At 39.9% G+C, this 129,194-nt stretch overlaps 4 protein-coding genes across 7 annotated transcripts; 2 read left to right on the forward strand and 2 right to left on the reverse strand.

The window, feature by feature from the left end:
- The first annotated feature begins 4,899 nt into the window (after nucleotides 1-4,899).
- Nucleotides 4,900-12,584, forward strand: erlec1 (endoplasmic reticulum lectin 1). Its single transcript, XM_036126593.1, has 14 exons — nucleotides 4,900-5,225; nucleotides 5,404-5,508; nucleotides 6,720-6,800; nucleotides 6,929-7,006; nucleotides 7,731-7,794; nucleotides 7,917-7,963; nucleotides 8,060-8,283; nucleotides 8,389-8,530; nucleotides 8,608-8,769; nucleotides 8,857-8,916; nucleotides 10,013-10,137; nucleotides 10,247-10,324; nucleotides 10,432-10,507; nucleotides 11,972-12,584. The coding sequence occupies exons 1-14, from the start codon at nucleotides 5,043-5,045 to the stop codon at nucleotides 12,041-12,043; spliced, it is 1,497 nt and encodes a 498-aa protein (XP_035982486.1). The 5' UTR covers nucleotides 4,900-5,042; the 3' UTR covers nucleotides 12,044-12,584.
- Nucleotides 12,585-13,694: 1,110 nt separating this feature from the next.
- gpr75 (G protein-coupled receptor 75) lies at nucleotides 13,695-16,620 on the reverse strand. The gene is made up of 2 exons (XM_012859245.3): nucleotides 16,217-16,620; nucleotides 13,695-15,887 (listed from the first exon to the last, which is right to left on the reverse strand). The coding sequence occupies exon 2, from the start codon at nucleotides 15,779-15,781 to the stop codon at nucleotides 14,138-14,140; it is 1,644 nt and encodes a 547-aa protein (XP_012714699.1). The 5' UTR covers nucleotides 15,782-15,887; nucleotides 16,217-16,620; the 3' UTR covers nucleotides 13,695-14,137.
- A 2,365-nt stretch (nucleotides 16,621-18,985) lies between these two features.
- On the reverse strand, nucleotides 18,986-54,134 carry psme4a (proteasome activator subunit 4a). 4 transcript variants are annotated; one of them, XM_036126123.1, is made up of 48 exons: nucleotides 53,353-54,134; nucleotides 51,185-51,325; nucleotides 50,505-50,621; nucleotides 48,614-48,670; nucleotides 47,031-47,075; nucleotides 44,412-44,561; nucleotides 43,294-43,357; nucleotides 43,136-43,210; nucleotides 42,650-42,772; nucleotides 42,453-42,545; nucleotides 40,893-41,158; nucleotides 40,616-40,802; nucleotides 40,410-40,499; nucleotides 40,246-40,310; nucleotides 39,739-39,889; nucleotides 37,732-37,830; nucleotides 37,582-37,651; nucleotides 37,411-37,478; nucleotides 37,114-37,329; nucleotides 36,343-36,500; nucleotides 36,118-36,213; nucleotides 35,950-36,005; nucleotides 35,796-35,852; nucleotides 35,641-35,696; nucleotides 33,982-34,080; nucleotides 33,786-33,848; nucleotides 33,097-33,192; nucleotides 32,821-32,952; nucleotides 32,520-32,729; nucleotides 31,660-31,796; nucleotides 30,101-30,154; nucleotides 29,887-30,016; nucleotides 29,701-29,791; nucleotides 29,432-29,585; nucleotides 29,237-29,306; nucleotides 29,027-29,152; nucleotides 28,791-28,943; nucleotides 27,988-28,092; nucleotides 27,798-27,889; nucleotides 26,273-26,404; nucleotides 25,970-26,178; nucleotides 25,766-25,851; nucleotides 25,508-25,636; nucleotides 23,900-24,055; nucleotides 21,256-21,418; nucleotides 21,023-21,156; nucleotides 20,800-20,940; nucleotides 18,986-19,813 (listed from the first exon to the last, which is right to left on the reverse strand). In XM_036126123.1, exons 1-47 carry the CDS (start codon nucleotides 53,547-53,549, stop codon nucleotides 20,806-20,808), a joined length of 5,553 nt encoding a protein of 1,850 aa, XP_035982016.1. In that variant the 5' UTR covers nucleotides 53,550-54,134; the 3' UTR covers nucleotides 18,986-19,813; nucleotides 20,800-20,805. The 4 variants fall into 4 exon arrangements, with proteins under 4 accessions (XP_035982016.1, XP_035982017.1, XP_035982015.1 ...); XM_036126124.1 differs by having other exon boundaries at nucleotides 18,986-19,824; nucleotides 48,617-48,670; nucleotides 53,353-54,133; XM_036126122.1 differs by having other exon boundaries at nucleotides 18,986-19,824; nucleotides 53,353-54,133.
- Nucleotides 54,135-55,468: 1,334 nt separating this feature from the next.
- On the forward strand, nucleotides 55,469-110,649 carry wdr27 (WD repeat domain 27). The gene is made up of 24 exons (XM_021314664.2): nucleotides 55,469-55,751; nucleotides 55,907-56,048; nucleotides 56,281-56,405; nucleotides 56,875-56,988; nucleotides 57,082-57,133; nucleotides 58,068-58,138; nucleotides 58,224-58,338; nucleotides 59,726-59,828; nucleotides 61,234-61,325; nucleotides 62,156-62,220; nucleotides 62,318-62,430; nucleotides 63,537-63,610; nucleotides 67,814-67,883; nucleotides 68,218-68,286; nucleotides 68,376-68,479; nucleotides 73,741-73,830; nucleotides 74,444-74,565; nucleotides 76,824-76,957; nucleotides 78,555-78,649; nucleotides 80,596-80,717; nucleotides 87,199-87,296; nucleotides 90,294-90,396; nucleotides 94,932-95,030; nucleotides 109,203-110,649. Exons 1-24 carry the CDS (start codon nucleotides 55,614-55,616, stop codon nucleotides 109,314-109,316), a joined length of 2,424 nt encoding a protein of 807 aa, XP_021170339.2. The 5' UTR covers nucleotides 55,469-55,613; the 3' UTR covers nucleotides 109,317-110,649.
- Nucleotides 110,650-129,194: the final 18,545 nt, after the last annotated feature.

A 129,194-nucleotide genomic window follows, 5' to 3' on the forward strand; every position in this document is an offset into this window, starting at 1 on the left:
CTTGTGACTGCATTCAAATGATGGCTCATTACGTGGGGATTCTTTGCATCAATTACCCAGCAGCACAGTCAAATATGAATCATGCAGCAACATTTTTTTCCTTTTTTTTTTTACTTCGACATGATACAAAGCTTAATAGAGACAGGAAAAGAGATATTTTCAATATAAATACAAATGTGGATGTTTGGTGACCGTTAAAGTTAATCATTAATTTGATTAATCTAAATATAATTCATAAAATCGTTATGTCTTTCAGTTACTTGTGCATGATCTATTTGCAGATCTGCAGATGTTAAACAAACATTCTCAGTTTCCATTGTCAACACTCTTCATCTCGCTCTGTTTTTGCTATTCACGATCACGCTGTGAAGAGACGCTAAATGACTTTCACTCTCAAAGTCTCCTGAGTCTCTCCAAGCTCTTTCAGATTACACACACTGCTTAGGATGCATTTTCAAGTTGTTAACCCACTTTCTGTTGGTGAGCGTTGAACAAAAGGACACTTCTGGGGTTTTACAGATTTTTTTTTTCAAGCTCGTCATTTTAAAGCTTGCTAAAACAGCTTTAAGCCTCAGACAAAGCGAAATGTGTGTGCCGAACCTTTCAATGGCTCCTTTTGAGAGTGGCCATGCGGGAACGGCTTCTTTGACTGGAAGGTCTTCAGTTTGTGGAAGAGAAGGTTGTGAATGTGTATTACATCAAAAACACCCCAACTTGGTATACATGGTAAAGCCTGTTGTACCTGCTAACATACCATCATGTGATAACCGCGATTACTTTTTGTGGAACTCACCAATAGATTATTTATAAGTGCAAAACCTCAGTCAGACAAAAACCAATACAACGTCTCATTACATTGCAGCGATGGGGACAGCAGATCCACAAGCATACTCTGCCTTGCAAAAGTATTCATGTCCACTGAACCTTTATTATTTCTGTTTGACGGAGCGACACGAAGCAGAGCATGATTGTGAGGTGGAATAACTACAATATATGTATCTAAAATTTGGCATATAGTTAAAACACCTCAAACTTTCACCTGCAAGTCTTATGGATTATTTCTTTACTGGCTTTGCTGACCTACGGACTGAAATTGTTGACCATTCTTGTTTTATGCAAAATAGCTCAAGCTTATGCCTTGCGCACACAACATCGATTCATTAAAAAAAAATAGGATTGCTTTACTGTGTCTGTTAACACAACAATGTTTTACTTGCAATCTCCTTGCACAGGACACTAGCAGAGATGTAAAAAACTATGAAATGTTCCAGCCAGGCCACTAGTTAATCAAGTGAGGCCAGGCCTCAGTTAATCAAAATTTGATTTGGATTTAAGTCTAGACTTTGATCGGGCCATTCCAGCACATGAATAGGCCTTGATCTAAATGAATCCACTGTGGCTCTGACTGCATGGTTAGTTTCACCCTGCTGGAAGGTGAATCCTCATCCCAGTCCAAACTCCTTTGTAGGTTTGTTGTACATTTGCCTCTATACATCTTCCCAACTTTGACCCGCTTCCCCTGATGATAAAAAAAACCAAAATAAAATCTTAACATAATACCGCCTCTACCATGTCTCACTGTGAAGTTGGTGCAGAATGCTCCTTTGCATGTAGGTCAAAGGGTTCAAGGACCTTCTCCTCCATATTTGATGTGTCTCTTTCATGGCTTGAGGTGAACTGGAAACAGGACTTCTTATGGCTTTCCTTTAACATCGATGTCCTTATTGCAATTGTTCTATAAGAAAAGATTTGAGGAGTGCATGAGCAATGATTATCCTGTTGACAAATTGTCCCACCTGAGCTGTAAATCTTTGGAGCTGCTCCAGAGCTACCATGGGCCGCTTGACAGAATCTCTGGTAAATGTTCTCCGTTCTTGGCTGTCACTTTGGGTAGATAGCCAGATCCTGATAGGTCTGTATAAGTTCTCCTTCTCTTTCCATTGTTTAAAGCTTAAATATCGTTTTACAACCTACAGCCGCTTTAAACTTAACAACTTTATCTGAGGCCTCTCTGCTGTGTTCCTTTGTCTTTGTGATGCTGGTTGTATATTACCGGTCTCTAACAAACCTCTGAGGTCTTCACAGAACAGCAGCATTTATAATTAGATTAAATTAGATTTTTGGAATTGAACCGAAGCACAGACAAGAGCTCGAAAGTCTGATGTTGATAAATGAAGACGATTTAATAAATCAAACAAGGCTTAAAAGATGCAGGGATACAGGAACCAGGAATTTTTGCTGGATAAAGACAGAGGACCTAACATTGACGGTGACAGAACTGGCTTAACTTATAACATTGATGAAATGAGTTGCAATTAAATGGGAGGAAAAGAGGGGGCAGTGAACTGGCAAGGCATAGGGAGAATAGAATCTAACAGGGAAACATGGGAATGGCCAGACATGAGGAAAAATCCTAAATTCTTAAAGGCGTTGCATGTCTCAGCCAAAAGGCTGTGTTGGTTGTAATCGTGTGTTAGGAGTACCAGGCTTAGATGGTTCTGCAAGAATCATCCATTCATATGTCAGTGGTTCACCAAAAGGGTGTTAAGGCCAATCTGTCAATAGTTTAGGTCATTCAGAGGAGGCTTTAGTAAAGCTGGTTTGGCTCTCACACCAGTTGTGCTTTAATGAAGCTACAATAATGGAAGGTGCTATAACATAAAAACTAAAATAAAACATGTGAACTATTTTTTTTTTAAATATGTGTAAGGTATTTATAGTACCTTGAGGAGTTTGCATGCTGTGAGTTACGGCTACAGCCTTTCTTAGGATTTATTGATATTTCATGTGATGGATCATCGTAAAGAAAGGCTATCAACACTTTTTACAAACAAACCAAAAAAAAACTGAAAAGTGTGCCCTGTTCAGTATTTATGTTGTAATGTATTCTGGTATCTGTTAGATTCAGTTCCTGTTTAGTTAGCTTTAAGGCTTGTTTTTCTTTAGCTTAACAAAAGAAGAGTCTAGTTGTCCACATTTTAAGTACTGAATATTATCTGACTGAGAATCTAAACCAACTTCACTTAAGCAAGATTTAAGGAGAATATCAAAAGAGTGATTCTATATTACTTAAACTGATAAATATCTGCAGGGTTGTGGAGTGTCTGTCAAAATGCTTAACCTCTTTTGAGGTTTACATGGTATTGTAATTGCTGCACAAACCTGAGGGGGAAAGAAAAAAAATGGAGAAATACTTGACATTATACAGATACATTTTGTTCAGTATTACTCAATGGCTCAACCATAATACATTCCAAAAAAAAAGCAGCTGCATAAAGTTTCAGTCAGAAAAATGCTGAAATAAATCATTTTTGACAAGGGAAATCGGTGCAACAGGTAGAGATGCTTCTCTCTGATCGATACCGCATGTCATTAGGAAAATCATGCCAAAAAGCAAACAGCATTGATTCGACGTCTGACTATTATATGTATATTTTTAGGTGACAGCCTTGGAGATATCTTAATATTTGCTCGAGTCGTTCAAATGCCAGGATCCATTTCTCACTGCTCCCTTTGGAATGATGTTATTATGGTTGGGGAGATGACAGTTGTATCAATTATGCATAAGGTGAAGGCGTATAGAAGGTATGCAAATCAAGTAAACCCTGTGGATATTAGTGAAATAAATGAGAATGCTCCTTTCAAATTGGTGGGTTCAAATTGCAGAAAACTATCTATCTATCTATCTATCTATCTATCTATCTATCTATCTATCTATCTATCTATCTATCTATCTATCTATCTATCTATCTATCTATCTATCTATCTATCTATCTATCTATCTATCTATCTATCTATCTATCTATCTATCTATCTATCTGTCTGTTAAAACATGTGTGAATATATTGTTATGCAGTGCTGAATTTTTGCAGAGAATAGATGATCTTGTTAAATGTTCTCTTGAATGTACCCTTCCCTTTGTGTCCGGCTCTCTTTTTGGTCCTCTCCTTCTTTGTTTTAAAATCTTTGCTGTAATCTTCCTTCTTTCTCTCCTGACTCACCAGCTGCCCATACTTGCATCAACAGCTCCACCAGCTGGTCAAAAAAAAAAAAAAGGAGCTGCTTTCAGATTTTGCACTGCACGTTTTCAGCCCATCTAAACACAGCATCTACTCACACGCTTGCGCCGAGAAACACGCATATTTCGTTTTTAATAGGTTCATAACTGAGTTGGAGGAAAGTAGAGGAAGAGGTTAAAGTATTCTTTGCCAAGATGCTGTTCAGCAACAGTTTAACTTGATCAACAGATTTTCAATTCCTAAACAAACTGCCTTCCCATTAAGAAGCGAGGCATCTTCCCATAATTTACTCCCAGTCTTCAGCTCAGAACAGGCATTTCAAAATCTTTCCTCTAGGAAGGCTGAGATGAATTAAGGACTTTACAGCGGTTAAAAGTAAACTTGAAAAGTGTTGTGTCTTTTATGCTTGACATTTAGGAAGTGACATTCTTAACACGTTTGTTTAAATATGATGCCATGAAATGCTTTCATTTGTATACATAAATGTTGAAATTATTATGTGAACCATATTGTGCATCATATGTACAATAAGACAACAGAAAGACACTGATTAAATTGATATTATAGTTTGGTATCTATTTAATCCAGAAAAGTTTGCTGTTTGCTCTCTTCTGAAACATATTCACAGAATTACATTATTTTTAACTAATATTTAATTTGTTTATCATTTTTGTTGGCTTGTCTTTGTGTTAGTGGGGTGGGTTAAATATATCCATTAATGTACCACGGCTGCTCTCTAATTTGTAGAATATATTTCCCTTGAGTGCACTTGAACTCTCTAAGAGCGTCCACGCTCCTGAGCCATTATGCAGTACCGCGCGTTGCCACCAGGGGGCAATGTTGTCACTTTGCAAAACGCAAAGGCGGAAACAGACGTGGCAGCTTTCACGTCACTTCCTGTATGTGGGGTAGTGTTGACATCCGCCTCACATTTGCCTATCCTTGCGTATGCCGAACCGGAGTGTCTTTTGAGTGGTTTATGCTGCAGGGGTTACCGGGGGAGCGAAGAGGCTTTCGGCGAACATGCGGAGGGGGCTGCGGGAAAAAAGCAGCCGGGCTGGAGAGGTGATGGCCGGGCTGCTGTGGCTCCTCCTCGGAGGACTGCTGGGGGTCTGCAGCGGAGTCTCTGCAAACAGAGGGGGGTATCCCACGTTTACAGATGAGATTCCTTTTAAAATCACCTGGCCGGGGGCTGAATTCAGACTGGTAGGAGCTTCTGCTTTATGACACTTTGTTTGAGAACTGCGAAATCCGGATAGTTCATGGACGTCACAAGTTTAGCCGGGTGGTAAACCTGAACCACAAAGTTATGGATCTCTTTGTGTACTCAACGTTATATGACGCTTTTTTTTTTTCTTTTTTTTTTTTTTACCCCGCTTTACAGCCAGATTCAGGCGCACTTTACAGCGAGGACGACTTTGTCATCATGACTACGACGGAAAAGGAGAAGTACAAATGTTTGCTGCCTTCACTGACCGCTGGCGAAGAGGTGAGCAGCGCTGGGCGGTGAACCCTTTTACTGTTTTATATTTAAATGCAGCGAGAAAGGTTTCCTTCATTATCAATTGATGCATTATTGGCCTGCCTTGTGACATACAGCGTTTAGTCGCCTGTTAAGGGAGTCTTGGAAGTTTTGCAGATGTTAAAGCAACCTTTATAAGCCTTTGGTTTTTCCATGAAATTCTCCAAAACAGTCTGACCACGAATAAAACAGGACCAGTTTCACCTTGTGTGTCTTCCTTGAACACATGGACACTAAGCAATGACAAAGAGTGATGACTCGGAGCAAAGCTGGATACGGTATGTAAACCTGTATCCTGTTTCCTCCTGTAAGTTCTCTGAGCTGTTCGCTCTAATGGAGGAGATTTGAACCAATCAGTGAAAAAAGACGTCTTGATTTGCAGAGCTGTTTGCATACAGAAACAAGCAGAAGGAAAAGAAAACGAACAACTATGAAAAGTACAGAAACGTGTGACAGAAGTAAAGATTCTGAAATCTTTATAAGAGAGTTAAAACAAAAAAATAAATGAGCTTTACCGATTCAAGCTAAGATCTACGCTTAATTAATTCAAACAAATGCTGTAAAGGTTAATTGTTCATGTCAATAAAACAAAATATATAAAATCAATATTGTGGAATTTATTTTTTCCTCGCATGAAACTCTGTTTATCAAACTGTTTAAAGTTTGTGCACATTAGTGAACAGATGCATTTCTATTGTTTGATTATTCCAAAGAGTTCCCAATCCGACTGAAAGGCGGTTCCTGATTTAAACCGACATAAATGCAGTGACTTTTATGTCATTTAAGAAAAGATAAGAATCACCACTCTGCTTTTTCATTCTCCATACTGGCTCTTTTTCGCTTTCACACTTGAAGGCGTGTGACATCTTTTATTGAAGTAGTTCAAACTTTTTGTCAACTGCTTTGATCAGTGATGGTGAAAGGTTTCTTGTTAAGTAAATTTCCAATTCACATCATTTATACACAACGCTCATTTTTGTCGGGCATGAATGAATTGGCAAAGTTACAAGTCCGACACTGAATCTGCAGCTAAAATCGCATCAAACTAAATCAGAAAAGCTCCATGTAGCAGCAATCATGTTGTGCCAATATAAGATGGAAACCTGTTCGATGATCGTTTGTCTTACTCATTAAATTGCTGCCGTGTTGAAAGTCTAATTTAATCCTTCGTGACGCAGGATGAAAATAAGGGGTACGGCGGTCCCAGTCCAGGCGAACTTCTGGATCCGCTGTTCAAACGAAGCAGCTGCTCCTACAGGGTGAGACGTGAAACTGTGTTCAGTTAAAGTTCACGCAACGTTAGCAGACCATGACAGAAAAGCATTTTTTGGTTTTTTTTGCTGGGAGGAGTGTTGAAGGAATGAAAGGCTCATGTAAAACTTTGCAGATCGAGTCTTACTGGACATACGAGGTGTGCCATGGGAAGCACGTCAGGCAGTATCACGAGGAGAAGGAGACGGGGCAGGTCAGTGGGTCAAAAGCACTGAGCTTTATTATACAATGGAGTGCTGATTTTGCCGAAAAACTGAAGTCACTGGCCGCCATCTTGCTACTCCCTACTCTCACAGAATCCCATAGGATTTGGTTGCAACAACAAGCAGTTTTCTGGCTGAGTGAAAACGTTTCACAGGTAATTCTACAGTCAGTGGATGTACTAACACTATCAACTACTAGGAAATGATGTGCTGAAATATTTTACATGTTATTCATATTAAATATACATATATGTAAATTATGTATTTGTATATTGTTATTTATATATATATATATATATATATATATATATATATATATATATATATATATATATATATATATATATATATATATATACTTAAATAAATAAAATGCTAAATATTTCAGCACATGACTTTCTCAGTACTTGATAGTTTTAGAGCATAACATAAAAGTATATGGCATTTGACACTTTAAAAGTTTTAAGCCCCCCCCCCCCCGAACATGAGAAAATCCTCGTTATTCGATGCTGTAGCGCACATATTCCTTAGTTACTGGGGGGAAATAGGGAGTACCAATATGGCGGCTGGTGGCTTCAAAGTGACTCGTTCTAACAGCGGGATATTAGCACTCCAGTGTATAATATAGCTCAGTGGTCAAGAGATTAACGATCAGACGACATAAATGAGAAGCTAGCAGATGTGCCCTAAAGGTTATCATCCGTCCTTCCACAGAAGATCAATGTCCAGGAGTATTACCTTGGCGATATGGCTCAGAGGAGTCAATCAGCTGATACAGGTAACTCCCCCCCCCAAAAAAAAAATTGTGTCTGATATCCTGTTATTGCTCGTTAAAGTAATGAGCTAAGATTTATTTATGACCTACCTATGAGTTGTGACTGACCTTTTTTCTTATGTTAGATCAAGCTGAAGAGAGAGAAAATGCCAAAGCGGCTCCACTAAAAGAAGTAAGTACCTCGCTGATACTTAGCCACACAAAGTTGCCAGGCAGGTTCTTTCTCACGTTTGTTTCTTCCATTTCATTTCCCCCGCCCGGTGTTCAGGTGCCGACTAAAAACATCGAAGGTCAGCTGACCCCGTACTACGCCGTGGAAATGGGAAACGGGACTCCGTGCACGCTGAAGCAGAACCTGCCGCGCTCCACCTCCGTGTTATACGTCTGCCACCCGGAAGCCAAGCACGAGATCCTGTCCATCGCCGAGGTCACCACCTGCGAGTACGAGGTGGTGGTGCTGACGCCTCTGCTGTGCGCGCACCCAAAATACAGGTAGGGCTTTTCAAAGAAAGCGACTATTTTAGAAACGCTCGCTGTATGGCTGCGGCGTTCCTCTGGATCGAGGTCGGCGTTTCCCAACTCCGTCCATGTCTCCAGGTTCAAGGCCTCCCCAGTGAACGCCATCTTCTGCCAAGCTCTGGAGGGCTCGCCGCTTCAACCTCAGCGGCTCTCGCAGCTGGACAAAGAGCAAGAAGAGCTGCTTAGGCCTCCTTTTAGCACCAACACCGACGCCAGAGAGGTGAGTGGGTCAAAGAATGGGAAAGAAACGCTCCTTATTTACAGAACCGAATCACGTTTTTGCCCTTGTTGTCGCAGGAGGAGGTGTCCCCAGTCAGAGAGGAAGCTTTCAGCTCCACTCACAAACCCATGAGCGTAGGAGGGCAGATTCAGGTCACAGTGGGCACGACACACATCTCCCGTTTGACAGACGACCAGCTGATCAAGGAGTTCCTCAGCGGCTCGTATTGTCTGCAGGGGGTGAGGCCTGTTTGCATCTAACACATGAAGATCATTTCTCAAACTAGTCCGGGGTCCTTATTCATGTTCGGTGTGTGTGTGTTTCAGGGCGTGGGCTGGTGGAAATATGAATTCTGTTACGGAAAGCACGTCCATCAGTACCATGAGGTAAGACTACTTGAGAAAAAAAATAATCGTCTCAATCTGAGCTATTTTCAGCATCAGTGAGGTGTTTAAAATGGAGTCAGAGGAAACACGATCGTTTGATTTTAAATAGCTTATTGCATTAAACGTTTGAGATATGTTTGTAGATCATTAGTGCTTGGAGAAAGCAAGAGTTTAAGTAGATAACAGGAAGGCGATGTTACCCTCTTTCATCCTTTTGAGGTATTACTGCTGCCTGTCATGGAGCTGGGAATAAATATGCAGATTTCTTTTTTTGTAATGCGAGTCATGCTAACTCTTATTAGTAGTAATAGGTGAGTGAAACGCAGTCTTTATCATAATAAGATGCCCAAAAAAAGCATTAATCTTTATGGTTTTATTTTAAAATAGTAGTACTCTCCTTTTTTTTTTTTTTCCAAATTGCTCTCTCATACATACATGGTCTCTGATCCTTATATGACCCAGAATGCTGGCGATAAATGTTTTTTTGTTTTTTTTCTCATATCTTCTTGTGTTACAGTTGTTAAGACATTAGAGTAGAATAAAATCTGTACTGGCAGGTCAAAGCTTTACAAAACTGGATACCGTTAATCCGCTTTAAGATTCTGATGGTGCGTCTCCTTCCACTAAATCTAGACTAGGGAAGGACCAGTCAAACACTCGGAGATCAAAGTCGGGTAGTTGGCTCTGATCGGTGGATCAGCAGGTGAAATAGTAAAAAAAATAAAAAATGTTTTGTACATTAAAAGCAATAAAACATTTCATAGATAATGGGGATAATCTTTTGATTCCCCTCAATTTATGTTAACTCAAAACTGATTTTTCTGTATGTTTTATAATCCTTCAAAGAAAAAAAACACTATTTCCCAAACCAGTTGGTCGACCCTCAAACAAAACCAGAAATCAGTTTTGCCTAATTAAGAACTCCAGAAGATCAGAACATTTGTAGTTGAAAGGCTTCATCAGTCAGGGTTTTTTTTCTCCAAGACACTTAAATATTCTCTTCATAAGAAGTAATTTTTCTTGGTCGGCTGTATTGTGATTAGTAGTTCTTTGGTCGCGTTTGTTCTGAGTTTTGAAATGCCTCTCTGTGTCCCAGGACAAAGAGCAAGGCAAGAACATTGTCGTGGTGGGGAACTGGAATGCGGAGGAGCACATTGAGTGGGCGAAGAAGAACGTCGCCCGATCCTACCAGCTCAAACACGACGGAGCACAGAAAGTCAAGTAGGCCTTTAGATTAGCTCTAAATGACCCAGAATCCAAGTTTCTTTGGATTTAATGTTAACTTTTCTCCGTTTTTTTTTTTTTTCCACTTGTCTTTGCACCATTTTAGGGTAGTTTCCCACTTTTATGGACACGGGGATTTATGTGATCTGACAGGAAAGCCCAGACAGGTCATCGTGAAGCTCAAGTAAGTCAAGAATCTCTAGCGTGAAAGAATAATAACGCCATAAAGCATCAACACGACTCACTTAATGTGTTAATGTTTGCATTAACTTGTGATTTTCTCTCTGTCAGGTGTAAAGAATCTGAGTCTCCACATGCCGTCACCGTCTACATGTTGGAACCTCAGACTTGTCAATATGTGCTTGGGGTAAGATTGCTTGTTGCCATCGTTACTTATACAAAGGACATGGGTGGCTGCATGTCTTACTGCCCCTTCTATAAGAGACTTGTTTGGTCTCTTATAGAGGTGGTGCAGTCAAGCTAGATGCTTCCTGGATAGGGCAGAAGGACTCACAACTCCTGTGCTGGCCTCCCTGCATTGACTCCTTGGGAACTTGAGATATACATTTTAAATCTTGGTTTTAAACTTCATGTCACCTCTGGACCTTTTGGAGCCTCTGGCTCAATCTAGGACTCTTGAGATCTCCCAGTCAAATGCTGTTGGTGGTACCATGAACCCGTTTCAAAACCCGTGGAGGTGGAGCTTTTCAGGCAGTGGCTCCCAAGCGTTGGAACGCTGTCCCTACACTCCAGACTCTTTTTTTTTTTTTTTTTTTTTTTTTTTTTTAGAAACAACTACAGACATTTTTATTCAGACACACCTTGATGTGTTTGCTGTTTTAAGTGATTTGTTCTTTGTGAAGCACTTTGTGGGTTTTATGTCTTCGAAAGAAGCTGTAGAAATAAAGTTTTACCTTAGTTTTACTATCAGAGGAGAGTCAAGATCATAAGTTTCTTCCACCGTTATAGTTTTAGTGAGAAGCCTAAATTTTTGGGAACCATTGCCTTGTTGTTCCTCTGCAGCGCCTTTTTAAATAAGGAAATGTGGCCACAACAACATAGGGCTAATTCCTGTTTTTGTAACATAATTTTAGCCAATTAAAATTCCTGTTTAAGAAGAACATTTTTCAGATAGTCTTCTAGCCTTCCTGCCTTAAGTAGTTATTAATCATTTATTTTAGGGGCAGAGGCGACACCAGGCCACGTTTGAGAGAACTGTTGCTGTAAAACAAGGTTTCACTGATTCAAAACCAGGCAAACTAACATGGAGTTGAAATGTTAAATTTTCCTCTTCATCTTATGTTGTCGGTTAGTACGTTTCGTACAGCTAGCGTTACTGAATCAGCGGCCTACGTGTGTTTACCTTAGAGAGCATAATATCCCAAACATACAGGCAGGCAGTAATTTAAGGGAAAATCCATCAGAGCTGTTGTACTTTTTTTTTTTCATTATTATAGATATCTTAATAGAAATCTTTTGATTTTCACCTCCTCACATTAATCATAATGAAAACCTGTGTGCAGATAAACACAATCACATTTGTGTTGATATGAAAAAAACAAAATGATAAGTTAGCCACAAGTAATAGCGAAGTTAGCTATTTTGTATGAAACTATAAACAAAACAAAAGTGGTGGGTTTTGGCACTGCAGCCGATTTGTTAATTTTAAGCCATTTTCCTTCAGCACAGTGAATGGGGGTTATATATTGTATTTGCTGGATTAGTGACCATTACCAAATAGTAAACAACACACTATATAAGAAAGGTGGTTTTGTCTAGTTAAATCTCCCCTGAGACTGACATCTGCTTGTTTCGTTAATCTTTTGCTTAGGTTGAGTCTCCGGTTATATGCAGGATTCTCGACACGGCTGATGAACAGGGACTCCTGTCAATCCCCAGCTAAGCTGAGACGATCCTGCGGCAGAAGTGATGCATGGAGGATGAGAGGACAGTTGTTGAACAGCCGTGCATCTGGCGAAAGAAGAGACTTTCATTGTTGTGCTAAAAGCCAACCTGATCGTTTGGCTGGACTCCACGGAGCGCCGGCCCAGTCCAGGCGCCGCGTGCAACGCGCGACGTGACTTCAGCTGAATGTTAATGTGTGAAAAGGGGCTCGCGCCTCGCCCAAAGGACGTTGGATATAATTCCTGAACTTCATATCTATGCTTTTCTTCAAGTTGGTTAATTGCAAACAAGACATGATGAGTCAGGGGATTTTTTTTTCTTCTTTTTTTTTTTTATCATTCAGGGGAATCAGCTCAGTTCACTGTGGTTTTATTTTCTCTGCTGTCTGCATTTGTGTGTTTGAGAGATTTTAAAATGAATAGCTACTTCGCAGTAGCTGTTTACGCTTGTAGACTTAAAAAAATAAAATGCGAGTTTCATTTTTGCAGCAGGATACGAAAGAGGATTAGGGCCACTCAAAAAAAAAAATTTATTCTGACTTTTTTTTTTTTTTTTAGAATTCTGAGATTAAAGTCACAAGTCTGAGGAAAAAAAAGTCAGAATTCTGAGATTAAAGTCAGAATTCTGAGATTAAAGTCACAAATCTGAGGAAAAAAAAGTCAGAATTCTGAGATTAAAGTCAGAATTCTGAGATTAAAGTCAGAATTCTGAGATTAAAGTCACAAGTCTGAGGAAAAAAAAGTCAGAATTCTGAAATTTTTTTCTCAGGATTCTGACTTTTTTTCTCATGATTCTGACTTTTTTTCTCATGATTCTGACTTTTTTTCTCATGATTCTGACTTTTTTTCTCATGATTCTGACTTTAATCTCAGAATTCTGAGAACAAATTCAGAATTCTGACTTTAATCTCAGAATTCTGAGAACAAATTCAGAATTCTGACTTTAATCTCAGAATTCTGAGAAAAAAGTCAGAATTGAGTAGACTTTTTTTTTTGAGTGGCCCTAATCCTCTTCCATAGCAGGAAGAGTGAGTGCGGTGCCAATTTGCAGAGTGAGTGTAAACGATGCATGAGAGTTTGACGTGGAAAAAAAGGATAATGTTTCATAGAAAATAAATAAATAAAAACATTTGAAGAATGTACTAAATGTATGTTGGATTAAAGGATTTCTGTGGTTTTATAAAAAAAAAATGCACACTGGTGAATCTTATCGCTGCTGTATGACGGTGTAAAAACAAATACATTTGCTGCAGAAAAATAAAATGACACGAGGGTTCATTTGTTGGCAAGAGATTACTTGGTGTATCAAATCAGAGTACACACATCTGGTTTATTTTCTTTATGGACCAATGAAGTTCTCATGCTAAGTTACAGGCCACTAGAGGGTGCTGGTGTTCTGTGAATTGTAATCACCATTTTATTCCGATTTTCGCAGGTACACCAGATAGGACATGCTTACCATCACTGTCTAGTGGATGAAAATGTCGTAACAGTATAAGCAGCCATTACTTTATTTTGTGTTAGTGGAAATATAGAGAAATCCCGATACAAGTTGAGAGGGAAAGTTCCATCTTTTCAAAATCATAAATGTAACGTGCTAAATTTAACAAAGAAACAGAAGGGGGGGGAAAAAAAGTCAAACCACAGATCTGAAGTGATTGCTAACCATTTATTGGGGTTAAAAAGTCTATGATGTTCACAAATACATTTTCTTAAGCAAAGAGTCCGACAAGGTGCAAAAACATGCCACTGACAGTTGTGTGGACTTGTGCGGGGTGTGTTGGTAGCCTGGTGTTGCAGCAGTCCAATCAGCTGCCGTCTTTGGCTGTGCTCAAACTAAAACCTTTAGCTTTGTGGGTTATAACTGCACATGCGTGCACAGCAGCGTCTGTTCGAGCAAAACTCTGACACTGAACTAATAGAGTGCTTTCTTCTTCTTCGTAGGATCAGTGGGCAAAGCTTAGAATTCTCACAAACCGCAGCAGAAGAAAAATAAAGTTACTGGTTTCTAAACGCGTCAAACGGGCCATGTTGTCTTTTGATTCACGTGGGGTTTAAAGCCGCAGCGAAACTCCCCAAAAACACTCCAGCGGTCAAACTGAGGGAATGGGAATCTGGTGTGCTGAGGTGCTGTCGAAGTCTTGCAGGGCGTCTTGGTGAGTGTGGTAGTGCATGGCCACGTACGACTTGACGAAAGCAAACGTCTGGGAGCCGACAGGCTGCAGGCTGGTGGGGGAACTGGGCCCTGCCGAGGGGCTGCTGTTGTATATGCTGTAGTACGGCTCGATGCGGGTGTTCATCGGCGTAGACGTGCTTGGGAGGCGAGGCTTCCGCGCCCCGGTGGCCCTCGGGCTACTGTCACACTCCCTGGAGCGACTGGGCCCGCACGCCTGGTCCACCAGCCTCCTGGGCGGCTTCGGCGAAAGCACGTACGCCGAGTTGGTTTCGTGGTGGGAGGATTTGTTGCGATTGACTTCCAGGCTGCCCTTGCCCATTGCGTGGAGTCGAGTCTTTTGCTTGCAGCAGAGGATGCCCAGTGCCGCCCACTGAACACAGCAGAGCACGCGGCGGCGCAGGCCTGCGCTGTTGCGCGAGTACACGAAGGGGTTGATGCCCGATTTGAGAAAAATGAGCACAAATCCGCACAGCTCGAACTGGTAGTGGGTAAAGTTGCTTTTTGGTGACAGAACGTCCTGCGCCAGTGAAACCCCCATCGGCAAGCAGCAAAGCAGGACGGAGAAGACAATCACCACACAGGTGACAACTGCCTTTGAGTCTTTGGCTGTGGCTAGGTTGACAGAGGAGACCATCTGACAGCAGGTGGCTCCTTGGGCCGCTCCTGGGACTACAGGCTGGCCGATCCTGTTTGCATAAGCGTGCGTCTGTACGTTCTGCAGCTTGTTGTACGTTTGGTTGCGGTACAAAGGAGGGCCTTGAACGGCACACTGCATGCTCTCAAAGCCCGCCGCAATCAGAGGCGCAGGCTGGGGCGGGCACGTGGCATCCACGCTGATGATGGGACATTTCCTCACTTGTGCGTTTTTCTTCAACGTCCTAGCGATCATCAGGTAGGACACGGAGACGACGGAGACGCAGAACGCAAAGTCCGCCAGGTAGACGTACAGCACGACCCTGGCCTGCCCGCTTCCGAGTCCAAAGTGTGGCAAGCAGGGGCCGTCTCGGCGCGGGTACGCCCGCATGGTGAGGAGAGCGGCCATGGTGAAGCTGGAGGTCCACAGGAGGGCGGTGAGGGCCAGCGTGCAGAGGAAGGAGGCGGTGCGGTTGGGCTGCTGGCCCAGAACCATGCGGAGCCTGTGCAGGGCGATCACTGCCACCGTCTCCAGGGACATGATGATGAAGCCCGAGCTGGTCAGGTGGAAGGCGAAGCAGAAGCTCTTGGACACGCCGTCGCCCGCGCCCGCGTCCAGGAAGAGCACCAGCGCGAACATGGGGGCCGTCACGCAGCAGATGAACAGGTCGCAGAAGGACAGGTTGAGGATCATGAAGTCGAAGTTGGTGCGGAACTTGCGAAAGGCCGGGTCGAAGAAGGACAGGAACACCACGAGGTTGCCGTACGAGCCCAGGAAGAAGATGAAGACGAGGAGCAGGGAGCAAAAGGTCAAGGTGGCGGTGTGGATCACGGCCCAACCTGAAGGCGCCTGTATGCCCCCGGTGCCGTTGAAGCTCGGCTGTCTCGGCATATCCACCAGGTCCGATGGCGAGAGAGTGTTGTTCATTGTATTGTCGGCTGCTTACATGGATTCCACCGTCATCGGGTTCAGCAGTATCCCTCCACATGCAAGGAGAACGTGATGATCTCAGTGTCTGAGTCTTTTAATTTCCCTAAAAAAAAAAAAAAAAGAGAGAGAGAGAGAATAAGACAGCAATTAGTTTTTGTTCTGTAGATCTCACTGCTCCTGCATTAAATAGCTTTATATGGCTACCTTACAATTCATTTCAAAACGACATAGCTTTCATAAAGGCCTACGTATCTGTATGTTCTGCAGATTACAATGCATGACTGATTCTGGACAATTATAAGATACCCAAGATGCCCCCCCCCCCCCCAAACAGTCTGCTGTAAAACAAATAATACATGCACATCATCTCTGTATTCCTGACGGATGGCAATTATTTACCGTCTGATGCCTCACGTCTGCAAATATAATAACCTGTAATCGATCGCGGCTCCGTCATCCTCGGATTACAGCTTTTCTCCCCCTTTTCACAGCAGCACGGCAGTAAGTGAAGGCACCGCTGCTACAAGACGAAAGAGAAAGATGTCCTCGGCAGCTCACGCACGGCGCCGCAGCATGCTGGCAAAACGCGCGTCTCCCGAAGCGTCTGCAGAAATGTCGGGGAAATAAATCAGCAAGCGGTGCTCTGGACGGCGGCAGAGTCGCTTTTCCCGACGATACGGGCGCATCCGTCCATTCCCTCCCAGGCACGACAGCCGCTGGACGTGCGTTGAAAAATGAGCATGAAGTCACCGTCTACGTGTCTGGGCATGAGCATAACCCACTGCATCCGAAGGGTCCGTCCGGGAAAAAAAAAAAAAAAAAGCGACTGCTTCATCCAAAACGGTAACAGAGAAAAAGAAGAGATAAAAAAAAATACCTCAATCTCATCTTAATGAAATAAGAAAAATGATCGCCCACATTAACCTATTTAAGATGACCAGAATGTTTATTTTTAATGCCAATGGTTAATTGACGCAAATGCTTCACGGCGCCAGAAATGTTTGGCTTTCATACAATATTATCTGCTATGCTTGGAAAGAATCGTGCATCTCTATAAATTACAGCATCATCAAAGACTTCGTCTGGGATAGATTTGGTAATATTATTTAATTATGATTAACACGCGGCTCCTACTGCTAATGCGTATTACACGAGTAAATAAAATGGCCAAGTGTGAGGCACAAAGGGTCATTGCTAAGGGAGTTGTTCTCACAGTGCTACCTCCAGAAATATTAAGGGAAAGTTTAGTGGAAGGAAAAAAAAGTGGGAAGCCCAGGTTGCAGATGTAACTACAACTGCATTCTTGAGAGATTGTAGTTTGGCAGATATTCAAAAGGTTTATTCAAGAGTGGCCACACACGTATTGTATATGTGTGTGTGTGTATATATATATATATATATATATATATATATATATATATATATATATATTTACACACACGCACACACACACACATATATACAATACGTGTGTGTGTGCTACATTTGCATTCTTTGAGCCAGAGGCGTCAAAAAAATCTTACCTGGGCGAAGGAGAGAAAGAAAAAAGGACGAAATTGAAGCTAATGGTCCAAAAATCTTTTTTTCAGAATACATTTTTGAATTTTTAAGAAAATAAAGAAAGGCATCAAGTCACTTTGTTGTGTTCCCTCAGGGAAATTCTCCTTAAAGCGAGATGGGACAAGAAAACATAAATACCCACGCACACAGAGATGAATGGAATCAAGGTTGCTTGAGGTCCAGTGTGAAATTATGTCAGTGATAAATCGAGGAGCCATGTTGTTTGATTTATCCCCCTCCTCAAGTCCAAATGTCAGGACTGACATCTACCAGGAAACTTTAGAACATTTCATGCCTCTCGCTGAAAAGTTTTATGGTGATGTTGATTTGATTTCCCATCTGGTACTGGCCCACACTGCCCAAAGCACCAGTTTAATGTGCTTGATACTATACCAGCAAATGGCCAGCCCTCAAAGCCCTTGGGAATCTATGAGGTATTGTCAGGAGCAAGATAAGAGACTTGAGTCCCAGTAAGGCAAATGAGCTCAAGGCTGCTACCACAGGCTGATCGCCACCATGTAACTCTCCAATGTTGCAGGGACTCACACAAAAACAAACACCCTGACCAAGTAAATGCACATACTGTCCAGTACATTGACATACTTTAGAGCAGGCAAATATTTCTGTCAAAACTTCTTTACAATATTTTAATTTGATCAGAAATTCTATATTTAATTTAATTTGCCTTAAGCGATAATCATCAAAATTAACAAAAAATGAAAGTTTTAATATATGTAAGTTTCAAATAAACTTGATTTTTTAATTTATTTGAATTTACCTGGATTAATTAGACATTTAGTAAACCAGCAACTTCCACAAATGTGTTCAAGTACCCAAAGTTCATAGTCTCATGTTACTCATAAGTACTACTAAACACACACGTATAAATGGTAGTTTGAAACTACAGCATTTGATGAAATAAATTAGCATTTAACGCTAACGTATACTGAGCAAGTCATTCAGCAAATCCCCCTACATTTTTGAATTAGGAACTAGGAGTTAAATTGGGTTTTGCTATAAAGTCCCAATGGTGGAGGAAAATTGCACACATCATACGTACTCGTTCCTGACTGGGGGTGCTTAAGTTTTCAAAAGATCAGGGTGCTTTTACAACTCATCCTAAGTGCTGATAATTAGTAGTTCTATATCAGAAATGTATTTAGCTTTACCTGATTAAATAATACATCATATTTGTATAATTTAATTTTCTTGTAAAGGCACCTGATGGCAGGAGGCTGCGGCCCATCAGGACCAAAAACTCACGCCACAAGAAAATTTTTTTCCCCCATCTGCTACCAACCTTATCAACAAGGCCAAGAGTCGCCCGTGATTGTACTACGTTACCGGTTCATTGTGAATAGAAATTAGTAGCTTTAAAATCAAGAACAAAAGAAGAATTTGATTCTGATTTACCTTGTTGTAGCATGTCAAAGAAAAGTACACAAGTGCTATTTTTTGTTACAAAGTTTATTATCATCCCAGAAAATCTAAAAAAAAAAAAAGAAAAAAAAGAAAAATCACTGCAGTGTTGGCACTACACTATTTGTGAGGTACTAAATGCTTGGATGTTTCGACTGCTTTCAAGTCTGAGGAAAGAAACAGAACCAAAGTAACTTGATGTCATTTCAGTCATTTTTCAAAAAATGTCAAATATATCTGTGGGAAAGCGTCCATCAACAGACAGGCATATTTGGCTTTTTATTTTATTTTTCTCTATTGCGCTGAGACTTATGACACAGTGATGCCACAACGGTCGGGTCCTCACAGCAAACGCATCACGCAGAACAGCAGTGGGGAGAATGCTCCCTCCCTGGTAATGAAAATAGTTAAACAACTCAACCATCCAGATATTTTCAGATAAAGACTATGAAAAAAAAAAAAGAATTCAGAATTTAAAAAAAAAAGGTAAATAAATAAACATGTTTGTGCACATCTTCTATGCCATGATATATACATACATGATGCATATAGTCGTGTATAGAATGAACAACCACACAAACATTGTGTGCTGCAAATTCAACAGACCACTGTTTCATAGTTCATTCTCAGTGGCTTGTAGCAAACACATCACTGCCTGAAGATAGTAAAAGACTATTCTGTCCCGCTCTGGACGTTGCGTTGGCTCAGAGTGGATACTTGGGATATGATCCTGAGAAATGTATGTCACACTAGCAGATGTCTTCAAGCATCCCATGAACACGCGCAGACACATATCAGTGTACATGCGGGACACACAAGCCAGAAAGGGGGGGAGAAAAAAAAACAAAAAAAACAAACAAACATCTGTACAGTAATGTTACAAACTGCAGGTCATTCCTTCCTGTCACGATTGATCCTTAAATATTAAGTATAGAAGAAATGTAAAGGTGCTAAATACATAAATACACAACATTGCAGCTTCCATGTGTCGTCACTTGTCTTTGTCCTGGAACGAAGGACTCCTCTCCAGTGCGAGCTGGTGTCTGTCGTCTGGGGTGGTACTAAACAGAGAAACACAAACAGCTCTAAGAAAGGTTTAAGTAGCTGTCTGACTTCTTAACCGATCGATTAAAGCAGCTTTATTGCGGTAATAAAAAGCTTTCTGACTTCCCTGCAAACAGGTTGATACGATTAACAGGGTTCCCACACCTTGGTGAACATCAAATTCAAGGAACCTTTCAATGACTTTCCAGGACCAATTTCCTCAAATTCAAGGACCAGACGTGGCGGCATTTACCTACTGTGACCGCTGAATAGGTTATCATATTTTAATACAATGCAAATTCAATAAAAGACTAAACGGCATAGAAGTTGTTGGGTCAGAAGCAATGCAAGAAAGTGGACTTAATTTATAGCCTACATTGATATTGATCATATTCATAGCCTACATTTATATCCACAGTACATGGCTATGCCATACTACATTACATATTACATATGTAACATTATATATATACACATTAGCCTACTGTTTCATGGAATTTTGTGGAAAAAAGTGCAGCATTGAGATGTTCAGAATAATAATATCAATTTGTTTCACTTACTTTTATCTTTGATTAAGCTAGTTTTGGACTTTGACTCTGAAAAGTCGCTAAATATAGCGACAAAGTTGCTGAGTTGGCAACACTGCGTGAATGTAACCTATTGGACGCACGTAGGCCTAAACCGTAGCCTACCAACTAACGAAGAAGAGCGAACGTACTTTTGCAAATTAAAAGTCTGTGGAGTCAACATAATTTTAAAAGATCGTGTGGTAGTAAAATAATGACACATGAGTCGTCATCCGTGTGAACTTTAAACCCCACAAAAAAATTCAAGGACTTTCAAGGACAAGGTGTTTTTTTTTGGCTGTTTTCAAGAACTTTTAAGGGCCTTGAATTTATTTTTTCAGATTCACAAACTTTCAAGGATTTCAAGGACCCATGGGAACCCTGGATTAATACTTAAACTAGGCTACAAAATCAAAAATGCTTCACCAGGTTTCAGGCGTAGTAACAGGGGGAGACCAGCAGGTCGGTGAGGACCAACAGCTGGTCATCCGTGAACTGCTGCTTGTGCTGCTGCCAGTTGTCGTGATGAGTCCGTCGGAAGTTCGAAAGAGTTTTCTTCACGGTCATCTGAAACACACAGAACAACGACAACTCTGGTTATTTATCCGTCTGGGGCCGGAGGGGTGGTCAGCGAGGAAAAGACGCATACTTCAATGGGTTGGGTGTCATTGAGGTGGGCGCTCAGGTCCATTAGCAACTGGGGCATCCAGGTGGGAACGTCGTATGGGCTGGAGAGGATACAAGCGCTCAAACCCAGAACGCCCGCATGGCGGCGCACGAGGTCTGCGGGAGACGAACCAAAACGGGTGGCAAAGTAAGTGCATCATCGGTCGACGAATTGCAGTAGTTTAATTTCCAAACAACTGATGGCGACTTGTTTACCAGCTGAGGGGATGGTGTCCACGACAGAGCCGAGCTCCCGTTTCCGCTTCTTGGGCAAACGTGTCTTGCAGAGAGCCTCGAAATGCGCCTGCATGGGGTCATCCATGGAGAGGAAGTTGCACTGCAGGAAGCCACTTAGAGTGGTGGCGGCCATTTCTCGTACCTAGGACACAAAAGGTAAGGCGATGAGGAAGCTTACGTGCGTCGCTTCCCTGAAAAGCAGCAGTAAACACAACGCTCATAGCGATCCACCTGAGAGCACAGACAAAGAACACAACATTTAAAAGAAAAGGCTGCCTACAGCACCGTTCAGTCTGAATTAGTCCTCCGTTCACAACCAAATAACATGGAATCTTTGTGCTTTACAGATGCTTCGCAGTATATAACGGAATACAATGTTATTTCAGCTATTACAGTCAAAAAGTAGAACTTGCGTAAAGATAATTTTAAAACAGTGTTGATGATTGTGGCTTAAAGCTAATAAAAAAAGCAAAAATTCTGTTTCTCTGAAAATTTAAATACCCCATAATGGCAGTACGTAAGGAAACTACCACAGAGATGTTTTGTTTACACCATGTCATGACCTACTCATCTGTTGGGAAAACTGCTGACTCAGCAGTCCAGCAGAGGGTCACTGATACCCTCCGCAAGACAGGAAGTCATAAATGGTTATTGTCAAAGAAGCTCGCTGTTCACAGAGTTACGTATCCAAAATACATTTACAGGTAGTTGAATGGAGGAAAAAAAAAGTGTGGCAGAAAAAGATGCCTAAGAAGCAAAGGTTAACTGTTGCCTTAAATTCAATTGAATTTTATTTATATAGCGCCAATTCCCAACGCATGTCATTTCAAGGCTCTATACGAAGTCAAATTCAATCAGACAGACAGATTGGTCAAAATGTTTCTTATCTAAGGAAACCCAGTAGATTACATCAGGTCTTGACAAGCAGCATTCGTTCCTCATGAAACACCGTAGAGCCACAGTGGACAGTCGTCTGCATTGTCGACGGCTTTGCAGCAATCCCTCATACTGAGCAAGCATGAAGCGACAGTGGAGAGGAAAACTCCCCTTTAACAGGAAGGAAAACCTCCAGCAGAACCAGGCTTAGTGTGAACGTGCATCTGCCTCGACCGACAGAGCAAAGACACAGAAGCACACATTGATCCAGGAATCCTTTCTATGTTAGAGGGTAATGGCAGATGATCTGCCCTCCTGGATGGTGTCACAGCTAACAGAACACCAGACCAGGTGTACCTACTATGAAGAGAAAACAAGACAGAAAGAACTAAAAGTTGAAAGAACAACAAACAATGGAAATTGGAGAACAGTAGGAGAACTCAGCAGAGTGAGAAAAATAGGCCCTGATGTCCTCCATCAGCCTAAGCCTATCACAGCATAACTATAGAGGTAGCTCAGGGTAACATGAGCCACTCTAACTATAAGCTTTGTCAAAAAGGAAAGTTTTAAGATTAGTCTTAAAAGTAGACAGGGTGTCTGCCTCCCGGACCAAAACTGGGAGTTGGTTCCACAGGAGAGGAGCCTGATAGCTGAAGGATCTGCCTCCCATTCTACTTTTAGAGACTCTAGGAACCACCAGCAGACCTGCAGTCTGAGAGCGAAGTGCTCTGTTAGGAACATACGGATTGTGAAGTAAAACCCATTTAGAGTTTGGGGGCGATTCAAAAGATGGGGGCTGCAGCTGAAGTCAGTGCGATAAGAGCCACCGGCAGCAGACGTAACCGATGCATTCCTGCTTTCAGAAGGAAATAAAATGTGTGTTTCATTCTTCCTTCCAGAATCTCGTCGAAGAATTGAAGGAGGGCATTAACATTAATCTAAAAAAACGCCTTTTTGTCCAACCGGTGCTCCTGCCTATACAAATAAAGTAGAAAGGGTGTAGTTACCTAGTCAAATGTTCTTGCTGCATGGCAGGAAAAAGACAAGCAACAACGTGATGCGGTGCAGTTTGGGCCCGGTGGTGACAAACGGCAAACCGGTTTGGGAGCTGAAGAAAACCGGTGAGTGAGGCGTCTCCCCGGTTATTTAGGCTAAATGACCCATTGTACATCCTACAATAAGAGTTCCCAACTAAAATAAGATTATTGCTCTTAGCAGTGTTGTTCTGAGGTGACTTTTTTTTTTTTTTTTTTTCCCAAAACTTAATGTCAAAAGTGTCGTGTACAGTCCAGGTCAATAAGTGAGGCACGGGTTAGTTTAGAAGGTCAAACAAAATGGACAGTTTCACCCCCTGCCCGCCCCCACACAGACACACACGCTTTCTTTGTCTCTGTTCCTTTGCCTCTCCCCCTTGTCCTCCATTAAATTGAACATTATCTCCATAGCAACAGATTACTGCAGCCACTTGTTTCCATAGAAACAGAAAGAAGACTGGGGAGGGGGGGGGGGAGCAAAGAGCCAGGAGCAGAATGCTGAATCACTACAGTAGAGCTGAAAAGACAGTGCCAGTGCCTGCTAGCATAAACAAGCGTGCACCGGCCAAAAGCTTAGTGATCAGTTTTATACTCAGAGTGCATGTTTGTTTATCCTCCAACAACTGTGCACACAAGACATACATTCTCTATGTGACCCTTTGAAAGATGTTAATCTCAAAAATGGATGTCAGTTGTTTTGTTTTGTTTTTTACCTCAAGCTGCTCGTCCTCCAGGAGTTTTATCACCAGGCCCCGCACGTCTTTCACCGCTTTCTGGTCACTCATGAATGTGAACAGGTTGTAGAAAACCATGATTTGGAGGTAGGTGAGCACCGTGTAGCGGGCATGCCAAGAGCTGCTGCCAGCTATCTGTAACGCAACAACAACGGGGCGCATCAGTAACGACTCTTTGATTCACAAGACGAACAATGGATGCTGCGGATTGCTGCGCAGATAAGCTCATGACGATGAGATCCAGGAACTAAACGATACATTTCGTCAGCTGTTCATGTGACGCTGTAATCTAGGGAAGAATGTTAATTCCTGCATAAATCTTTGATTTAACTTTATAATCCTGTACCCTGGGAAATGGTTGGAGTTTGCAGAAAAAAGAAGTGAGATTCTGTTAAAAGAGACGGGCCATTTCTACCTGACCTGCAGCAGATAACCATCTTCACTGGGAATGAATCCAGATTATTTGGCCCTGAAGGCCGAAGCTAACAGCTGATGGGAGAGTGACCACGATCAAAGTGGACTTCTGTTGCACTAAAGCCACTTCAATCTAAGCCCTAGAAACATTGTCACACATGAGCTGGGTGGTTCTTAACACCGGCCGGCTATTTATATTATTTGTGTGGGAAATGTATGAAACACGTACTGAGAAAAGAATATGTAAAGCGGGTCAGATAAGTGCCTGAAAATTAAAGAAAAAGCTATGTAAAACTACTGACCTGAACACTGTACATGTTTGTTTCTCAGTACGTTTCAGATAGGAAGATCATTGCCAGTGCACCACCTCCTACCTCCATTTCTCAAGAAAATGATCACCAGCTTCTATATAATTAACAGCTCAAAGAACATGGGATGATGATGATTTTAAAGGCTCATTACATAGCGTTACAATGTCGTCTTAAACCGGCAGAAGTCTGATTTTCTCCCTGGTCCCTCTCCGATTTCTTTATACTAAAGGACCTTTCTACTGCAGCGTCGTTTACTGCTTGGTAAGACATGAATTGATCGTAACATTTTAGCAAAGCCTGACTTCAGAAATCCTAAACTATCCCTTCTGCTAGGTTGCTGGTGAAGATTCTCAGTCATCCAGGTCATGGTCATTCCAAAAAAAGTAAAAAACAAAGCAACTGGACTTGTTTTCCGTAGTTGAAGACGTTTCGCTTCCTCTACCGGAAGCTTTCTCAATTCAAAAAGTCTGGAGTAATGTGGAGTAACAAGCTTCGGGTGATCAAAACATCGTTCCTTTAAGCCAAGCCAATAACAACCCTAACGACTCCTCGTTACAGAGGAGTGGACCAGTTTCTGTTCAATCTGCTGGCTTCATGGCTTTAACGACCGCCCATTACTAAGGGGTGGACCTGTTTCGATTGAATTTCCATGTTATCTAAGCCTACAAGGCCTTTGTTGGGCAGGAGTATAAAGCTTGTTACTCTACATTACTCCAGACTTTTTGAATTGAGAAAGCTTCCTGGAGAGGAAGCGAAACGTCTTCAACTACAAAAAACAAGTCCAGTTGCTTTGTTTTTTTACTTTTTTTGGAACTTCTACTAGGTTATATGGACCAACAACTTAGGCTTCCAGACGACGCACCTCTTTTAGGACATCGAGGACCATGGGGATTTGATCTGTGTAGAGGAGTCCCTGAGACATTAGAGACAGACAGGTCTTGGCATCCCTCTTCAGTTCATCATAACTGTCATCGTTTTCAACTGGAGCAATCTGGGAAAAAAGACAGAGAGAGAGAGATCAGATCCCAATTCTTTCTGTGGCGCATATGTTCATGAGACAAAGCTGAAACCTGGATGACGCTAAAAGGCCAAATGATGTATACACGAGGGTATATTCTACCTTGAAGAGGAGAGGAAGCAGCTGTAGTTGCTCCGGGACGGCGGTGGTGAAAGAGCGACCGGCGCTTGCAATCAACCACTTGAGCACTGTGGAGATTTAAGACGAGGTCCATTTAAATAACGCCTAACCAGCTTTGAATGTTGCAGCTGATCACTGCTGGTTGCTACAGGCTCCCGACCGTTTCTGCCGCAGGGATACACTCGCCTGTTTTCAGTAACTTTATTGCTTGCGTTCTCTCGTCCTGCTCCCCGACCTCGTTCTCCTCGATGACGTGGTTCTGGATCTCCTCGTCCCCCTCGGTCAGGGGTTTGAGCTTCAGCAGGATTCGCTCCGTGAAGTCTGAGATGCGCGGGGACGTGGTGGGCTGGGTGAAAGGCAAGTTGACGTCAATCATGAAGATGTACGTGAGCACGCTGGAAGGACGGCAAATCAGAAACGAGATCAGATTAACGCATCGATATATGAATTGCTATTTTTACTATGAATGAATAAAATAAAATCCCTCACCTTCCGATGCGCTCCCGTACGTTCTTGTACACTTGTGTGAGTTTGGGCTCCAGATACTGAAGCAATCTGTGCAAAAGCTCAGGCACACGCCACTCCTGCTGGGCTAGACCTCCTTGCAGCACGTAGAGACGACTAGAGAGACACAAAAAAAACCTGCTGACAATTTGCCAGAAACATCCAAAGCTAAAAACAGAAAACACAGCACTACGACATATTGAAAGTCAAAAGGAATGTGCCACAGTTTCTATTTACATTTAGCAGGCTATTGTGTCAAAGCTGATTTATAGTTTCTTGTTTAAGGGCACTGGGACATCAGCCAGTCACACTTAGTTTTCGCTGAATTTAATTGTAATGTGAAAAGTGACAAACATAAATCCCCCTTACATACCAAAATACATTCAAAGACAATGATAAACATCGCCTCTTCTCAGGAAGAGCCCAAGAAAGCCTGTAAATAGTTTGCTGAAGATAAGCAGACCAAGAACATGATTACTGAGGTCTGAAGAGACAAAGATCAACTTATTTGGTTCAGATGGTGTCAAGCGTGTGTGGCGGAAACCAGATGAGACACAAATACAACTGTTTTGTCTAAAGTATGGTGGTGGAAGTGTGATGGTTTGAGTGCTGCCAGCTACAACACACTGACGGGAACCATGAATGCCACCATGGGCTGTCGCATACGGAAGAGGAGCACAATCCCCCGCCCTTTGGTAACTGAGCCGCGGGGCAGTAATCCCACATGAAAATAGCCCCAAACACACCTCCAAGGAAACCACTGCCTTGCTAAAGAGACTGAGGGTAAAGGTGCTGGACTGGCCCGGCACGTCTTCAGACCTAAACCCCACTGAACAGTTGTGGGAAATCCTAAAACAGATGCTGAAGGATTGGAAGGTCTCTAATATCCATCAGCTCCATAAAGTCATCTTGGAGGAGTGGAAGAGGGCTGCAGCGGACACCTGCGAAGCTTGAGTGAACTCCTGGCCCAAGGGACCTAAGGCAGAATCACACTTAGGACACAAATAACCTACTTTCAGTAAGGAGCGCACTCACTCACTTTTGTTGCCAGCAGTTTTAACATTAACGGCTTTGTGTCAAGTTATTTTGAGGGGACAGTTATACGAGTTGTACACTGACTCGTTTAAATTGGATCAAAGTATAATATCTCCAGTGTTGTCCCATGAAAAGATATAAAATATGAAAAATGTTAATGATGCGCACACCTTCGTGAGATACTGTAATTTGTTTTTTTTCCTTTTTATATCCCATCTACATTGTTTGTGCTGCTCTGTGCTCATTAATCCAACGCTAACTAATTTTTTTTTTACCCACACCGTTTCAGAAAATCCCACCACTATTTGCTTCTAACTACCATCTGTGCTTTTCAGCTATTAAAAGCGCTCCTCTTCACTGGTGCTCAGCAGCTGTGACTCTTATGCTTTTCAATGGCTTCCCATTGGTGCTGGGAGAGGCTCGTGTCACGTGACACGGCTGGGGGGTGCGGCAAAGCTGATGCGTTTGTCCTCACCAGGCATCTACAAAAGAGCCCCCCTCTCCGTTGACGGGAGATTCCATGAGCATCTCGAACAGCCGATGAAGCTTGCGTGGGTCTCTGCTCTCCTGCAAAAACAAAAATAAACAAGCAATTTAAGTACATCAAGTTAAACAAACAAAAGCATGATAGAAGCGCGACGATAATTCGAGTAAAAAGGTCTTACACAGGCTGTGGCGATGCAGGTACCCCAGTCTGCGTAGGTCTCTATTGTGATGTTGGACAACGCGGTACGGAGCAAAGGACACAACAGCTCCCAAAGGCTCTCAACCTGCCGACAGGACACATTTTCATTATGAACGGCATAACCACAGTCCGCACTGAATGGTGACTTAACAAATAAACTGGACCTATGTAAAATTCAGAAAGCCATTTGGGAATTTTGCAAACACTTTTTAGTTCGTCTGCTCTCTTAGCAGATTTGAAATGTATATTTTGAGCGACGTTTTGTTGGGAGGCTCAGAGTAAAAACAGAACACAAATTATCTACGATCGGATGTGGGTCCACAACTAGATCCTTACCATTTTATTTATAAATGTAAGCGAAGCACTGATACTTGCAATGGCGTAGTGCAGCTAGTGGCTGAACGACCTAGAAAACCCCAAGACTTATGTTAGACTGCTTTTTGCTCATTTTAGTTTGGCTTTTAACACTCTCCATTCTCATGTCCTTCTGTCTACAATGAAAAAAAAAAAAAATGTCAACCCATATATCATCAGATGGTTTCACTCATTCCTTTTTAGTTGTTCCCAGCAAGTCCAGGTGAACAGGACCTTATCTGATCTTCTGAACAATTTATTGACTCCAAGTAGGCTACAAATAGTGAACTGGAGAACTATGTATCCCATAAGTCCCGCAACCCGAGGATGAGCAGCAGACAATGATGGTAGGATAGGTTATAGTTGGACAAATAGCATAAAACAGTAAATCTAGGATATCTATCCAGTGTATGCATTTTAAATGTGTACCTTAGAGAAGCTCCAGTGTTTGCAGCCCCTTATCAGACCTGAGATTATCTCTGCTACACAACGCTGCTTGCTCTCATGCGAGTCGGACACCAGCCGCTCCATGTGAGGCCGCAACACGGGCAGAAAGGCGTCGCCAAAGTTACGGAACAATCCCTGGAAGAGTGAGAGGAGGGGAAATTAGCGTCAGCGTTTTTCCCGCTTCGCGTTGTAAACCCGCGGTTTGTGTCGGATCTCACCTTGAACAGACAGAACCTGCGAGGGCTGAACTTGTCCTTGCCCTTACGATCCTCAAGAGAGAGAAACTCGATGAACTGGTTGATGAACACGGGGTCCGTGAAATGGTCAAAGATGATCAGCTCCCGCTGGAGAAAAGAACATAAAAGTGATTTTTACTGATCGCCATGACCAGGCTCTCTAAACGCCTCGTGTTATTTTAGGGGACGAACCTCAGTCATTTCGGTTCTGCTCAGATTCTGTTTGGGCTGCTCCTCCTCCGGCGCGTAGATCAGCATTTTTCTACAGATCAAATACGAAGTGAGAATAAAACAAAACCCGAAAGGTGTTTTTTATATTCAGAATAAACAAAAAAAAAAAGGATGAAATAAATCAGAACAGAGAAATAATGGATTTGAAATTGGAACCTTGGCCAGCAGTAGTATCCCCAGTGAGTCTTTTCCACAAAGACACAGAGATCCCACTCTTGTTGTGTGCGTGGAAGGTTGCTGCTGTTATACTGGAGCCACTGGTTGTCTGGACGGTCCCCTGCTACAATCCTGCTGAGCTCCATCGTCTCGCCTAACAAAAATACGCAGAGTTTTAAGATGACACCAAACTGCAATAATAATAATAATAATAATAAAAAAAGAGTTAAAAATATATACTAAAGAAAACAAGAGAAGTAAAAACTTACATTTCTTGGAAAGCTCAGCTGGGCTGACTGGGACTTTCTTGTGAGGTCTTTTTATTTGTTTCATGATTCCAGCCACAGCCGATATTGCCACCTAAAAATGAGGAACAATTATAGCCCTTAAAAAATGTTTTACAGGATCCTAGTCTGAGCGGTATTTCTACACGGCCTCAGCGATGCGTGCCCCACCTTGCGGACGTAGAGGGAGTCGTGGTTGAGGCTCTTCACAAAGAACGTAACAGCTGCAGGTGGCAGCTGGTGGTCGTCTCGCAGCAGCAAGGACAGAAAGCCAATGGAAATGTGCTCAAACTTCCAAGGCCTGCGCCGATAAACGGGAAAGTGTTATTAGCGGCAAAGAGGAAATCTAAAGAAAGATCTTAAAAAGTTAATTGCAACAACCTACAAGTTTCTGTTGCTGAGGCAATCTATCAGATCCCCGATGAGACCTTTGTACTTCCTGCAAAAAACACAAAAGAAAATTTGTTTCCTCATCTGATGAGTAAAGAAAATGAATTAACTTCTTTAGACTTTGAGTTTGAGACACAACCCCTCCCGCTCTGTCATTTCAGCTTCCCCCCACCATCCCCCATCAAAACATTGAAAGAATGGCAGAGCGGCTCTCCACAGCTCCGCTTTTGGCGAAAAAGTTGAGAAACACTGAGGCTGACATCCCTTTGGAAAAGATGACAAAACTGTGTCCGTTTCTAAAGAAGCACTGCAAACAGGGAGGAGCCCTACCTGAAAATGTAAGCAGTCTTCGCCAACTTCACCTACTCATAATTCTGAAATTGAGAGGTCCTATTTTATTTTTTTAATTGAAAAAGCTAATGGAGCACTTTTATTTATAACAATTGGTTCATAACCATTAATATTTTGTTAGTACTTAGAGTGCAGTGTTATGTTGCATAATGCAGTAAAAGTATTGAGTAAATGTGATGTTTTTTACCTCAAATTTAAGGTCATTCCTATTTTATTTGTGTACATCATCAACATTAAAAGCACATTCTTTTTACGACTGAAATAACAGTAAAGGGTAAAAAAACCGAATTTGTAAAAATTAAAACGGAAAAAACAGAATTTTCAAAAATTAAAACGGAAAAAACGGAATTTGGTAAAAAATAAAACGTAATTTGGGAAAAAATAAAAAACGGATTTTATAGGGCCCTAGAATCAGCTGATTTTCAGCTTGATCCGTACATCAGAAACGGATCTGGGAACGCACAGCGCCCAACTGACTACCAGGTCGCTTAACAACACGGCCATTCAGAGCAGATGCCGGCACTGAGTGAAGATTGAAAGTTTGTCACTTTCATTAAAAGTAAAGTGTTTAAAATTGAAGTCAGAGGAAGGGCCAAAAGGGATATGGGCTTTTTAAAGTGTAATTGTACTTTTTGATGTTATTTTTAAACTTGAAAGGAGACTAACGGATACCAGGAAAGCAGAGAGCACGGTGTAGTTTCAACCTCTGTAAAGAAAAATGTCGATTTGAAAATGTTGGCAGCCTAATGAAAATCTGAGTTAATGTAAGGTTATACATCCACCCTCAACATTTGGTAATAACTGTGCAAATCTGGACAGTAAGACAAGTAAAAACATAAACTCCATTTCTCTTTGTGTTAAGACACTAGTAAAACCCCTGTATATTAATTGCTCTCGCATATGCCAGGGCGTTGTTCCTGTTTATAGCATAAGAGTTACACCCAACAGGAAGGCCAGAAATAAATAAGTTGAGCGCTTGCAATAAATGTTCTTTAAGATAAATCAGGAAAATGGTTTAATTTCGTATCGGCTGGTCAAAACTTTACCAAAAATGGAAATCAGCTCTGATTGGGGCACGTCGAGTTTAAACATCTCAAGGAGCCCAGGGCGGTTGGGTTGTTCTTCTGAGTTTATTCTAAGTTTTGTAAGAGTTATTCTCAAGAAAGCAGCACTGCACTGTAAGGCTGCTGGTCCAAAACTTACTCAACAGCCTCAGAGTTTTTCAGCTTCTGTCGTTTAAGACCCTGCTCCGTTTCCTCCTCGGAGGGCACAGCGTCGACAGGGAAAGGACTTCCTGTAGTCATTAGTAGTTTTGCCACGGCACAACACTCCTCTGGGACCTAAAGACAGAGACAAAAAGACAAAAAAGACAAAAAATAAATCAGGTCAGAGATATTCTGTTTATATAGGCACAGAAAGGAGAGACGGGCAGTAGAAAGCACAGACCAAAGAACTTTACAATGTAACATCATTGATATTAATAATGCCTTTAGACACCTTCAAGGTTTTCATATGTCCTCCACATTTTATGAAGTTTCAGCCTGAGCTGTAAAGGAAGCTCTTTCAGGCTTTAAAATTCACCAGGGCTGCACAACTTCAGGAAAATCCCGATAGCATAGCTCAAAATTGTGATTACAATATTCCTATGATTAACCTACACTTTGTAAACACCTTACATATGCAGTTATGACTTTTTGCCCCTAATTTTGTCTGGCTGGCAACTTGTTGGTTGTTCCAAATACTAAAAAAAACAAAAAAAAAACATGACATTATAATTAACCATTTTCAACTGTGTAAAACATTTGTGAATGGAAAGCCTTTATAGAAGTAAACACATCAAGGACAACAGCTACGTAAGACAACAACAACCAAATGCAGGCATTATACTAAAGGAACTTAAAATATAAAGATTAAATTAAACTAAATCAAAGCCTCAAACCTCAGCATCTGAAAATGTTCTAAGTGCCAAATAACTTGGAAAACAGAATTTTAAACTTCAAGCTTCCAGTTTTACGACGGACGGCAGATGCACTTCTTGTTTTTAATCCGCTGCAGGAACTTACAGAGAAGTCGACGCCGATGGTCTCGTACTGCCGATGGATTTTGTCTGCAAGGTCGTCAAAAAGTCGCACGATTGAAGGTTTCTCAAGAGACATGGCTGAGCTGAGGCCAGAACGCACAATGCCAGGCCATGTGAGAGCAATGCAGTCCCAGTCGTGCAGATTGGCCAGACACACTCCGCTGTGATTCCCGAGCAGACAGTACAGCGCGCCCTGGAACGTATAGATTTAATACATACATGTATTAATCGCTTCTAAACACAGACTGGTAAACGGTTCTCTGCTATGGAGAGGACGGCCATACTTTGAACTGCTGCTGAGTGACACGGCTGTTCTCTGGGTTAAGAAACTCGAGGACATGTGGGATCAGGTCCCTGCAGCAGAAATTGTAGGTTCCCAGAGCGGTGAACAGCACACTTTGAGCTCTGCTGCGTATCTGGAAGGCATTAAAAGCCGTGTTTTGAAGAGTGCAATAAAGACGTGAAATTGAATGAAACAGACAAAGCTCTGTTTTATAAAAAAAAAAACAAAAAAAAAAAAACTTTATACTTTGTATAAAAGAGCCGCCCAACAAACTCACCTGACTGTATGTGCTTGTGGAAAGCCTGAGCAGGTCTTTCATCAGCTCCTGGTGAGTGGTCCTATACTGACATCCTTCCACCGTTAGCTTCCTCAGCTAAAAAAACACAAAACTCTAAAGTTGATGAATGCAAAAACACTTTGATACTCAAACGGTGCTGATAACCAGCCGCAACAAAACGTAGCTTAAATCTAGGAAAACAACGCTCAATGGTGCTGAAAGGCGTCGCATATTAAATGACAATGCTTTGTGCTTTTCTCACGGCTTCCTTCTTTGATCATATATTTAAAATGGTCCATATAAAGCTGCTTTTAATAAGAGACGTTTTATTTCTCTGCAGACAGCGACATGAATCAGAAGTGATACCAGGAAGTGCTTCATTAAGACTAGACATTTGTGTAAACCCTCAAGGATGATGTTCTGCTTTGATAAAATCCAGACAGCTTGAAAACTATTTTTTTCCCCAAACGCTTAAGAGTTATCTGATAAAAAAAAAAAAAATAACTCCCATTAATTGAAGTTGGACAACACATTTACACCGAAACATATGATGGGTCTGACAGAAATGTATAAATGATGAAACAAGTTGCATATATTTAAGGTTTTCTGTAATAAAAAGACAAAGAGCCTTGTAGAAGTTGCTCATTCTAACAATCTGAGCGGGTGGAGCACGCAGACGTATCGCTTACCTCATGCTGGAGCATGACTCTGTCAATGAGCAGAGCTCTGATGTGCTGTTTTCTACCGTGAAGCTGCAGATACAACAAGATGTTACACATTTGCAATCAGCATCAGCCGGCACCGTACAATCCTTCAGTAAACCTTCATGAAACCCTTCGCCCAACCTAGCAGCGGTACGTGAAACACAAAAAAACGGACTCTCACTCTGTTCTCCATAGATTTCTTCACAAGGTTGAAGCTCTTCCAGCGCGAGTCGAACTCGTGCTTGTGAGAACCTTTAAAGTGCAGAAGATCACTGATGATCTGAAACGCATCAGAAACATAATTGGTTAGTAGAGCGGACCAGAGCATGAATAACATTTCTTGAAAAATCAACAAGCAACTTAAGACAGCAAATATGACTGTTTAAGCATAAAACAATACGCCTAAAACATTTTCATCATTTCCTGACCAAAAAAAGCATCATATTAAAAGGTTCAGAAGGAACAGTAGTGTATGGATGCAATTAGATCCATACTGGGATCATAAAGGGCAATGTAAACTATTTGACTTGCAAATAGCAGCACATCTGGGCCATCAGAGGTTGTATACGGCTGAGGGATTTTGTCACGGACAGCAGCTGGAGGATCTGACAACCAGTCAACTGTGAACGAAGGTTTCTGCACAGACGTGTTGGGCTGTTTTACCAGCACTTGGGGCATAATCAAGCTTGCATTTCCCAGTACGCGCAAAGCTGTATTTAAGCATTTCCCCGATATGCGTGGGGTGCACTAACCGGGGTGTAGCGGTACGTAAAGGTGTATGAGTGCCTTTAGGTAAGCTGCTTCCGACACATGTGCACCACACAGGACTGAAAGCTGCACAAGCTGCATTCCCCAAAATTAAACCCACATGAAACCGCAAACGCCGGTCAGTTCTGTTTAACCATTTAAAGCCTGATGCAAGAAAGAGGAATCAGAATTAAATTTTTACACTGAGCTGGGGGGTTTTTTCGGAGGATTTTTAGAAAACACTTTAAAGCATTGATTGTTTTTTTTTATGAATTTTTTGTATAATTGGTACAATTTTCTTTTCGCGGTTGTATAAATACAACAGAAATATTACACATATATGCGTTCTAACAAGACATTTAAACATTTACACTGCAAAAACGGATCTAAAAATAAGTAAAATGTTCTTAAAGTTAATGTATTTATCCTTGATTTGAGCAGGTAAATAAGATTATCTGCCCATGGAATGAGTATTTTGACCCCTAAAATAAGATAATTAGACATCCTGCACTTGAAATAAGATGATTGAGATGAGTTGTTCCTATTTTAAGTGCAAAAATCTTAGTCCATTGGCAAATCATCTTATTTACCTGCTCAAATCAAGGACAAATACACAGATTTTAAGATCATTTTACTTATTTCTAGTTCTATTTTTGCAGTGTGCACTTTTACCTCTTTTAAAACTTTATCTTTAAAAAGCATTTTGAGAAGGAGTAAAATATCTGTACATTTACTCCACCCAGCAGGTTTTTGAGGAAAGACGCAGCAAAAAAAGATTTGTTGGCGCTGAATAGCTGACGGGTCTACATGGCATTCTCTGTCTGGTGAGATCATTCGCCGTTTTTAATTGGTTCTCCAGGTAATTCGGCAGCTGCTTGTAACACGTTACTGGAACATATGACCGCAATTCATCGCCGATGAACGTATGAATAAGGCCGTTTATCACCTTATTGTCTCATATTTACATCCAAGCAGACTTCAGATTGATAGTTTGTTATTTAACTTATCCTCTCAGTGAGTGGACTAACTTAAAAAAAAAGGCCCAGCTGTGTCAACTGTGTCTTTTCTGATCATTGCTACACTTCCTGCCCACCTTGATGATGGAGAAAAGAGACTTTGTGTCGTCTTCAGAGTGCTCCAGAATATAATCTGCAAATACAGCAAAACGAAATGTATAAATATGAACGAGAAATACAGCGGGTTAGTTTAAATAGCTGTAATAAAAGTAACAAGTTGGTGAATACTAACGCAGGAGACTTCTCATCACGTTGTAAATTGCATCTCTGTAGTTCTCTCTGGTCTCGTCTACAGGTACAGAGAATCGACGAGGTAAGAATACAACAATAAACTTTAAATTTCGGTTGAAAATGTATAGTTGAGCTTTTGTTTGACAGTGACGTACCATAGTCCATTCCTGTGTAGAGCGTAGTCTCTTCCAGATTCACCATGCTGTGAACCCTGAGAGAAAAGGAGCATCTTTAAATCACCAAATTAGCTCTGGAAATAACAGTTTGCCTTTGATTAAATAAAACGGTTTAATTCAGGAGGAAAAATGTTTGTGAGCGCTCACAGGTTAGGGATGGGCTCTCCTTTCAGTGGAGGCATCAGACCTCCAGCTCCCAGGAGACAGTGCTGAACAATGGTGAGGCTTTGTAGGACGTCATCTCTAGAAAAGAAAAAAAGCATCCAAATTTAGGATTATTGTGGGCATCTGATTAAATATTTAGCCGATTCATCTTAAAATTTCTTTAAATAAAACTAGGGAGACGACGACGGGACTGTGAGTGCGTCTCACCGGCTCATTTCCTGTTCTCCTTTTGAAAACCTCTGCAGGCGTTGAAGTTCAGGCTGGAGTAGTAGGTCTAGCAAATAAAAAGCCAACGATATCTCTTCGACGCTGGGGACGTGCCACCGGATATCCAGATTCCACAAATCTCCAGGCCGACCCCAGTCCTACATAGACAACAAAAAACCCAGAAGAACAATTTGTTTCTAAAAGTCACGTTTCTCACTTGTCTTTGATGTTGCTAATGACATTTATTTGACCCGACTCTCGCCAGATGGATTTTATTCCTCAGAGCTCCACACAGCCATTTGGAATCGCTCCAGATGCATTTCAATAGGAGGGGCCTTATCAAAAATCCATGCATATGATTGGATAAACCACTTGTTCGTCATCTTTACTGATTTGCTACTTAAACCGCTCTCATCGAAACCATCGTTTCCACCAACAAAAGCCTTCAAAGCCATTCTCTGGTGTTCTTTTTAAAGAATCAATATTCTGCGGATCGGATGGAAATAGCAGCATCAATGTTAGCGGGTGACCAGATTTCCCTAATGAAAACTGGGGATGTCTGGTCACCCTTGCTTCCCTCGCTGCAAGCCGGCATTTTGTCTGAATCGCTTCTCTGATGCGCCGCGTCTACGAAAATCCCGCCCGGCTGTCCTGATCGGCTCGTCCATCCAATCACAACGACTCCACATGGATGTGTGTAGCTCGGGAGAACTGCGTCCATCTGGCGAGAGTCAGGTTAGGATTTAGAATCACAAAACAAAAAAAAAATACCTTGATGGGGAGGTAGTCGCAGACGGGCTGGTGGAAGCCTCCTGGCATACTACAGTACTCTGTGGGGTAGATGAGGGCAGTGGAGCGAAGGATGTGGTGCAGCAGGTTACAGGCCAGCACGTAGCCCTGCTTACACTTGAGGTGAAGAGTCAGCTGCAACATTTGCACCAGATCAGAGCGATAGGGGATGAGCTTGTCGCCGTCCACACGAGTTACCTGGGGAACATGGCAGACCGTTGCAGCAGAATGTTTGACACAATCAGGGGAAACGTGGAAGGTTACGTTAGTTAAATTCACCTCGGAAAGCAGCTGGAGATTCCACAAAAACTCCTTATCAAGCTCTTCCTCATTCAACACTTCCTCATCTGTTTAAAAAAAAAAAAAAAAAAAAAGCTTATCAGGCAAACGACGAGGGCGAGCAGTACATCTGTACGTCCTTTATGCACTTTGCAAGTTTTATTGACTTACTGGCAGCGATCTGGTTTATGGCGTTGCAGCAGTGCGGCACAAACAACTTGAGCGACTCTGCGGGGTGACACTGAAAACAGAAGAGCAGAAGCTTTTCATGAGTTGCGGAGCTGAGAGAAGACGCTGCTGGGCCGCGTCGGTAGAGCCTACCTTGGCAGCAGCTCGACACATGTCGGCCACCATTCGTCCAGCTACACGCGTCTCAAAGATGTTGGTGGTTGCAAAGTTGAAAACCTTTTCCAAAGCCACCTGTTCAGAAACAAAGAGACAACTGTAGTGACAACTGACAAGTTTATACCCAGAATAAGCACATATAAATTAGGAAAAAAATGGTTATTTATTTATTTTTTATTTATTTTTTTACACATTGGCCAGTTTTGACAAAACTGAAGTTGATTCAGAGTTTTAATATTTGTCCCATGATTGTATTTGATTTACTGAAGCACAAGTTAAGTCCTAAGCTTTATTTCCAAGACCTAAAAACAGGACATTTAGGTGAAAATGGAGTATAAAAAAAACGTATAATCTCCATTGTTATGCATGGGTGATTTTTTATTATTATATAAAAAAAATAGCTAGAAAGATATGGTGAATGGTTCTAGATTCAACTCTTGTTAAAATATAATTATATGATCTAGGGCTGTACAATTTTGCCAAAAATCTAAATTGCGATACATTTCGACCATAACTGTGCTTTTATTTTGACTTTTCTCTGCATTAACCACAAGCAACAAAAATGGCCTGGAGATAAAGATGTTTGTAAACAAGCACCAATTAAAAACAAGAAATTTGACTGTTTTCATTAATCAGAATATTCTTATTCAAGAGCTTGTTGAAATGGACATCAATCATTTTGACAGGTACTTAAAGCTATGGTGAGATTCTTGAAAGTTTCTGGTAAAACGGTATGATTATATAAACTCTAAAACAACTAATAAACATAGTTTATTTCACTACTGCAGCTCTCTTTATTTCCATGTGGAGGCAAACCCACTTTAAACATTTTACTGTCACCTACAGGACGTGTCTTATCCATTAATTGTTACGTAGCCAAAAACTGCAGACCTCAGCGATTTGGAAATTGCGTTTTTAAATTGCGATTATATTGCAAATGAGATTAATTGTCCAGGCCTAAAATTAACATAAAGCAGTGAGATAAAACCACTGATAACATTGGTGTAACAAGCAATTTTGTCCTGTCCTGCATCTTAAACATTTGTATACAAGAACAGAGATGTGCTTCCCCTGTCCAAATCATAAAATATCTTCCATCAAGTTGTAGATCAAATAACACTTGGGAGCAGCACCAATTTACATGAAATAACATCTGAACATGTTGAAAGCTGCATATAGGTTTCACAAACGTATAAACTTTTTCCAACACGCCACCTCCCCATCAGGGATCGTGCAGTTTAAATCCCTGTGGACTCATAGCAGTGGATGGCATTTGTCTCCGCTTCAAACCAGCCTCCAACAAAAAGACTTCAGGCCAAAAAGCTACAACATGTATAAGAGGAGAGACGGGGCGCAATCCTCTCTGGTCCCTGGTGGCTCAGGCAGGAAAGATGTGAGGAAGACGCCGTGCGGGGAAACGGAGAGAAAAGCATTTACCCAGAAGGAGAGATCTGACGGCTCCAATTTTATTATTTTTATTCCTCATTCCAGACTCTTTATAAACAATGCAAACACTCGACACAGAGGATAACGGACCAATCAGAAGCCATTTTACCAGGATGCTTCAATGCTAAAATACGAGACTGGTGCTTAACAAAATTAGCAAGCTGGTTACATGATGGCATATGGTCCTATAAGTTACTGTTCTACTAAACCCTAATCGGAAACAGTGGGTCAATAGAGAGGCAGGGATGAGAAATGTTGGTAAAATGTAATAACAGCCACAATTAAAAAGCTCCAGAACCTGAATATCAGCGCTTCTTGATGCAGGACTGCAAGATGTGCAGCTTATTTCTGCACCAGAGCCCCACCTGGTGAGGGCTGAGTGAACGACGCTGCGTTACCTCGGGGCCTAGCGGTCAATCGCCGGCTTCACTCATGCATGTGAGTAAATTACTTTAAAGGGACGTTTGTGTATGGGGGCTTTCCGCTAATTAACACAGGAGAATGACAACTAAACCGACACGAGAGGGGAACCCTCACCTTGAAAATGTCCAAGGAGCACTGCGTAAGGATGGTGCTAAAGGTCGAGGAGAGTCCGAGCTCGACTAGACTCTCCAAATGAGTCATTTTCTCAGTTTCTGTTTCCTCTCGGGTTTGTTCCAGAGTGCTGCTGTCTATCAGGGCAAAACATCTGCAGAAAAAAAAGAAGAAAGAAATAAAAACCCTAAGCAAAATAGTTTGCATGTTTAACCCCTAATGACAGCAAAGCAGGGATATAGTCGTGTATGAATATCGCTCAAATAAGGAATTGTGTTCTTGTGCGACAGATCACACTTTAAAACATGCAGAAGTAACATAGAAAACATCAATTCAGATATTAATATCCTAAATATTATAGGACACACGCAGTTACATTAACATCACCACAAATACAAAAAAAAAAAAAAAAAAAAACCCTGACCTTTTCTCACCTTATTGTCATCCACAACTAAAAACTACTGATGCATTGGTTCTTACATGCAGACATTTGGTTTTAAATCGGCGTACCTGTCCATGAACTGCAGCACAAAGTCTTCGAACTCGGCTGAGGCCGAGCACATCTCCCGCTCCACCTGTCGTTCACACAAGTCATGTGATTAAACTCTTCGCGATGATTCACATAGCATCACTGATTCAATTATGAGAACCGGCGCGGAGCTGCAGCGGCGTACCTCAGTCAGATCCGTTCTTTCATGTAAGGCAGACGAACAGTCCACCAAAGGCACAAGGGTCACAAACGTAGCGATGAACTGGAATGTGATCTGGAGGAGAAGGGTTGATGTTTTGGTCAGTCGGATACAGTTTACGGACCCAAAACAGAACAACAGATGTTCTGAAAGCAGAGAGACGATAGATGAGCGGCGGGGCGGCGGCGCACCATGCACTTGCTGAAGTCGTTGGGGTCCACGCCCGGTAGAGCTCTCATTAGCAGGGGCAGCATGTGAGTGGGTCCCTCGGGGAAGCGCTGCCCGCCTGACACCAGGCTACGTGCCACGCCAATCATGCAGCTCAGAGTGGCCGTCAGCTGGTGGGGCTCGGTCAGGGTCTCCAGAGCCGGGTAGGTCCTGCGGGTTGGAAGAAGAAACCGTCGGCTCTTGCTTTTCAAGGCGGGGGAAAGCCAGTGGCCTACACCGACACGTCCGGCGCACGCTTACCTCTCAAGCACAGGGGGAATGACCAGCTCGGGGCGCATCAGAGCCAGGTTTTGCAGGGCCTGGGCCGCGTCCAGGCTGCCCGTCTTGCTGAACATGGCCAGCAGAACCGGCTGCATCATGCTCTGCACGAACTCTGTGATGTCCTCCTCGGTGAGCTTGTGAGTGTCGGGGACGGGCGTGAGCCACGAGGGCTTCCTGTAGCGCTCCCGGTGGAGCCGGCGCACCACGCTGGCCGGGAGACGCTGCAGCAGCTTCATGAGCTTCATCTGGACGTGACGACAAGGGGACAGAAGAGACAGATACGTGACAAAGGGGGAGACGGAGGCAGACGACGGGCCTTTTGTTTACACAAAGGTATAGGGTGGAGCATCTAGAGACACGGATGACAGAACGGACATACAGACAGAAACAAATAATACTGTAAACAGTCTCATCTTGTTCCTCTTCAAAAGATGCCGGCACTTTAGTAAAAGCAGAAGAGCTTCACAAGATAATAAGAAATCTGCGGCACATTTATCGTTCTTCGTTTCACGCTGCAACCTAAACGGAAGATTTCACGCGCCCCAAAGCAACAGCCACAAATAGAGAGAACTCATCCCCTTGGCAAGGAATAAAGACTTGTGTGTGAAAGCGCGTTGCTGTCCGCGCTGCTTCATATCTGCTGCGAGGGACGCTGAAAACGGAAAGGCATGCGGCCGTGGTGCCAGTGACCTTTAATAGCACCGCTGCCGTCTCGTTCACGTGTCCCGCTCTCGTTTGTGAGCTTGCTGCCGATGTTAGCCTTCAACAGTAAACGGGACCCTTCCAGCTGGACGACAGCGCTACAGCGGAGCCAGGTAACTGTTTCGCAATGCAACACTTTGAATTACATTTTATTTTATTTTTTTAACTCTTGTCTGATTATGGAGACAGTATGGTACAGACACAAACCCACCCGTACATGGCTGCCAAAATAACCGGACAAGGATTTATCACTGAAGCAGCCAAGAGGCTCAGGTTAACACAGGAGAGAGGCAAGAACAGAGGAATTGTTGAAAGAGGTCCTGTATAAAGGTTGCAACAAGCCATTTAGGGGAAACAGTGAGCATGTGGAAGAAGCTGGACTGGTCAGACGAGATCAACATTAAACTTTTTTTTTTTTTTTTTTTACACTTGCATGATAAAACGCTCTGGGTTGTGGTAACCCAACTATGAGCATCATCCTGACCACATCCTGTAGGAATACATAGTAGTGGCAGCATCATGCTGCGGGAAAAGCTTGGTCAAAGTCCGGAGCTGGAGCCAATTGCTAAATTAGAGGAGATTAGAGACTTAATGCTCTCTGTCCAATCTGACTGAGCTATAGGTGTTCTACGAAGAGGTATCAGCACAATCTTGTTTTCTCTGGATGTGCAAAAACTGGTAGTACAACAGAAGTGCCTTCATACACTCGGTGTTGGATTAGTATATAAAATCCCAATAAAATACGTTCGTATTTTTGGCTGCAAGACGACAAAACACTGGGCAGTTCGATTATAGATTTGCAAAGCGCTGCACACGTTTCTGACAGAAAATACTCACCAGCCAACGGCCGTGGTTTGATGGGTGGAAGAAGGATGTGATGCTGTTGAAAAGGCCACTGAGCTGCGCTTGAGTCTGCTTGCTGGGTCCCCCCTGAAATTGTCACAATAAAGATCAATGAAATACGGCGTGGACTAAAGACAATATGTTTAAAATTATTTTTTATTTTATTTTATGTTTTTAGTGTGCGATCTAACCAGGAGGGATGAGACCCAAAGCACCACGTGGCCGATATCGTAGGCATTTGTGACGTAACGCGATACCATCATCTGACTGGTCCCTACGGGAAGGTTGAAACTCCTCAAAATTCTCGTGAAAATCTGAAATGTGTGTGGAAACAAAATTAAATCTTCTTGGTACCATCATCCTGGTGCAGACTTTGTTCATTGCGAAACAGATCAGAAACACATGATACAACTAGGCTCAATATCTCAGGGATATTAATGTCCATCGGTTGCACAAACTGGCGACACTCCGAGGGAAAACAAACACGACTACAAGCTACTCTCCTTCTTCTCAGTCGGGGAGAAAGTTCAAGAGAGAAACCGGATAGTTTGTTTCATGGACAAACAGTGATGGAAATCACACAAACAGATGTGAGCGTGGAACAGATTTCTCCACACAAACAAGACCCCGGGCGGGCGCACCGACGGGTAGATGCAGACGGTGACTCAGAAACCTACCTTGGGAATGTAAGGGTCCCAGTCAAGGTAGCCGATGTTGTCGTTGGCCAGGCGAGCGAACAGGTTGACCAGGTGCTGCGAACGTGCAGAAGAGCGTGTTACAAAAAAAGCCACCCAGACACTTATGCTGCCGTTTTGAAGTCGTGAACAAAACTCACAATTTCCCAGCTTGGGAGATTCTGCACCGACACCCACAAGTTGATCAGCTCATCGAACCATAACCTGGGAAAATGAACAAAAATGGTTGTTTAAGACGTGAATACGAAGTGCACACCTCATAGGAGGAAACACCTTGAAGTACATTTATGATTTATTAGGAGGGTTACTATCAGACAGTGTTGTAGTACTCGAGTGCGAGACTCGAACTCGAGTCCGAGTCATTAGCTAAATTTAGAGACTCGTGACTTGACTTGGACTTGAGCACTGATGACTCGAACTTGGACTCCTACATTCAGATCATTCTGACTCGGAAATTGAGAAAAAGACTCAACTTCTTTTTATATCATTAGGATATAGTTTTAATATGTCATTAGAATATTATTGGGTGTATGATTTTAATATCTAAATTATTAGTGCAACGTGGTGTGGATTTTATTTATTTTTTTTTTAGTTTAAAAACATGTAGGCTATGCTTACTTTAGTGCGGAACTTGGACTCGACTTGATCAATAAGGACTCAACTCGGACTTGACTCAGATTTTTTTTTAATGACTTGGACTTGACTCGGACTTGAACACTGGAGACTCTAACCTGAACTCGGACTCGAGGCATAGTGACTCGACTACAACACTGCTATCAGAGATCAAATCAATCACGCAACTAACTGCGAGACCAAATGCAAGGATACCCGTTTACCTGATTCGTTTTTATAGAAAAAAAGACTCTCCAAAACGGCTCAAAATACATTCATATTTTGAATCGATCCGGTTATGAAAGCAGCAAACTGCGCTTCGGATATTATTTTCATGGCTCTTGTTCCGATGGCTTAAAATTGGATTCGGCATTTTCACACAGACACTTGTTCCATTATCCTTGCCAGCCCCAAGCGGCCATCGTGACGTCCGTATTAGCTTTTGTAGATGGCTGACATAACTGACCGAGGACACCAAGCTCGTCACTCTTTATTCATTCGTTTTTTTTTTTTTTGTTTTGTTTTTTTCCATCCGATTCAAAATGTACTAACACACTGTTTGAACAGACAAGCTAAACGGGTCTCAGACGAGAAGACGGTCTTCATTATCTCCTCTGCAAGTAGGAGAGGGTGAGAAGTTTCTTACTTGAAGCCTTTATGGTGCAGCTCGGGAGGCAGAGTTGTGGGTAAGAAAAGCTCAAAGTAGCTGATCGCTCTCTGCATGGTGACGTCGAAGGGACAGAGGAGAGGCCTCCACTCATCCAGCATCTCCTGGGTAGCATTCTCTGAGAAGTACCTGTATAAACAAAGACAATCAGTCAGGATTACATTTGGGAAAACTAATCGGATGAAACCATTTGGAAAAAAAAAAAAAATCTTATGTAACGAAATCACATGTTTTTTTAATAGGAATACAAACCGAACCTCAATATTAAAGAGAAAGTGTTATGAATCAACTGGCCCCTCAGAAATGGGAACGAACATCCATTTCACCATGAGCTGCACACAGAGCCACCAGAAAGTATGACCCACATTTTGTTACACTTACGCCACTTTTTTTGGGATATCTCTCCCCATTCCTCTCTGCAGATATTCTCAAGCCCGTCAAATCAGACGAGCAGATTTGTTTTAAGTCTTTCCAGAGAACTGCTTTACAGTCCCAGTCTCAGACTGAAAAGAATCTCCACAGCCTAACGCCGACACCGCCACACTTCGCAGTACAGATTATGTTAGCCGACGGTGTCTTTTTTTTCTCTCCAAATAAAAACCGCTTAAGAGTTCAGGCCAAAAAGTTCCATATTTTTTGTTTCAGCAGACCAGAGAATTTGGTTTCTGTGAGTATGACAACTGCTAAGGTGCTATTTGGCTTAATTCAGTCTCACTCCCATGCAGCTTTTGGTTGAGAGTGGCTTCCTTCTAGCAACTCCACTAGTAAAGCCTGAGTCTAGCAGTAAGGCGGCGTTTGTTGACCTTCTGGGTGGTTCTTCCTCTTTAAGGGAACACAGAAGCGGCACTTGAGTGACGATTGGTTTTTTTTGTTCATCTCTCTAACGTCTTTCCTCCTCTGTTACTCAGTTTGGCCAGGTTTTCAGATGTAAGGAGGGTCTTGGTTAGGGTGACCAAACGTCCATATTTCCCGGGACATGTCCGTATTTCACGTCCTGTCCCGGGCGTCCCGGTTTTTTTTTTAGAAAGTGAGGAAATGTCCTGCTTTTTAAATTACCTTCATTGGACCATTAAATTGACAGGCACTAGGACACTGCGCACAGCGCTGCGTGTGACGTAATCCCTGAGCCGCGTCAGTGCGGGCAGCCCTGTTCTTAATCAGAAGATAGATAGTGTGAATAACAATATCTATCGATCGATAGACGTGGGGCGTGATAGGAAAAAATAGGGTCGATAAAAAGTTCTATAGACAGTTTTACTTCCTTGCTACAGTCGGCACGCCGTCACTAAGCGCCGCCCTCTCAAACCACAACACAGAGCACGTGAATATGTAGCAGCAAGTAGCGGCGGAGGAAACGGTCCCAAAACGAGGTTTTACTAGTTCACCAGCCTGATAGAAATAAACAACAGTGATTTGTAAAACTTGCAAGGAACCGGTAAAAGCAGAGTCTGGTAACGTAACCCACCAGTATTCATCACGTAAGCCGCTCAGCCGCTCACACCCGCAGCAGCGCGAGCTGCGCGGCCCCGCGAGCTGCGCCTCGTCGTCGTCGCGTTCTGTAACTTCTTCCAAAACAAAGTAGGTACAGCAGCTAAACTGGGCTCCCTTCTTTGTGATAAAATGACAAAGCGTCCAAGCGGCATAAGGACATAACGCATGCAGTAACGTGCTTCATAGTGATGGATATGTCTGCTGTTCTCTGCAGCTGAAAAACCTGGCTTCAAACAATAACCTGCCACTCTTGATCCGCGATATAAAGTTAAGTTATTTTTCTTAAAAAAAAAATCTGTTATGGTTAAAAAAGGTGGTTGAATAAAGATGTAATTGGAATTCTGTGTTTGTGTTCTTTAAATCAAATCATTTAGCAATATCATAAAATGTCCAGGCAGAGCTGCACATAAAATATGGTTTTATATATTTTCAATAATTATCGATATCGATCAATATGCCTTTTGTTTTTTGATCGATAAGCTTTTTTTCTATATCGCCCAGCCCTATGCCACATACATCTCTATGCATGGGAACGTGTGAATACTTTCTGGTGCCACAGTACCACAGACTGAGCCATTGTGTTGCAGATTCCCAGAATGTTTCTGGTTTCATCACGCCTATGAAAAACGAATAAAACTGCAGCTTGTGGCATTTCAGTACGGGACTACTAGGTATTCAATGTTTGAGCACATCCTGTAAATAATATTTCTTTAACAGCCTTTAAAGTGAGGTCTCTCACACTTAATGATAATAAGCGCAATATTTTCCCCTGCCTCTTTCCCTGACTAGCTGCTGATCCAGAGTCTGACCGGCAGCTCACAACAAAAAGACTCCCTCTTCTCATTGTAACAGGAACTCTGACCGAAGACAGAATTAGGTGAGTTAATAGGCTTATCTTCCTCCGGTAATGCAAACCAAGGTACGAGTCCTACAGCTTGCCTAAGAGTTATACATGGACACCGCTCTGGACACGCGGCTGAAAACAAAAGGTTTGAGTCTAAATCCATACAACGGATCTAACGCACTTTACGGATATTAGCTCATAGGCCTTTAAGCCCCCCCCCCCCACCAAAAAAAAAAGGCATAAGATGATGAAGATGTACTTACGGTCTGCAGTTTTTCACAAGTGTCTTTAACACGTTTTCCACTGAGCTGTAATGAAAGAAAACAAAGTTACTATCTTCTCATTGAGACACTGGCGTTAGTAAAGCTTCACCACACAAATGCGCTTTAATTTTTTTTTCATGCACCAAAAAAAAAAAAAAAAGTATTTTTTGACAGAAGAATTTATAGTGAAAGTGCTCATTAAAATGTAATGAATCCAGTTGACAAACGTACAGAGGTTTATGTGAATTGTATCTTAGATTTCATAGTGATTTATAGGAAATTGCCGACATGGCATAAGTTTATTGGGTCAGAAGCAGTGAGGTGGGGGGACACAGCTGTCTAATATCGGTCAAATTTATCGTTCTGTGTATCAACATTGGTCAAATTCTTATAAAAGGGTTTTGATTCGTCAGTTTGCATCCAAATATTATGGATGCGTCTGCTGGCAGTGGTGCGTGAATGCCTGGATTAAACTATGTTCTTTTTCTTTTCAGGAATTTTAAACAATATTCAGAATAAATGAATAAAAACGTCATGCAAATACAGATGTAGGAACTACTCAACCACTCAAGTAGGGATTCAGAACTAAACAATATGATAAAAGTATTCAAATTAACCCTGCCTGACATCCACATAGTCAGCTCAGTAAAGGGCATAAGAACCTGGGCTACATCAGGTAGTGAACACATTTAGTAAAGCAGGGATAGCAAAATTCACTGCAAGCTAGCAGAGCGTATGGGCCGCGGCAGAACACCCGGAATCATTTTGTCTTAAATTAAAGGAATACTAATAGCAAGGTTATGTTATCTGAAGAGATGCACCAATAGACAATGGAACAAGTCAATCTTCCCTTCGATCGGCTGTAATCCTGATAAAAATGAAATAATAAAAAAAAAATTCTATCTCTTTATTGACAATGAAGTGTCCCCATCATTGATGAATGTGTCAAACCAACTGGATGTACTCTGGTGCACTTTATGAGCTTAGTACAAAACCTTTGATGGTTAATTTGCTTTGATACATTGATAGAGATAACCTTGTAATTCCTGATTTCTGGGTTTAAAACTATTACCCCTAACCAAGAACCTCCATCACCTTTTTTGTCTTGTGTGCTACAGCTCTAAGAACAGATAAAGCAAATCAGAAAAAGGCCCATCAGTCGACAAACCCACAAAGGAAAGCGTCCAGGAAGTCTACCTAGCGTTTAGCTTTAGCCATGAAAGTCAATTACTGCTTAATATTACCCATTTTGCTGCATTATTACAGCAAGTTCTGTTTTACTTAAATACTAGAAAATCTGTTGAGACCTTCGAAGAAATCTTAAAAAGAAAGTCCCTAAAACTCTCTAATAGTTTGATCTAGAGGACAGGAGAAAATAAAAACGTGTTAGCTGCAGTGCGACAGTCTCCAGTATGAGTGAAATGTTAACATTGATGAATGTTATATTTATTAGAAACTCTATATGAGGTGCCCAGACTTTGCTTTTACATGCAGCGTCTACAAAAAACATCCAGCCATTTGTAAAGTAAAATCAAAAATAAAAAAAATAAAAAAAAACCCACACAAAGAAGTATTGTTCTTACCACCTCTGAATCAGTTTTAACATTATGAGTTTAGTAGAAGAACGATGGCATGGAGAACTAGATGCAAAGGAAGACAAAGGCATAAAGAACAATTTGAGCACATGACAAGGAGCAATTCGCTTAAGACAAACTAATGAGAGTAATCCGTTTTCCGTAGATTAGTGCGATTTAGTGTTTTTGGGAGGTGTGAACAAGCAATCAGCCAAAGCAGCCTGGTTCGTCAGTAGTTTGTCATAATCATACAATGTTCCCATTAACACCATAAAAGAGCCCCTCGCACTGCTTGCCACAGAGCACAACTAAAGAATATTTCATAAGATGACCCAAAACTGAAACTTCTCTTTCAGACAATGTTAAATCCAAGCCTCACAGTGAATCTGAGTGTTGTATAAAGCTATGGAAGGGAGAGCATAACCCATTTGCTGCCATTCATCTGGTCCAGTTGAGAAAAACAATCGGTCTTTATTCAAACCCCCAGAGCCCTAATAACCAACTCGGGTACAAAGGTTAGTTTGTCAAATCTTTAAACTTGACATATAAAAGGATACGAGAAGGGATAGAGAATCTGCAAATAAAAGGAAATTGCCATTGAACTGCAAGAAATGTAAAAATAAAGCATTTTTTTGTTTGTGTAGATTGTGACTACATCAGATTGCCATAATAGGATCTTTACCCAATCAACAGGGAGACGGTGGGGAAGACGAGTCTAAAATTATGGGAGAAAAAAAAAAAACTACTCCGTAGACGGCACATAAAAAAAACGACTGAAAATCTAATATTGCCACATTGAACTGTGCACCTGAAAAATGTCACCAGTTGCTAAGCAATGAATGTTATAGAAAAGGCAAAAATATTTACAGTTCTGGCCATTATTCTGGGCTGCTGGTCAATTGGTGCATGAAGTGGATGTAAATGTTAGTAGTTCCTGTTTTTTTAAAGCCACGGATAACATTACACAACGATACCATTGACACAGGAAGGAAGTCATACACTGTTCAAAACCCCTTCTAAAAACACATTACCCGTTTCCCCTGAACTGAATGATCCAGATTTTATGAGTATAGTAGTTTATAACATTACATTAAACATTAAACAAAAGACTCTTACTGCAGCCAGATACCAGTAAAGCTGCTCTAATCTAAATGTTTATTTGATGTTATTGGAAAAAGCAACAAGTATGAAATTGAGATTTGTAATTGTTATTATTCATACATTTTATGCTAATTAGGATTTTTAAGAGACTTTAAATCATGAGTGCCTAAACTTTTTGGCTTGTTGGGCAGAAATTTGCAAGTCAAAAGCACATAAAAACATAAAAACAACAATAACTACACTACCGTTGTGAAGGTTCTTTACCTGCTCTAAAAATATGATCATTTTAAATAAATAGAAAATTACACTATCCTTATTTAGCAATTTTAATAAATGAATTCCAATCAGATTTCAATGCACCAAAAGTCTGATTTGATTAATTGAGTAAACGTAATTGGATACAAGATAGATGGGGACAAAATCAGCACAGGGGCCGCAAATGGCCCCTGACCCACCCTTTGGACACGCCTCCTTTAAATAATCCAAATTATGTCAACTAATGGTTCTGTAATCGGCTGATGTGCTGTTGGTATTGAAACCAGAAATTAATCTGGTGCCCAAATCTCTAAGTTACAAAAAAAAAAAATGCTTTCAATGAGGCTGATTATCTAATGCAGAATCTGAGTCTAATCATGAAAATAGTATCCTTTAAACTTTTAGTAAGTTTCACAGATGGGAATATATTTTGAAAAGCCAACCTTACCCAAAAGGACTAAGCAATAAAAACAAAACTAACAAAAAAAAAAAAAAAAAAAAAAACATCTTGTGACAATCGACTAATCACTGATCTGATGCATACTTGGGAAACCAGTTAAGACCCAGATGTTCGGTCTTTGAGAACAGAATCCTGTCGTGCAGCTCATACAGCGGTCTCCACGGCAGCTCCAGGTCCTCCCTCGACAGCAGTTCCTTTTTCCTGTTAGATCAATAAAGCATTCGGAAGAATAGCAACACAGATGAGCGCGTTTCCACAGATAATGGTTCAAAATATGCCATTTTTGACAAGTCTGAAAGAATGCATCATTTTTGTTGAGCTGCCAGCTGTTAGTATATGTGACGACATTGTGAGTCTGATAATGAACTAAAAACCACAGAAGAAAACATTTTCAAAATTATATTCACTATGAAAGAATGTGAATATTTCTGTGCATCTTTGTTTAAAACAGAGAGTCAATTTAATGCTGGGTAATAAAACTATTTCAATCATTTATTGAGAAACGGAAAATGTCAATAGCAATGGCAAAAGGCAGACAATACATGCGACCCATCAGGCAGTACATAAGTCCACCGTTATTTAAGCGGCTTTCCAGGATGCTGAAGCATTTGCAAATAGCAAGATGAACTTCATTTGCATCATCTTCTGATGGCACACAAACTACATTTGCACTGATAAACAGTATTTGTGTATAAACATGTTACGAGTTGAGAATGTGTCATTGTTATTTTGTCCATATCAATCAGATCTACATCCATCCTTACTTGAGAAGGTTGATAAGAAGGCGAGCGAGGCCTTGCATCATGCTGATCTCCAGTCTGGGGATCGTCACTAGCTCGTACAGCAACTTGATGAACAGCACATGGTCTTCTTTGCTGAACTTCCGTCCATAAAGTCTCATGTACCTTAACAGAAAAGTACAGATTAAGAATAATTACTTTGATGTTACACATGCGGAACAGATCATTCAAAAAATTAAGAGCTGCGTCCAAATTATAATTGTGTGCACAATCAAAAATACTGTCAAAAACTATGAGATAATTATAACAGACATCCGTGTTGTTATCTAAAACAATAAACTAAATAGATAAACTGTATGAGAGCTCAACAAAAAAAAAAAAAAAGAAGAAAAAAATCAAATATGAATCAAACTCAAGAAAATTTGGTCTGTGGGTCGCGACAGATTTATTGAACACAATGTTTGTCTCAAAGGGGTGAAACAGATTTTAAAAAGCCAAGTAACCAAAATAAAACAGGGAGCGGAAATGAATAAAGCAGACCAAACATCTTCTGGAATACATTACCGTTTACAAATCTGTCTGGAAATATTTTCAGTCAAAAGGTTAGACTTATCCGAATAAACAGAGAAAAGCCATGAAGTGGAAACTAAAGGTGGGCCCACTAATCCCTCCTCTTTGGGAATAGCTTTTTAAAAATTGCAGGTAGCGAACGCTGAACAGCATCATTGTTCAGCGGTCAACGGCAGCCTCACTACTGAGGGTGAAGTAAAACAAACAAACATGAACAAAAAACAGCTGACTTCAGGTTTGAATACATGTGTTACTCCATGGGAGAGTAGAAGAATAAATAGAAGTAACATTAGACCAGTACGCACCTAAAAATAATACCAAACATATTTAAGCGCATGTCATTTTGAAAATCCGCACAATGGATAAATGTAAAAGGCAACTGCAATAATCACAGTCATTTTTTTATCGGCAGCAGTAGGGTAACGGATGCTTTTCTGTCTAAACAATAAAACTATTTTGTTATAAATATGCAGTGTTTCCCGCAGCGCTATCTTGGCGTGGCGGCCGCCACGCCAAACTCACGCTACCGCCACGCCAACATTCCAAAAAAAAAAAAAAAAAAAAGTGCCGTTAACACGCGGTTTGTTGTTGTTGGTATTGCGCGTGCGTGAATGGCAGGGAAAAAACACATGGATACCCCCGCTCCGCCAGTCTGTCCGCGGAAAACGTGTTTTATCTCCCCCCCCCCCCCGCTCCGCTCCGCCGAAAACGTGTCGTCCACAAACCCCCCCCCCCCCCCCCCCCCCCTCCGCGAATCGGTCCGCCTCGCATAAGCTAATTCCTGCGGGAAACACTGATATGTATGCTTACGCCATTACACTAGATGGTCATTTCAACTCAAGGTTATTGTACCAGGAGAATCTAAAATCAGCTTTATACATTAGTTCACATGTTGTTACGGCTTCTGATAAAACTTTAAGTTAAAGTTTAACTATTTAACCAAAACGGTGAAAATGCAAACATAACAAAAAAGGCCAAAACCTGGTTTGATGAAATCGACCAAATATATAAATGATGGAAAAGTGTGTGTGGAATAGAAACGTGGATTCATTTAGATTTTTCCCCCACCATGATGACGCTGCAAATTAAAAGGCTTTTGTTTATTTTTGGATGGACCCGTGAGCGGAAGTTTCAATGGAAACTCGGTCAGTCAACATTGCAATGGAGGGGGAAGGGGGGGGGGGCTCGTCTGTTTACGTGCGATCCACGAACTAACGACGATCATAACAAAATAGTTGAGGCCAAGGCGAAAAGCATTGCGAAAGCCACAGTGACCTAGCACCGCTAGTCTGGGTCATGCCCGGTGTGTAACAGTCCCAACCGTGGTTATGAAACCGGTAAGTATCCTAATCAGACGCTCGGATCAAATGTGGGAATTCACCGCTGTGAGGAATGCCATAAAAGAACGCCCTGCCACAAATTAACTACTGCCTACCGAAGTTATGCTACCATATAAATACAAATTTGTATAAATATTACACATACAAGACAGCCGAATGAGATCTACGTGCCAAATGTTGCCCGTGTTAAGCTAAAATGCTATCGGTATCATTCAATGAACATAAAAAATTACCAAACAGAAAAAGAAAAAAAAAACATAAGGTGAGCTTAGCGGTACTTACGTTGAAAGTTTTCTCGTCCAAAAAAGCACACCGGGCCATATTTCTCTAAGCTGCACAGCTCGGCCCAAGTTCCCCTTTATTCTGCTCAAAATCTCCCCGGACTCATCGTCTAGCCTGTCCGCGTACGGTAAAAGTTTGTTGTATACGATGTCTTTCTGAGGAACAAAACCCAACGTGTCTGACTGTGTCTTTTTCATATTACAACTTCCAACCGGCTAGCTTCGTTATGCTAGCAGTCTCTTCCCACTTCCGTCGGGTTATCGGAGCGCGTCGGTCTGCTACCCGGTTAAAAATAAAAATAATAATAATAATAATACTAATAATAACAGCTACACCGGTTCCCCCGGTTGCTACTTTCCCGGCTGAAAGGCGAGGTTGTTGTAACCCTCAAAGCACCAAGTTAGGAGGTTCCCAAGTTGATGATACGCTAGCTTGTCGCGTATCTCAAGTTAAACTAGCTCATTTGAAAACAACACTACCGGCGTCATCTTTTTTTGTTTTTAAAACACTCACACACACACAAAAAAACAAAAAACAAATTTAAATGTTTCCGTAAAACGCAACGTTAAGAAAAATAAAACGCCTCGTGACCGGAATTCGTCCCTTTCGAACAACCTAATTCCACAACCCTGTCGCCAAGCTAACGGTCTAGCTAAAAGCTAGCTCTGTACTACAAAAGCACTGTCATATCCCAAGGTCTGTCAACGTCAACTGATTCATCCAACTGCTGCGAAGCTCACTGCAGACGAAAGCTAACCGTCCGGTGTTCCGGCGAAAGAAGCGCCCCCGTTCGGTCCACACCGCCGGAAAGGGAATCACGAAAGCCCCGAACCGTACCATACCATTTAAAGTCAAAAGTGCGACGTCTGTTTACCCTAAGGTCAACATTATTTATAATTAAGGCTATCCCGGGGTTAAGACTGAATTAAAACAAACACATATCAAGCACCCCCTTCAGTAATACAACCTTTTGAACGGAAATACCTATAATACATACAAATTACGATATTTAAATTTAATTATAAAAAAATATAACTGAGTCATCTATTTTAATAAGGAAAATTAAGGTACATTTTAAGCGCATCATGTTATTGTTACTTCTGTCTTATTTGATTACCAGATACTTCTTGTTCTGTTCAAGTAACGCGATTTCGCAGTGGTCAGGTTTTATTTTACATGAAAACAATTAATGAAAAAAAAAAGCTAAATGTAATCTTTAGTGTTTATTTTATTTTGAAAAGAAAAAAATCCGCTTGCATTGCTACGCAACATGAGCTTTCATTCAGACGGGCGCCCAGACTCATCGTTTCATCAGAGGCCCAATGACGAGGCGCTTCTTTCGGCATGAGCTCGTTCCTCAGCACAACACCTGCCGGCCCGACACCGGCGGCTACACGATACGTGCGTCATATCCGCCGGCTCCTACGTGAACTACGTTTCCCAGAATCCCTCACCCCAGCCGGGCTTAATTCCCTTTAGCCATTTCAAACAGGATGATCTACTTAGGAGCGTGTCCTCTGGTGTCGCTTAAGCTACGGGAATGTGTACAAATGTTGCACAGCATAATTAAAGAAAGTTGTGTTGTCTGGGATGTTGTGAGACACTCAAAAGAAAAAAAAATCTCAAAACATATCTGACAACGTTTACGTTTTCATGCAATCTGAAAACAACAACTGAAGCTCTTTAAAATGTGTATTTATTTAACTATCTTCAACGACGTAGAGCACAGCGTGAAAAAAACATTGTCTGATGATCGTTGACCGCTCGCAACCACTGACCCCTAAAAGCACCGAGTTTATATATAAATTAACCGCTAGTGCCATCTTGTGGTCAACCAAGGAAATAACAGTATAGATTTGTTTAAAAGATGTATCACTTCGACAGTATTTATAAGCCTATTTAAAATCAGCTATAATGAATCCGCAAACCTAATGCTAAATGTGAATTGCGTCAACAGTCGCACCTAAAGAAACTAGTAAAACAATTAGAATGAATTTAACATTTTAAGAATATATATATATAAAAAAAAAAACAGTCCACGAAGATGATTCATTTTGCTTAACGCAGGTAAATGTTTCTCTTTTAGGTAGACGATCTTTTGTAGCGGAAGTGTGTCCTAGCAACGCTCGGCGTTTCTCCTCCTGACTCTGGAAAACCTTTATCTGACATAACGTTTTATTTCAAAATTGATTTGACCGGCAAAAACAAAAAACAAAACAAAACTTCCCTGTAACACAGCAAGCGTTAGTGCGAGGCTAAACATGATAAACGAAAAGCTGAGTTTGACTTGTGATTCACTCCTGTCACACCGGCAGCTCGCTTGCTGTCGCTCTCACAGCGGCATACCTCACCGTGACAAGAATGTGCTCATTTACAGCAACAACCAGACGCAACAGAAGGTTTGTTCACACTTCCCTTGTCGCGTGCAAGGTGATTTTAAACTCCAAACAACTTTACCTTGGCGAATCACATTGAGATGGCCATAGCTAAAATGTTATGTTCAGTTTATTTTATATGCTAAGTGAAAACTTGAGTGGTTTATTCTTCTTGACAGCCGCTGCTGCTAACAGGTCACCATGACGACATCAGTGCTATGGCCTTTGGGAAAAGAAGCGACCCTGTAATCCTCTGTTCTGCATCTTCTGATTATATCATCCTCTGGGATGTCGAGGCATGTCAGAAAAGAACACAAGAGGGTAAAAGCTAGTTCTGCGTGTACACAAGTTTCAAGTGCAATCCTGTAATATTTTATCATAGCTGTTGTTTACCACCCACAATAGGAATGTTCTTTTTCAAAACCGTCACAAATCTGCTTAGTAGTTAATACATATTATATTTTTTATATTATATTTTATATTTTTGTGGTGTATGTCTCCTATGGTCTTGGACTTTCTTAATTTTCAGATAGACTAATAGACTTGTTTGCAGGTAAACTTGCTGCTGGAATGGTGATTGGGACTTTGCTGGGAAATGTTGTTCATCTCTCATTCTGTTTCTCTGATGAACGGGTGGCAGCATGCTCAGGAACAACTTTATATGTTCTCAGTTCAAAGGTAATTAATGGACTATTCAACATTAATAGTTATTCATTAAGTGCAGCACAATAGCATCCTCTTAATTCGCTTAATTCTCTTTCATAATTCATATCACATCATGACCATGTTGTTCCCTAATAGTCCCAAACACTTCTTATCTCTATTTAAGTCTTTATAAAATCTTTATATATATATCCATCCATCCATCCATTTTCTGATCCGCTTTATCCCTCATGGGGTCGCGGGGTGGTGGTGCCTATCTCCAGCGTACACAGGGCGAGAGGCGGGGTTAACCCTGGACATGTCGCCAGTCTGTCGCAGGGCTTATATATATATATATATATATATATATATATATATATATATATATATATATATATATATATATATATATATATATATATATAATTTTCTCTTTTTATCTAACCATGCTAGAAGTTGCATATTATTGTTTCACTTCTGACTTTTGCTTTGTTGTCCACATCAGAAACAGGAAGTGATTTGCACATTAAAGGGCCACCTCGGACCTTTAACATCTGCCGAGTTCTGTCCCTGGAACCCTAATGTTCTTGTCAGCACCTCAGAGGATCGCACTTTTAAGGTGTGTGTGTGTTTGTATGTATATATGTACATACAGTATTTGTTCGTTTTCTAGTTTGTTCTTCACCAAATTTTTTTTATTTTTTTTTATCAGGTTTGGGATTTAAAAACTGGAGCTGTTTTCTACCAATCCTTTGTGCTGTCAGGTAAAATACATTTCTGTGATAACCAGAGAAAATTGTTCCTACTTTAAAATATCACTGAATAAATAGGTAGATAAATATAATATGTAACGTTCTATCTGTATAATATGAAAAGGACTGCAGGCCTCACATGTGTTGGCTATGGCTAATTTTTAGGGTTCAACAGTACAGTTGAGAATAGACAAAAAGGACATATATCGGTATTTCAATCCAAGGCTTTTGCACACAAAAACCATTCTTACATTTGCCAAAGAAGTATCTGCATCTTCCTAAGACTACTGGGAAAATATTCTGTGGACGGAGCATATATGACTGCAACTTTTTGAAAGGCACACGTCTGACATAAAACTAACATTTCAGAAAACAATGTTCATACTGATGGTCAAACATGGTGGGGGTAGCACGATGGTCCGGGGCTGCTTTGCTGCCTCGTGACCTGAGCGGTTTGCTTTAATTGCTGGAAGTATTAATTCTGCTGAAGGAGCATGTCCTGTCATGTCCTGTCATCAGTCTATGACCTTAAGCTCAAGCAGTTATCCAGTAAGACAATGATCTCAAGCACACTGGTATTTCCACCTTTAAAAGGCAGTTTTGGAGTTGCCTAGTTAAAGTTGGGACTTAAACGCTATTGAAATTCTGGGATATGACGTGAAACAAGCCTGGCATGCTTGAAAACCATCTGATATGGCTGAATTAAAACAATTCTAAAAAGAAGAATGAGACAACATTTGTCCAGGTATTACTGCCAAGGGTGTCATGGCCAGTTATTGGATTCACAGGGTGATTACTTTTCACACAGGGCCAGGTTGGTTTGGAAAGGTTTTCCCTTTAAAAACGATGAAATATTAAAAAATATATATATTTGTCTTTGTCTTTGAAGCATTGTATCAAAGCATTGCAAAATGAAATGAAAATACCAAATTCCTTAATCCTATAGGGTCTCCTCTGCTCAGTGTCTTGTTATTGGAGAAGGAACAGCATCTTATCACCGGCTCGACTGATGGACAGGTAAGTGTCTGGGGAACAATTACGCTGGCAACCGCAGTGTCATGATCTAAAATCCCAAATATGAAAAGACACATGTTTATTTTAGGTGTGGTGCTTTTCCTTCGATGATGACTACAAATGCCACCTTGTGAAGAAAATGGACCTTCAGAAGATGGAGAAAAGGCACAAATGGCGCCAGGAGACTCTGAACCATCAAATAGGTGATAGAAACATTTACCATGGCAGTACAGCAGTTATCCTTTTTTTTTAGGAATTGTTTTTAAGTCCATTTGTGGAGCGGCATACTGAGGTGGTGATTCCAAATTTTTAAGACAGCGGATCGAAGGGAGTGTTTCAACTATTGAGGGACTGTTTGAAAGCTTTCTCAAGAATTCGCAAGGAGGCTCCGACTAATTGTCTAACATTGAATTTATTGGTTATGTCTCCGTTGCTGTGGAACAGTGGACCAGATCTTTACCCTTGGAGAATTGCATATGGAAACATAAGAGTTTAGTTATTTGGTCCAGAGCTGGAGTCAAGCTCTCAATGACTATCCAGTCCTGTGTCCACATTCTTGACACAGAGTGGAACATATTCCTAGTGCGCGTTGGCCTCCGCCAAGGTTTCCCCTTCTCACTTGTTTGTGGTGTTAATGAACAGGCTAGCAAGGCGTAGTCGTGGAGTGGAAGGCGTCTGGTTTGTGTCGTCTTCTGTTTTTGCAGATGATGTGGTTCTGTTGGTATCTTCCGGCCATGAACTTTAGCCTGCTGCGGAGCATTTCACGGCTGAGTGCGAAGCAGTCGGGATGAGAGTTAGCTCCTCCAAGTCAGAGTCGGTGGAACCCCAGCAGAAACTTAGGGAGCATTTCAAAAGGTGTATTAAAATAAGCTCTCTGGTGGCAAACAGGAAACTGCAAGAAGCCCTCTCAGGAATCACTGTGAGGGAGAGACAAAGGTTAGTGGCTGCTGAGGATTCAGTGAATAATGAAAAGCTCTGAAATAAAGCTACTAACCTTCTCAGGGTCCAGGTGGAGGTAATTTATCTGACCTGAGGTTCCTTGAGCTCCGTTGGGATCCAGAAAGTGACAGTCGTGATGTGAGAGTGATGATGTCACACAAGATGGTGTCTTGTAAACTGCAGGTAGCTTTAATCTCAGCGAAATTTGGGAAATTTTTGAGAGTTTTGAGAGAGTTTCATTAGACGGTCAAAGGTCATGTACATGTAGGCAGAATCTGACAGACAGATCGAAGGCCTAAGAGGCGTGACTCATGGGGCAAATACGTGGTTTTTCTCCAGAAATCAGAAGCCGATGAGGTGTCAGACGAGGGCCAGGCAAAGCAGGGGCATCCAAAAGACGAGAACTTGATCACAAACTGTCAAGGCGGACAAAGGATGCTGGAGATCTACTTACACAATGGTTCTTAAATAATCTGAACCCAACTGACTGAAAAGCTTCAGTATGTAAAGGCAGGAGAGCAGGTGAATGGGATGGAGCTGATTGCCACCAGCAGGAGGAGGGTCTGAGATCTTCTCAGCCAAAATCCTAACAATGAAGTAAATGTACCTTCTGGAATCAAGAGAGTCTGACTCTTAGTTTTGTCTTTGCAGGTGTTGCTGAACAATCAGTTGTTGATAAAGTGGAGATCTCAAAGCCCGTCATCCAAATGGCTTCATGTGGCCCATTTGCAGAAATCCATTTTGGCCAAGAAATGTAAGTAAACATAGTGAAGCTGGGGTAGTTATGGAAGTTCTGTCAGCCCACTAATAGGGTTCCTTCACTGTCTTACGAGGTCTGGAAAATTATAACATTTAATTGATGATGTTTATATTTTTCCATGACTGGATAAGCATAGAAAAAAACAATGCAGACTTAATTGTTATTATATTGTCTAAGGGATAAAAAGCAGAATTTCTAAAATCAGAAGCACATAAAAACTGACAAAGGTGAGATTACACCTTTTAGACACCAATGTCTAAAAACAAATGTTGGTGATGAGTTAATGCTTCACTGCATTAAATGCTTTTAAGGAAATAGTTTTTTTTTTTTTTTTTTTTTTTTTTTGCAGATGTATGAAAAATGACTAAATTCAAAACCAGGTCTTAAGGGGCTTCTTACATCATGTGTACACCCGGAGAAATACATCACAGGAGGCCTCAGTCACACAGCATAAACTGTTGCAGTGAGCTGTGACAGGAAGTAGGCACTTAAAAAGACATAACTCTATGTTTTGTAGCCCATAGGAATTGAACCGACATTAAGACCTCATTGCTGTTAGAAAAGCCTGTAACCCCACAGCAGCGGTTCACCATCTTTACTTTAAATATATAAACGGAAGCATAACTATAAAATCCTGACCATCTGTAGCTTTGTATCTGGATGTTATGTCTGTGCTTCTGGCTTTCTTTGGTGATGTTAAACATTTTTTCCCCTTTTGTTTGGTCAGACGTGCTCTGTAAAACGTGTTGCATCTGTGAATTGCTTTATGCCTCTCAGAAGTGACGTATCGATTAGTTTCATTGCAGGCCTTGTTGGATTTGAGCAATGATTAAAATACCGATGCTGTATTTAAAATAAAACATCTCATCAGAATCAACGCAATTCTTTTTTCAGCCTAGCACTTTGTTTTAACTCCAACTTTTTTTCTACCCCTGTAGCAAAAGTGTCTGTTGTTCTCCCACCACAAATAAAATCTTTTACGGTTATAACAATTTAACTGGCCTAATTATCAAATTAATTTATTAAAATCCCACCTATAATGACTTCAGTTGTCCCTGCTCTGTAATAAATTATTATGTACTAAAATGTAATTGACAACAATATTGTAACCATAGCCTGTGACTAAAAGAGGGTAAAACTAAGATCCTCTCTGCTCTGCGAGGCTTTTTGTCTTCCAGCGTCTACATATCCGTCTAGACTACAGCTAGTCAAAGGAAACTTTACTACAACGTATAGTCTTGTGGTGGGTCCGCCTTGGCACTTTGTCTGAGCAATGTGTTTTTCTTTACCATGCGGTTTCTTTGTCATCGCCAGCTAAAATGAAAAAAAAAAAAAAAAAGGTTTTAGGGAAAATAGTGTAACGGTGGTTTTCCATATGCTTCTGTGTGGGCCCATGCAGAGACAACAGCTGGTTTTGTATAGGAAGCTCTGATGGTCTTTATGTGGTGGAGCTGGCTACCTCCGAACTCCTAACAGTGCTGTATTTCAAAGGTAGGCTACTGGGGGTATCATTTCCCCAGGTGTTTTTTTGTTTTTTGTTTTTCAGAAGTATGGCAGTGATTTTTATAAACGACACAACTTTTTGTACAATGGAAAACAAAGAATTTCAGCTAGACATTAAACAATTCCAGAGCCTTGGTTTTCATGTACCACCGCTTGTTCTTGGCCTTCTTTTAGTGGCTCCAGGACCAAAAAAAACGGGCCCTCCTATTTCCAAGCAAAAAATAAACAAATTACCTGTGTAACCAAGCAGCATTACACCTAAAGAATTACGTTTTTCAAACGAAAAAGAAATGTGGATGACACTGAAACTAGAAACAATGCTGCTGTCTACTTAAACTACTTTTCATTTACCTCTGATGTTTGAACTTGGATCTTAGAATGATTTCTAATCCAACTCAAAGGTCTTCTAAATGTTTTGTGAAATACCATGACCAGTAAATGCCAACAACGTATTTCTCATCAAGTTTTAGTTTCAAACATTTCAGTAACATATGTCCTAAAAGTGCTTGTACGGTATATTGTGTTTGACTGCTTTGAAGAGGTAGAAATGATCAAAGCAGCAACTGAAGATTTTGCTACAGCTTTTAATATAAAAGGCAGCCATATTGGATTTTGAGACTGGTAAGAAACCCCAGATTAACTGACAGACAAGCTTTGTGGTACCAGTATTTTAAAATCTCTATCAGTATGGTGGTACGTGGAAGCTTAATCAAACAGGTTGTGCTTTAATAAAACAATCCCTTTGCTTTGGTTTCATAATATACGCTTGCCTTGAAGCTTGATGCACCTAACCTCATGAATGGTGTTCTTTCATCTAGATAACCCCACCCTGAGCATCTCAATGGCTGGATCCTGGTCAATCTGTCCAGGGTCTGATAATTCTGTGAGTTTTTCCAAATCAGTATTGCTAAACAATGTCACATCCCTATGATAGATTGCCCCTTAAACTTGATTGTGACTGATTTTGCTTGGACACTCAGATGGTAGTCCTAGTGAGCGCTCTGTTTAAGCCATGTGTGGTTTTGCTGGAATTGTGCTTGAATGACCCAAGGAGAACGGGAGAAGGCGGTGGAGGCTTTTCTGTCTTTCCAAGGTAAGCCTGGAGCTAAAGATGGACAGACTGTCTCTCAGTCTGTCCATCTCATACTGTGCTGTGCTGCAGATAGATAGGGTAGATTTACTTGTAATAACCAGTCCATGGTATCATGGTCAAGCTATATTTTATTAACAGTCAGCTAAACATGATGTCCACAAACTAGGACCAGTCAGGAATTACTCTAGAGTTATCTCTATGTAACTACAAACATTACAGACATTGATACATTTTGAAAAAAGTTTCGACACCTATCCAGGAGTCTTTGTCAATTCTGGTGGCTTACCCGTGAGCAGCAGAGGGGGAGAATTGCACTTCAGACTCCCCAGTGTTTACAGCTCGGTCCTCCAACTCATTCCAAATAGACTACATCAACAGTCTTATCATCAATCGGGTGACCAAGCACTCAACTCACTCCAAGCAGTAGCTCGTAATGAGTCAGGACAGTGACGGATGAAGGATGGGCCTCCATGTCCCTAAAAACAGCAGCGCTCCAACTGCAGGTGGCTCAAGTGTGAGCCACCAGAATTGACAAAGACTCCTGAATAGGTGTTGAAACGTTTTCGGAAAGAAATGAGCAAAAATCCGGTTGCCTCCTATTTAAGCCCTTCTGCTGTTGCGATGACCCGGATAACTGAGAATTTGCACAGGCATTGATTTTCAAGATTCAGGGACACGATCAGCATAGGATAAAATGTTGCTGACATTGTCATAGTCCAGCAACTGTTTATTTTCCAGGTAGTTAGAGGCGACCAGTAAATGAGTGCGAACGACCAGATCTGGGGGTGTTTGGAGTCACAACAGCAGAACTTTGTTGTGCACGTTCTGAGATTGTGGAAGTCTAACCTCAGCAGCAGTACTCCATGACATATGAGAAAGGCATATTTATTGGTTCACTTCCTCTCTAAAAGTTTCTCTTGCACTGACATTTCCATATTAACTTACCTAATTATAACAAACGTGCAGCCATCTGGTTTCTTATGAGTCAACAATATATCGTGGTACTGTAAATTAGAGGGACTAATAATCCATAACGATGGAAAATGCTGTACCCCTCTGTTTCCAGTAACTCCGTCCTCCTGTTTCCCCTCCTCCCTTGTTTCCAGTTCTCCTCCACTGCTTGAGTCTCCTCTGAATGCTGAGTTAAAGAGGAAGGACCCGAGCCATCCTAAAAAGAAAGGTCAGCAGCATTGTTGTTAACCCTGACTTATTTTTCACTGAAGTTGCTCCGAAATAGCATTTGTACTTAGATCTGATTGGCTAATCCAAGAGTTTCTGAAAACATTTCCATCATCTAGACACATAGTGAATAAATATGGTTCTGCTCCCTGTTAATGCGGCCTTAATCATTGCATCCCTTTTGTTCAAACCTACGTTTATTGTACCATACAGTTAAAAAACTACAACATATAATGATGTATATTTTATGTGCATCATCGGATACAATGAAGCTGTCTGTGTATGCTGAGGTTTACGTGTTCCTCATAGAGAGTTTAAGGTGAGAAAGCCAGTCCAAGCCTGATTCTCCGCAGCTGGAGGGTAGAGATTTGCCGATGTCAGACTAGGTAGGGGATCTCATGTATAATTGAGAAGTGCTGTGTGACTGCACCATCAGAGCAAAAAAAAAAAAAAAACCACAAACATTTACAGGCTAACCTCCCATTCTTCCCCATGCATCTCCATATTCTTGAAGGTATCTGCAAAATTGCAGACAAATTACACCATAAACCCCTGAGACTCCTGGAAAAGAAAAAGTTTCCCCTATCGTAAGTCTGGCAAAAGGCTGAAGGAGCTCCTTTAAAAGAGCTGTGAGTGCAGATTTAGGGATTGTGCATTGCGTTGCACCAGGATGGCTGTTTTTCTTCTTTTTTTTTTCTTTTTTTTTTATAATAATGTTAATGAGCTGCTGCTAAGCTTTTGTGATGTACAGTACTAAGTATAGTGGCCTAAACTAAAGGTCTGGTCTGTAACATGTAAAATTTGCTCAGCTGAAAATTTTCAAATATGACCAAAAATATCAAACATTTAATCCTGTGTACTCCAACTACTTTAACCTTTTCGTACTTTGTCACGTTACAACAAAACCTTAGTGTATTTTATTGGGATTTTCTAGGGTAGACTTAAGGTAAACAACTGTGAAGTAGAAGAACAAAGATATATGGTTTGTATTTTGTTTACAATTGATAATCTGAAAAGTGCATTTGCAGTATTAAGGCCCTTTTTCTTTTTCTACACATAAATAGGATCCATTAAAACCAACTGCCTTCAAACTCACATACTTAGTAAATAGGATCAGCCTGTGTTTAATTTAATCTCAGTATAAATCCAGCTGTTCTTTGAAGGCCTTAGAGGTTTATTAGAGAACATTAGAGAATGAACAGCATAATGAAGACTGTTCATAACCGACAGTTCAGCAATGCAGTTGAGAAGATGTTTAAAGAAGTTAGGTTATAAAACAACATACCAATCTTTAACATTTCAAGCCATCTTTTGAAAATAGATAATGGCACAACTAAAAAAATTGACCAAGACGTGGCCATCCACCTAAACTGACATATGCTGAGCAAAAAGAGCATTAATCCGGGCAGCAGCCAACAGATTCATGGTAACTCTGGAGCAACTGCAGAGATCCATAGCTAAAGGAGAGAGGGGGGGGGGGGGGGGGGGGGGGTCTGTGGGCAGGAGAGCTGTTAGTTGTGCACTCCATATGTGGTCTTTATGTGACAAGAGTATTGAATTGTTGAAAGAAAGCCACAGGTTGAAATCCAGAGGACACAACAAACATTCAGATCAATTCAATTCAAAAATACTTTATTAATCCCAAAGGGAAAGTAAATGCTGGTGTAACTCATGTTCCAGGGGTTTTCTTCAACGAGCTGTTGTAGATGGTGATGGCTGCAGGCAGGAAGGATCTCCTGTACTGGTCTGTCTTACAGCTGATCTGCAGAAGCCTCTGACTGAACAACAGTCTGATTAAGAGGATGCTTAGGGTTGTTCCATAATGTTCTTCATTTTATGAAGAATCCTTCTTTGCAAAGTCATCCCCAGAGGCAAAGAATAGGTTTTAAATTTTATAGACAAAACTTGTACAGACTTGTAAAGTTTGTTGACGCTGTCTACAACAAATTTGCACAGTATCGACTGAAATGCAGATTGCACTTTTCAGAGTTATCTGTAAATAATTTTGTGAATTATGATTCATTTTCCTTTCATCATTGTACTTGAATCAACATGATCTAAATGGAAAAAAAAAACACACAAAACATCTGCAGACAGAACATGTGTTCATGTTTTTTTTAATTTTCACTCTGGTTCTAATCCAAAGATCATAAGGGACCACGTTTAACAGTACTAACTTTAACCAGAGTTAAATCAAAACTTGCTATGTTGCTGTGATAATGCTGTAATTCTTCTAATGGCCATAATAGAATTACGTCGCAATCTCCTGTGATTTTATTTGAATGGCTTTAAATAGCATGCAATTGTAATGTCAGCGTATAATATTGGAGTTTTATTATCCAATAAAGCTAAATGGCCATTTTATATCAGTAGGGGGTCAGTGAATTTGTTGAGAAAAACCAAGGAACTGCATTGCCAGATAATTACATCTAAAACCTTAAAAGATTACCTTTTTCCTTGCATGTTCTGTTTCGGATCAAAAGTTAACGTTTCCCTTCCCTTTTTAAACACAGCTCAGTAGAGGGAATTGGAAGCTCATATGAGAGACCTTGTTAACACGATGTTCCATACTTGAACTGTTGGGGGTCTTATCTGATCCTGCTTAAATGCCTGGTTAAGAAATTCAAATTAGTTTTGTTTGTGAATAACTTGAAGATTGGCTGAACTGAACAACTGAAGTTAAATAAGACAATCAGGATTGTTATGTCAAAGGAACAAAGGTTAACAAAGGATATTGGCACCTAAACTAATTTGTTTTGGAAGCATGGCATTTCAAAAGAGGCTAAACTGAAGTCTAATTTCCAAATACGCGCAGCATTAAGATGAGCACCTGCTTATTTGATGCCTTGAATCCTTCATAAGGTAAACAATGTATAAGGTAAACAATTCATGAAAAAAGTGTATTGTGTGCTGAAACGAAAGTATACTAATTATGGTCTGCTCTTTTTTGATTTATGTGGGACGGTTTCAATTTAGTTTAATCTTTTTGTTGAGACTCTTTGTTGCGTACATTTGAAAGAAGCACAGTTTCGGTAATCCACACATATTTTACTAGCTGTGGAAAAAGTGAGCTCATTCTAATATAATAAAGGCATTGACAAGGAACACTGAGGGGCATAAAACATCCCACAGGTTGCGGCTGATCTCTTAAAGCTTGCAGCACAGTGAGATCATCCAGTGCTTCTGACTCACCTCTTTCTTGTATAATCCAGGAAACGTGCTGGAGAATAACGAGTCGGAGCAGAAATATTCTGCCCTTTTTTCACAATTTTTCACCCAATTCTGCTGCCTTAAAGAAATGATCTGTGAGAGAGTCGTTATCCACAAACAAAAAGAAAAAAACATAGAGAAGTGGTGAACTTGCCCTTGACTGGTCAGCCAAAAAAATAATATCACTCCAAGAGAACATCAAAGATTCATCCAGGAGGTCACAAAAAAAAAAAAGAAAAAAAGAACATCTAAATAATATCTGAAAGCTTTTGGTGCCTCAATTAAGGACATTTTTCAACTGTAAGAAAATACTGGACAAAAATGTACAGCTTCAGGACAAGAAAATAAGAATATTATAGAACAGTCCCAATTATTTTTTTAGTTGCAAATCATGACCCTATAAAATGTATGAGTTTCCCATTTTGAGTCCAGTTACTGTGATATATTATCCTTTCAATGATATTTATATTTAAATATTAGATAACAGATACCAAAGCAGACTATACTAGAATTTTGGAAGGGAGTCATGTTTACTTGTGTTTTATAACCCTTACCTAGAAGAAACACGTATTTGCTTGTTTAAAAAAATAATCCTTGATCAATTTTATCAAACATCACAGTCTGATTTACTTCCTGGATTGAAGGGATTTAGTTAGAAATATTTTAGAAATGTGCTGTGACTTAAATCTCATGGTGGTTCTTCCAGTCCGTGCTTGGAAATCAGAAGTCATTGGTGGGTACTGTTTTTTTTGTGGCCAATCCTCCACCCTCACCTGTAGTACATATCTCCTCAGCCCATAGAATCTATATAATGTTTATTTTAAATAGTCTTTAAATAAAATTCTACCAAATTATAGAGATTTTATTTTTTCAGCTTGTGAAACTTTAAAAAGTTCTCTATAAAAGGATTTTTAAATCAGAAAAGTATAGTCTGTAATCAGTCTTGTTTGATAGTCTGTGTCTCAACAAAGATGTATTTTTTTTCTCCCCAAAGCAGGTATAAAGGAAAAGCCTCTAGTTTTTCACTCGAAAGTAAAGTCCTCTGGATACACCACCACCCCAAGGTATGGGAAGGTATATCACCCGGCACTGACTATATTCAGTTGCATCACATATCTTTTATGCTGTCTTGACATTCTCAGTAAACGTTGTTAAAAAGGAAAACTTTATTCTCTGCCATCTCAAACCTTTATTAGTTGTTTCAGGCACAAAGATTTTGTACCTTTGTTGAGTTTCAAAGAACATAGCACCAAGTAGTGGTGTGGCAGGGGAATTACACTATTTTCATGTCTACTGCTGCGGTGTAAACGGAGATCGTAATTAAAACGTTGTCATGTAAACGTGTTCACTAAAACAGGGGGTTGTCGTGTAAACAGAGCCTTTGTTTCTGTCTTTCAGAATGACTATGTTTTCACCACAAACCAGTGCGCAGAAGAAAACATCCTGTAAAAGGTCCACAAAACATTTGTAAGCAGTGTACTGTATTGTTTTTACTGTGCATATGTGTGTATGTGTGTGTATCACGTAAACTATAAAAACATGTTTTTATGATTTAGAGGCTTACTCCGGAGCAACTACCCAGAGGACAGTGCAGCACCAGCTGAACCACATATCGCTCTTAAAATTGCCAACAAGCAAGTCTCCTGCCTTCAGTATTCAGGTGAGTCACTTATCACAGCTAGTTCTGACAAGCACATTACTAATGACACAAGAAAACACTTTGACGTGTCAATAATTGTGTTCTTTGGGGTATGTTTTATGTTTTGTTATTTCATTTTTTAGCTATAATACTAAGGTTTTTAGTTTATTCAAACGGCATATACATGAAAGTATTATCTCTATGTTTTGATCACATGACAAATAACAGTGTGATACTGTGACAATTATGTGAAGTTTGTGTTCAGCTATTCAGATCGCATAAGTTATCCGCATTAGGATGCACCAATCAATCAGCCAGTGGTTGGAATTGGCCAATATTTCCTTGATGCGTCGTCTTCCTGGATTTTCGTATTCATTAAATGCCTCACAATTAAGAACACCTACAATTGTTGTTCTACATATTAACTAGCAACATGAACCATAAAGCATTTATTTAGTTTATTAACAACTAGATAAAGGTTAGGGACTAGTGGAAAGTTATCAGTAGGGGGCGCCAAGGCACCACCCTATCAAAATTGTGCTTGTGGGGGGGCAAACATACACTATGAGATAAAAAGTAATTATCACAAAATAAGTCTGACTTTTGATTTTTCAGCATTCCCATTCCTTTTTGAGTTTATTTTATGTTGAGGCCAGGCCCCCTAAAGCCGGGCATACACTGTACGAGTTTTTCAGTGGTGGTACTTATATACATCTCAAACTGTGCGACGGAACCGCGGGGTTTAAAAAGTTCACTGCTCACGATCTGTGCTGCGCGACGCTCGGACGAGACCGGACTGCTCACACTGTACATCGTGTCCCCTCTGGGACCGCTCGCTGTGGTGGCAGAGGCAGGCGAGCGACGGTAGGTGACAGGGACCCAGAGCAGGGGTTCGAGCCCAGCTCTGGCGAGGCCCGCAGGAGGCACCGGGGGGAGAGAGGAGGGACGAGACGCACCGACGGCCGCGCGGCACGGGGGGGGGGGGCGCAGCCCGCAATGCGCAACCCGCAACCCCCCCCCCCCAGCAAGTGGAGAAGTGCCGAAACAGGCGGCCAGCGCGTTGCGCGGACCGCGGAGGAGTGCCGAAACAGGCGGCCAGCGGGTTGCGCGGACCTGACGGCTCGCCCTCCCCAACACCGGCCGGAGGTTGCTTCAGGGACGCCCGCTTCCCTCCCTCCGCTGGCGGGGACGGAGAGGAGGGGAGGGCCCCCCCTCGTAGCTCTGCTTGAACAGCAGGATGCGCTCACGAAAACCTCACGACAGCCGACTGAATTTCAAACATGTTTGATTTTCACCGATCGTCCGATTCCTGATCGGGAGGTAGTCGTGAGAAGCCAGTCCCCCCTCCTCCCCCCCTCTATGATCAAGCTGAAATTTCGGCCCAATTCAAAAAATGCTTGCACGACTGAAGAATCGGCCCGAAAAGGGGAAAAACTCGTACAGTGTACGCCCGGCTTAACTTTAAAAACATTACATAAACTAAAGAACTGTGGGACGCCGGACAAATCAGTGTGTATGTATGTCCTAACACTTTTGGCTTCCATTGGATTTTATGCTGGTCTTCAACTGGTTATTTAAAGATTCTTGTCAGGGGCAGCTCTCTGCGCTTGTGTCTAATCTGCACTTTTTGTGTCATTCATCATCCAGTCAGATTAATTTATCATACTCGTCAATTAGTCACAACCCGGGCAGCTTAGTTTTGCCCTACAAAAGGATATCTCAAGATGGTATCCTGATTGCGTGACTGACTTTATTAAATCCAGATTTAATACAGTACCAGCATTGGGAGGCCACATAGATGTAGTAGTAACCGGTGTTTATATGACCTTCAACCATGTAATAATTTAGTGTTGGTGTGTGGGGGTGAGTGAATGTAAAAAACTATTTTTTTTTTTTGTGTTAAGTGGGTGTATTAGAGAGCGTTTATCACCTCGAGGTGCACAGTTATAATGGGGGCAAGAACAGTAGAAGGCCTCTAACCCTCAGCACCCAACAGCAGCAAAGGACAGGTGGACGTGGCTCCAGAAAGCAGCAGTAGCCCCAGGCAGAAAGACACAAGGCATCATCCACACCAACATCCAGCAACAAGGCGTCCAGTTTCAAGAAGGGGATACCCCCCGAGATGGGAACATTACTATCTCCTTGGTGAGCCAGCCCCTGAGAGTTCAACAAAGAAGGATACCCATCAGAACCTAGAGCATCCTCCATTGCCCCTGGCAAGCCTGACACACCCCAGATTCCACTGGACACCAGACAGGAGCCCATAATTCCTTAAATTTTCCCCTCATCCCATCAAAACCCACACCAATAAAGTGCATAGCAGCCACACCTCCTACGCCACTAAATTATACTAAATAGATGTATTTTATCATTGGAGACCAAACCCATTCTCAATGACATTCTCTCAATGGAAACAAATTCTGCTAACAATCTTTTAAATAAATCACATTTACACTCACTTTTCTGCTACAATTCTTAAGTGTTGTTTTAATTTTTTTTTTGCAATGCTTAGAACTGAAAGAAGGGTGTGGCATCTATTAGTTTCCAAATCTACTTTTGTGATGTCACCAAGAAGGTAAAGTGAGGGGCACATTGGGACTGTGTACTCCAGACATATGATAGGTCTTCAAACTTTGAGCCAAAAACAATAGACAGGTGAACAGTGCCAGAAAGCATGTCGATAGTCCTCAAATAAATGTCCCATGAAGTTTGGATATGTGTGGGTGGGTAAAAAACCCATTTAAAACATAACTTTGTCCTGTGTAGTACATTCTGTGACGGAATTTGTGTCAGCTGAAGGTTGGCATTTGGGTTATTCTAAAAGCGTTTGAGCAAATTTTGCACCAATAGTTAATTCTGGTATCGGCAGATAAATCAACATCCTATTTACTGACAGGAAGTGAGATTGCTGAATCTCCTTTTGAAAGATTTACATTTTAAAGACTAACTTTGGGGGTTGCAGTTTAAGGGAGCAATAAGCAAATTTTCATTAGTTTAGATAGAAAGAACTAAAAAGAGGTATGTGTAGAACTAAAGGTAGTATTTCAGATGGACTATGGTCGGTTGTCACACCGCATCTCTTCATGTCATCATCTAGTCTTTGGTTTCCATAGCTGGGCCGACCACGCGTGCATGCACGTGCATGTGAACAGCTGCCACTCAGGGCTTAGCCCCTCCCTGCCCTAAAATGCCACAGTTAGAACAGTGCAGCATTAATTCAATTCAATTCAATTTACTTATATAGCGCCAATTCACAACACATGTCATCTCAAGGCTTTTTACAAAGTCAATTTCAATCAAATCATACAGATTGGTCAAAAAGTTTCCTATCTCAGGAAACCCAGCAGATTACATCAAGTCTTGATAAGCAGCATTTACTCCTCATGAAAGAGCATAGAGCCACAGTGGCCCTCTTCAGTTTTCACTGTCAATGGCTTTGCAGCAATCCCTCATACTTAGCATGCATGAAGCAACAGTGGACAGAAAAAAAAAAAACATTAACAGGGAAGAAAAACCTCCAGCAGAACCAGGCTCAGTGTGAACGATCATCTGCCTTGACTGACTGGGGGTTAGTCAAGGCATGGTGGAGGGAACCCTCAGCAGATCAAAATGTTCTCTTGCTAACAACATTATAAAGTTATGAGTTACTTACTTCTCTACTGCTGTTTTGTTGTGTTTTTATCCTCTACAAATATGCGCATAGGAAGCGACATGTGAGAAGAGAAAGGAAGGGTCGGGTGGTAGCTAGATTGGATGTACAGAAAGCCGCGGCTTGTCACACATCTTGTTTTGGTCCACAGACAGTGCGCAAGCACCACCTAGTGGTAAAACTTTGCTTATTGCTCCTTTAAAGGAAGCTAGTTATTACTAGAGTTATAACTCATTATTAGTAAATACTAGAGGAAATTCTATGTTCATTTTGAAGATAGAACTATGTTCATATAGAATCTAAGCTTTTGGGGTGGTTTAACTGGGATCCTAGTGAATATTTATTTTACGAGAGGACCATAATTTTAATCGCAAACACTCCAATGAGAAGGGGGGAGTGCTCCACTGTGTGAAGTCTTCTATTAATTTGAGTAATGGGATATAATTTAATTGCGTCAACTCATTAAACTGATTAGAAATATTGCTACCCAGGTACCTGATGTTTACAATCTGTAAATGATTGGTTGAACAGAGATAACTATTGTAGATAGGAAGGTCCTATTCTGAACGTATGTACTAGGGTTATCGTCTCTCTATTATCTTCTTATTAAGTGAGACAATAACCCCGTGTTATTTAGTATAAACACCAGTGGTGTCTGTACGCCGGCTGATGCTTCAACGTGGCAATCCTTTTCCAATCTGTTCTATTTAGGACCTTTGATGCTTCTGAACAGAGCATAAATGCAAATACTATTACATTCCAGCTGCCTTATTAGCTGCTCTTTATCTGTGCCGTTTAAGCAGTTCCAGCTCTACTTTTGTTATACTTTGCCATTTATGGTGGAAAACATGCATTAAAATGGATAAGGGAAACAAAACATTTTTCAGGTGTAAAACATGTATATTACCAACAATGTTGTCCTTATAGTGAAAATGGCAACAACAAAAAAAGATACTGCTTCGAATTTTAGAGAAATTGACTATTTCAGTTAGAATTCTAATTTAATTGAAGATATGAAGAAGAAATTGTTAGTTAATATTTTTATTATTATACAGTATAGTAAATATATTTTGGTGTATTAAGTAATTTATTTATTTTTTATGGTAGGCTATAAGCATGTTTACCTGCTGGCATAAAGGTACAACTGCATTTAGCTGAAATCCACAAATCTGTTCTTAATCTTCAAATGTGTGTTTAAGCCATCATTTGACGTGCCTTGATGCAGCACTCCCAAAGAGTTTCACTTTATAGTCCTTTAAAAATAAATTAAGTCAAACCTAAAGAACACTGTAAATTGGTCTCAGAATGGAATAGCCTAAACTGTGTATCACTATGTCCAGAAATAATAAATCTACATAAATTCTGCACTTCCAACCAGATCCCGCTTCTTGTGTTGGATGAGATTCTACTTTTAACAAAATGAACTGTGTACTTTGCTTTGTCCATTCTCTGTTGGAAGGGTGCAAACACAACCATCAATCATTTATGAAATGTAGTATTTAACTCCATTGTGGCAGCAACTAAACTATAACTTCAAGTTAACGAGACTCTTCCAGACAAAAGTCTTTATGTTTGGAAATTGCTGCTCTAAAAATACTAATAAAATAAATCTGTGCTTCCTTGTGTTTCTCAGGTGATGGAAAACAGATCCTGTGTGGTCTTGGCGACCGGTCGGTGTTATTGTACAATTCCTGCCTTACTGGGAGCCCAACTGCCTACGTAGGTGAGAAACGATCCAGCAATGGTTATCCTCGGCTTTGCTTAACTTAATCTTCTCTTATTTCAGTGCTTTCATTTTAGAAGTGGATTTGTTTGGTTCCCTTTTGGGCTAAGTGTTAACTTTGTTGGCTTTATCAGATTTTACCTTGAATTGTTTTGAAATAAATCTATTGCTGATAACTATTTATCAGGGTATCACTTTGAGGAATTATTGATTAAATGAATAGAAAAGTATCTGATCATACCCCTAAAACAAAACAATCCTGTGTAGAAAATGCTGTAGTGTTGAACAAATATAACTCTAAAGATGTCTGGCTGAGTGGCATAGCTTTCGCTTCAAACTTGGTTTTGCTATCACGACCTGGAGACTGGCAATTTATAACCAAAGGCAGAACAGCCACCGTCCAATTTGTTTAGTACATTCTAGCTCCCGTTGAAAAGAAAAATTTCCACAAGAAGGCAGCAGAGATAAAGAACGGGAGTTGAGGTGACGTGTGGGTCAGCATGAACCTTCTCTATTCAGCCTGTCTGTCTTCCTGAACAGTACCATAAAAGTAAATGTTGTGACTACACACTACTTTACCAGGTTCATTTGAGATGCGGGCTTTTGAATGTAGGTCATGACAAGCCGGTGAGCAGTGTGAACTGGAGCCTCTGCCGACAGTGGTGGCTGAGTGCAGCAGAAGATCTATCGCTACGAATCTGGACGAATTCTAGCTCTGAGCCTGCCATTATCATGGTAAAATAAACAAAACGACATGCATTTTACACACATTATTTGCAGACGTTCAGAATCTTCAATTTCTATGCTACCTTGAGCCCAAAAGAAACATCACTTAAGCTTATTACTTATTTCTTTTCATAACCTTAACAGCAGGAAAATGGGGAGAGTCCACAGAGTCCAAACAGGCTTAGAAGTTATTTAATGGTAATTTTTCTATAGAATTTGTCCTGCCTGTTTTTCCTAAAAACTAAAGTCAAGTTTAAATCAACGATACATTGGGAGCAAATTGTCCCAGAGATCATTTTAGGAATAGAATACTATTATATTAACCGTATCTATTATTATTATTATTATTATTATTATTATTATTATTATTATTATTATTATTATTATTATTATTATTATTATTTTTTTTTATTTTTTTTTTTTTTATTATTATTTATTTATTTATTTTATTTTTTATTATTGGATATATGGAGGACAGCAGTGTGTAGGAGTGGGCAACATAAAAAGTAAATAAAGCAAGTAATACAAAATGTAAAATAAAAGTAACCCAAATTCGTTCCACTTAAGTAAAAACATCTCATAGCTCTGAAACTAGCTGTTTAGTAAAAACAAAATGAACAATGGGAAACCAGTGAGTCAAAATAAACAATAAGAGGTACATTTAAAAGCGTACAAAAACTAAGGTTCTGCAGAGAATCCAAAGTAATATCTCACAAGAGAGACTTAAGAAAACAAGCTGTTTGGAAAAACAGGATGATCTGAACAAGAGATGATTAATTAAGAAATATCTTAGCCGGACAGCTGATTACTGAGCAAGGAGTCGGAGGTTGATTAACTCCCCTTTCCTCTGATACCAATAAACCAAGTCCTCCTATTGCTTCATTATTGAATGGAGTTTACCGGTGTGTAAAACACCATGTCAGAGTACAGCAGTTTCATGATAAAAGATAGTGGTGGCAGCATAGCGCTGTTGAGATGTTTTCTACAGCAGAACAGAGAGGTTGGTCAGAGTAGATTGGAAATGATGGTAGTGAGTGACATACCGCGAAACAAAAACTACAGTCACAGGTGTTGACTCAGGGGGAGGGAAAACATATGTACAGTACACTAGATTTATATATGTAAAAATAGCATTATGGTAGCTGCATGAAAAGAAATAGGAGCTTTTCAACACCATGTGCTTTTTCTCAGAAAGACAGAATAATTTTCTTTTAATCTGAGCAATACATTTAAACGCGTGTCTTCAGGAATTTAGCTGCTGAATAGTCGAGTAATCCTGGAGGATAATTGTATAGTTTTAAAGCCGCATTGCCCTCAGGGAGGGTTTCCCATGTCTGACCCTGCCTGTCCCTTGTCTTGGCGGCATCTACATCATGCGAGTGTGTTCTTGTATTACCACTTGGGAACAAATATAAGTCTTTTCACAGGGAAACCTACAACACTGATGTGAGACAACTCTGCACTTTGACACTTGACCACATAATTTCATAGTTGACCACAGCACATCATGTGTGGTATTGAAAATTGTTAGGCTTTAAATATTTGGCAAATGAATACAGTATACCATAAATGGAGACAGAAAATATGCAGATCAGTCAAAGCAAACAGAGTCCTTGGTAAAGATGTATTTTCCTAGTTTATTTCCATCTTATTAGGAACATACTTAACCATTCTCTGTTTGATGGTTACATTGCTCATATTATACTATACTGTACATACTACACATAGTGACTGTTATTATCTGAAACATTTAAGTAGAAGGCAAGTGGACTTCTTCATTTGTTTATTTGAAAACCCGAAAATTGAAGTTGGTTATAAAACTGTTGACCATATATCTTGGTAGTCCATCTGATTGGTATAGAACATCATGAAAACCAACACTATCAGAATGTTTTGAGCTAATGCCCATTAGTATGCCTTGATTGTTACATTTAAAATATTAGCTTGTTTAGATTTAAGTACAAATATTTTATTAAAAGATTAAATAAGATTATGTAACATTATCAAGTACTGCTTTTATGTAGATGTCAGTCTTTCTTTTGCTTTAAGTTTTAACTTTCTGTTCCTTTAAAAATAAAATATCATATTTATCTTGAAAATAACTTCCTGTCATCTGAGAACCAAAAAAAAAAAAAAAAAAAAAAAAAAACATGACTAACTTGTCCTTAGGGCTGTTTTTTTGTTTGATTAATATACTTTTTCATTTTTCAGTGAAGATATTCATGTAATATTTATCTATCTTCCATCTTTATCAACCTTTCCACCAGGGTGACACTATGTTCTCCAAACCCATTAGAGGTGCTCAGTTTTATTACCTAGATAAATTTATACTCCTAACATCTGGACCATCTGTACACTTGTACCTGTACAATGTGGACCTCACCCGTGATGACATAAAAAGGTAATTTTTACTCGTTACACTGTGTACAAACATGTAGCGACTTGCAAAAGTGTTCACCTCCCCTTTAACTTTTTCACATTTTGTTACGTTGCAACAACAAACGTGTTTTATTGGGGCTTTATTTGATAGACCGACACAAAGTAGCACATAACCGTGAAGGGGGAAGAAAATGATACATTGTTTTCAATGTTTTTAGCAATAAAACAATCTGAAAAGTGTGGCATGCATAGGTATTCAGCCCCCTTTACTCTTTTAGCTCTAAATAAAATCTTGTGCAATCCATTGCCTTCAGAAGTCGCCTAATTAGTGACAAAGGACAATTTTTTCAGTGTGGCGCTACTTTAAATCTGCAAATCCACGTAAATGTTTTGCTGTCATCATGAAATCATAGGCTAGGCAAAGACAGCATTAATTAGAAATCAGCCAAGAGGCCAATGGTAGCTCTGGAAGAGCTACAGAGAGCAACAGGTCAGAATTTCCCGCTGCAGTTTGTCCCAAGCCCTGTATGAGACACAAACAAGGGGAAGAAAGTTCTCTGGTTAGATGAGGACCAAAGTTAAGTGTTTTTGGTCTTCATCCAAAGCAACATGCATGATGGAGAACCAATACCCTGAATACACCATGCCCAATGTGAAACATTGTTGTGGGAGCATGACGCTGTAGGTGTCCTTGTCTACGGGCATACGCTAAACAAAGCTAAACCATATTCATGTGTTAGAATGGCCAAGATCTAAATCTAATTGCCAATCTTTGGCAATACCTTAAAACTGATGGTCAAAGACAGTGTCCAATCTGACTGAGCTTGAGCTACATTGCGTTTAATAGTTCCGGATCTAGATGTGCAAAACTGGTAGAGGCATGCCCTAAATGACTTACAGCTGTAGTTGTGGCAAATTGTGGTTCCAAAAACTATTAAGTCAGGGTGCTGAATGCAAATCCCACTTCCTAGATTCTTATTTGAGCAAAACAAACAAAACCATGTATCACTTTACTTTTATGTCTCAATTAACAGCAACCTTGCGTTCATAAAATACAACTAAAAGGCATAGAGGTTTGTGGTTGTTATTTAACAAAATGTGGAAAAAAAAGTTAAAAGGCTATCAATACCTACGCTGGGCAAGAAGAAGGAATAGTTGCAAAGTCCTGGAAAAATTTTTTTTTTCCATTTTTTAGGAATAATGTATTCTTAGGATTTTACTGTAGTTGCAAGCAACAATAGGCATTTTTACAAATTACGCATATGGTTGCATGAGTAATGTGTTTTTAATCACCATAGTAGTCATAAATTATGCCAAATGTTCTAAAAGACAAAAGATGATAGATTTACAGCCTATTTAGAGGGCAGGCTTTATTGTAAGGAGCAGCTTGGCATTTTTAGTTCTACCGCAGACACTGCTGACACTCATTAAGAGCAAACTGCTCAGATGCTTTCTGCAAGCTGTCAGGGCTTGTTTGGGAGGCAATTACAACAACATGATGGGCAACATTTAAAAAGTACATTCTTGCTATTGGCTGTATATGACTAGGAACTTTAGAAATATCATATTAATGTATGTTATTTCTCTAACAATTATGCAACTGATTGTTTTCCTCTCAGATATAAGCAGCGGAGTTTCATCAAACTGACAAGTTGCCTAACACCATCAGCCTCGGACATCACAGCCTTATCTGCGGTCAATGATTTCCTCTCGTGTATCCTTTTTTTTAGATATTTGTAGAAAGGGAAAGGGTAAGACCACGTTGGCGCTGACTGAGGTAGTCTATCCCTTTTCTCTCAGAGAATCTGCTCTGACGACTTCCATGTAAACCACAACAATCTCATAAAGACTGTGCACATAGCTTAAGGGCTTCCACTGCAGATTTTAGCATTTAGGTGTCTTTAGATTTTTTTTTTCAGGGACGTCTGCATTCCAGTCCCTTGTTAGTCTTTACAGCATATTTACCTACTCCAATAAATCCATGGCATAGAAATTGAGATTTTGAGTTAAATAGGTTTTTAAACCTGTCAGAAACTATTTTACATCACACTGCTTTTTACAAAGGAACTCCAAGTAAAAATGCAATTGACCCTGCCAACATCAAAATAGGCTTTTACTAAAGAACATAATTAAAGTTAAGATCCTCTCAACACCAAATGTGTTCAATTGCTTCATGTGTGTAACACAGAAACACACAAAGTGTTTTTCATGATTTGTTTTTCTTTTTGAGGTTTTAAAAGTGCTAACATGAAAACCTAAGTAAAATGCCTGCAGGGCAGTAAGTTTGGGTAAATAAACAGCCTCAAAATCTGCTTTCATTACACAAGTGAAGCTGCAGATGCATAGATAAGGACTTTCCTGGCTAACCGATTCTGATTTTAAACAGTTCAATTGTTCTAAATATAAAACACATAAAACAAAGAAACATGCTTTAGGTCCTTTGATAGAGGGAGCATTTTGAAATGAAATAATTAAAATATTATTCCACTGTATGCATTATATTATATCTCTAGTCTTAAAGGGGCCTAGTCATGTATTTTGACCATGAAAGGAAAACACAAAAAACATATATTCATCTTCAAATAAAACAATATATGCCAAGCGTTTGTGTTAATATTTTCTTAGTCTTTTTGAGCCTGCAAAGAATTTTGCACCGTGCCGATCAGCAGAGACCTTGTTGTGCCATCTGCCGGTACCGCGGAGCTATCCGAAGATGCCGACAATTATCAGAGCCTCTACACGGTCCTGCAAGCTGGACGGTCTTTGCAGTAAGGGGACAGCTCGGCATGATTGAAGATCGACCCCTTCTACAGGATTAGGATTACTTAACCTCTTTTTTTTTCGCTCCTCGGCTGGGCGTTGCTGTCTCGCTTGGCTCCATCACAGACAAATATACACAGACGCCTCGATGAGCGCTGAATCAAACGTCAACGTCGCTGCCATGTTGGAAGTGGCATAGTATAGCAATTCGTAAAAAATGCCCATATGTGCTGCATGGAATTGTACCAATCAATTCAAAGTACAAACCAGAGCTACTGGCATTACCTTTCACTGGTAAAAATGAACCTATACTTATGATTTCATTTATTCATTATAACATTTCTATAACATTATTTATACATCTGTGAGCTTTATTGCCTCTCCTCCTTTACTCATTGCGTGCATGCCAAATGTCGTACTTCAGGTCACATGGTGTTGTTAATGTAAATATACACAAAAGCAGTTAGTTTACTAACAAATAGAGCAAAAACAAAGTGTAAAACACAAAAATAAAATATAATAAGCCAACTGTCTGCATTAATTTAATCGGAATACCTTTAAACCTTAGAACCCTAATCGGGTTTGTGAATTTTGTGAAGTCATAGTACATGACTAGGCCCCTTTAGTCTATTTATTATTAAATAAAAATGTACGACAAAGGGCTTTCTGTTGGTTGATTGGTTCATAGACCAAGAATAGTGGGAGTTACAATTTTTGGGAGGTGAGATTTTTCTATGACTGACATGCCAATCACAGATCGGCGACAAGGACGAAAATTATTGGCCGATCGATTGTTGTAGCTATACTCCTAATTTTTATATTATAATTTTGGTGTACTACCACAAAGCTTTTTTTAAAAATTATTTGAGCATATGTTTTCTTAACATTTTTTTTTTTGAGACATTGTCCTGGTGTGTTGTTCAGATCGGTCCATTCAAGTTCTGGACATGAACAAAGGTACAGTTGGTTCTGTGGTGCCTGATGCTCACAGCAGGGCTATCCACTGTATCACACAGAATAAGGTGAGTCATTTTAAATGTGGCTGAGTAACAAAATCATTCAGACTGAACACTGAAAAATGCTCTTTGTGCAAGATGTATGTACAAAGACCATATCGGCGCGGAGAATTTGGCACAAATTTAACAGAACATCCACTTCAGTAATCAGTACCCAAAGAATTAAAAAAATTGTAATAAAAGGGCTGGAAAAACATGCTTCTCATCCAAAATGCTAATTGTGTTGCTAGTTAAATTCCCAGATTTTAAATGAATAAATGATTTTCCACATAGTTGCTCATTTACATCATTTATCAAAAACTATAGTTTGAAGAGAGTTTTCCAAAGATAAATAGTATCTGATTGTTCATTTTTTTGTTCATTAGTCTGAAACTTTTCAGGGAGGCTGCCAAAAGCATCCCTGAAGGAGCTGCAGGAACATCTACTTGGTATTGGTTGTGTTCTGCGTCTAAAAAACAGTTTCCTGTATACTTCACATAATTGGGTTAAGGGTTTGGGTTGCAAAATACATTCCAAAGAAAACATCAACGCTTGGCTTAAGTCTTCCAGAACATTTCGGGACAATGTGTTATTGGGTGATTCAACAAAACCTGAACATTTGGTAACAATTCCAACAGGTTTGGCATAAAAATATTGCTGAACATCACCAAAAGAGTACTATACCCACAGGGATAGCTAGTGGTGACAGCGCCATGCTTTGGGGTTGTTTTTCTTCAGATTCAATTAAGATTATTGTCAAGCTAGATGAAATTGTGAATACTTACAAATACCACTCAGATTTTGCCCAAAACTGCTTACTGTCTGCTATAAAAATGAAGATAAAGATGTAGTTTGTTTTCATCATCTCAATAAGTCAAAACTCACTTCAAAATCTACTTAGACGGCCTAATCAAACTCCAGAACTGAATTTGTCAGTAAATGTGTTCAGGATTACCCGAACAGGGTCCAAAATACATTTGGATATCTTGTGCAAGCTTGTGTGACCAAATATTGTGAAGATGCGGGAGGCTGACAGACCCCTACCAATGAAAACCGGATGCTGGAACTGAATTAAACAACTAAGATTAAGTACAAAGATGTACAAACTTTTGTTCCTGGGTTATTCCACATATTTTAATTTATTTCGTCCTTCGAACAGATTGGTTTGTTTTTCAGTTAAATGTCATAAGATAAGATATAATAAGATAAGAAGTTTATCTGTCATCATTGCTCACTGTTGTCAACATTACAACAAATCTGCATTGGATCCTGGGACCGAGTAATAAAACTAACCAAACACAAAATATTAACAAAGTAAAACAAGTCATAGATTAAACATAAGAAGGAGAATAAAGCAGTTTAGGAAAAATCCATGATATACAATTTTTTGTATCAGATGTACTTCAGAGAGGTTTTCCCATTTATAGTTTGATTGAATCTTATAGAAAACCTAAATCCTCGAGAACGGATAGGGGCTGAGACGTTTCACCACTTCACCCGCAGACTAAATGACTTGTGGACTGAACCCACAGAGCAAAGAATTTGCTTGATTTGGCATCTACACGCACTGTGAGCCCTATCTTCCATCTTGCTCCTGAAGGGTCTGTCATTTGGCAGATGTCACACGGTTGCATAAGACATCAACGGCTACTTTTTTATGCGAGTTACGTAAGGTACAGGTTGTCTTTGAGGAAATAAAAGTGTCAGTTTGTGGTGTGAACGCAAAAGGTCATCATTAAAAAATGTTGTGGTTAACCGAAAGTTTCCATGAAAGCCCAGACGGGACGCAAAAATCATTAGTATAACTCATCTTGAATGTAAGTTACGGCTGCATCAGGATTAATACTGTCATCTGTGACGGCAGGAGGACAGTCCGGCTTAGGCTGATGGCCTTGGAGAAAAGCTGTTCCACGAGGCTGTTCCATACTGTGGCCTTACTCCTCCATGGTTTTCTTTGACTAATGTGGACATAGTTTGCTGGCATTTAGAAAACAGGTTTTGCACATATTTTCTTTTCTTTTATATCTGTATTAGTCATAGTGTTCACAAATAAAAATCTGAACAGTGTGGCATTAATTTGCAATAAGGCTCCCTGGGTTGATACTTTATCGAACCATCTTTGGTTGGAGTTAGACTTTTGGGGTTATCTCTACAAGCTTTACACGTCTAGAGATTGAAAATTGTGTCCATTCTTCTTTGCGAAGTAGCAGAAGCTCTGTCGGAATGGATGGCGAGTGTCTATGAGCAGCAGTCTTCAAGTCTTGCAGCAAATTTTTAATAGGACTTTGACTGGGCTGTTCTTTGATTAATATGCAATAATTTAAACAATTACAATGTATCTCTGGGTGTTTTGTTCCAGGCCTTTTTGCTCTTTCAGAAGCGGCTCCTGCCGATGCTTCTCAGGAAATGCTACATCATTCCATTCATATTCTCCTGCAAGATTTCCATTAACTCTAAATAGCTTCCCTGTATCTGCTGGAGAAACGCAGCGCCACAGCATCATAGTGCCACCCACCACAGTGGGATGGTGTGCCCAGGTTGATATCCTGTGTGGGTTTCCTGCCACAAATATCTTTAGCATGTAAGCAAAAAAAAAAGGTTAAATGTTCGACTTAATTGACCAGAAAACTTTTTTTCACTTGCTTGCTGTGCCCCTTACAAGGTTTGTGAAAAAGCTCCAAATGGGATTATTTTGGCTTCCTTTCAGCAGTGGATTTCTTGTTGCCACTTCTCTATAAAGATCAAATTTCTAGAGTGGTCAACGTGTCAACAGATTTTCCTGACTGCATGTGGATCTCTGCAGCTCCTCCAAAACGACCATGGGACCATCAATGCTTTCCTTGTCCAGCTTTTCAGTTTATGGGCTCTTTGTGTCTTTATTGGCCTGCATTGTCCTTCTGCATCAGATGATGACTGAAGTAGAAATCTATGAGACAATCAAATCTTGGGATTGTGTTTTATAATCTAGCCCTGTTTTAAACTTCTCCACAGCTTTGCCCCCTTTTGAAATTAAATTACACTCAGCTGGAGTCTCTTAATTTATTAGGCGACTCCTAGTTGTTCTGAATGTTATTAAGGGCTATGATGCTAAAACGGACAGAATTTTCAATTTTTTATAGGTAAATATGTTTTAAAGCTGTCTATATTTGTCCTTTCATTTCACAATTGTGTAGATGATTTATCATGTAAAATCCCAACAAAAATACATAAATGCTTATGTTGGCCACATGACAAAATATGAAAAAGTTAAGGGATTACTTTTACAGGCCTCTTTAAAGTTCAAGAGGTATTAAATTAGCATGGTAGTGCATCATTTACCATTCGCATTCCAACATTTTATTTCATACAATTATTAGAATAATGGCAGATTTAAGTTCTTTTTTATACAACTTGTTTGTGACAGAAGCCTGTACTCAGTGAACCTTGACTGATGCAACGTCTCCCCTGCCTGCTTGAGGCTCAGGACAGCCTGCATTAGCCGCATACATTCTCACTATTGGCATGAATTAACTCATTCAGCTGCTATTGACTCTTGCACAGCTGACTATATTCCTTTAGCACAGATATGCAAGTTCTTTGTCATCACATCTTTTGTGTGCAGCACTCTATGGAAAGCATGTGGTGTGTTGTTTCAGCTTGGCTATTGCATCAATGAGGACTTCTAAGAGCCTGAGGGTCTTTGGATGGTTTGGGGTTAGTAGCTGCGGATCAGAGGGATTGCCCCTGCCTGGGCACTGTGCACTGCACACGTAACCTCATACTTCTCAACCCTCTTGCTTTGTCGTCCCAAGGCAGTCCAGAAATCAGAAGCTGAGGCTTCAGGAACAACTTTTCCCCTCTTGAAATTTCCATTGCCTTCTCTGCAAAATTCACCTGGAACTCATCAGACCTGAGGACTTCTCGGAAAATTGAACTGGAAATGCTGTCTCAAACTCGTGTTCTCACACTCCTAATGGAAATCCAAACAAAGAACACCCCCACTCACTCTCTCTCTCTCTCTTTCTTGCTCACACATTTAACTATATCATCTGATAACTTTGGAAGACTTAAATGGAATTTATGCATAGACGTGAAGTGGAAACTACATTTTTGTTAGAGCCTATTTCAGTGGGATATCTAAAGTATGGGAAATTACACAGAATATTTCATAGGATGTTGCTGCCATTACTGTTTTATTCTGCACATACTTGTTATTAACACCCCTGGTAGATTTAGATCTAAAAGAATTTTCATTCAGCCAAGACATTTCGTTCTGACTTGTAATAAGGAAGGAATCTCTCGAAGGACAATAAATATCTCTGGAATAGCATTCTAGTGGATGAGTGGTTGATGGAATTTGATTAATTTTGGTCATTTAAGTGTACGTTAAAAAGATAACTGCTCCATTATTTCATTTAGACCTCTGCATTTTACGGCCCTCGGGCCGCATCCAGCCTGTAAAAATGTAAATTGTATTATTTGGGTATAGGTAACCTAGCACTCTACGTTATCACACATAATCAATCTGGGACTGCTCCCATCGAATCCATTTGGGGAAAGAATGGACATTCAGCAGAACTTTCTGAGCTGATTGGGTGAAGCAACACTGAGTGCCTGCCTACCAAGGGTTGGTTTTAGCCAATCACGGTATGAAATTAAAACGTAAGCAGCAGGCGTCATGAGACGCCACAACAAGGTAAGCTGGTCAAGGCACATCTTTCTGTTCTTTCAAAGATGAAAAGAGAACAGATGTGATAGTAGCAGCTACGTGTGCATCCTCCTTTGCTGCTGTGTATGTCTTGCCTTAAACCATAATACTGCAACGTGATTGGCCCGAACCGTTTTTGTTCAGTCACAAATGGGAGCGGGATAAGATGGAGTCCCGTGTGTTTGTGAACGCACAGATACCGCGAGAATTCAGCTTGCAGGCAAGGTTAGGTTATGGGTGCATGAAATGCAATCTTGTATTCGAAGGCCCCTGTTGCTTTCTTTACGTCATCAGTGTGCTTATGCGCCTCAAGAAATGGGTTGAACAGCTTTCAAGAACTCAAAGAGGCATGGACCTTTACATTTTTCTTTGCAAAAATTGATCCTGAAGCTGCGTGCTTAGTGTGTGGAGAACTAATACAGATGATTTAAGTGTAAGAGTTTGAACCGCCATTATGAGAGCAAACACCAAGAGAAGAACAAGAATTTGACCTATTCAGAGCATGCATGATCATCAGAATGCTTGCTAGCTAAACTGCGAAAACAACAAGGATTGTTTTACAAAGATGCACTCTTCCACGACGCAGCAGTCAGGACCAGCTTTCTGGAAATTAACCCAGAACAGAAACTAATAGTTTTGCATTGTGTCATTCATCAGGAGATGTTGTACAGGTCAGTGTTAAATATTTGCTGTCATTGTAACTAAACTAGTTAATTTTATCAAGGCACAATCTCCGAATCACAGACAGTTTGTTTCACTGTTGGAAGAGCCTGACAGTGAACAAAACACCAGACTGTGGTGAGATGGGTCAGCCTGGGTAAGGTGCTTAAAACAGTTTAACCAAGTCCTTCTGATAATTGCTGATAGGTTTTTTTTTGTTTCCTTTTTTTTTGACAAGTTTTCCAAAGTTGATGAGCTTTAAGTCTTTGGTGTTGGAAGCCCTCCTTGGCCTCTCCCTAATCTGTAGCTCCCTTTACAGATTATCCACTGAACCAAGTAAGGAATCTGGCTGAGCTGCTCTAAAATGTTAAAAATACTCCCAGTCAGAAAACACATGTTGGTAAAATGAAAAGGTTGCTAACTCTGCCAGAGGTATACATAATGTTGGGCTTGACAGGTCATTGTTTTCAAGAGGAACATATTTTATAAATCTTTTATATCAGACTAAGATAACCTGAATGACTACAACAACAAAAAAGTTTTATAAACCAATGCTAACCAAACCATCGTAGCTCTGTAAATTTATCTAACATACTGGAAAGGGTTACAGAGCCTTTTCTGAAGCCCAGTGACTCCAGGGAACCACCGTGAGAGCCAATATCCACAAATGGAGAAAACATGGAGCAGCGGTAAACCTTCCTAGGAGTCTCTGGCCTACCATAATTTCTCCAAAAATGCATTGACTCATCCAGGAGGTCACCCTGAAACCCAGGAAAACATCTAAAGCGTTGCAGGCCTCACTTGCCTCAGTTGGCGGAATTAAAACATTTTTACAAAGAAAAGTGGACCAAGTTCCTCCATGGGGATGTAAAAACTCAATGCAAGTTACTGCAAATCCTTGACCGCAGTTGTTGCCACCAAGGGTGGCAGAACAAAAGATTATGTTTAGGGGGCAATTACTTTTTGGTCGATGAAGTCGGCATTTGAAAACTACAAATTTTTTCAGGATATCTTTGCCTAATGAAATTCATAAGATGGTCTGAAACATTTACTTTTATTTCAACCTTTAATGTCAGCTTTGAAGTTTTTGTACGTTTTCTTTTAAATGAAAGCTGTTTTATTGAAGCATCTTTTGTTTTATTTATTTTGCATATCTCCAAGGGGTCCACGTTCACCTCACAGGCTTTAGAGTCATACAACTTATTCCTCACCAGCGCAGTTACGGACGGTGTGAAATTGTGGGACCTTCGCACGATGAGGTTTGTATAAAAGTGTTTTTGTAGGACAACAACTTTTATGTAACATAAAAATCAACCAAAAATGTACTAAAACCTTTGGTGTTTTATATTAAACAGTGCTTGTGTTACTTGAACCTTTTAAGAAAGGAAGCCCTATTTTCAACACTAAATTAGTTGGACTGCACTATACAGCCACATAAACCTTTCCGTGACATTTTAAACAAAGCTGATAGGACTATTTAGAGGAGCTGTCAAACCTTTGTTAAATGTCTTCCTTATTAGATAAATGTTCAGTCAAGAACGGAGCATTAGTTTTCTGTTTTCTCTCCATTTGCTATTCCTCAGAGTAAAAATGCCATATTCAAATTACATAATCATTTTTCTAACACAAACATTCCTCGCTTGATGCTTGTACTGGCAAGTGTTCAATTTCCAAAGTTAATGGCTGAGGATATATTTATTTGGCTCCGATTCACAGATGTCCTTGTAAGACAGATGATTTATCGAGACCTTTTGGGATCTCTGAATGTTCTTTTTGGCCTTGAAGAAGACATTATTAAGTTTTGCATTCTTTCATGTCTGAGGCTGTTCTCATATCAAATTCCTCATCCCAGACACAGACAAAACCTACTGTCTGATGAATATTTGCACCTCGTTTCTAAGTCGACTCCTAGTTTTTACTGCCATATTTTCAAGCATATCCCTGCTGATGATTGTATGATTATTACATTATTTATATATAGATTATTTATATTATTTCATTTGCCCTAAATTTGTTATTTGTCTTAACGTGCTTTAATAGATATGTTTTTCTCTTTTTGAAGAAATTTGTGATTTTGATCTGTGAAAGGTGCTATATAGATACACACCTTGTATTTACAGTTGAGTAGGCAAGACACACGTAGGCAGAAAAACAATGAGTTTTCACTTTTTGCCAATTTTCCCCTTATATTTTCATACTACCATTTTATTGAATTATACCTGCCTTAAATTAAGGTTTCTGTTTAATGAAGTTTCGTTCTAATGAGAGTAGTTAAGTCACTTTCCCAGCTGATCTGTTTAAATGTTTGTTTTTCATCACAGACAAAATTCATTATCTTTTCTTCGTTGTTGAAGGAATTGAAGAGAACTGATTTTTTTTTAGGTTATTTCTGTATTCTTAAACGTATTGAATAGGTCTCATATGGCTTTTGGTACTGCTAAAAATCCTTTAGTGCCTACTTGTGTCGATTGTCTGACTATAAAATTAGAAGAAACCTTAGATGAAACAGGTTCTCATATGTCTGAGTTGCGTGTCATTTCAAAAGACAGGGAGGGAAGAAAAATGCTTAGAAAATCCCCACGAACACAATTTGTGATTGCTAGGTCCTCTGAAGAAAATCTTAATGACTTTTGTCCAAAACCTGCTGATTTCCATTTGTGGATCACCTCGATGACGGACACTGGTAGCTCAGGTGGATTCAGTAACACCGCAGGGCCTCTTCTTAGAGGATCAGAGCTGCTAACGCGGTCTGTCTTAGTCATCAGGAAAATTCCATACAATCATCACTCACACGACGCGGCGAATGTGGCTTTGTGGAGCTCGCGTCAGCACCTTTCCCTGCTGAACCATTCCAGCCACATTCTGACCTAGAAAATCAAACGAGCTTTAACCCTGATCTGCTGAGGCTATTTTAAGAAGGCGTGTTGGCGACAGGTTTTTGGTAGAGCTGCCACAGTTCTGAATGTTAAAACGAAACAGCGGCGCTGCAGAATGTTTGCTGTATATGTTACTCTTGATCTGTTAATACGCACAAGTCTGGAGAAATATGTACAAACAAAACCAAGTTCATTCAACCACAACAAATATATAAAATCATCCTTTTTGATGATTGGATGTTGCCCTCTTCAAAGCTGTAATTTATTCTGAAATGGTTTTCCTCATTTGACTGTTTTGGGTGATAGCCACAAACTATTTTTTTTTATTTCGGCATTACTTTTATTACAATGCTTAATATTATAAGATGTAAGGGCTTACATTTAAAAGACATGTTTATCAAATTTAAATAAAGTAAGACGCTCACCGAGAACACAAAAAGAACAGATTTTAAGCTGTATTAGTATTCTGACAAAGCCTTTGTCTTCATCTCTTATAAAAAATCTATTTCCAAACCTGGCGGCTGCTGCTGCATATATAGAATTTCTTAATGGTCACAAGTGAATATGATCTACTTTTAGTCCAGCTTAATGACACTAACATGTGAATGTCAAAGACGGGCTTTCACCAAATCCTTTTAAAGCGCAGACCTGCCAACATGCCATCCTGTATAGGATTCCTAGGTCAGCCAGCTGTTATGGCATTTTAAAGACATTACATGCTGCTGCAAACCAAATTAAATAGTCCAGAAGTTGCACAAGGGACCCATTCATAGTTGACATCTCCCTGTTTCCTGCATTTAGACCTGAGTCATGCTAAACTCTTTCTGTTCAGCAGTTTAAGATCTCTGCAAAAGGTGGAGCTGCTGAATTTTACTCTTGTGCTATATACAACGCTGGTTATTAGATTAATTTAGGGGATCATGTTACCTTTTTTATGACACAATGTCTTTGTACACAGGTGAAACTATGATTACGTTAACAAAGGAAAAGTGAGGAAAATGTAAATCTTCCAAGTTTACTGGAATGGGTTTGTCAGACATCCATCCATTTCTTCAACAGACACTGGGCACAAAGACACAAAGGACAGACAGGTTATGGACAAATTAGAGAGACCAATTAACCTTACAGTCATGTTTTTGACCTGTGGGAGGAAATCAGTGTAGCCTGAGAGAAACCACACATGCACGGGGAGACCATGGAAATTCCCAGGATATGACCCATGCCAGGATACAAACCCAGGACCTTATTGGTGCAAGCGAATAGTGCTACCAACTGTTCCACTGTGCAGCCCGTTTATTGAACAATAATAACTATTTAGGTTCTGACTCATTTTAGTTTTAATGTAAACTTTGTAATACTGTGTGTATGTTGTGGTACCAGGTGCGTACGCCGCTATGAGAACCACGTGAATCGCTGCCACCCATGCTCCTTGGCCATCTCACCCTGCGGCCGGTTTATCGCCTCTGGCTCTGAGGATAAATGCGTGAGTTATAAAGATGTTACCAAATTATGTGTATGTATTTAAATGTGTTTCAATTAGTGAGTTGAGTTAACAAAATAAATGTAAAAAGAAAAAAAATCAGATTTATTGAATAAGAGAAATTATTGTTTTTAATCAAACTCACCAGTGGTAAAATTGTTGTTGCCCCCAACAACCCATTTAAAATAAATGTAACCAAAGCTTTTTTTTTTTTTTTTTTTTTTTTATTAACTTTAACTTTTTTAAGTTACTTTCTTAAGTGGAGATTAGAATCTCTATATATTTTTTCTCTCCCCATTATGCAGGTAAAATGAATCTGCAAAGATCACTGATGCAGAACTAGATTAAGTGTGAGAAATGGTGGGGGAATCGTAATCCTGGGGGCCTATTTCTTTTTAAAATACCTTAAGTACCTTGTTAAAGTGTATGACATCATGTACTTCATCATGGTGCCTATCTCAAATGGGTTATTATGAGTCTATCAATGGGATGATGATCCAAAACATAGGATCAAATCAACCTAGAAATGGTTAACAAGACATAGAATCAGCCTTCTTTACCACTTCTTAAAGCACTTTGAATGGTCGGTATGACTAGAAAATCGCTATAAGTTAATTTTATTTACCATTTACCTCCCCAGAAAATCCTATGAAAAATTTGTTGGATGAGGTGGGCATGAGAGTGGATCAATTGCTCTGGAAGAGCTAGAGCTGCATAGAGGAATGATCAGAAGATCTCTCTCTGTATGCTGCAACCTGATTAAATGTTGGAGAAAGGAATGAGTGCTTTTAGGGCCGGACGATATTTCATTGACAATATATATCGATTGGTAGACGTGTGGTTCAATAGAAAAAAATGGGTTAGTAAAAAGTTCAATAGCAGAACAGTTTTGCTTCCACTTGCATACCAGGCTATCATTTTATGCTATCATGATATTACAGTCATTACATCCTCCCAATTACAAATGGAGACCCAGGAATGCTCCGCCCCCATCAAATAGTTCAGAGAGCAAATGTTTCAGTTTTTTTTTTTTTACTTTTTTAAAGTTGCAGTTTTGCTAAAAAGTTGGTTTAATAAATAAATAAATTTGAGTTTGAATTTAGTGACATTATGTGTTCCCTGCATTGTGAGTCATCATCATATCGGAAAGAGGCCCGATCCCTTTAAAAGTCTTGCAGTTTGTTCTCTTTTACCAGACTGTAATCAGTAATCAGAGTTCTTTTTCCTTTGGAACAACAGAAACTTGTCTTGTATGCTCCAATAATCCATTTCCATTCCTATGTTTACTGCTCTTGAGTTCTGGAAAATGTTAAATCAGTTGCTACTGATGTGACCAGGTTTTTTACAGATGAGTTGTTAAAACTGGGAGGAACTTGAATCCAATGAGAGCTCACTTGCAATTTAAATATCAAGCTTACATTTCAGAACATCTCAGCATAATAGAGTTAGAAATTAAAATGTCTGGTTTTGTTCAGTTTAAACATTGTCAAAGCAGAAATTTGTACTAGATATAAGTACTTTCTTTGTGTAGCTTATAGTTTAGCTCCTGGTTTTATTTGTTTCCTTTGGCTGATGCGTTTGGACCCAAAGTGAATATGCGAGCAATATAGCCAACTGGTGCGCTGCCAGGGGAGGAAAAGCTCAGTTGTCTCGTGAGGGGCTTTCAAAACTGTTTAGGTACATTCAAATGCTGCATCCATTAGTTTCATTTCTTCATGATATGATGTTTTAAATTTGTTTGTATGACGTCACGATGTTTGCCAATATCACAAAGTCTGTTACGACATGATTTCCATTAAATTCAGTTAACTAGTACCACTTAATTTACAAAAACACCCTGGAAGTTTGACTATATCCCTTGTTCTCAAGTCTTCGAGATGCACAGTACCTTTATGGTGCCAATATGTACATATTGTTGCTTGCTATGATACCCTATGTGAAAAGGATGTACATATGGATACACATCTCTATTGTTGTAATTTGCATTACTTCCTAATAAAAATATGAAAAAATAAATAAATCAGTTAACTAATCTGCAAACGATTTGATGCAATATCATCTGCCCATCTAACACAATTATTTACGTTGATATCAACTCACAAAAACTAAAAATAGGGATTGACCGTTTTTTTTAATAAGCTCTTACAGATATTTAAATCAAAAACAGCATTCTTCTAGTTGTATATGAAAAAAAAATCACCTGTTCACTATAGTCTCATGCCTTGTGAATTTGAAAATATAGGTGTATATTAAAAATGACTACATGATCGATATTTTCATTTTTCCTCGATGTAATTGGATCATTAGGATCGATGTATTGTTACACAGCTGGTATGCAGCCATGTGTGCAAAGTGAAAAGAGCAGTGGTCATACAGCCTTTCAGGACCCCAGGGTTAGTTTCCAGGAAGGGAGAGTAAAAATTCCCCATTGTGACCCCCTGGGTATGATTAGTTCATCATCTTGTTTTTCCCTGAGCTAGGGTTCAACAACAGCCACAAAGATGTTTCACGGTGTTCCGGGTTTGAGGAAGTGATGTGTAGCTGCTTTTACCTAGCGTACTATTAGCTTCTCAAAGCAGCTCGTAAGTTTGCTAGGAAGCCGGTCTTCCTGTCTGAACAATATATTTTAACAGCATTGGCATTTGATTTGTGTAAATGGTTCATGTTTTGCCATCCGATCTCTCATGATGATGCCTAAGAAGCTTTCTCTCTTTACTTATTCGAAATTACTACAGTGAGAATAATGTAAGGAGCAAGCTTTTATTGAAGCAGCTACAACACAGATTGATTTTATCCAAAGGTTATAGTCTACACCCCTCGCAACCCCATGAGGGATAAGCGTGCATGGATGGATGGGTTATAGTCTACCAGCAAGAGTAATCCTCTTGCTGGTAGGTATGTTTGCTGGTTCATCATTATATAAATGTATAGACTCTCCTCCTATTCAGTCCTCTTTAAGGTCTCAGCAGAAATGCCCTTTCTCCTTCACTTTTACTTACCCTGCAACCCTTCTGATCATTCTCACCGTCCAAACTTCTCTTTTCTTTTCTGGGCTTTAAGTTTCCTGTCTAGATGCCAAATCTTCCTTTTTTTGCAGCAACTCAGGTTTTTCATATCTGGTTGCTGAACTTGGTTGCAGACGTTGAAATCGTTGCAGAAGAACTTAACCAGGTCTAGGCCCTGATATTGTTATCAGTTTCGTGTCCATTTAGGGTGATTATGCCCGACGTTTGTCATCTGTATTAAACATTTTGTCCTTAGGAAAATCAAACAGAGCACTCATATCTAACTGGAGCTCTTTAATTGCTTTTCCAGACAGTGTCTTGACCTTACTTTCAAGTCGTTTTCAGAAGACAGACTCCCCTTTCTTTACCCATGTGTTTGTGGAAAGTAGTGAAATAATGTATCCCTTCTAGTTGATGTTGTTAATTATGGGGATTCAGCACAGCATGGACATTTAGAGCATCTCTGTTAGGATTGGACATTTCCAACTTTTCCTGGAAACTGGGAGAGTATCTGTAGTGTGCTACAGGGTATTTATTTGTGGCTGCCCTGAGACATCTATAAGCCAAGACGTTTATACTTGTCATAATATATCAAAAAGCAATCATGGACAAAAGGACAGGAGCACCCTTAAAGGACCCCCTTAGATTGTTTTACACTTTTCCATAAATCTTGAGTCAAATCCTCCTGAAATAGGATTTTGGAATGGTCTTAATTAAGTAGATTTATACAAACAAAGAAAGCACAACGGGTATTACATTCATACAGCTTATTTTTGAATCATCATTTGATACTAAACTGTTCATTAAAAAGATTTAATAAAAGTATTTTTCCTTTGGAAAACACTGTACGAGCATTACTATGCATCTCACTTAATGAATACCAGAGCTGGCTCGCCGTTAATCAGAGGTGAAGGACGCCATACACATTACCACACTGATTTTATTCAAAACAACAAAACCGAAGGTGGCAGAACAGACTTCCAATTTAAGATCATCATTTGGGGGTTATAGGTTGTTCTTAACCATTTTGACCAAAGATGGCATTTCTAAAGCCCCAAACTAAAACCTATTAAAATGTGTGGATCCTGCCTAAAAGCTGAGTCTGTGCCAGGACCCCCTGGTATTTTTAAATAACTCTCATGATTCTGCAAACAACAGTGGTCAAATATTTGGCTATAATATTGCAGAAGCTTTTTGGAGGCTACAGAAATTGGGTGGTGTACCTTGGTAAGGGACATTTGACCATATGTTAGGGAGAATATTTATATTTTGGGGCCAGTATTTTACCTTTGATTTTAAGGGGGGAAAAAATCTAGAATAAATTAAAACTTAGACCCCATTCTCATTTTCAAATGTTTTTAAGGTTGTGTGATGATATGATTCAGTATCCATTTTTTTTTTTCAAATAAAAGCCAGTAATTGACTTTCATCTCCATGATGATGGTCGTTCCTTAATTTTTTTTATATTGTACCCTGCATCTGTTAATGGATGGTAATCGCTAATGTTTTTTGTTGATGTGTCTTTTATTTCAGGCGTATGTATACGATATCCGAAGCAGCACCTACCTCCACAAACTCCAGAGACACTCAGACACAGTCCTCACTGTGGCTTTCAATCCTGCAACACCAGAGGTATCAATAAGCTTTCTAAACATTTAAACCAGTTTTATCTCTGAAGAACACAGATTTTTACCTGCATCTTAATAATGAGCACAGGAAACCATGTGATTATAACACACTTTACAAACTGATAGCTAGAGACAGTGAAATTGAGAAAAATGTGAAAGCAAGGTCAAGGAACATAGCAGACAGGTCAGAAATCATATAACCGGGTAAATAAGGGTTAGGATAGTAAACAATGTCTCACCAAGCACTGTGCAGTCTGAAAATGAAAACATTATGACAAACCTACAAAGACATGAGCATTAATCAGAAGCAGCTAAGAGGCCCATAGTGAATCTAAAGATATTCTCAGGTTAGGTGGGAGCAGTCCATGACACAGCTACTAGTTGGACACTCAGACCTTTATGGTTGTAAAAAAGTTATTAAAAGAAAACTTTTGCCACACCATCTGTGGTGCAAAAAAGGTGCTCTGCTCAGATGAGACTGAATTAGTTGGCCTACAAGCAAAATTCTACATGTGGCAAAAAAAAAAAAAAAAAAAAAAAAAAAAAAAAAAAAAAATATATATATATATATATATATATATATATATATATATATATATATTAATATATATTAATATTGTATATTACCCTTAACCTGTCCTCCACAACCTAATCATGGTGGTAGCATAACTTGGGGATTATTTTCTTCAGAAAGATGATCAAATATGGTTATAGTTGATATTGGAAGGCGGATGGAGCAAAACACATACAGCCAGAGCTACAGTGGAGTTGTTTAGATCAAAGCATATGTAGGTGTTAAAATGGCCTAGTCAAAGTCTAGGCCTAAATCTAAATCAGTCAGTTTAGATGATGTTCATCTAATCTGACTGAGAATTGTTTTATGAAAAATAATGAACGGCCAAAACCTACAGTCCTGGGATTGCAAAGCTGGTGAAGATAAACGGACATTTGCAGCTGTAATTGTGCAGATAGGTGGTTCTAGAAGGTATTGGCTCAAGGGTGCAGAATGCACAGATTTTTATTAGTGAAAAAACAGAAAAAAAAATAACTTTCCTTCTAGTTCACATGAAATCCCAGTAAAATACATTGAAGTTTATGGTTGTATATAAAAATGTGGCATTGTTCAAGGGATATGAATACTTTTGCAAGGTACTATACATATAACTTATTTCTTTAGATAAAAAAATATCTTTCTGTAAAAGAAATGTCATTACAGTTCACCTGTTTTGCTGTCTTTTAATATCATACTAATTGAGACAGAAAGCTTTTAGAACTTGGACATGGACAACATGAAACATTTGCTTTTTGTGCATTATAACCACCTCAAAGTTCTTCCTTTTCACATTTAAATTGTTCAGTTGGGGTGTTTAAAAAGTGGAACTGCAATGCTTCGGTCTGAATTTCTTATTATTATTGTCCCACAGCCCCAAAAACAACCCTGTTCTGTTTAGCAGCTCCTCAGCAAATAATTTGACCTAGCTGTTAAAATAATGTAATGGAGAACAGAGAAAACTGAATGGCTTGAAGAATATGACACATAGAATAGAAAGATATCAACGCAGCACTTGGAGATTGTAATGATTCATGTCTGGGAACCCAGGATTCAGCCAGACAAGCAGAGGTTTTAGAAAAAGGCTGTTTATTAACAGTAGAAAACAAAACAGGCAAAAACCCAAAAAATTACCATTGAACCAAAAAAGGACGGCATGTTACAAAAATGGGTCAGGCAAACTCTGAGTCAAAAGGCAAACCAGTTAAGGCAACTAACAAGCAGTCCAAAAAAGACAGGAACAGAAACAGGTGCTTAACAGGTCTGGCTGGCTCAGATCCTCGGGGACAAATGGGGTCAAAATCAACAGAAAAAAATAGGAACAGGATTATGCGGGACAGAGACTCAGCCGAATGCGTGGTAAGATGATCTGGCACTGATGACTGGTCTGAACGCAGTTTATATGGAGGTGAAAACAGGTGAAACCGGTGAGAGATGATTGCAGGCGGGGTGGAGCTGAGCAGGTGTGCAGAGTGAGTAATCAGACCAGTAATCAGTGCCGAGATCCTAGCAGAAATTAAAAAACAAACCAGAGACAGAACATAAACAATAACAGAAATCAAACAGGAAAGAACCCAAAACAGAAAACTAAACAGTAGCAGAGACTCAAACTATTACAGAGATATTACATTCAACTTTTCTGCATTCCGAGAGACTCCAAGTACTCCACAAAATGTATTTAAGGGCTAAAAGAAATGATTTTGCATGATATGGTCCCTTTGCAGATGATGACTGATTTAAATTGTCTCAAATATTCCTTTTTAATTTAACCTGTGGTGGGGAATTTGTAACGACTCTTTTAGGAAGTTGATAGTGTTTGGATTTGTGAATGGCGTCACACTCCTGTCGACAGACAGACATACTGTAGATATAGACGTAGATAGATCCTGCAGTGTGTGTAATAGTGTTGCCAGTGTTTATTAAAGATGAACAACTCCTTTGTAAAATGATTTATAGGTTTGTTTGGATCGCCTCAGAGAAAAATAATTTGCACCTGAAACCTTTCTAAATCTGCAGCAAAATCACAACCTTTGCATGACGACTCTTGAGACTAGATGACCGCCTGTTTGACCCAAAGCACATGTTTTAAATTTGCACATCCACATGTGTAACTCCATTTACAGAAAACTTTTCATCACAGCCGTGATATATACAGATTTTCAAGTTTGAAAATGGAAACTTTGGTCGGCAGCCATTTACTGACTGAGGTGATCTGCACAGTTTGAAAGCGCACTTAATCAGTCAGAGCAAACTTGCTCCACATCAACTCGTCTGGACACTCTGTTTTATTTGATAAGACGTGGATTAAAAGCAGAAACTTCCAAAAGAAAAAAAATGTTGCCACATTAGACTTCGTTTTGTTTTTCTCAGATGCTTGACATGCTGGTTTGTTCTTACAGATCCAGAAGAAGGTTGTGGTGACATATACCAACGCAAATACAGCATGTTTTATTCAAACCGTTTGGGTATAAATGTATACATTGTCCTCCACACTTATTGGCAACAGTGGTACAGATGTGTAAAAGTTAGTAAAAAACATACTTTTTTATTGGATTAGCATAGCATTACACAGAAAAAAACATGTTTTATTAACTTGCCATTTTTAAACACAAGCAAAGACAAATGGGCCTCTTTGTGACACCAGAATTACACCCCGACTGAAACAGGAAGTTATAGACTACTAATTACCATAAAGGTTTTTAAAGAATCTGATCAACTTCAATAAATGAAAAATCATGAATAATACCATGGTCACACTTTGTCTAAAAGAATATTTGGGGTGCCAATAATTGTTGTTCTAGAGACTTTAGACTCAGCAGAAATGTTCACAATGTGGGTTCGACGCTAGTGTTTCTTTGGTGATCTCATCCTAAAAAAAACTGCAATGTTAGTTGTGAACTGCTTGTGTAGATGTTAAATTACCACTGCGACAGCTAAAAATGTAAGATTCCCTAACACCTTGAAACTTAGGATGCTGTCATGGGGAGATGCTAACCCAAACCATCTTAGTTGTTAGATTTACTTTGTCTGCGTAAAGCATCAGGAGCTGAGGCACTGTAGGCATATAAGGCAGTTTATTTATTATAATAGTGTACATGAATGTATTCATCCTTTTCCGGATTTTAAAGCCTGATTTTCATAAAAACAGATGACAGAACACAACTATGTAAAAGTCCTTTAGAAAACTAAGATTACTTGGATATTAGGCTACCAATGTTGCATTTTTTTTTAACTTTTTTAAAAAATGTGTCCCCAACCCATGCTCACCTTGCTGTTTAGCCACATTTGACTACCAGATGTTCTCCATATTTGCTTCTTTGGGAAGCTTTTGATGTCTGGCAGAGGCAGATAATGTTATATTTTCCAAATCATTTTTCACTCATGCTTTCTCTTTTAATTCTTAAAAGATCAGGAAGCTGGCAGTTTTTCCACTGGGTTTCATTTCTTTGAGCCATTTCACTCTAGGCTAGAGTGAAGGGGCTCAGATTTTATTGTTACTTCACATTGTTGTCGTGCAAAATCTTGTGGGCTTTCACACTGGCTCTGCTTTATAAGCTTACTGGTGTATAGTACCAGCTCTGGAGCAACAAGAGGACAAATGATGAATGATTTACCATTCCTCTTATGGGCTAAATTAAAACAGCTTTTTTCAAACCTACACACGAACCATTTAAAGAGCATTCCTTACTTCATCCTATGTCAACAATAATTTTTCTATTTTCCATTTTGATTGATTAAAGCTTTGTCTCCACTTCACTTCTTTGCCGTATGTCACAACAACATCTAGTCCGTGATTGGCTGACGTGACACAAATTGACAGAAAAGTTCCCATTTCTGAACTCCTGTGAAAGTCATGACGAGTTTTGCTTCGCTCACGCTTTGCTGTAGTTGCCCTAATCGCACGGTTTCGGATCGCCAGAAAAGCATCCATCGCATTGCTACACATTGTTTCGCTCCTGAATGAGCCTCTACAAAGGCATGATGCGTAAATCACTCGCTCAGACCGTCTCATTCTTGTTCGGTGGAAACGCACCTTTAAAGAGGAGCACATTTGGTCAGGTGGTTTTATTGGTGTAGGTTTTGCACAATGGTTGCAGAAAAGGATATTTTCCCAGTCAGGGACAACAGAGACCCATGGCTTCATTTTGTTTTTGATGGCAATGTTCCAGCCACATTGCCAAAGAAAATTGGGGTTTGTGCGACTCACTTCACTTGTTTTGAAAGACTTTTACCAAAAGAAAGTTCTGACCCTACTCTTCTTTGTAAATCTGCAGATGACAGAGATGTAAGTACTTAAGGATTTGTCTTGTGTGTTTGCCATTGCTGTTTGGGATGAACAGGATTTGTCATTTAGCACAAGCTATAGGCCTAACAATAGGCCACTTCTTCATAACCTATGGGTGACCAAATGTCTCCAATTTCTGGGAAAAATCCCAGTTTTGGACAACTTGTCCATGACACAAGCTATCTATGGACATTTCCCAGATTTTAGCGTCTGCCGAATAATTTGAAAATGTTGTGCATAGAGTGTTAATATGGTAGCCGAGAAGCCAGCGCGAGTGAGCATGTTGCACATAACAACAGCTGTTACAGTAGCTGGTTGTGCTCCTGTTGAAGGAGGGCTGCCCTTAAAAAACAAGAAATAAAAGACCAGAGCGTGAGTTTGTCATTACTCACAGGGCACTGTCGTGTGACATTATAGTGTCAATTAATAAATTTTGTTTTGACTGGCCTCGTCCTTGCTGGTTGTACAGGAGGCTCCGATTCTGCTTCTGGGTCTGACTCAGGGTCAAAGGTGTACAGCTACACCGTCGTACATCTGCTGGCAGCTATTTTCACGTACATGAAGTGCAAGTGTAAACGTTGCGTTTGGGGGCCCGACCAGCTACAGCTTCTTTGCATAAAATAGAAACAGCTCAATCTGAAAGGACCTCAAAATAAGTGAAACTGGGGAGGTGAAATCTCATTATCGGAGAAAGATTTTTTCCAAAAAATTTAATCGACATGTTTTATAAAGCCCGTAGGCCTATATTAAAGGTTTAAAAGGAAGCATGATAGGTCACATTTAGATATAAAAATGTAAAGAAAATAGGACACATTGTTTTGTTCTGAGCTTTGGATCATGTGTCTTGTCTCTGAGCTGTTTTCTCTCCACTGCTGTGAATCTCAGTTGCAGAGTCTGGGCAGAGCTTTCTTCCCTTACTGACACAACCAGCTGTATAAAAAGGTTCACACACAGTGTTATCCAAACTTAGATGAGCAGTAAGTGAATCATGTGAATGACTTTCATGCTCTCACTACTGTATCATCTTTGTTCTGTGCAGCGAAGTGTAACATACAGCTGGTGTCCCACCAGACGTTTTAACTGTATCATTTCAATTTTGGCCTTTTGACATTTGAAAAGGTAATTTGCACCACTTAGCGGGGATTGATTTAATCATAAAAGTCTCAATGGTTTGAATCACACATGGCACAAAGCAATACAACTTAGTAATCAAAATTACTGACTGTAGTAGTTGGTTAATTGAAGCATTTGTGGACAAATAAAAATATCTCCCAATAAATAGCTGATTGATGGAACCATATTTTGCCTTTGGATAGTTTTGAAGTTTATTCTCAGTATCTGGATTTTTAATTGAGACTGGAAGAAACCACCTGCCGGTTTTATTTATTTATGTATTATTTTACATGCTGTGTAATCCTTCAGTTACAAAATATTTACAAAATAAATGCAATGCTAATGAAATGGAAGCGAACAAAACTAACAGATTTTACTTTCAAAAGTGGAGCCTTACTGCTTTCGCCATAGCGCCCCACTTGACTTATGTATGCAAAAAGCTTCATTAGATTTTATTTCATGTTCAATGGACAGAAAGACGGGAAGGTAGAAGAAAAAAAGAAGAGAAAAAGATTAGACAAAATACTAATCAGTAGAAAAGGTGAAAAATAGAGGAGAGGAAAAGGAGAGAGCGAGATGACATCCTCGGAGTCTGATTCTACACCTGCAAAGATATATATATAAAAAGAACAGTAAAACAAACCGATAAAGTATTACAGGTACAAACAACCAACCCCATGATAACATCACTGAAAAATACACAGTATTATTTAATACGCAAATATGATTATTTTGCGTATTTAATATGCAAATTAAACACATTTTCATGCTTTGTTATAGATATTTTCATTTTTAAATCTATATAAATCCAAGTGTGAATAAACAGGAAGAGTAGCGGAATAAAATAAAGTTTTAGATACAGCTCACTTGTGGATTGAGCTTTTTTTAGAACAGGCTCGTAGACACGTATAATAGGTAAGTCAAACCATAACTGACCTTCATGACTTATTGAATAAGGAAACGGTGAGGTGGTCAAGTTCCAGCACTTTATTTGAGAAACAGAGCTGAGATTACATAGATGGAAGTAATCGCACCCCGCGGGCCAGCTGCTGCCGTCGGCCCTGTTTCTGACTCCCCTCTGCCTCTTGGCTCCCACTAATACCTGACAGCGGCCTTGTCGTGAGACAAAACAACAATCATCATCCTATTCACTATCCCGCACAGCAGATATGCCAACATTGACCTTGGTAATCAGCGGACCGTGGAGCTGATATACAGTTCTCGTGTCTCCGGTGCTCCCATGTCCTATTTCTTTTTGTATTGTTTTGATCCATATGTATATATGAAGACTCACTGTATATAACTGAATGCACCTTTCCTACTCTGCACCTTCTTGTATGAGCCGATGTGGCAAGTGAATTTCTCCATTGTGAGATCAATAAAGCCTATCTTATCTTATCTTATCTTATCTTATCTTATCTTATCTTATCTTATCTTATCTTATCTTATCTTATCTTATCTTATATCGATGGAGAGAGATCACTGTTATCACTTTCCTATAAATAGCTAATCAATGACAGATTGGTAGAGGGAAAAATCTGGTCTCAATATCGTACCAGGATAATTTTTGCACCAGTGTCAGTATTCACATTCAATTCGCTTTCAGAATATGTTGGGTATAAGAGGTCTCTAATACCAGTGCACACAAATATTTCCTACAGCGTCCTTCACACTAACTAGCAGCCACAGTGTAAAATAAAAACAACAAAATAACATTAAAATACTATTGGGATCCAATGTTGGAGTTGGGAAATAAGTGGCATAATAAGACACACCTGTGCCACACTTATTGGCTGCTTTGCTGTCAAAACGTCATGCATCTCCTCTTTTGCAGTTAAGGGAGTTCTTAGTCCCCCCCCCCCCTATAGGATTTCATATTGTTGGCACAGACATTGTAAAGAATATTTTATTTACTTTTATTTATTTATAGAATCCAAAAATCAATCTATGACCATTTTGCTACATCATTTTTTTCATTGCTTTGTTGGTATTGGGAAAACCTTGAACATTGTGGCTGCCTGCCTACTTTTTCATGTATCAAATCCATCTTCCTTTCCCTGACAAGCTCGGTACAGATAAGTTACGTATACTGCCATAATGGAGGGTTGTTCTATACCACTCAAGAAACCAGTAGAAGCGAAGATCAGTACTATGATCATATTATCACAGTCGTAAATTTCCTACAAGCTGACACTTTCTCTCCTCAAGGCTGCCAGTGTTTGAGAAAAGTACCCATTGAAAATCTAATCCGTGCTGCATTTTTAAGTGTCATATTTATACCTGCTTTGAACTTTTGATTTGTGCTCTGTGGTATTTAGCCATCATAGCTGACAGTAACTTATATTATGTAACATGCAGTGCGTCTCCTGCGGGTCCTGAGTCTGATTTCACTTAGAATTCCTGAAAGGTTTCGAGTCTGACCATGGTCCGCAAAAATACAATAAATCAACAAAAATTGCTAAATGTTTGTTTAAAAGTTGAGTCGAATTGCGTCAGGGCAACTGACGACGCAAATCAAGTCTTTAAACTGGACCCAAACTATGAGGCCTGTTTTTCTTCGAAGTGCAACGTTTTGGAAAACTAGATAACTCACTTGAGCCGGTGCCCCCTGACCCGACCGTGACTGTCTCTAGTAAAGCTTCTCTCAATAAGCTCTGACGTCTGGTCCTATGGGTCACTCTAATTCCCAGTTTACTATTTATGTGTAGGGCAGCACACATTTACTGGAAGTATAAAATGTAAAACAACATTTTCTTTTTATTTCTTTATATTAAAAATTGTTATGTAGTTTTACTGTTGCATGTTACCATGAAAAATAATTGAAAAAAACCCATCTGATGAAGCAGGTAGTAGTGTCTTTTAGTGCTGGTCTCTGACCCTGTTAAGTTTTTTAAATAGCTGCTTTTGCAGTCTGGGAGGCAGGACCTAGACTGTTAATTAAGGTCTCTGAGTGAGAGGAGAAAAAGGCAACTCCTTTAAGGTTAAAGAAACGTTAAAGTAAGCTGCTGCACTACTTAACAGAGACCTATATACAGATGTGATGTTCTCATCCTTACTTGGCTATATTTTTGAAGAAATGTGCTTGTCTTTGGCCTTCAAGCACACTTAGAAATCCTTTGTGTATTTAAAAGTGGCTGAAACTTTCCCCCATCAAAGGCAGAATAACTTCTCGCCGGTTTATGATGCTTGAGTCATCCTCGGACCACAGCATGTGTGACTCCCTTTTCCAGCACAGTCATCTGCCTGCTGGTAAAAGATTTCTCCAGCAGTGCGTTAGTATACATGGGAAACAATGTTGGACGACAGCTGCGCCAAACGTTTTTTTTTAACCACATTGTTTTCTTCTATTTCTGTTGGAAAGGTTTTCTCGAAGAGATACCGTTTTTAATAACCACCCTGCTCCCCCCAGCCGCCTCCAAAAAAACAAATAAAAAATTGACATAAAGGATATTAATATAGGCACTGACATTTACACAAGAATCCCCAGGGATGGGAATTAAGGAAGCCGTTTATCATTTTTAAACTCCTGTAAAGTCATTTTACTCCGGGAGTGTAATTAAGTTTTACAACAAGACCTGATTTAAACGCTATTCAAATTTGTTGTTTGAAAACAAAGTGAAATTGAGCCCATTTCCCAACTTTCTTTAACTCTCTCTTTTAACCACTAGAGAATGAAACTAAAGTGACTTGTGTACCCGCTGAACTGTTTCACCTTTTGTCCCGTTACAACCTCAAGCGTCAGTCTGCTTTATTGGGATTTTATCAATCAATCAATCAATCAATCAATCAAATTTTATTGTCAATTACAATTTGCATTGCAATCAAAAAATCAGTTCCAGTACAACCGTCCATCACATACACTTAAACAAACAAACATTTTGGGGGGAACGATTGACTGAGGCCTTGCGTTGCCAAAGAACGCAGCCAGTCAGCCGCTGCTAAATAGCGCAGCCGTCAAGGCCACATTCCTCCAAACAGCCCCGAATCCCGCCTACACGGAGTTCACGAGGCGCTGCCCTTGAAACTGTCGAAGGAAGTGCAACAACATGGGGGATAGAAGGGGGGAGAAAAAAAGAGACAGATGTTTGCCTATTTATGCTCTCACCAATAAAAAGACAAACAACCGACACAAAAAACCCCTCATAGCACGAAAAGCACAAATAACACAATACGACATGTATGCAGAAGGTAAACATTTGAGACCTGTCGCGTGTGCGTAATTCATCAGTATTATGAGTATCAGTTATGCGTGTGTGTTTGGGCGAAAGTGTTTTATCTCCGTGAACCATCTCCAGAGGCCATTGTCCTTGATGTTATCAGCCAGCCCACAGTTCAGAGAAGCATCCTCAGGTGTCAGCGGGGGAGGGGGGTAGCCGGAGGCTTTTTCTGAGCACTCTCCACCATAACAATCCAGGAGTTGATAGGGAGGGAATCCAAATATGTTATTTGTTATGAGACAAGCTGCACTGCCTTTCCTGTCAGCTTTTAAGTCTTTTGCTGGCTCCACATAGTAAATCCAATTTTCCAAATTATTGGGCTTTTTCGCGCTTTACTTCCAGATTTTATCCCATCTCCCCTTGAGTTCAACCACCAAAGTCAGTCTGTGTTCCAACACAGGCAGCTTTTCGGCTTCGCTCCATTCACCTGCCAGGTTTGTCCGTTCACAGCCATAGTGAGCGCGTCATGCAGCCGGCAGCCTGATCAAGGCCAAATGGCTCCAACATCCGCTGTATTTGCCGATACTTCAAAAATCCACAAAAAACAATAAGTAGAGATCCCAGTATCCTTAATCCAATGTGAAAATTTTCAAACGTCCAGGAATGACAAGGTCTAAAGACACACCGTTTTCCTCCAGGAACTTAGGGTGTATCTCACAAAATAAGTCAAATCAGGACAGGAACGGGTCCCCCTTCCGTTGCCTACCTGTCGAAAAAATTATCAATAGTATTGAGAGACCAGCTTGTCAGTTCCATGTTTTTCAGAGTTCAGAGTTCGGTTGACATGAAGAAAGTGCTCAGAAGACAAGACACAAGACATAGCAAAGCAGGAGAAGGGGGGGGGGGGGGGTAGAAGCTGCAGAGAGAGAAAAGACACGACCGACCTCGGAGAGAGACAGAGACAGAAGCATTAAACCAACTCAGCGAAAACATTATTTTTCAAAATGTAAGGAGGAAAAATGCTTTTCAGCAATTTATGAAAATAGTAATGTACAGTGCGTGACTTGCATCAGTAAAGACCAATTCACGCGTGACGTCACGAGCAACATCCGGGTCATGCTGGTAGGCAAAAACAGAACTGTTTTCGCCTACCAGCATGACAAAACGGGTGATTTAGAGCGTACTTTTAGTTAGTTTATTTTTGGAATCTAAACAATGCCTACAACTTGTTGTGCTCCCAGTTGCACACAGAGGCATTCCAAATCATTGGATGGACATTTCTTTCGTTTACCGAAGGACGAAGAATGAAGAAAGAAATGGATAATTTAAATAAAAAGGATGCAGACAATCCCAATCGGGATTGTCTGCAAATTCTGTCATCATTCCATGACAGAATTTGCAGTCTACACTTCATCTCCGGTAAATACAACTTAATTTTGCACTAGTCATTGTTCTACTTGAATAATTATCTCAATAAAAATTAGGATATATACTTAAGTCAAGACGTAACCGTTTGTTTCGTAATAATATACGTACATGTACAATGTGCAAACCCTCTGGCATGAGTCTGTGAAAAGGAATAATAAGACAATATATCCAGTAACAGAATATATATTCAATTGTTGATTTAGAGCTACTTTACAGTGAGTACCCTAAAAATATTTAGAGCTGAGATTTATACTGTATTGTCCAATATTTTAGGTGAGCCTTCAACAGACGTAAACCATCCCGACTTTCTGCTGTTACACAAACATGTCTGAACATGTCCCGATATGAAATAGTTGTAGCCGTAAAGTGATTTCATGGCTTTCATGCTCTCTCGTGTGTATTGGCCTGCCGTGTTGATAAGGTATATGTCGCGGTACGGAACACTTGGCCAGCATTTCACAGACTCGCTCCATCCCTTTAGGCTTTTGCTGTATGGATGTGGCAATCGGATGCCATCAACCATCAACTTATTCTTATAACAATCTTGTGATACGTTATCTAAAGAACAAAAATACGTCGAGAACTCGTCGTTTCCTTTGTTTTCGTCTGCCATTGTGTTCGCCTTTTGCCTACCAGTCCTGCGCGCATGCGCAAAAAACCCGAATCAAAACAATAACAATGAATTGGTCTATTCAACTCCCTGTTGATCTGACACCCTGAAATAAATCCAGGGTAACCAAAGTCACCTAACTAGTAAACAGAGTTCACTTGTGTGCAATTTAAAGGCAAAGTCTGCAATTTTTCTGGAAGTTTCCCCAAGTCACTTTTTGAATAATTGTGTATGTGCAAGACCATCTTACCTTGCTCTCACACTCCACAGGGGTGTGAAGTAAATCTCCCAAATCCATTCTGGTCTTATTTCTTACTACTCTCTCTTCCTCTTCTTCTCATAAACTTGTACGCGGTTTGCTTCTTGCGACTCTCAGCCATGTTCAAAGTATACGGTGTAAACAGAGGAGCTACAATGAACGGCTAACACCGAAGCTAACTGCTAAGCTAACCGGATAAAAAAGAAGTTGCATCTGTAACTGTAGAGAAATGGGGTTCAACAATGTTTTGCTTTGGGGGTACTAAATACAAAGGTATGTCACACTTTTCAGATGTGTTTGTGTCACAAATCTTTGAAGAGCATGTAAATGGGCCTTTCCCCTTCGTAAATATACTCTAACTTGTGTTGTTCTGTTACGTAAAATACCAATGAAGTACATTGAAATATGTGGTTGCAAAATGTGGAAATGTTCAGGATGTGGGAATATTGTTTGCAAGTCACTGCACTGTATTCAAATGGGTTTCCTGCAAGAATTGTTCAAAGATGTTACTCTGCAATGAATTCTGGGATGTAGGAGTCACCTCTGCTAAACAGCAGTCAATTGTTGGTGGTCAGAGCAAGCCATACAGTGACTAAAAGTGGAGAAATAAATTTAAAAAATGGAGAAAACCGACTGCTTGAATTTATAGTGTTAAGGTCTGTTTTCACGACAAAATGAAGCTTTTACATTCTTGCCAAAGGGGAAACCAGTGATTCAAGATTGCCTCTTTAGTTTCTATAGTTTTGTTGCCATTCTTGTAATTTTGTGGTTTTCTTAAAACTAATATAAAAGTATTACTATTTAATTTTATTTCCTTGGAGTTTTTCATCCCTGGTTACACAGCAAATGTTTACACACATGAGAACCTGGTAATGGTAATCTTCAAAAACTTTTTCTCTGAATGTTAGTTTGTCTGACTCCCAATTTAAGCGAGTTTTGGAGCCAAGACACAACTCGTACTAAACACAACAGTCACAGTTTTGAAATGTAATTTTCTCACCCTCCAACTGAACCATCAAAACGATGGACGTTTCCACAGCCAACGAGGTGAGCTTAATGTAATTGCTGGTGGCTAATTTGTTGATAAATTCAAAAATCTGTACTCTTTGGTTTTCTCCATGTCTCTGGCCTCCAAATCACTACCATTTGGTAAATGCTGATATCTTAGCTTCAAGCACAGGTCAAAGCTTGGATCTGACAGTACTAATTACTGCTAGCATAGCAAGTGACAAACTAACATACAAAGATGTGATGTCATGAGACCATCCCCTACTGAAGCTGTTTGGCCTTGAAAGTGTTGAGGCAATGCTTCATCACCTTTAATTAGTCTTTTTGCTGACAGAAAATTTAGGAATAAAATTATTATCTTCATTTGTCCTTCTTAAGTATTGAGTAGAGACCACAGTGTAGAGTGATTTTAACTTACTGCAGTCAGTGTTTTATCAATCAACACACAGTTAATTCACAATGACTGACACTGGCATCTATGCCTGGTTAATCAAAGTCACATATCAGAATGTAGGTCAGCACCATGTTTTTTTTTTTTAGAATAAACGAGAGGTATGGAAAATCAATAATTTCCATAGGAAAGACCGTATTGGTCCTAACCTCAGTGGAAGGAAGGAAGCAGGGCTGTTGGTATGCAACTCCATTTAATAGTCGGTTGTAAAAGGAGGGTGTTGAATGACATGTTTGCTCAGAAAGTTCATCCAGAAAAGTAAACGCTGACACTGATGTCATTCTTTCTCTCCCTCTCATTCTCTCGCCACTCTAGCTGTTAACAGGAACCCTGGACGGGAAGCTACGACTGTTTCAGTCCAGCACGGGCTCCCATTTGTCCCATGACACCAGCGCTGCTGTGCATTGCGTTTCTAACGTGACTGCCTAATTACAACTGGCTGCAGGAAAGGCCATGCAGCTTTCATTAAGGCAGCTGAAACCCACAGGCAGGGTTTTTTTTAAGAAAGTAAGAATTTATGTGTTTTGTTTCTATTGCCTTTAGCTTAATAAAGATCAAGAGACATGCAAAGCATTAGTGCTTTTGTATGTTTCTCTTTTTGTTTGCTATGAATTTAGAAAATAAGCAATACATTGCAGCTTGTTCATTTTAGCTAATCTCCCTGTGTTTACTTATTTCCTTCTGACGGAGATTCAAAGGAATGTCAGAGTTCCTCAACAAATCCTTTGATTCAGTTAACCACGTTAATGTGATGTGTCTGTATTTGACAACTGTGGCGAAATTTGCCAAAAAGCAACATTGTTATAAGTCCTTCTAATTTCTTAAACATTTTGGACGCTTAAGCATCACAATAATTATTGTTACACACTGTATGTGGAACAGATGTATACTATCACAGGCGGTGGCCACTTTTTAGCAAATCAGCACGTAGAGCCATGACATCAACTGGGTGCAACCTTTTTGTCTGCCAGAAACACAGATGCTCCTACTGTTCATACTGACAAAACGCCCTTCAGTTTCCTTAGCTGCGTATTAACTTTTTTTTACCTGAAGCAAATGTAATGACAGAAATGTGTATGTTGCATATGTATTCGGAGTAAAGTATCACAGATCTTTATTATTGACAAGGTTTAAATGGATTCTAAATATTTGCAGTCTTCCTATCATGCCATCTTGATTTGTTGAGTTCCATTTTATGCAGATGATATGCCAGTTTGCCAAAGCCAGCTATCAAAAAGCAATCTCAAGAAAATTAGATTTTCTTTATTATAAGCCAGTCAAAATCCAGATCCACCTCTATGATCATAATTTGCCGCTAGACCTCCACAATATATCAAATTGTAATTGACATTGTAATGTCAGTGTGTGTGCAATACCGCCAATGCAAAGGACTACTTGTGCGAAATATTATATTTCATTTGAATTGGATTCCTCATCTGCATAAAGGCTAAATAATATATTTGGTCAGTAGGAGGGACTCTAACATCTCTCAATACCCACATTGAATATATATTTTGTAATGTCTGAGATGTTGAATCTCACGTAGAGTGGTCATTACAGAAATTTTCCGCATTAGTATAACAACTACATATTGCTAGTCAAATGCAAGAGTCCCTACTTTACACACAAACATAATTCTCTTCTCTGCTTGGATACATCATGTTGATGTTCCTTTTTAAATCATATAATACCTCATGCTTTTGTTTTCTCCAGAATAAAAAAAACAACATCCTTCTACTGGTGTTTTGTAACACCTAATCAAATAGTCTAAAGAAAGACTTCTGGAAAATAATGACATTTCAAGCTTCACTACACTCCCATCCATTACGGAAGATAGTGTACTTGATGCATTACGTGATGTCGATGCTGAAGATGGAATGATAAATCCACTCATGGGCTGCTCACTCCTACCTCCCCCAGACCGAGTAGACATTTCAGAGGAGTTCTCATCTCTTTCTTGTTCACTGTCCAGAAGTCTGCTTTTGATTTCTTTTGTCTTTTTGGACTTTGTGCTTAATTGAATCCAAAGGCCGATTGCCATCCGATTTATGTTGCTTTGAAGTTATAGAGTATGAGCATCCACATTTCTGATCACAAATTCTGATGTTGGGTCTGTCAAAGGTTATGTTTGTATGTAGTATGTGGGATTTTGTGTCTGTTTTTGTCCTACAAAGACAGATATGTACTGGCAAGGCTGGGTCTACCCCATCATGGTGAGCTTTAGTGTTCCTCCAAGCAGATAAATAGGAGCAAAACATAATAAATTGTCTTTTGACTAAATTTATGAAGCAGCGATCTCCCTCCATCTGCATGCTGGAATGTGTTTCTATCTTCCATTGAATGAATTAAACTCCCAATTTTATAATCCAAGTCCACTTTTTCAGACAAAGGTTATACATTGCCATATGCACATTCCTCCTTTGTGTGAGTTCTCCTTTTTTTATTTATTCTTTGGTGTACTCCCTCCGTTGATCTCATCAGAACAGAATTGGGTTGTAGCTGAATATGGCCACACCCATAAGACATCATTTATTCTCGTCCAAAGTTAGATTTTTCACAAAAATGTTGTTGTTCTGTTTGATGGAAGAACTCACTCTGGATCAGGACATGCAAAAAATTAGGACACTGGCTCTTCGCCACCACTGAGCAGAATTTGACAGCATATTCAGTAAAAATAGTCCATTTCTATTCCAGTGTTACTCCAAATGCAAACACTAAATTACCCCTTTAAATCTTTAGTTTATTGGCTCTTAAGTATGTGTTTTGAGCTTAACTTTACCTCATGATATAATACATACAACATGATGAGCATGTTGCCTAATGTTCCCCCAAATGTCTGTTTTATAATAAACTCAAGTCTGCAGAAGGGGAATAGTTGTAATGCAGGGGATTCAAGATAAGAAGATAAGATTAAAAAAAAAAATCCTTTATTGTCCCACAATGGGGAAATTTGGTTGTGACAGTGGCAAAAACACAGACAGGTTACACACTAAATCACTAAAAAAAACAAGCTAATCAGATAAACAGAAGCAATACAGCAGCCATTTTACACAGTGGTAAGAAGAATATGCGAATGCAGTATTTTGATGATGCCTCGAATAACGTATTTGCCACATTTTGTCATGTAAAAACTACAAACATCAAGATATTTTATTGGGATGACCAACATTGAGTTGGAAGTGGAACAAGGTTTTGAAAATGTTTTACAAAATCTGAAAGGTAAGGCTTGCATATGTATCTGGTGCCTTTTACTTGCATACACTTAAATAACATCTAATGCAACCAAATACCTTCAGAGGGCACCTGATTAATAAACAAAATCCACCGGTGTAACTTAATCTCAGTATAACCACAGCTAATCTGGGAAGGCCTCTAAGGTTTGTTGGAGAACATTAGCGAATAAAAAGCACCATGAAAACCAGCAAACACGCCTGATGGGTCAGGGATAAGACTGCGGATAGATTTAAAGCAGGGTTGGGCTGTAAAACAATCCCCAAGCTTTGAAAAAACCCGTTTACTTCCACTTCACAATCATGCATTGCTTTGTTTTGGTATGTCAGAAACACTCCCAAACGAATACATGGAAGTTTGGGCTATAAAAAAAAGACGAAAAAAAAGGAGTTTTTATACTTTATCAGAAACACTAATGTTTGACCAACCTCTGAAACGGAATCATAAAGCCAGCAGACAGTAAATGAGGCTAGAAATGCCAACAGGAAACAAAGAGAAAAGAAGTTGCCTAAAAAGACATTTGTTTCTCTTGGTAAATTCCCCTTACTGGCAGCAAAAACAGCTGGACAGCAGATCGAATGTTGTTTTTGTGGTGGATTAATCAAAAAGGGATTGGGCTTTAAAATGTAATTACATTGTTTCATGAAGAATCAAATGGAATAAATCATCCCATAAAACCAGTCAATGTGTGGTTTATTGTGCAATTTTTAAGAGTTGGATGAATCGGTTGCGATGTAAATACTTTGAGAGAGAAAGTGAGATTTCTGGGAAATTAAATAACGGTTTGTGAAACACTGATTAAGAACAGCAGAGAAAAGGTAATGAGCCGGGTCTGAGCATTAAAAGGTCCAGAGATGTCTGCAAATCCGTTAATGTTAATACAGCCAACAAAAGCAACAATAACACATCATAAAAACATCATTATTGGGGACATTTCCAGACAAATAAAAGCTACTTCTCTGTGAGGTGTAATTCTATTCATTCAAATATTGACCAATTATGTCCAAAGATTTACTATTTTATTAGTTATCACGTTTTCACTCTGTTCAGATGAAAGGCAGTGTTTTCCAGTTTTTTCAATGACAGTACAAAAAAAGGCTTAAAATTAAATGGAGTATTAAATACAATTAGGGTGTTTTGTTTACAAAAAAAAAAAAAGATCCCTGGAACATGAATAACTACCAGACTACCAAATAACGTAAGGACACGCAGTAACAATGCTACTAATAATAAACAATTCAACACTGTTTTTCATAAATTAAGAACCAAGAGTCTTTATTGTCATTATGCAACGATAATGACATTATGGTGAGACATTGGCTCAGAATTCATATACAACACACAGACAAATAAAAAACATCCATGTGTGACAGCTGTCCCACCTGTCACACAGAGGCAGGAAGGGTAATGGGTTTCTGTTCTTCCTTAATATTACTTTACATATTGATTCGAGTAATTTAGATTCTTATCTTTAAAATTGTTTTCATTAGTCTGACCCTTTAGTTAACTATTTGCAGTGCACACATTTAGTTAACTTTGTTTGTCAGTTCGCTTGTATTTTTTGTTAAATGCAACAAATTCATTTCTTTTGAGTTACCAGTTTCCTCTGGACCTGCTGCTGAAATTATCATACAGATGAGCTCCAGCTGATGTCCTTATATGGCTGTCAAGCTTCCTCAGCGGGTCGTTCCATTTGTTTGACAGGGGAAGGGGAAATTTGGCCTTTAATTTATTTGATTTTACCATTTCGTTAATGTTTCTTCTTTTTGTAACTTAGTTCAATAGTAATATTTATCCAATTTAAAGATTTAGTAATGTGCTGACTAGTATTTGTTTAAGTTCTTGTGTGTTTAACTACCCCCTGTGTGTGAATTAGCAGTGGTCTGATCAACCACTATTTAAGTTCCCCCTCATGTCTCGTTTGTTAGGTCAGTTTTGTGCTTGAGTTCTTTGTGTTACTACCTGAGTTGTAGTTTGTTATGTTTACCTCAGTTTTTTGGGCCCCAATTTATCATTTTTGAATAATTTTTGGTATTTTTGTAATAAATTAAGAATATTTTAGAAATTTCTTCAACGTCTCTTTGGCTGGTCTATGTAAAACCTTCACACATAGAAAAACTAAGAAGGAGCCTTCCTATAGAGAAGAACCTAAAAAATGCAAAAACACACGTTGAAAATAAAAAGCTAATTTTAAAGCTAAGCTGTACAGCAGAAGAAAAAGATTTACAAGGAGGTGAAACGATACATATTCAGATAAAAAGATCAAATGTTCAAGTTGAACGTACCAAACACTTCCTGAGAAGCTAAGTGTGAGAATAGACATTAGCAAAAGTTGAAATATTCAAGTTAGTTGAAATGTTGGTAAAAAAAAGAAAGAAAAAAGAATTGCACTTTACATAAATGTCCAATCAAACACTTTCTTGAAAGCTAAAAGTGTGTAAACGGACATCAGCAAGCGAGATACAGTGTAATAACTCTTTATCAGATCAAGAACCTGTGGAACCAGCAGCTTGTTTGTAAACATGTAAACAGACTACGAAATGGGCTGGTGATTTATTTTATTCTCAGCACAAGGCGATAACCCTCACAGTTTTGGGAAAGAAGCTGTTTTTAAGCCTATTCATTTTTGATTTAATGTTCCTGAATCATTTACCTGATGGAAGTGTGACAAACTGTTCATTGCCCAGGTGGGCGGGTTCTGTGGCAACACGTCTGGCCCTTCTTCTGGACTCTTGCAGCATAAATCGTGTCCAAATCTGGTAGAAGACGTCCCACAATTCCTTGCGCTGTCCTCACCAACCGTGCTAAATCCTCGCATGACATGAAATTTAAAGCCTCCATAGAATCATGAGACTAAAAGCCGGATTTTCATCTTCAAGTGTAAACGTTATCTGTTAAAACACAAAATTGGGAAGTCAATAAATAATTTAGTTTGTACAATGTCTAAATAATGTGAATATAACATCAGATTTGATCTGTGCCTGAATTTTATCAGACAGGAACTGAGCAAATTGGCACAGATCAGATTTATGCGAAAGACTTTCTCTTGGTTGGACCGGCTAGGGTCAGGTTCATGAAACCAATCCAGCTAATGGGACAATCCAGGTACTCAGGGTCAGACGGGCAGGAGGTCAGAGCCAGGGAATCTAATAACTTATATAGCAGCAGCAGCTGATCAGGGTGATGCCGTCCAGGTGTGAAGGTCACGGCTCAGCAGGAAGCGCGACAGATGTGAAGAAACCAGTTCCTGACAGAGCTGCTCATGCACGAGGAGAAAATGAGAAATTGAGAACTCTTAACAGAAAACGGGCCCGGCGAGGACATAAAACCCAGGATCTTCTTACTGTAATGTAACAGGGCAAACAACTCTAATGCCATGCTGCGCCATAGCTCACCGGGTCATTGTTTTTAATCTTGTTTGTTCCTCGCATTCACAAAAAACTAAGCCAAACAATATGCCAGGCTCAGATGCCACATTGCAAAGCTTTGTAGTGCTGCCAAGAAAAGAGGCTTTCTCCTTCAAAAGCAAACAACCACAAGCCACCACGTAAACATCGAAATGTGATGGAGATGTTCTGGCATGTGTTTAGGAAATAAACATACCGGTAATTACGAATTGTGAATATTTATGTTAGCTGTGCACTCCGAAAACTGCCAAGTTAAAAACAATTCAATTTATCCCTAATTCTATTTATGCCAAAACAGCTAGGTTGTGATTCCGAGACGTACTTGGACTGAAAGAAAAATATTTCTATATTAAAGATAATCAGATTAGAAAAAAGAATAACACATCAAAAAGTCAAATGAAAGTTCAAAATGACAATCTGTGAAGAATGACAAGGCTCCTTTTAAGCTCTTCTCAAATCTAGCAATTTGGACCGGTCATGATGTGCATTGGTTCAGGATCCAAGGTGTGGCAGGAGCGGCACAGAGGCATAATGAAGAGAGGTATGTTTAATAACAAACGGAAATTTACAAACGGGTCAAAATCCAGGAGACAAGAGCGGGGTGACCAGAGTTGAATCCAGCATTGGAAGAAAGTGAAACCAGGGACCTAAATACACCAGGAAGTAATTAAGAGGATGAAAATAAGGTGAGTAACAATCAGTAGATTATTAAACAACTGGGGTGAAAGAAACTGAGGAAGGCAAGAATCAGAAATAAACTATACCCAAATATAAACGACAGAGAATCATGACACAACAAATATACATGCAAGCAGTTTGTTTGCATGTATATTTGCTTTAGTCAAAGTGTAAATGTTGAAAATAGTCATGTTTATAAATCCTTGCAACTTGTACATTTCAATGACGTGTCCTTAGCAGTTAACTGAGGTGACCAATCAGCTTTTTTTACCTGAACATGTCCAGTTTTAATCTATGTGTTTCTCCTGGATGTCCAGGGGAGACAATGGCATAGAGCCACAGGGACAGACATCTGCATTGTCCATAGCTTTGCAGCAATCCCTCATACTGAGCAAGCATAAAGTGACAGTGGAGAGGAAAACTCTCCTTTAACAGGAAGGAAAAACCTCCAGCAGACCCAGAACCAGGCTCAGTATGAACTCTCATCTGACTTAGAGAAGACAGAGCAGAGACACAAAAGCACAGAAGCACACATTGATCCAGGAATCCTTTCTATGTTATATGGTAGTGGCAGATGATCTGTCTCCCTGGATGGTGTCACAGCTAACCGAACACCAGACCGGGTGTACCTACTATGAAGAAAAAAAAGAACAACAAACAATGCAAATTGTTTGGCAAATGCACCTCCCAAAACATCATTACTGCTGAGAGCTGAGGGAATGGATGGATCAACAGAGCTCTGACTCAGGATAGGTTTGGCAACCGTACTAAAGAGAAACCTAGGATTATTTTATTCTCCTCCATTAATGATGAAAAATAGGCTGCTCTAACTCTGTGAAGGATCTTTTTATACAACAGTAGACCTTTTTCCATACTCAAATCTTTTTTTCCAAATCATGCTATTTCCTACTCCATCTGGTGTTAGATGTTTAGTGAAGTTTGAACATGTTGCTGTTCAAAATAGAGGAATATTTTGTTTAATACACAATCCACAGGTGTTTGTGTATAAAAAGCACACAAAAACTACATCAGCTTTCCTTATCCATTAAATATTCTTACCAAACAATGCACAGTGCATGGATGATTGAGTAGATAAGTACAAAACGCAAACACCACCATCTTTTGATCCACTGCTTACATTAAAGTTGTCTTAACTGGAATGCAGAACCATTCAGTTAAACGTAACATATATATATATATATATATATATATATATATATATATATATATATATATATATATATATATATATTATTAAATATGGTTCCCTGATAGGTTCTGGTCAAGCTCAGTTTTCAAAGTAGGCTGCAGCATTTCCTAAGCATTCACTAAGTCTGTGTGAAAGGAAGAAAAAAAAACGTTACTGTGATGCACACAACTGATAAGCAACAGGGTTGAAAATCTTGGAATAAAAAAATTCCAAAAGAAGCCACACAGGTAGTGAGACTGAGAAATCACGTCTCCATCTTTGACTGTGTCCCAAACAGCCCCAGTGCTGCAGTGTGCAGACGATGACGGAAATACAGATTAGTAGCAGATGGTGTCATCCAGGGAACAAGGCATAAACATTCGGATGCTTAACACTCCAATAAATCAACATAAGACCCTTGTGGAGTTTGCGGGAATATGGGGAAAACAGGAGCACATAGCACAAGCTTCCAGATTCCTGAATTAAACTTTTTTTTTTTTTTTTTTTTTTAAGAATGCTGCTCAGTTTCTAATATTCAGCTGAAAGGCATTCATCAGCCTAATCAAGTGTTGCTCTCTGAGATTTGATTCGGCTCTTGGGTTTAAAAGATGAACCAGTTTACTGAGTTTAGTCTTCCCTCGGGTTATTGTGAGGTTAAAACATTCGTCAGCTCCATTAAACCGAGGTGCAAGGGGGAGATAAGATAATAGTTTGGCATGTAAGTCTAAACCATCATCTGTCTGCATATTTCTCTGGAGCATTAACTCTCCCCATTAACCTAAACTCCGTCTTTTCACTGAACAAATATAGTGTTTCAGGATCTACCATTAGAAAATTCCTTTCTTTTATGACTGGATCTATTTCCATGAAGAGGAAATTTTACGTTTTCCTCTTAAATTATGTCTAACTAAGCGGTGGAATTAACAGCACATGTGGCCGGGCTTCACTTCGGTGGATTGATGTGATTGGTATGCATCACTCCATATGGAGCTTCTTTGACTTTCTGTCTCTTTTTGAACTCACTTGAAGATTAAGCTATCGTTTTTTAGATAAAAGAAAGAAAACGCCTGAGTCAAGCATGTCCCCAAAGTTGCTGTTCTGGTTTAGTTGACTGAGGAAGTTTGAAATCCCATTATTCGGAACCCACGAGAAAACTGAAAATATAATTCGTCGTCCTTTTGCTTGAGCTTTGCTTTCAGGTTGTATGGTTGCCAATTAGTTGCAGCCATTACCTGCTTAGCTTATGTATATGAATAAAAAAGCTAACCTAATTTTAAGAGCCAGAAATCTATTTCATATTTTGCCAGTTTTTTTGTTCCATCATCTAATGAACTCCAGCTCTGCAGAATGAAAAAAAATGTCCAAATCTAATCCTAACTAGACACTGAAGGTATGTCTCTTTGCAGGAAGCCTTGGCTATATTACAGTAATTTGCCCTGAATCCTTAAAAATGTCAGTGTGTGGAAAAGACGGAGATGCCAGCAACAAAACCTGGAGTGAATAATGAGAAAAAAACATTCTGACTGGAACATTGCATTCCTGTTAACTGCATCTATCCCCTCCCTCTGTGTGTTTTATATTTTTCTAATTCTTTGTAGGGTACATTCTCTTCCTATTTTGGACCGGGTGCCTCTTTTACATGTTTCCTTTTATTTTTTGGGGGTTGCTATTGACGGCACATTTTGTTTGTATTGTTTTTATTTCGCATTTGTATTTCTCCGATGGTTCAAAAATGTGTTGACGTTTGTTTATAAAAGCAGTTCCCAGCAAATGTCAGACGACATTTTTCATGAGTTATGTTACGAACTTAAAACTAAAAATGTAAAAAAAAAAAAAAATCAAAAAAACAATCTGTTTCTTATAACAGAAGCAGAATATGCTTTCTTAGCTCATTTTGGAGTCACCTCTGTCTTCAGTAGTCAACCAGTTTTCCTGGATAATTGCTGTGTACCAAGGAAAGTCCACCTTGGATAACAACTTCATAATATATCCCATTTTTACATTAATATTGTTGGTCCATTTTATTAACAGCATTATTTTGCTGAAACCAGCTGAAGTCAATTGTTCTACAGGTTATGTACATTGTGTTGCAAATGTAGTCATACCTCTTGAATGTTTATCACATTTTGTCATGTTACAACTGAAGGCTATAAAGTATTTTGCAGTGTTTTTTGTGAAAGAAAAACACAAAATAATGAGTAACTGAGAACAAGAAGAACAAGAAGAAGGAACGTGTTGCACTTCTTTTTATGTATCTAAATTGCGCAGTGCATATGCATTTAACCTTTCTGAGTCAATACTATGTAGAACGATTTCTTCCACAGGAGTCTTTGGGGGTAAGTTTCTACTTGTTTTACACATCCAGCTGATTTCTTTGCTCTTTCTTCTTTTGCTTATCGGCTCAGGCTCCACCAGAGTGGATGGAGAGCATCTAGGAACAGCAATTTTTAGGTCTTTCCACACATTCTCGATTGGATTCCCGTCTGAACTTTGACTTTAAGCATTAAACTGGACCTCATATCTTTCTTTCAACGATGACTTTCTTCTTACCACTCTTCGGTGAAAGTCAGATTTGTAGAGTACATTGACTCCTGGTTGTCCTGTTTTGGGCGGACAGCTCTCGCTGAGATTGTCAAAACTTGAGGGATTATTTTAGAATCTGATCCTGCTTCAAAACTTCTCCACAACTTTACCACTGGCCCGTCTGGTGTGTTCTGTGGTCTTGGTATTGCTCCCCGTTCATGGACGTTCTCTAACAAACCTCTAATGTCTACGCAGAACAGATGCACACAAACAGGGATTCCATTTAGCAAATAAGTGAATTTCAAGGTTGGGTATTTCATGGTATTTTGCCTTAGAATTATCAGATTTATATAGTTCATATTTTTTAGTATGTATACTTTGATATACAGTGATATATTACTTTGCATTTGTCTACCATATAAAATCCAAATTAAAAAGGCAATGATTTGTTGTGTTGTGACAAAAGGTAAATACGTTCAAAGCGATTTGCAAGGTAAAGTCTTCTGGTAAGAAATTATTGTTTTGATTTATTCATTTCTGAAGTCTGCAAAGTAAGTTTCAAAGAAACAGACTAGAGAAGAATGACTATATATAAAATGCTGGGCACACCTCTGGGCTCTAAGTGAGTCCCAAGTATTACCAGTTTTCTTTGAAAACAGAATTTCAGACTTTTCAGTCCCAGTTGTGAGAAGCTTTGCTGTGGGACAGATACTAATTATTGACTCAAGCATGACCCTGTTTAGCACACCTCAGCGAGCAACAATGCAGGATGAAGTTGTAAAGATTGAGGCGCTGCAGCTATGCTGCAGCACCTTCTGTGCCCAGGGACCCAAGGCCAGAGCTCCTCCTCCACTTCTCTCCACTGAAGAAATCTCAACCTCACTTTATTCCCTCTCTCATACAATGCTGGTCATGCTCCTTTTCGCGCATACACGCCAGAGTTTTTCATGGCTGTTCATTCTTCTCCTTACTTGTTAAGGCAGTTATTTCCCTAAAAACATTAACCCACATTTCTCACAGCTCTTGTTTAGCATGGTCTGCTATAACTTGGCTATATGTCAAAGTACAACAACAAAAAATGAACATGAGGATCTGGAAGTCATTACCTATTGATTGCATCTCAAAGATGAAACGCTAACTGTGAGACAAAAAATGGCTAGACGCAAAAAGGAGCATTGTTCCAATGCAATCACTCATCTGTTTACTTAAAAGCAAAGGGAAACTATTGCTATGACTTTCTTTCAGCTCATTTGCTATTTTGCTTTTATTACAAGACAGTTCCTGTACTCCAACTTTTCCTTTCAGAACTGCAGATTAGGGAATATGTCTCAGGTCTGCCAGTTCAAATACACATCTGGGAATAAGTCATAGTCCGCCGAATTACGTGGGCCTTGATTGGACCTCTGTTACAAGCAATGGTTGACCTTTATAAGACACGAGCAAACAACAGGCAATCCAACTGGGTTCTCACAGGCTTGTATCCTCGCACAATCCCCCTGTTCATCCTTACAGTAAGGGTTTTGGCTGAGCACTCAACTAAAGAAAATCCCCATATTTTCTTCTTTGGATAACAGTGTAGCAGGGGGTAAGCTATGTCAAACTATATTAACGTACGTAAATAAGCAGTAGCAGAGTTCACTTAATTTATCTTTCTTTCACTTTCCAAGGAGAGGCATCATCACAGATTTAAAGGAGCGATGTAATCCTGTGTGATTCTCAAAATGAGGATGTTTCCAACATTTAGTTTTACTATTGATTAAAAGAAGTCTTTGGAGTTGTGTGATGAAACATTTGAAGCTCCTGCTTCATCCCGATCACCAAGACAGGCACCACCACAAGTTTAAATGACCGCAGGCTTGTAGCCTTGACACCTGCGGTCAAGAGATCCTTTAGGTGACTGGTCTTGAAGCATCAGTTTCACAATTTAAACAGTGCCATATTGTATTATGGTGAGTCTTAATTAGTTGTTCTGTAGGAGTTTTTACGTACTGTACGTATCAACAGGGCTTCGCTGTAACTGCAATAAACACTTCAATAAATTATTATGGTCGGGGGACAAAACATTGCCAACTAAAAATGTTTTTTGTTTGACACACATCTATTTCCTAATCATTTGAAGTAAAAAGAAAAAAGAACACAGCTAGAAAATCAAATATAACTATTCCCCTCTTCTGATAAAGGGGGAAAATTCAAGTTTCCCTTATGACAAATACTATCTAAGCTGATACAAGTTTAAAAGAATGTTAAAACGTTACCGGTCTCACAGGAGTTTGAAAGGAGTGCTTTCATGTGGTAAGTAGGTAAGTACGTATTCAAGGTGCCATGCCAGATTTTGATCCATCAGCTTCCACCACCAGAAACCCAGGGATTAACAGGGGAAAAAAGCCCCACTTCATGCACTGGAATAAGGCTGTTGGCTCACTGAAGGAACCGACTGGATCACTCCAGTTGTTCTGCTCCCTCAGTCCCGTGTCCCAGCTTGGCTGACAGGGAAATCTCTGCACAACAGCTGCTGTTCAGTCATTCAGTTCTGCATTATGTTTTTGCAGGAAGCCTTGGCAAATAAATGTCTCGGTATTTTCTTGTTTTGGATTTGGCCCCCTGCTGGACCTCATGCGGTTTGCTTCCCGGGCAAACAGGTTCTCAGATGAAGCGATCGACTTTGAACTGCACTTCCTCCTGCACCACCTCGGCCACCCAGGGACTTACGTCGGCATCCTGTTTCAGCTCCGCCTTCATCGCCTTCAACTCAGACACTTTCGACCAGAAGCTCACCCAGCGCCCAGAACCAGCCTCCACCTGTCAGTGGATTACCAGCTTCCTAAGTGACCTCTCCTCTTCCTAAGCATTCTCTCCTCACTTCTTGCCTCCCTGCACACAAATGACTCCACCTTAGCGGATCCATCTGAAGTTTACAGATAATCCTATTGTCAGTCTGCATATATAAAGGAAGGAGTGAATGAATGACTTTATTTTGAACATATATAATAACAACACATCTAGGAAATGAAAAACAGCTATGCCAGTAACAATCAAGCAAACAAATAGATCACAAATATAAATTTAACATGTCTGGGGGAAAAAAAATACAGACAAGGAGTTGGATCGGTTGGTCCACTGGTGCGGTCAGAACCACCTGGAGCTTGAAACCCATTCAAGACTGTGAACATGATGGTGAACTTCCAGAGAACTTCCCCTACAGACCCCTTCCACACACACACACAAACACACACCAGCATTTATTTGAAGCTGTTCAGTTTTCTCTGTTTTCCATTACCTTTTTGTTTTTTTTCAACACTTACGTCACAGTTTGTTTAGTTGCGTCGCTGCTAAACAAGGACTTGGACTTCCTGGTTTACCAATTTCACAAATCCATCATTTTTTATTTCTCAGAGCAGTTTTGTAGTTCAAGCTGAGCGATGCCGAAGCTACAAGTGGATGTGCGAAAATGTTCTGTTGTTCATTACACTGTCCCCCCTCAGCATACAACGGGAATGGCTGAACGGGGTGAAGTGGAACGCTCTGTGACCTGAAGGAGGGCGGGGGCGTGAGGCGTCTTCTTTAGATTTAAAGAGACAGCGGCAAAACAAGTCGCCATCAGACGTAACTCAGAACAGGGGCGGAAGGGGGGAACGTGGGGGTAAATTAACAAGGAATTCAGACCAAAGCATTGCAGTTCTACTTATTATAGACCGCAACAGAACGATTTCAAGGTGAAAAGGAAGAACTGAAAAGCATGATATGTCCCCTTTAACTTAGCACAAAAACTGACTGATTCTTTGTTGCCGAAACTACTTTTTTCTTTGCACACAAACAACTTTATTTCACCCCGCAAAATATTCTGCGCTGTTCAGCAATGTGGTGTACCAACGATGTTACCAAATGCCACCCACACCGGTCCCCATATAAAGCTTTGAGCAGAGAATAAGTCTAACATGCGCTATCTCCCTTTGATGAAATGCCCAGTGCGTGCCAAGGTATGTGAACCATTCTCATGTTAAAAACTGGAATTAGGCATGCTGAAAGAAAACATGTGGTACCCTGGAAAGCTTTGATAAAGCAGACCTATCTGATAGTGCTCGGATGTCTGCTTGATGCTTGATAGTAAAAGTCTCTCCCTGTTATGTCCGCCTCTTTTTGTTAAGGAACGGACTGGCTCAATTTGCCGTGGCTGTAGTTACAGTACCTCTCGAAGGCCAAAAAAGTCAAAGTGGTCGCCTCACAGTGTTGCAATATCTTGACTAATGTTGTGTGGAGATTGGCTTGAATGTTTTCCGCTGTTTTCTATCTCCCCCGGGGACTTCTTGGTTCCCTTACAAAAGACTACAAGTATAATTTAGGGAGCCCTCCGCCGTAAAATGAGCACCCTGTTGAGTGGTTTGAGGGTTGTAACATACGACACGTGACGATCTATCTCATTCTGGGTGGAAATGCTCTATGTGACCTGTTAAAAATAGGATTGTGACCTCCTAATTTCAAGGTGGGTCTGAAATTCTAGAAGAACTTTCCACTCCAAGTGCTTCTGTCAGTTTTCCAAAGGTTTTAGTCGTCCAGGGGTTTTGATTCAGTGTTTCTGTGATGTGGCTCTGAACGGCACCTTTATATCACAAACATTGCTCTTGGGTGAACCTAGTTCAGAGAAAGAAGCTCAACATGACATACTGAGAAAAGAGAGAAACACAAGAAGATTACAAATGTGCTTTTATAACATTGATGGTACATTTTCCCATCGCATAAGGCTTACATTCAGATGTTTTGCAAGTGACAAAAAAGTGAAAGAAGTATATCAGAAAGGCCTGTCCAGTTGTGTTATCAATCTCACAAAGACCCATTGTTTACATCTTTTAGAGAAATGTCTTCTTTTTGTGTCTTTTTTCCCCCACAGAGCTCTTTTGAGTAGACGGTTGACATCGTCAACACATTTAAGGTTGTAATGAAAGCTGCATTTCTCTGAAGGAAAGCTGATCCAACCAACCCTAAAATAAGGCACCCTCGGTTATGGTTGACACCCCTGCTGAGTTCTAGGCAGTAATGGCAATAAGTCGTTTTAAACACGCTCTTAATAGTTTAGGTTTAGGATGTGGGATTTTGATGTTGTTTGAGAACTGCATGTTCGGTATGCGGAATAATGCCCCCGGCAGCTCTGAAGAGGAGGCATCCAGTGGTCCTTGTCACACCTTCTTTGTAAAAGTTAAAGTTGCTTTAAACCTTTTAAGCTTTGACAAATCGGTATTTACATTTGTTCATTTACAATTTAATTCAAATCAATTTATTTATATAGAGTCAATTCCCAATGCATGTCATGTCAAGGTTCTTTCCAATCTAAGGAAACCCAGTAGATTGCATCAAGTCTTAACAAGCAGCATTCATTCCTCCTGAAACAGTGTTGAGCCACAGTGGACAGTCGTCTGCATTGTTGATGATTTTGCAGCAATCCCTCATACTGAGCATGCATGAAGCGACAGTGGAGAGGAACACTCCCCTTTAACAGGAATGAAAACCTCCAGCAGAACCAGGCACATGGATCCAGGAATCGTTTCTATGTTATATGGTACTGGCAGATGATCTTTCCCCCAGGATGGTGTCACAACTAAACAGAACACCAGACCAGGTGTACCTGCTATGAAGAGAAAAAGACAGAGAGAACATAAAGTTAAAAGTTGAAATATCAACAAAAAAATGCAAAAATGGAGAATAGTAGGAGAACTCAGCAGAGAGAGAAATATAGATCTTGATGCCCACAAACAGCCTAAGCCTATAGCAGCATAACTACAGCGATAGCTCAGGATAACCCAAGTTACGATGTCCTCACGACTCTGCCTAACTTCAGTGCCATGTTTTCTTGCTGTCCTATTTTTGAAAGTGGCTAATGGAAGTGTCACGTCATATTTTACCACAAGGAAACACTAAGTTTTTGACAAAAATTCATAGTTATTGGATTAGGGCCAAGTTGGTTTGGAAAGCATCCCCCACCACCACCTCCCCCATAATAAATGAGTATGCTATTGAAATATTTTGACGACTTGAAACATTAAAGTATGACCAAAAAAAGCTAATTTCTGGGGTCAAATACTTTTCCATGACACTGTAGATAGTTGACTTGGCTTTTAATCGTGTGGTTTTATTTTTTATTGAGGAATATAGCCGGGTGCTTCTGATTTGCAGAGAATGACCTTGTGTTTCCTTGGGGTAAAATATGATGTGACACTTCCATTTAGCTATGCTCTTATTTTTCTAACACCTTTCAACTTTCTAGGTTTAAAGGTGTAAAGTGTACTAAAGCAACTTTGTGTAGAAGTGTAGCTTTAACTTTCTTTATGACTGATATGACGTTAAAGCATCTGTCATTGAGCTGCCATTGCTCTGATCTTCGAGTCCTTTAGAGATGCAACACTTTTCTTATATAAAGATATGATACACTATATCTGTGACTGATACATTCTCACTACTCGGCAGTGAATGAGCCCCCCAAGAATCAATCTTTCCATGAACAACTTTAAATCTTTTTAGATTTGTTTGACCAATTTGAGGTCTGGATGACATGACAGATATATATAGTGTCAAGAACGTTCCTTGTGATAAACCTTTTAGGTAAGCCACCGCTTTACCTGAGAGAGAGAAGACAAGAAAAATAAAAAATCTGACAACAAAAATTCCTACACGCTGCCTGGAGGTAGGAAGATAAAAACTGACTTTTCTACAGAACACTTCTGAGACCAGAGGCATGGAGATTATTAAAGACAGAGGTGGTAACGGATTTAACACAGCACATTGTAAATGTAGAGTTCTCAATGTACAGACTGAAATATGGTTACAGTGTCAGCCAAATTCCCTTTAACCTCAAGATGCACTCCTGAACCCGATGTTCTTAAGGGTGACTTTCAGCGTTCTCTGAGAGAAAGCTTTTCACATTTTGGTGAAGAGGTTTTCCTGTTTGGTTGTTTTTGTCTGAAGTCCTGGACTTTTAATAATAGCACAGGGTTGTATTCACTCCAACTCAAACCCAGATGTCCAAAACAGACACTAGAAAGAGTGTTGAGGGTTATTCTGTGTTGATGAAAAGGAGCCGGAGGACATTCGGTGCATCACTGGATTACTTGAAACCATAGCCTCACGCTGACTTACTGCCGCAAGTAAAGAAGGTCGTAAATGTGAAAAACTGCGACAAAAAGATGAACTAAAAGGACTTCTTGTCCTCAAACATCTACATCCATGGAAACCAGAACGGTGACATTTTAATGCAAAGCGAAGCAAGCTTTCATTGCATATGAGAGCTTATGCAAGCGTGGTTTACAGTGCCAGCACTCCGAGCCAAATCTGTTTCATGGGTATTACTCAGTGTTTGGCATGATCAACGTAAAGGGGATATTTACTGAAAATTCTAACCAAAAGGAACATTTATAAGCAGCGCCTTTATTTTCACCATTCCCAAATCTATTGTATTCTACAGAGGTCCAGCTTTCAATATTTTTAAACTTTTTAAGAGGCCAGGTTTCCCATTTAGACCGTGGTCCTGATTCACACACACACACACACACACACACAAAAAATCATTTTTGTGAGTGATAAAAAAAAACATTGAAACCTTGACAGTGAAGTCACGGCCTGGAGAGGAGAGCTGGAAAATTAAGTTGTTTATCAGCCCAACTGATATCCATCACCTTCATTTCATAGCTCCTCCAGATCTCTGGTGTTTGCTTAGCATTATTAAAGGAGTTCACAAGGGAGTGTGGATGCCTCTGCTGTCTGTCAGCTAGGTTTTCTGAACAGAAATGATGTCCAACTGATGTAAGGAGACAATTTAATTTTGTTTTTTAATTGATGAAAAGAAGCACTGAGAATTTTGGGGGGAGGATTTTAGGGCAGAAGTGAATAAACATGACTTGTATTCTCTTCTTTCTTGCTGATATGGAGTCAAATATAGGACACTCTACGGCAGCTTGTGCTTTTCCAACACATTTGGACATGTAGATGTTGAATATCAGTGCCCACAATACGGAAGCTTTCAAGTACAATTTCAAGTAACATGAATACAAAACAAAAACGGAAGGGAGTAACTTTCTAAAAAATGTTCAAGAGTTATTTCAGGATTAAATTCGGATGTGTTCTGGTCCTGAAATCAGCCAATCGACCAGACAGCAAATAGTCTAAAAGAGGAGGACTAATAAAACAACTGGCAACAGTCCTAGGTCTCGCTGTCCAAGCAAGTATTTCATGAAAGCAAACCATAAGATGCTAAAAGAAGTCTCCCAAAGCCCTGAAACATCCCAACAGGACCTGCAGCAGGCCCTTGCTGCTGATGACATGAAGGTGCACGCCTGGACAATCAGAAAAAGAGTGCACACCTCTCATGGGAGGTCTGCAAGGAGGACATCTTTGCTCTCTAAAAAAAAAAAAAAAAAACACACATTAAGACCGGATTGAGGTTTGCCAGGAAGAATGTAGACAAATACAGGGACATCTTGACAAATTTCCTTTGGAAAGATGTGTCTAAAAGGGAAATTTTGAGCACAGAATATAATGTTTGACATAAACCACAAACGTCATTCAAGGAAAATAAATCCTCATACCAATTAGCACAGAGCTGGAGGTGTCATGGTTTAAAGATGCTTTACTGCTGCAGGACTTGACCGGCGCTCCGTCTTAGAACTCACCGTGATCTTTGCTGTGTATCAGATGGTGCTTTAGGAAACCCCACCAAGAAATGGCTCGGAATTAGGAAACGGAAAGTCCTGGGCCAATTCAAAGCCCAGATCCAAATCACCCTGAGATGCTGTGGGTGACTCGAAATGAGCTGTACATGCAAGAAACTCCTCGAGCAACCCAAAAACCAGACGAAAACAAAGACATCAGCAAACTAATAGATAGACAACTACAAAAGAAGCTTCTTGCTGGTGTTATTTCAATCAAACAGGGTAAGACTAGCTGCAAGGGGTTGGCTGTTCTAACGTGTTCCACAAGAAGAAAATGCATTTTTGTGGTACCTTTTTATTTAATGCATAAATCAAGGTTCATTGTTTTTTAAGTGCAATTTCCACAGAAAGAAAAAAAAACAACCTAATAATAAACAGCAGAATGTGTGATTTTTTTTTTCACATTACTGTCAACCGGAGACCCAAGTGCAAACACATGTCTAAAGGTAAGGAGGTGTAGATGAATAATGTCTGTGGAAGGATCGTAAATTTAGGATTTGCAGAGGGAATCCAAAGCCTAGTAAAACTCAAGGAAAAGCCATGTGAGGTGAAACATGGAGGAAAGCTCAGACCAGAACCGAAGCAG

Source organism: Fundulus heteroclitus, chromosome 22 (genome assembly GCF_011125445.2).
Source record: "Fundulus heteroclitus isolate FHET01 chromosome 22, MU-UCD_Fhet_4.1, whole genome shotgun sequence".
Classification (NCBI taxonomy): Eukaryota; Metazoa; Chordata; class Actinopteri; order Cyprinodontiformes; family Fundulidae; genus Fundulus; species Fundulus heteroclitus.

Excerpts from the sequence above, each read along its gene's own strand:
- erlec1 (XM_036126593.1), top strand. The coding sequence starts at position 5,043 with ATGCGGAGGGGGCTGCGGGAAAAAAGCAGCCGGGCTGGAGAGGTGATG. Across the intron at positions 8,284-8,388 it reads TGCGCGCACCCAAAATACAG|GTTCAAGGCCTCCCCAGTGA; the intron begins GTAGGGCTTTTC and ends CCATGTCTCCAG. Across the intron at positions 10,138-10,246 it reads GACGGAGCACAGAAAGTCAA|GGTAGTTTCCCACTTTTATG; the intron begins GTAGGCCTTTAG and ends GCACCATTTTAG.
- gpr75 (XM_012859245.3), bottom strand. The coding sequence starts at position 15,781 with ATGAACAACACTCTCTCGCCATCGGACCTGGTGGATATGCCGAGACAG.
- psme4a (XM_036126123.1), bottom strand. The coding sequence starts at position 53,549 with ATGAAAAAGACACAGTCAGACACGTTGGGTTTTGTTCCTCAGAAAGAC. Across the intron at positions 42,773-43,135 it reads GGGACCCTTACATTCCCAAG|ATTTTCACGAGAATTTTGAG; the intron begins GTAGGTTTCTGA and ends CACACATTTCAG. Across the intron at positions 35,853-35,949 it reads CTACACAGGAATGGACTATG|ACGAGACCAGAGAGAACTAC; the intron begins GTACGTCACTGT and ends CTGTACCTGTAG.
- wdr27 (XM_021314664.2), top strand. The coding sequence starts at position 55,614 with ATGATAAACGAAAAGCTGAGTTTGACTTGTGATTCACTCCTGTCACAC. Across the intron at positions 68,287-68,375 it reads AAAAGGTCCACAAAACATTT|AGGCTTACTCCGGAGCAACT; the intron begins GTAAGCAGTGTA and ends TTTATGATTTAG. Across the intron at positions 90,397-94,931 it reads CTGGCTCTGAGGATAAATGC|GCGTATGTATACGATATCCG; the intron begins GTGAGTTATAAA and ends CTTTTATTTCAG.